This window comes from Syzygium oleosum, unplaced genomic scaffold (assembly GCF_021117445.2).
Source record: "Syzygium oleosum isolate NSW1041296 unplaced genomic scaffold, Sole_v2.1 Sole_v2.13, whole genome shotgun sequence".
Classification (NCBI taxonomy): Eukaryota; Viridiplantae; Streptophyta; class Magnoliopsida; order Myrtales; family Myrtaceae; genus Syzygium; species Syzygium oleosum.
Window position 1 is genome coordinate 9,551,325 of NW_026607497.1, and position 102,731 is coordinate 9,654,055.

General features: G+C 40.4%; 3 protein-coding genes, 3 long non-coding RNA genes and 3 pseudogenes across 17 annotated transcripts; 3 read left to right on the top strand and 6 right to left on the bottom strand.

The window, feature by feature from the left end:
* The first annotated feature begins 355 nt into the window (after positions 1–355).
* LOC115662003 (uncharacterized) lies at positions 356–16,567 on the top strand. Of its 3 annotated transcripts, none has more exons than XM_056317090.1 (6): positions 356–3,537; positions 9,215–9,664; positions 9,773–10,489; positions 13,954–14,439; positions 15,346–16,200; positions 16,335–16,567. In XM_056317090.1, the coding sequence occupies exons 1-5, from the start codon at positions 700–702 to the stop codon at positions 16,177–16,179; spliced, it is 5,325 nt and encodes a 1,774-aa protein (XP_056173065.1). In that variant the 5' UTR covers positions 356–699; the 3' UTR covers positions 16,180–16,200; positions 16,335–16,567. The 3 variants fall into 3 exon arrangements, with proteins under 3 accessions (XP_056173065.1, XP_056173066.1, XP_056173064.1); XM_056317091.1 differs by having other exon boundaries at positions 16,340–16,567; XM_056317089.1 differs by lacking the exon at positions 16,335–16,567 and having other exon boundaries at positions 15,346–16,306.
* An 18-nt stretch (positions 16,568–16,585) lies between these two features.
* Positions 16,586–20,764, top strand: LOC115662004 (uncharacterized). Of its 7 annotated transcripts, none has more exons than XR_008817755.1 (5): positions 16,607–16,701; positions 17,371–17,522; positions 19,065–19,615; positions 20,026–20,142; positions 20,350–20,764. XR_008817755.1 is itself a non-coding variant. In XM_056317097.1 (4 exons), the coding sequence occupies exons 2-4, from the start codon at positions 19,501–19,503 to the stop codon at positions 20,623–20,625; spliced, it is 567 nt and encodes a 188-aa protein (XP_056173072.1). In that variant the 5' UTR covers positions 16,586–16,701; positions 19,065–19,500; the 3' UTR covers positions 20,626–20,764. The 7 variants fall into 7 exon arrangements, 4 of the variants coding, with proteins under 4 accessions (XP_056173072.1, XP_056173070.1, XP_056173071.1 ...); XR_008817757.1 differs by lacking the exon at positions 16,607–16,701 and having other exon boundaries at positions 16,750–17,522; positions 19,065–19,202; positions 19,344–19,615; XR_008817756.1 differs by lacking the exon at positions 16,607–16,701 and adding an exon at positions 18,509–18,570 and having other exon boundaries at positions 16,752–17,522.
* Positions 20,765–25,323: 4,559 nt separating this feature from the next.
* Positions 25,324–26,956, top strand: LOC115662005 (septin and tuftelin-interacting protein 1 homolog 1-like; annotated as a pseudogene).
* Positions 26,957–28,129: 1,173 nt separating this feature from the next.
* LOC130139589 (uncharacterized) lies at positions 28,130–30,086 on the bottom strand. Its single transcript, XR_008817685.1, has 2 exons — positions 28,686–30,086; positions 28,130–28,515 (listed from the first exon to the last, which is right to left on the bottom strand). It is a non-coding gene; the product is annotated as an uncharacterized LOC130139589 (long non-coding RNA).
* Positions 30,087–32,532: 2,446 nt separating this feature from the next.
* On the bottom strand, positions 32,533–34,306 carry LOC130139588 (uncharacterized). Its single transcript, XR_008817684.1, has 2 exons — positions 33,640–34,306; positions 32,533–33,530 (listed from the first exon to the last, which is right to left on the bottom strand). It is a non-coding gene; the product is annotated as an uncharacterized LOC130139588 (long non-coding RNA).
* Positions 34,307–40,512: 6,206 nt separating this feature from the next.
* LOC130139590 (uncharacterized) lies at positions 40,513–41,550 on the bottom strand. The gene is made up of 2 exons (XR_008817686.1): positions 41,214–41,550; positions 40,513–41,067 (listed from the first exon to the last, which is right to left on the bottom strand). It is a non-coding gene; the product is annotated as an uncharacterized LOC130139590 (long non-coding RNA).
* A 2,621-nt stretch (positions 41,551–44,171) lies between these two features.
* Positions 44,172–47,023, bottom strand: LOC130139792 (disease resistance protein At4g27190-like; annotated as a pseudogene).
* An 11-nt stretch (positions 47,024–47,034) lies between these two features.
* LOC130139793 (disease resistance protein RFL1-like) lies at positions 47,035–48,535 on the bottom strand (annotated as a pseudogene).
* A 21,148-nt stretch (positions 48,536–69,683) lies between these two features.
* LOC115666086 (disease resistance protein RPS2-like) lies at positions 69,684–96,195 on the bottom strand. Of its 4 annotated transcripts, XM_056316840.1 has the most exons (5): positions 93,065–96,193; positions 91,583–92,245; positions 90,659–91,327; positions 70,892–73,940; positions 69,684–70,745 (listed from the first exon to the last, which is right to left on the bottom strand). In XM_056316840.1, exons 1-4 carry the CDS (start codon positions 95,864–95,866, stop codon positions 73,203–73,205), a joined length of 4,872 nt encoding a protein of 1,623 aa, XP_056172815.1. In that variant the 5' UTR covers positions 95,867–96,193; the 3' UTR covers positions 69,684–70,745; positions 70,892–73,202. The 4 variants fall into 4 exon arrangements, with proteins under 4 accessions (XP_056172815.1, XP_056172817.1, XP_056172816.1 ...); XM_056316842.1 differs by lacking the exons at positions 69,684–70,745; positions 90,659–91,327 and adding an exon at positions 74,055–74,726 and having other exon boundaries at positions 73,800–73,940; positions 93,065–96,190; XM_056316841.1 differs by lacking the exons at positions 69,684–70,745; positions 70,892–73,940 and adding an exon at positions 82,459–82,875 and having other exon boundaries at positions 93,065–96,192.
* Between the last annotated feature and the right edge of the window lie 6,536 nt (positions 96,196–102,731).

The window sequence follows — 102,731 nt, forward strand, 5'->3', positions numbered from 1 at the left end:
GGGCTTGGCTTTCATTACTTTTACAATTTTCTCCCACCTAATCAATATTTGTGCATTAGCAGTGACGGGTCATCAAAATAGATAATAACTAACAGGTATGTGGTCCTATTGGTAAAAGGATTAGAGGGGTGGGGATGCTAATATCGCATGTACGGGATTCGGCTCTCGCGCTTTGCAAAGAGGGATAATAAATATGAGAGAGTAAAGAGAGTTAGAGATAAGACATATTAAAAAAATTTAAATAAATAATAAAATGAAGAAAATAATCCATTTCTGTTAGTCATCGTTTACGAGTCCACCGTTCTATTCTTGTCTCGATTGAGCGACCAAGAGCGGTTTTATGTTTTTTTTTTTTACAATTTTTGGCCAGTGATGACTTGGAGCAGTCTGCTACCAAGTTTTTAACTTCCTAAGAAATTGACTGGTGTTTTTTTTGTTAAGGCTAACCAAGCTCTTCCATGCTTATATATTGATTGCTCTTTGACGTCCACTTCATCCTTTCTTGCACTCAAACCATTTCTCGCCTTATTCGTCTCTCGTCTTCGTGCTCTGTTTTGCTCTTTCTTCTCATCGGCACAACTTTTCTTCCTCCTCCTCTTCGTCTTCTTCTTCAGTATCTGCTTCTCTTTTTCATTGTTCTCTGTATTTGTCACCTTGTTTTCTCGTTCTTTGTTTTTCGGACAAAAAAAAAAAAAAAAGATGTCGATCGATTCTGCCATTTCTATTGCATGGGATGTTTTGAAGTACGTAGTTGCTCCCATCAAGCGTGGATTCGGATACGTCATGTCCTCCGAGAGCTACGCCAACAATCTTCGGGAGGAAGTCGAGAAGCTAGAGTACGAGGCTGAGAGGCTCCACAATGCCACGGAAGAGGCTAGAAACAATCTTCAGAATGTCTACAGCCGAGCCACAGAGTTGCAGGCAAGTTCTGAAAAGGCCTCGAAGGAGGCGCGAGACCTGTTGGGGGACTTCGAAAAGGCGACGAAGACTTGCTGCTATGGGACTCTTCCCGACCCCAATTGTCGCTATCAGTTCAGCAGGAACGCCAAGCACAAGATCGAAGACATTCAGCGACTCGCTGGAAATTGCAGGGAACTCCACAACATCTCCTACAGCCGTCCACCTCCGGGGAATGCCGCTGCACCGACTCCGGCCAGGAAAGAAGGCAAAGATGTCATCCGGTCGACCACCGCGGCAGCCTACGCATATTCTGCCTCAACTTCGATTAAGCTTAGGTTCGACTCCAGAGCATCTGTCATACAGGAGATCATGGATGCTCTTGCCAATAACGGCAACAGCGTGGTTGGGGTTCACGGGATGGGTGGGGTTGGCAAGTCCACCCTTTTGGCGGATGCCGAGAAGAGAATAAGGGAAAAAAATTCGTTCGATTGGGTCGCGAAGGCCGACGTGTCGCAAAATCCAGACATCAAGACGATTCAAGAAGAGATTGCGGACTGTTTGGGCCTTAGTGACATTAAGAAGGAAGAGAAAGTCAAATTGCGAGCGCAGCTTCTGCGCGAGAGGTTGGAAGATGAGGAGAGACAGAAAAAGAAGGTCCTCATAATATTGGACGACCTGTGGGAGCGGCTCGACTTGAAATCAGTCGGCATTCCTTGCGGACCTGACAACAAAGTTATAGGATGCAAGTTGTTGTTGACGGCGAGAGAACAACGTGTTTTGCGAAGGGAAATGCTCTGTGACATTGCCTTCCGCCTTGGTGGCCTGGAGGACGAAGAGGCAAAAAGACTGTTTGAGACAACGGTGGGAGGCAAAGTTCGAGTTGAGTTAGAGCCCTTGGTGGGGGAAGCACTCCGCATATGTGCAGGTTTGCCTTTCCTAATTCTCGCGATAGCAAGACTTTTTATTGACACTAGTTACTCTGAATGTGAAAATGCTTTGAAACAAATTTGGGACGAAGAAACCGGTGAGGTGATTGATAAGACATTACGAGTAAGTTATGATCGTATAAAATGCGAGGAGGCAAAGTCATTGTTACAACTTTGTGCTGTTTATGGTGTCTCTAAGCCCTCTCTTGAAAATTTGGTGAGGCATGGCGTGGGTTTGGGGTTATTTGGAGAAGATAATAGCATGAAATATGCTAGAAATAGGTTGAGCTCACTGATTGATACTCTTCAAGCCTCCTCCCTGTTGTTACACAGTGGAGAAGATGATGGTTTCAAAATACATGACTTGGTTCGTATGTTTGTTGCCTCGATCGTTTCAAGAGATCACCCTCTTCTCGTGTTGAAAGATGAGTCAGTTGCAGAGTTGCCGAAGGACAAGCTCAAAAGTTGTGGGGCGATATGCTTTCCCTACGTTGACTTGGAGCAACTTCCCGAAGAATTAGATTGCCCCAATTTGCGAATCTTTATGTTGTTCACAAATAAGAATTCTCTTGAGGTCCCATATTCATATTTCAACTCTATGAAAAATCTCATGGTCTTAAATCTTACCGGGATACGTCTCAGTCGTTCGCCTTCGCCGTTTCAATTCTTGGAGAAGTTGCACACTCTATGTCTTGATTGTTGTTCGTTAGAGGATGTGGCCATTCTCGGCGAGCTAAAACAGATACAAATTCTCAGCATTCGATACTCCTACATTGATCGATTGCCAAAAGAAATAGGGCAACTAACGAAGCTGAGGCTGTTAGACTTGAATTATTGTTCACAACTTAGGACAATTGAACCGGATGTGCTTGGAAGCTTGGTGAAATTAGAGGAGTTGTACATGGAGGATAGCTTTCACCGATGGAATGCTGTGGACCAAACTCCACCAACTAATGCCAGTCTTATAGAGTTGAATAACATGAAGAATCTCTGCACTCTACATGTATCCATTCCCAATCCGAATGTGCTCCCAAAGGATCTAAACTTCCAGCGGTTAACCAAGTACAGAATCCAAATAGGTATTGCGTGGAGCCGGCCGTGCAAAGGATCAAGTACATTGGCGCTCCGGTTGGATCCATTAAGCGATGTTCTTCGGAAAGGATGCATCCAAAGTATCTTAAGCAAGACTGATGATCTGCTTTTGGAGAAGTTGAATGGAAGTGAGCAAAGTATTTGCACATTATCCCCAAAAGGTTTTCCAGAATTAAAGCATCTACAGGTCAAGAATAGTTCCTCCGTCCGTTACATCCTCCAATCGCCATCCCATACAAATTTTAAGGCATTGGAGTCGTTACTTCTCGAGAATCTCATCAACTTGGAGAAGATATGCCATGGCCAATTCTCCTCCAAGTTTTTCAGCACATTAAAAGTAGTACGAGTCGAAAGTTGTGACAAGATGGAAGTATTGTTTCCTCTTTCAGTGGTGAGCGAACTTCAAGAGCTAGAAGAGATCGAAGTTGTCAGCTGCAAGTTAATGCGCGGGATTGTAGAAGCTGATGATTGTGGCAAAGTGGAGTTGCCTAATTTGCGTGTATTGAAATTACGTGACTTGCCAAAGATCAAGAACTTTTTCAACGCCGGGTCAGCTCCTTCAAGTAGTACATCAGACAACCAAGTTAGCACTCAAATCGCATTCTTCAATGGGCAACAGGTAACTATTTATTTACTTTTCGTTTCTTTGCTAATTAGATGTAACACAGATTATGATGGTTATTCAATTTGTTATTTTCAGTTTATTTTCTTCCTAATTACCTTATCAGTTCATTCCTTCTCTGTAATTAGATAAATCAATCTTCCGTTTCTCTTAATTGCGTAGATATCCAACTAATTATATGAAATCCATGTAAATTTAGTTTGTGATAGGTTTTAAGTTATTTCAACTTTTATGTTGCACGTATATTAAGAGGGTTTGGTAAAGCAAAATTGAATGGAATTTGGGCATTAAAGTAATTCCATAAGTAAAGTAATTTCTCATCTTTCACAATGGATTCCGTTGAATTTAGTTATCAAACTTTGTTATTATCCACAAAATGTATAGTATAGGTCACTCTCTTAAAATCAATACGAAGATTGGGAAGGAGGACTGGGCTTTTAAATAAAAGCAACTATGCTAATCTAATTGATGCATGACTTTTGTGAATCTTGTTTAAATAAGCACTTAGTCATTGCATAGGGCCCTGAAATTATATGAGCACAGAATTTTGTGCATGTTCATGCACGCATATAGCATAGATAGATTTATTTGGACGTACTTTTGGCATCACAAACACAGACTTGTGTTTGATATCCTGTTAAATTGGTTACTGATAGTTATTTACTAAAAGGTAAGACAATTTAGTAAACCAGGGACAAACAATTTGCCCAGTTAAGGAAACGCACCACAATTTTGTCAGGCAAAAATTTGCTGCGGCCATTTCGTTGACTAGACTTATAATGTCTGAGTATGACTGTTCTTCCCATGCTTTGAGCTTTCATGGAGAGAGCTCACTTTCAAAGAGCCTTTGCGGCTTTGCTTTTTTTTTTTTTTTGTGATCGTAATATTGTCAGGATGACAATAGCCCATTGAACAAAACACAAAAAAAATTAAAAAACTTGTTGCATCAATGGGAGCAATGGGTGACGGCGAGGTAGATGGGAGATTGCGAGCAACTTTGCAGGCGAAGGATTTTTTCTGGAGTTATAGTAATCAACTTTTGTAAAAGACTACTTACTCTTTACCCCCCCCTTCCCGCCCCCCCGCCCCCCAAAAAAAAAAACAAAAAAAGAGAAACAGAAAATAAAGCTTTACATTGTAATCAGGGTCAATTGGTTCTTTCCACCTAAGATGCTATGGTTTCGTACATGTACGCTGTGAATTTAGATTCGCCCTTAAGGAAATTACGACAATAAGGATGATTAATTAGGATTGGTTATATGACCTTACCTATTTAAGCAAGATCTCTAGGGTCCAGAGCTTTGGAAATTGCCCCTTTTAGTTTTTACATGAAATGCAAGACCAATCTTCTTATGAAACTCTTGTTAAAAAATAAAACATATTTCACAGATGAGCCATTTTAGTTGAGTCATCTAACTCCTTTATAGTATGTATAGATATCTTTGTATGTACTTTTGGCATCACAAACACAAATCCACAATATCCTGTTAAATTGGTTATTGATAGTGGTTTGCTAACATTAAAGAGAAGTCAAGTGAACTAATGATAAACAATTGTGCAATTAAGAAAAGCGCAGCTATTTTATACTAGTACGACCTTTTAGTTGACTAGACAAGATTGCTCCTCTACAGTGGCGTGATGGTGGGGCCCAAGAATCACGTTGTACGATAGTTTCCCCATCAGCGAAGAGTCGTGGAAATTTAAGTTGTGGGTCCCACATGCTAGTGTGTCTGAGTATGACATATCTTCTTCCCATGCTTTGAGGTTCCGTGGAGAGAGCTCGCTATCAATAACAATGGAGGAACTAGATTGGGATTGTTTGCAAAGAGGCTTTGGGGCTTTTAACTATCTAGGGTTCTAAATCTTCAATAAAGAATTACTCTTGCGTTAGTAATTTATTATTATTATTATTATTATTATTATTATTATTATTTTGCATAAAACCTAGATCTGCAAAGATTTATGGGATTATAGTGAATCTCTTCCAACATTGTAAAGTGGTGTGGCGGCAGAAAGTAGCGATCTGAGGTTAGCTTGTCAGGGATGAGAATAGTCCAATGAACAAAACACGGAAAAGTAAAACTTCTTGTATAGGTGGAAGGGACGGGTGATGGAGAGGTAAATGAGAGATTTCGAGTGATTTTGTGGATGGAGGACTTTCTAGAGTTATAGCCATGAACTTTTGGAAAAGACTAGTTACTCTTTACAAAAAAAAAAAAAAGAGCTTTCCATTGTAATCAGGTACAATTGGGTCTCTTCGCCTAAAGTGTTATGGCTTCAGACATGTAAGATGTGGATTTATAGTCATCCTTAAGAATTTGCGGCAACAAGGACAATTAATTACGATAGGTTACATAAGCTTACGGATTTTAAAGGAATATCCAAGGTAATTTACTAATAACAGGGAAAATAATCTCAAGCTGTTTATTTTTTCTCAAGGAAAGTTGGGATCTCAACTTGTGACTATGACTAGTGACTCCTCAGTTATTGCGATATCCCAACTGCCAACGTGTCCAATTTTATGTTATTTTGTGGGGAAATTAGTCCCATTTTGCCTAATAAATTTGGAGAAATTGAAGACATCTAAGAAGGAAAAGACCAAGATATCTCGTGGTCGTAGGCATTAGTGAGCAACTTTTTGGAAAAATTACACGAAATCCCCCATGGAAGTTTTAGAGCGGTACACATTTACTCTTGGACTTTCAACCTTCACAAAAAATCCCTTGAGCCATCAACCCTTTGTCAATTTTTCCGTTTGCGAGTGCCCATTATGTGATTTTTCAGGGGTAAAATTGTAATTTTTTCTATTTTTTAGATGACTCTTATGCCGGGTTCAATAGGAAATTACTCTTTCGCCGCCAACTTGAGGCACTTGTTGAGAAACTAATTAAGAAAAATGTATAGTTTCCAATCAATTAATCGTCTTCATGTTATGCAAAATTTGTGCCTTGAAACTGAATTATTCAGTTACGCGGTGCCCTAGGAGTACTTGTTAACATAATAACTACTACTGCGACTATCATCATCATCATTATTATTTAATTATTATTTCTTGTCATCATACTATTTTTTAGATCATTACATCTTTTCAATTTTAGGAAAAGAATAGTATGATGACAAAAAAATACCAATCCTTCTCTTATTTTCTATTTTTTCGTTGAGTTTAATTAGTTTCCTTTAATAGAGCTGTTTATCTTGTTTCGCATTTTTTATTGAAAATGCCCCACTGCCCCTGGCAAAGTGGGTGTTGCTTGCCTTAGTAACTTGTGGTTTGATTTATCTATGTTATGTAAATTATTTTCTTCTTAATTGAATAAAAGCCCAATTTGATTTTATTTGTGATTTCCCGTTTTCTAGTTACGTAAGTCCTCATTTAATTATTTAGTTTTTTCTTAACTCTTCTTTTTTTAAATTTTCTTTTCTGTTTAGATAAATTATGGTACTTGTTGAAGACTACGATGGAGCATAGCTATGCGGTTTTATCATCCATGGTCCTTTTAAATAGCTAATTGTGGAGGCCATATGCAAAATGAAATACAATATTTTGACATTTCTATGATAGTTTTAAATGCTTGGGATATATTTGAAAGCCTACTAAAATTTTAACTCTTCATGAAGTCAACCATATTATTATAAATTTTTGTCTTAATTTTTTTAAGATTGTTGCTTTTCTTTTACCTTATTTTTCTGTATATATTTTAGACTTTAATTAATTAAGCGTATTAGGAGGCCAAAGCATGATTTGACTAATACAAATACAGAAGAATTGACGAAGATAAAATTCCCACTACAGAAGAAAATAATTAAGCGTATTTGATTAATTAAGCGTATTTGGTTTGTAGATAAAATCACACCTCCTTCTGTAGTGGGCCATTTGATGGTTGAGTTGGTCGCCTCTCTTTAATCTCAATCTCTGCATCATTTTCTTTCTCTTAGCTGCACTTTTCTTCATCAATTTACTAGCTATTTGATTCTTGGGCTGGCAAGAAAAGCACAAAGTGTGATTTGATTATTTTAGTAAATGAACTAAATTGAAGAGAGGAAGAGATTTTATTTACGTTTGGGATTAATGAGAGACTAATGTGGTGATTATAAAATTGTTATTGGAGCATATCCAAATTACCATTTTGCCCATTGTTAACAGAATCAAGTCAGAATTCCTACTTTTTATTTTGTCTCTAGTAATACCAATAGCCTTCTCGTCCGAGAGTCATCAACATGAGTATGGAGATTTTTTTTACTAACTTTTCCTATTTTATTCTTTTTATTTCCTTTAATGCAACTTAAGACAAAAACACCAATTCCGCAAATTCATAATTTACATCTTGGCACTCATCAATATTTGCATCTTGAAAGTTCATGAATTCGTAATTTAACATAATCACCAATTCTGTGAAAGGTTAAAATGAAACAATTTTCAGGCGAATGCTTGGAGCCCTTAGCAAAATCTCAACCCACAGTTAGAAGCATCATGCCAAGATGCAGTCGAGACTAGACAAGATTGCCCTTTTACAATGGCGCGATTATCACTGAAGTTCATGGTGGGGCCCAAGACTCTTGCAATACGTCAGTTTCCCTTGCCAATAAAGAGTCGTGGAAATTTAAGTAGTGGGTCCCACATGCCAGCGAGTCTGCATAAGACTTATCTTCTTCCCATGCTTTGAGCTTCCATGAAGAGAGCTCGCTTTTAGAGATAACGCAACTAGATCGAGGAAACTTTACAAGGAGCCTTTGCTGCTTTACTCTTTTTTTTTTCATCGTAATATAGCTAGGGATGACAATAGTCCAAATGAACGAAACACAAAAAAATTAAAACTTGTTGTATGGAGGGGAGCAATGGGTGATGGCGAGGTAGATGGGGACATTGCGAGCAACTTTGCAGATAAAGGATATCCTAGAGTTATAACAATTAGCTTTTGGAAAAGACTAGTTACTCTTTACAAAAAAAATGAAAAGAGAAGGAAAAACAGAAAAATAAAGCTTTCCATTGTAATTAGGGACACATGCAATGTCTCAGTTTCCCGTCAGTCAAGGGTCGTGGACTATAAGTTGTGGGTCCCACGAGGTACTGCGTTTGAGTACATCTGTTCCTCTTCCCAGTTGTGTGGCAAAGATGATGGAACTAGATTGGGAAACTTTTGGAGAGAGCCTTTGCTGCTTCGCTTTTTCTTAATCGCCCTAATCTTTGGGGTTTTTAACTTTAGCCGTAGTTCTCATTAGACAGTGGCCTTGCATATTATTTGAACTTTTGGGGCCAAAAGTTAAGGTTGAAAAGTATTATTGGGTTTGCTTTATTATATATAGAGAGAGATAAGTAATGCACCACTGGCTAGCCCATTTCTGAAGGAGAAAATCTTCAGATTGGCTGGCTCACTAATTAGATTAAGCTTTGCAATTCAAAGTTATTTGTCCAAGAAAAGACTGGAGAAAGATTCCTTATCTTCGTTTTGGTGATTACTTTAGATAACTTTATGGTATTCTATAAAAAATACTGTAGGAAATTAGAAACGGTATTAGTATGCAGATTTTTTAACTCCTTGGTTTTTTTTTTTCTTTTCCTTTTGTGCAACTTAATAATCCCCCTCTCCCCTTCGCACTCATCTATATTTGCATCTTGAAAGTTCGTGGATTCGAGATTTAACCAAATCACCAATTCCGTGAGCGAATTCCGCAGGTTGCCTTGCCGAGATTGGAGACATTAGAAATCACTCGATTGGATAATCTCGGGTTTATGTTTTCCCCATCCACGGTTAAATCTCTTGCACAACTAAAAAAACTAAGTGTACAATATTGCGAGAAGATGGAGGCGATCATCACGGAGGAAGAAGGGTTGGGAATGGAAACATCAGAAACTTTGTTATTCCCGATGTTAACCGATTTAAGCTTAGAATGGTTGGAGAGTCTAACATGCTTCTCTCGCGTAAAGTGTGAGAATGGATACACTTTGATGTTCCCTCTCTTGGAAGATGTCATCGTGACCAGATGTCTCAACATGAATTCCTTCTCTAAAGGACCAATAGAGGCGCCAAAGCTAAAGAGAGTACGAGTAGCTAGAGATGCAGCAGCAGCATGGTCTTGGAAGGAAGACCTCAACATCACCATCCAAAATATGTTCGAAGAAATGGTACGCATCACTCACCAAATCCTGTGCAATTGGATGGTTTTGACCATGAATAGAATAATCGATTTTTGCTAAGTAGAAGTTTATGTTTAATGATCCAACTTTTGACAGGGTATGTTTGCTGGAGTAAAGAAAATGCTGCTATCTGAGCTCCCCGATCTGATTGGAAAATGGCATAGCGAACTTAATCCCGGCAAGTCATCTTGGCAATTAGAATCACTGGTGGTGGATAAATGTCCATCATTTATTAAAGCAATTCCATCCAAATTGATGCTTGTTTTAGACAATTTGAGCTTTTTGCAAGTGCGCGATTGCGAGTCACTAGAAGAAATACTCGATTTAGAAGGGCTAGAGACTGTGGAAAGCACTCGGGTGCTGCCTCAGCTATCGGAATTGAACTTGGTCAATCTACCAAAGTTGAGGCGACTATGGAACAAAGATCTTCAAGAATTGTTGCGCTTCAATTCTTTATGTGATCTCAAGCTTTATAATTGCAGCAACTTGGGACATGCTTTCACTCCATCAATGACTCACTGCCTTGCCAATCTACGGTGGATTGAAATAAAGGAGTGTGGTCAGATGGAAGGAGTGATCACAGACGGAGAAGGGCAGGGAAGCGCCGTGGAGAAGATTACATTCCCAAATTTGAAATGCTTGACGCTGGAATGCTTGCCCAATTTGACTAGTTTCCTCTTGGGAAAGAATCATACACTGGAATGTCCCAAATTGGAAGAGTTGACCATTGCCCACTGCCCCAAGATGAAAAGTTTGACTTGGCAATCTATGATGGAGATTGACCCCGGCACCCCTTCGCTTTTCACTCCACAGGTCAGTTTTTTCAAGCTAATGCATTTTTGGCATTTCGTATGTAACATACTCTCTTAGAATTGGACAAAAATGCTAGATATAACGTTCGTAATATCAGTCATCGGTGCTTTGCTCGAATTTAGTCGGGACTCGTGTTTCATACCTGAACAAAGATGTATAGAATATTTACCTCCCCACAGGAGTCCATGATCACATCCGTAAATTTTTAATGCAAAACAATTCAGACATTTGGTACATATCTACGGATTCAAAATCATCTAATTATAAGTAAATGTCTAATAACTAGCAGCATTCCCGTGCTTTCTACGGATTTATGTACATAATCTTTAAATCTTTAGTACAGAGATCAAGAATTCTCTGATCCTCAGCAAATATAACTATTAATTGTACATCTCCATATCTTTTTAGAAATGTTAGTCTTGTGTCGGCTCATAAAATCACATCGTGCGCAATACTCTAGAATTAATTAACGAGGTTCTTAAAAAGTTATCACAGTAACCACATAAAAACATTTACGTTTTACAATTTGAACTATAAAGCACTGAACATAGAATAGCATCTAAAATTGGCAAAAAAAGATGTCCGTATTGCCACTTCATAGTTTCTTGCGTAGAAGCAAACTCGCGTCGTTCTATGGAACATGAAGAAAGGGATAAAAGAAAGCTTCATAACTGTAAACACCCAGTTTCACAAATTGCTTAGCTATTACAGCTCATTGTACCATAATCATCTTCCCAATCGATGAAATTGGAGGAATTAGAGAGAGTGGCTCTTTTTAATTGAAGTGCTCTGGACTTCGATAATGATCAATGCAATCAACTTTTTATTTCTTAATATTCACCCATGCTTGACCGGGTCTTGATAAATAAAATAAATAAAAATAAAAAAGGTCGATATGCATGAAGCGGTTTATCTTTTTCGTTCGTAAATCATACTTGAATCACTGTACTCGAATAGCCTATCAAATTACGAAACTGTGTTTTACAATAATTAGTAATTCTGGATTATTGTATTTAGTGATAATTAGTGTGATAATGTGGACAATCTATGTTTGGGAAGAGAAAAAGGTAGATTACTTTTTCTGGAAAAGTAAAAAGGCATAAAAAAGGAAAAAATAAAAGAGAGAAAATGACAGCTGGATAATATTTAGTAGACATTCAGTGGGCGGTTGCCGACATTGCAAGTCATACTTCATAACTAGGTAACAATATTTGGTCAATGTCCTGGCAACATAAAAAAAAAAAGAAGAAGAAATTATCCAATCAACACTACCATTCCGTCTCATGAATACTAAACGCAATAAATGGCGACCCCTCAAGTACCTGAAATGCATGATATTAACCTAAGTTGTTAATAAGGATTGTTAATCGAGACACTTGTTAAATATAATGATAATTTTTTTTATAAAATATAAACAAATACAATTTTAAAATCCTATGATTAATTTATCCATTAAACAGAATTTAGGAGAGGTTATTGTCAAAGTAGAATAATAAGGAATATACAAGTACCCACCATCGTCTAATTTTTTGAAGAATAAAAATCAATTTTCAAATTCATTTTTTGATTGATTAAGTGAATTACAAGCTTATATCTTTACCAAATTTATTTTAGTGCCCCTCCCCTCCTTAGCTTTTTGGACTTTTTCGTTATAGATTCCTTACAAATTTCGATTATTGCTTTCTCTTCTAAAAATGCTTGTGTGTTTTTGTTATTCTAATGCTTTTGCGCAATTTTTTCTATTGTTACTTGCAAGTAGAATGTTCACACATTTTTTCTTCTTAATCGTAATAGATATCACTAATTATTTTTCTACTTCTAATGTCATCTATATGTATGAGCTGTCATGTAATAATAGGCATCCCCACATTCTGAGGATATTTCAAAAAGTAGCCATAACACTCAATCAAGAATACTAATAAATTTGAGAAAGTATGAAAATAGTCGTCTGAATTTTTGGTCATGACAAGTTGTGATAGCATTAATTTCGTTTTGTGTCAAATATGAGCCGTCATGTAATAATAAATATCTCCCACATGGTTAGATAATTTCAAAAACTCATCAAAATCCTCAATTAAGAACATTAATAAATTTAGGGAAGTGTGGAAAGTCATTCTATTTTTTTGGTTGTGACAAATCGTAACTGGGTTAATATTATTGTAACCAAATGAATAATATCAATACTTGCTTCTCAATGGACATTTCGTCGAGGCCATAACACGGTAAAAAAAGCACAGTTGGTTTTCTCCAAACAAACATAATATGGTCATCCACTCTCCTTTTTTTTTTTTCTTCTTTTGGTTTTGCCTCCACGCAAATTGGTTACCTATTACACACACTTTTTGCCAGCGGTTGGATCACTGGCCCACCGCAAGATTCTGTTTTCACTTTTCCACCTCAAAAGTTAATAAATATTATTTCAAGCAAGTCATTAATGGTCCAACGTAGAACTAGTAAATTTGACCCAATTTGCTCTTGCGGAGATCTTAACATACATTTTTTTATTGAAGTCATTACATTGTCTGTGCCTGTTACGAATTTATTTTCTTTCAATACAAAAAATTGTGTACATAATAAAGAAAAAAGTGGTAAACAATTGAAGTTAGTTTTCTTTTTTACTCTTGTTTGCCATCAATTTTTCATTACACTTCTCATTAGTGAACTTACTCATTAGAAGATTTGTAAGTAATGTTCGCAATTAGTATTAGTGTTGAATAAGTAACGGTGCTCATAGTAAATGGAGGAAATAATGTGGAGCCATGCTTCGGTTTCATCCATTCCTTTATCAATATATATGCTGCTTAAATTCTCTGCACACGTTATTCATGGCTCGTCATCACCATGCCCTCGCTTTTTCTCCCCTTGTGATGCATGTTCACCTTGAATCAAATAAATCTAATAGATTCTCTCCTTATCTAATGTTGCATTATCAAAAGATCAGTTCAAGCAACTTTAATAATGACCACTGCAAACAAATCTGACAAATTGGATGTTCATCTAGGAGTGCTCTAGACTTTGATAATGATCAGTGCAAGCACCTTTCTATTTCTTAATATTCACCTAAGCACTCAAGTAAAATGGCCTTCTTCTATTTGTGATCGGCAAACATGAAAGTTTGAGAATCCGAGAAGTCATCATGGCAACTGTCCGATAATTAAAGGGATAACTGATAAGGCGTTGCTAGTATTAAATGTCAATCAAGCCACTTAAAAGCTAATGCGCAATGTACTATTGATTATAAATGCATTTATCATTTCATGCTTGTTGCAATGCAATATACTTGGCCTTATTCATCAATCAACTGAATGAAATGAAAGCATCAATTAGCCCCTCCCTGTTTATATCACTAAGAAGCTCTTGCATTCTCATAATTTGTGAGAGCGAGGGAAGTTTTGAAAATTCCTTCTTTGAGTTCATAACTCAATGTAATCACATTCATTGTGTCATTTTTTTCAATATGGCAGGTACAATTTCCTCGACTTAAGTGGATGGTTCTCTCCCACATGGACAATTTAAGCAAAATATGGACCGACGGTCCTCAAGAAACTCACACTTTTGACTATTTAGGGAAAGTGGAGGTTCAAAATTGTAGGAGCCTTGGAAATTTGTTTCCGCATTGGGTCGCTACAAGTCTTACCCAACTGAAGAAACTTCGAGTGGAGTGTTGTGGGATCGAGGAAATAGTCGCTAGTGGAGATGACACTCCACACTCCAATACTGCTCAAGTTCTTTTCCCGAAACTAACCTCTCTAGTGTTACACGATATGTCACGGCTCAAGAGCTACTGCCCTAATTTGCCCACTTTGAATTGGCCATTCATGGAGGAATTGCGAGTGACGCACTGTGACAAACTGAACACGTTGTCCTTTGCAGCATCCATGAACAATTGGGCTCAAAGAGATGATCAACAGGACCTTTCATGCCAAGAAGCAAAGTCTTCATTTGAGAGGGTATGTTTACAGCTGCTCTCCCTCAGTTTCTACTTTGTTCTTTAAATCGCTCACTAATCTTATATCCACTGCATAATCATGTCACGTTATAATGCTATAGAAAATATGATCTCCCTTGCTTATTAGTTTGTCGACAGCATTAAGATATTTTTAATATATTAAGTATACTTTTCATTTGCGGACACCCATAAGATATTCCATTACCTAGAATTAGAAAAATATTTACAGATTTCTGTTGACAACACGATATATTCCTAATCTAATCTAATGGTGCTCCTTAGGGAAATCAATGAGAATTTGACATGAGGTCCTCCCCATTGTTGACACGTGTTTCTTCGCGAATTTATCTTCTACAAACTCTAAAAAATCAATTAAAACAATTTTTTCAAAACAAAAATAACATTAGCACCTTAATGCCCTATTTTCTATTGTTTTCGTTAATTCCCCTGTCCACTGCATAGTCTTCATATTATAATACTACAGAAAACCTGAAACCCGTTGCCTATGTGTTTGAAGACAACATAAGATATGTCTTACATCTTAAGCACACTTTTAAGTCTGTGGACCCAAAACATTTTACTAACATTTTGAGTGCATCCCATTACATAAAATTCCAAAGATGACAATTTTTTGTTGACAAGATAAGATATTTCTAATAAAAGATAAATTTGGTGAGTTGAAGGGCTCTTGAATTTAGATTCACTCTACCAACATAACCATACCAACCTCTACTTGAGGCTTTTAAAAGCTTGAGATTGTATGTAGGGATCTTTTGATTTGATGAAACGTAAGAAGATGGCCACCTTCCATGTGAATCATCTTAATTAGGTTTACATTTTACAACAAATGATTTATGGCCCAATCTTTGCTGAATTTACTTTTCTCGTTGTGTTGACAATTTGGCAGGACTTTCCCTACTTAGAGAAACTTTTCTTAGTCGATAAAGATGTTCAAATGATGCGAAATGGAAAACTTCCTGATGATATCTTTGGCAAGCCTAAAGCACTAACATTGGCATGCTTTCATGGTGAAAAGGCCGTCTTTCCTCCTAGATTTCTCCTAGAGAGATTTCAGAATTTACAAAGCCTTGAGATCTTTTGTTGCTCCTTTGAAGATATATTCCTTGACGAATGGCTTGTTGACGAGGGAAAACATCCGCTGCTTGAAAATCTAAGAGAACTTAAGTTAAGCAAGCTGCATAACTTAAAACGTTTATGGAGAGAAGACTACTTAATGGAGAAAATTCTTCGGAGTATCAAAACATTTGAGGTTTGGGATTGTCCCTGTTTGACAACATTATTTCCAGCCATGACATCCTTCCACAATTTGTGGAAGTTAGTGGTGAAGAATTCCTCTGGATTGGTACATCTTGTAACAGCTTCAGTGATCACAAATTTAGTGCATCTCATTGATATGACTATAATAGGATGTGAAAGAATGAAAGAAGTAGTGGCAAACGATGGTAATGAAGAAGGAAAAGTGATTTCTCTTGGGAAGCTAAAGGGTTTGACACTCCAAAATCTGCCAAGCCTAGAATGCTTCTCCTCTTCCACAAGTTGCATCTTCACGTTCCCATCCTTGGAATATATTGAAGTGGAAGAGTGCCCGCAAATGAAGATTTTTTCCAAGGGTACGCTAGGCACGCCAAATTTACATTACGTGACACTATTTGGATACAAGTGGAAATGGAACTGGGAGGAGCGTGATCTCAATACAACCATACAAAAGTTATCGGCATGAACAAATATGCAAATGGATTTGGTAAGATCCAATTAATGCCTGTTTGTTTTCGCGCGTATTTTTGCTTTTTTCGCTCGCCTCTTGCATCTCAAATTGCTCGACCCCTAAAACTTTCCATCTTTTTTTTTTTTAAACTTGCCTAACCACTGATGAAGGGAAGGGCAGGGCAGGGCAGGTGGTGAATATGAAGAGAGAGAGAGAGAGAGAAGAGTTAAATGGGAGCCCCCCCGTGGGAGCTGATGGGGCTCGTCGATCTCGCCTCCGTCACTGAAGCGCTTATCCAAAAAGACGAAAGGGATTTTGTCTCGCGCGAGAAGCTGAACAGTGCGCCCTCCCACCATTCCCTGAAGATCATCCACGGTTTCTGGTCATCGTTGTCGTCGTCGCCGTCGTCGCCGTCGTCGGAGAGAAGACGAAAGTGCGACGCCGGAGACGGCACCGCCGAGCCTGGACAGTTCTCCCCACTTCATCAGAGAAGATCTTACTCTCTCTCTCTCTCCCGCATCCGTATCCGGCAAATTCGTGAGTTCACGCTTCTTCACACATCATTTCTCCCGATTTTCTTGTCTTATTGCGCGCGAGTTTTCTCCCGATTTTCGTGAACCTTCCTCGATCGTCGTCTTCTTCAGCTAGGGGCTCTGCCCTTTAAATTCGTTCCACATTCAAGTTTTATCCGTGTTTGAAAACGTGCATTGGACAGAATTGTTGAAACATATTCATGAATACAAAGAAGTTGTGACTAGGGCTCTGTTTCATGTAATAATATCTGATAAAGTTGCTTTAGGGATGGATGTCTCTCAACAAACATCAAGGGTAAATTTCTATTATTAATGAAAGAGGGAATAAATCATGGAACTTGAAAATTTAGAGAGTGTCCATGCCTAGTCGAAATATGAGGAGTCACTTTTACGCCTTGTTCTCGATAAACTCTCGACTGTTCATCATCATGAAGATTTGGAGGGGTGACTTGCGGTTTAACATGTCTTGTGTTTGCTTACACAACTCTCTTTCCGCTGTTCTTTTCAAATTCTAGAATAGTTTTTAAGAAGCCCTTGTTTTTAATCTTGATTGATTTCGTTATGACTGTGGGGATAATATTAACTTCCAATCTATGTTGAAATTTTCTCATAGCAAGTCAAATTAATGAAGTTTACGTGAACTGTCACTAAGGTTGTCGTTTTTCAAGCGTAGAGGGGACCAAACAGTTAGTAGATTGTGAGCTGGTTTCTTATGGCCACACGCACCCAAGGCTTCTCACTGCTCTTAAATCGGCCAACAAATTTCAAACGGAGCATCCCTTTTTCAAGGTGGTGATGAGGCCCTCTTATGTTAAGTATGGCTTAGTAAGATCCCAAGCTTATTTTCTCAGACTGGCATGTTTGAAAATCAAATTTATTAATGCTATTTATAACTTTAATTATACTCTAGAGTATTTCCAAGTTTACTTCATTGTGTAGTAAAACCACATGACATGTTATTTTTCTTTAAGTATTCATGGGTATATGTTTAAAACCAGGTATAGACCTTAACAATGGAGTAATTGAAGCAGGGAAAAGAATGAAAGGACAGTTATTGGGACATAAGCTGGTGGTATGAGGTTTGAAAAGATAACAATCGTCTTCTTTTTTTGTGGATAGATGTGTTGGCAAAGCAATTGCTGAGGCGTCTTAAGAATTAGAATCCAAGTCCTCTTATATGGAGAAATTTGACAATGTTATTCAATGTCGTGGAAGTAGAATAAATATGTGAATTGCACAAGGAGACTATGTTGATATGGACCAGCAAATTACGAAGAATCTTGCTGCCTCCATAACTAAAGAGAAAGACCTAAAAGATAAGAGGGTGGCTTGTCATGATTCTGAAATTTCATTGTAGATCTAATGACTCATAATTTTGTTGTCAAATAGGAGATACTGTTGTATTTTGTTATATTAATCAGATTTGGGGAAAAAAAAGATGATTTTACTTTGTCAAATTGAACGAATAGTTTGATAAAACCAACCGAATAGCTTATGTTTAAATTTTCGATTCCATCCATGTTCCAGTCGTTGATGTTTTTGCTTTTTCCCCTGTGATTGCGGTCTGTGTGGCTGAAATTCATATGTTTTAAATATATATAAGACATGGAAGGCTTCTACTGAATGTGCACCCTATTGCACTCTAGGACTCTAGGAGCATAGATTCTGACATTTGACTTTGGATTGATGACTTCCATTATATGGTTTACTGTCTATCAAAACTCTTGAAACTAGCAAATACTGCCTTAAACTCACACAATGTGTGATTTGATTTCACTATATATTGGTTTTTCAACCATGTACATGGGCAGTCTGCTCCTGTTCAATTCATCACGCAACATATTCAAGAAATCAAGCAAATTGCTACCCTCAGGTATTTAGTTGTTTTGGTTTGGTTTTTTTTTGTTGAGGGTGGGGGTGGGTTGGTTTCTTTTCTGCTGGTTGGCCCACATTTGCAAGAGGAAGCCATCTGCATCTGCATGTGAATACTGATTGATAAGGATGATGTTGTGTTCAAAGTCTACATATTCACTAGTTCTGGTTAGGACTTGATTTACATTGATCGATATGAACTCTAGAAGTGTCACTTTGGCTGGTCCAAAAGGAATTCAATATTCCAAATAATAACTCCTTTATATAGTCTTGATGAATCAAGGAAGTGTACTTCTATGCCGATTGGGTTTATGAGGTTGATAATAATCTAGATGCACACTCATTAATGCCACGTTGCAAATCTGAATGAATCGAAAAGGATGTGCTTCAAGATGTCCGTTTTGGTTTATGCATTCTTATATGTTGTTCTTCTTTTTGAATTTGAAAGCAAGTCTCATAGGCTTATTAAGATTATGGGTTTTATTTTTCCTACAGGGAATGCCAAAGAGGTTCACGAGAAAATACGGTGAGAATCTCTCAAAAGGGTTCATGAGAAAATATGGTGAGAACTCTCGAAAGGATGCTTATGAGAGAATGGTGCAATTATTTGGCCTGTGGAATTGGAAAAATATGGTGAGATGGTTTGGCTATCGAAGGGTTGGAATTAATTTGCAGAGCATTACTCTATCTGTGAGGGCCAATTTTTGGTCTTTAAATCTGAAGAGGACTCCATTTTCCATGTAATCATATTTGATAAAAGCACGTCTGACATAGGATATCCGCCAATCAATGCTGATGTGAGGAACCGAGCCTCGGCGATTGTGGAATTGTCTTGCTGAAAGTGGAAGATGCTGGAGATTGTCATGATGTTTCGGTCGAGCTTTAAGTCTTGAGGGATGGATTGCATTCAGCCAAGTGTCCTCGGCTTTGTATGGCAAGGGAATTTGATCAGGTTTGCGAAGTTCACGGCGGTTCCTATGCACATTCATCAGCACAGAGTTTGGAAAGGAACAGAAGTTCAAATTGCTCATCATTAGATTTTCCAGGTGTGAATCTTAATACATTAACTAATTCTCCCCTTGACTGTGTTGTTCTTGTGTTTGATTTGAATTCCTTACAGGAACTCTCCACGTTGTCAGGCTAAGAGAAATTATTTTAGAGCTAATTCATTCTCGTTGTGTTTCTCTGTCTCTAGTCCTCCCATGTGTGCATATGTATGTATTGTGGGATCTCGTAAATGTCAAGCCAATGGAAACAATTCTTACTGGTCATATTGGATTTGATTGTGATGAGAATTGTATTGGTGTGCGTATAGGCCTCAGGAATCTAGACCATTAGTAATACTCAGATCTATTGATTTAGGGTTGCTATGTCAATAGATTTGAGTTTGACATACAAGAATAGAATATGCCTGGAAAGCACAAGCTTTCTTCATGTTCTTTTGCGACCGTTGCAGGTAAGCTGAAAGAGCCAGGCTTGTGCAATGCTTTTGAACTTGCCAGCAAATATAAACCACGAGTATCCTTTCTCCAAAATTGCGGTGAGGTGAATACATCTGAAGAAAAACAATGTGGTAAGATCCTCATGACAATGACAACTCTTGGATTTAAATTGCGTAGAGTCGCTAGACTGTGTTAGCTCTAGGTTAACCGTGCATCGCGTCAATAGTTTCTGTTATCCTTCACACGCTTTGAAATGGATCCTCGTACTGTCTTCCTCAGAAATCATTGGTTGTTATCTTCTTTCTGATGACAAAATCGTGAAATGTCTGCTTGAGCAGAGAGTTCCTGGTTCATTCCCAAAGACGCACATTAAGAAAAGCCCGCAGACCGTGGCTCATATTTCAAGACAAATCATGGCCATTGAAGCTCATCATCCACGAACATTATGGAAAGTTATCTGCCTGTTGGGATGCATTCATGAGAGAAACTTCTCTGAAGGTGGAAGACGTGTGTGTTCGAGCTTTATCAAAAGGGACGATATTGTGTTCAGAGTATCCATCTTCAGAACCACTGATAAGACTTGGGTGAATAATACACTATGCAATACGATATAGCAGAAAAAGCTTCGCTTTAGCTCACTTTTGGTGAGAACAGAACTTATAGAATTGCTAGGCTGAATTCTGCTTCCGATTTGGCAAAATGGATAAAAGCATGAGTTTTGTTCTAATGAATGCAGTGGTCCTGAATGTGTAAGATACCTTTCCTTGATCCTAGACTTAATAATCACTATGTGGGCAAGAGTCATAAGTCAGGGGAAGCTGATTGCCAATGTCGATTCTACAACTTCCGTTTCTGGAAACAAACACTCGAGTTAGGTGCTTCTTTAAGGTTTCTGGTTGCTCAACCTGACCTTTAGAAGACCTTTAGAACTGTAAAGTGTAGTAATGTTGAATACACTTCCCTTAAGCCGTATACCAACTCTGAATTTCAAGGCACAACCCATGGTTTTACGAGCTCCACGGAGCTTACCTCAGATTCTTTTCATCGTCTCTTTTCGAATTCTCAAAAATTTTACGAGTAGTCTTTTCGTGTGTGGGCTGCGCAAATTGAAGTTTTATTGTTTTCTTCTCATGCGAAGAGCATTCAGAATTCTGTGTGTCAAATTAACTGAATCATGATATGAATGGCAAAGCAATTTCCAATCTATGCTACATCTTGTCATGGTTAGTCAATGTCGCGACCTCCCCGAACCGGCCCCGCCTCCTAAGGTGTTTGGCTAATGGATTACTAAGTTAAACCTAGCTCGAGCTCTCCCAAGCCCATACCAATTCGCGACTGAAGTTTAGGTTGTTAACATACAAATCAATTTCATCTAGGAGTCGCCACTAGTCAGTTTTTGGTGGGTCGACTAGACACCCAAGTGAAACACGGGAGAAATGCTTCACTTCTACGAACCAGAGATTCAATGGGTACGGGGACTTGATTACACTAGCGATCTAACTAGTGCCCTTTCGGTACCTAAACTTGAACATTCGCAAACTAACATACCGGGTAGCCTATCGAAAAGTCTAAAGCTCGTCCTAACCATGCTAAAAATGGAAAATAACAACCGATGTATTTAAAGTGCACAACCAAAATAAACAACCGGCGACCTATCATCGTTTCTAGAAAGGAAAAGGCAATCAAAAGCCCCAAGGTAAAACCCTAATGGCTTGTCCGATTTTTGAGAATTTTTTAAAGGATTTTCTCAATTTTTACGAATTTTAAACTAAGCCCAGAATGGAATTAAAACTAATATCTAGTGAAATCAGGGCCAAAAAGTGATTTTTGAACATTTCCTAATTTTCTGGATTTTTGGAATTTTTCAGAATTTTTTAATTTTTTTAAATGTTTTTTAGATTTTTTAATATTTTTTTGGGTTTTTAAACATTTTCGGATTTTTTTAAAATTAATTTTTTAATATTTTTTATTAATAAAATAAAAATCCGGACCAGGTCCCATGACCGATCCGCCCGACTACTTGACCCGACACTCAGTCCCGCTCGGGATCCCCCTTTTCCCTATTTCTTTTCTGATTTTTTTTTAAATTTCTTTTCTCCTCTTTAATCTTTTATTCCCCTTTTATTCTTTTTTTCTTTCTTTTGGTCTTCTTTTTCTTTTTCTATTTTTTCTTTTTTTGCCTTTTCTCTTCCCCCTGCAAGCCCATGCACGTCCTTCTATTCCTTCTGGTTCTTCACCGAGAGCTCACCAAGAACGTCCTTTTCTTGGTGAAACGTCGGCAACCCAAACTTCGAACCAAAACCGGTCTCTTCGACTGGCGTTGACAACGAATTTGCTCGGACCGAAATCGCAACCCCCCATCATCGAACCAAAGTCCCTAAGCCAGCACCACCGGCCATTAAATCGCTAACAGCGGCGACGCATTTTAGCTTCCCGGCCATCAGACTTTCGGCTCCCCAAACAACAGACCTTAAGTCTGAACAAACGAGCGTGAACACGCGTAAACCGAAGATAGAGAGCTAACAGTTGCGGCCTCAAACCGCGAGCATCACCGGTGACGAAGAGCTTTCCGGAGCAAGGGAGTTGTGTACGCGGCCGACTCGAACCAAGGTTAATATGCCACGAAATCACATGAAAGACAAAGAGAACATAAAGTCAGTGACAATATTGGAAGAGCTCGTGCATAAATCGAAGCTCCAGAGCATCCGTTTCATGAAAACAGATTCGCATTCGCTTGGGCATTTTATCAAACAAGTGGTGAGCGAGCTCAAAAACAAGTTTGGGGCCGAGCTTCAACACTATTCTTTTACTCAAGCGTGATATGCATAGGTTTAAATAAGCTCACTACACCATAAACTCGCTTCAGTTTACAATGAAGCATCCACAAATCAACACGACCTGGTTTGATGTTCTAACCCTAGACTGTCTCGTTAGTGCGGTCGAAGATTGGAATTACAGGTCCGATTTTGAGAGAGCTCACGGCCTATTTTCCACGTATAACGCCTAAATCGACTTATTCGAGCGTGAAACAAGTGTAAGCCTCCATGGACGGGGCCGGGCGACCACCGAATAGGCTCGGTGTGCCCGGCACCCGAGAGGCAGGGGAGGAGGAGGCCGAAACAGGGGAAGTCGAAATCCTACCTGTTCGAGGCTGGCCGGCGGCAAAGCGGCGATCGGAGGCTCGTCGGCGGTACCTCAGGGTCTCCTTCAGGCGGATGGGGACCCTCTGCTCTCGTGTTTTTCCCCCGAACTCCCTCGGCCTCTTCCTTCTCTTCTCTCTTTTTCTTTCTCGGTTCCTCTGTTCTCTCTTTTGTTTTTTCACACTCCCCTCTCTCGGCTCTCCTTCAAACCAGCTCTTCTTTTTTCTCCGTCCCTCTCCCGCTCTCTATCTTCCTTCTTCTGGATGTGCCTTCATCCCCATAAAAGAAGAGGGCAGAGTCCTCTTTTTGTCTCCTGTGAGACTCCTTTCTTCCGTGTCCTTTCCCCCTTTTCTTCTTTTTCGCAAGTATCAGAGGGAGAGTCACGGGGAAGAGCTCCCCTTTGTCTTCTCTCTCTCTGCTTTTTGTTCTGGCTTCTGTCCGCTGCGTTCTTCCCTTCCCCAGGTCAGCGCACGGCACAGGGCTAGGAAAGTGAAGTGGGCCAGCGTTGACTAATTCAACGCTGGCCTTTTTTTTTTTTTAATTTATTAATTAACTAATTTTTTTAATTTAATTTTTGAAAATAAACATGAAAAATATGTTCTAATAGGCCCTATTAATGCAAATGCACCTATTGTCTACATGCCATACAATTTAAAGAAAATATTTTTGTTTAGGGATTAAAAATCAATCCCTAATTTTTCATGCAATTAAACCCTAAATGAATAAGCAAAATTTAGGTGTCAACAGTCAATTAAAGAAAGTTCTACGCCAATGTCTACTAAATTCTCTCATTGTTCAACTATGGAAAAAGTATTTCAAGTCACCCACCTTACCCTCGGCCATGCCCTCAACTAATATGATTATGGCAGGATATATGGATAAAGGTCTCCCGGTGTGGAAGGAGTGGCTCTGCTATTTCTATTTATGGTAATGGGAAGTCGGTTAATTGAATTGATCCCTATCCCTACTGGTCTTGGAACTAAACAGGAACCTGGCCCGAAGGACCACATCCGTCTCAAGCTCAAGCTCACCTGACATATCGGATCTAATATGATATGTCCGTTAGAAAATTCGAAAGACGTTAACTGAAATGAAAGATGACATCGATAATTTGGACATGCAAGTATCCATGTGGAGTCCACATTTCATCGACATGACAACTATATTAATAATATACTTGTCACATAATCGTATTATCTTTTGTGCATGGAAAAGAGATTTATCGCGAAAATATGCATAAGAATTAGAGATGCGGAATCGAAGATTTTCTAGGTTTAGAGATTTCTTAGAGTGACCATAAAAGGCAAATTGTTTGGCCTTCAACTGACATTGCCAGGTTCGACTCCCCGATCGTACGAACGTAGCCTTACCATCCATTGGACTTTGGTCAACCGCAGTACGCCTCAGATGACTCTCGATCTTAAACATACTCCATCGAAGCGACACCAAATGCTCCTCACATGTGTCCGGACCATCCGTAGTATACCTTTTTCGGACCCTCACTTTGATGCCTGTGGTCCGAGGAAAGTGCCGATGTTACATGAAGGGTGGTGATGATTTGGCCCTTCCTCCGGACATTGGGCCGTGACCAGGATTCTAACTTAGATCTCTTCTTGCTTTCTCTGGTTTGGTTGCTTTAGCTTCGTAGTTCTGACCGTACACTAACTTGGTGGCACTTTCGCGCGGCTCATTATATAGATTCGAAAGAAGTCAAATTTCAATGTGAAAGCTACAGAGATTTGGTATGTTTGCTGACAACAGGGTTTTTGCTGCAAATTTTTGTCGCGACATACCCTTTAATTTTGAGCCTTTATCTGTCAATACTTTCGATTTTTCCATAAATTGACTCGAAGCACACACAAAAAAAAAACATTCCTTGATAATTTCAAGTTTTGAGCTTAATTGGGAAAATTATTAGGCTCGTGTCGTGTCATTTTCACGTTCTTTATAATATCCAACATATACTTCCTATTGTTAAAGGGAAGTTCCGTTTTATTTCCCACAACTTAAAATTCCTAAGAAATATTATTTCAATCTCCCTAGATTTATAACTGAATATTTTACCCAATTCCATTCCCGATTATCAATATGTCACCAACATAAATTAAAGAAAAATCGTGATAAATGAATTTTCCTTTCCATAAAGTAAAATAGGGAATTATCAAAAAAATCAAGAATAATTGTTAACATCCGAAAAATAAAAAACGGAAGAAGAAGAAGATCCGTTAGGTTTTCCATTTCTCAGCATTTCTTCTTGCATCGGTCACCATCGCTTCTTCTCCAACTCTCTATCTCCACCCTCGAGCCGAGCTGCACCGCCCATCTCCGCCTCCGACCGCTGCCGCATCCACACCGCCGGTCGCCTCGGCATCCGGCAATCAGCGCCGCCCCCCTCTCTCTCCCCGCCTCCGGAGCCCCCGAACCCTAGGCTCCTTGCTTCGGTTCGGTTTAACCGGGATTGTGGAAGATGGACGAGGACAAGGAGATGGAGAGGTTCGATGGACAACGATTACGACGACGGGCAGTGAATCGACGGGGAGTTCTACTACCCGTGGCGGAGGGAGAAGCGGGCGCAGACCAAGGAGGACGTGCTCTACGGCGTCTTCACGTCGGGGGACTCCGATTCGGACTACGACGAGTCCTCCAAGAGGAAGCGGAGGAAGAACAAGGGCCTCCTAGGTAAGGCTGATCTGTCGAGACCCGTGAATTTCGTGTCCACCGGCACGGTCATGCCGAACAGAGAGATTGATGAGAATTCGAAGAGGGAGAATGAGGATGACGAGTCTGCTGCCATGGATGTGGATAGGCCGGGCTTGGGGGTTGGTGCTGCTGTGGGTTTGGTGTTTAAGAAGCGGGGAGGATGGTTTTGATGAGAACGGCGAGGAGGGGGAGGAGGAGAGTTTCTTGCCGACCGCATTTGGGCGGAAGATCAAGGAGGGAGCGGAGAGGAGGAGAGAGCAATCCAAATTGGAGAGATCAAGGAGGGCGGAAGAGTTTCTTTATGATTCGGGGAATGTGGGCGGCTTCGAGAAGTATAAGGGAATTGGAATGAAGTTGCTTGAGAAAATGGGTTACAAAGGGGGCGGTCTTGGGAAGAACCGGCAGGGGATTGTGACCCCCATTGAAGCAAAGTTGCGTCCTAAGAATATGGGTATGGGTTTCAACGACTACAAAGAAACTCCTGCAAAGGCACCTGTTGCCTCACCGGAGCCAGAGGAAAAGTAGCCATTACCTGATGTGCCCGGCAGTAAGGAGAGGCTTTGGTCTAAGCAAGCGAAAACGGCGACACTGAAGAACAAAGCGAAATATGTTACAGCAGAAGAGCTGTTGGCGAAGAAGCAGGAACAGGGGGGTGTTGAAGTTGTGCAAAAGGTACTTGACATGCGTGGACCTCATGTTAGGGTATTAGCAAACTTGGAGAATCTGAATACGGAAGAGAAGGCGAGGGAGAGTGGCATTCCGATGCCCGAGCTCCGGCACAATGTAAGGTCGATTGTGGAACCGGCCGAGTTGGATATTCAGAAGATCGATAGGGATCTGAGGAATGAGAAGGAGACAGCTCTGAGCTTGCAAGAGGAAAAAGAGAAGTTGCAAGCCGAGACAGAACTCCAGAAGAAACAGCTGAATTATACTCTGTTTATCAGAGTATTTCAGTGATGGGATCCTCTTCGGAATCCCTCACATGGGTTGGAAGTTGTTTCACGGTGGAAATCTCTATTGCGCAGGCAGTATCTTTTGGAGTTGCCTCTGACTTATTGCAGCCGGTTAGACCAAGTGAATACGAACCAGATACCATTCGGGGACTTCGTTACGCAAACATTTAAATAGCACATTTTGCGGTTCCTATTCTTATTTTATTTTGAAGATGATAATCATGCGGTATTGTCTATTTTTAATTCAAAAGCACGCTTAACTAAGTGACCCTGCACCAATGGTTGCACGATCAACATTAATTCAAACACATAAGGCAATCGACGCATCAAAGCAAGATAAGAGATATATCAAATCGAGATAGGGTATGAAAGTAGAGACTATGAAAGTTAAAGTGAAGGATAGTAAAACCCCATACACTTTTGGGCAAATAATATGTACGTCACCTTGTTATTAAACCCTGAGGTAGGAACCACGTGAGCTAAGTTTGAATCTAAACATGAAAATTTTCTACCTTAAACAATGATAATGGGACACTAATAAAAATAGGATGCGGTGAAATGTAACACTCAATTTTGTCAGGATAACACTCAAGTTTAAATCTGAATGCAACTTCCATTTTTGGTCATTTTCTCATTTATCATTTTTTCGTCATTTTTTGTTGACAATAAAGAGTATTTTCCTTGTTAGGATACACAATCACGGTTAATATGCAACTAACTAGCAATGGGGATCAAAAAGAATATACAAACTACACGTCTTATTCATAAGTTCATAACAAATATCTTAGTAGAATAACATCAAAATGGACGAGCCATTTATCCAGGTCAGAGTCAAGACAACTAAACCAAACTCTACCATCGGATCCCCTTGAATGAATGAATGAATAGGACTGTTTGAACGCATGATTTTTTCAGAAGAGGTCCGTACCTAGGCCTGACAAAGGTAGTCACCCATCATTCACAAATAATACCTATAGTGGCTTATCGACTACTTGTGACTCGGATATCTCTACATTATATAGTGTCGAAAAATCCACAAGGATACATCCTCAGATCTCCATGATTTGTAATTCCAGAGAGTCTTTATGCTAATCTGCTGTCACTAAATACATGTATACAAAAGAAACAAATACATCAAATGGCCTATAATCAATGACGACGTTGCCCAGGAGTGAGCTTTAGGAGCTCACCAATTTCCTACACTGCAATATAACAGAATGAAACAATGCATAATATCGATACAAATAACCACGAAGCAAAGCAGATCCAAATAAAAATTCATTCAACCCGCTAAAACACCAGAGCACATAATTAACAGATCGAACTTGACAAGACCGAATTATTGACTAATTACCCTCATTCCCAAATGGAATAACAATGTAGAGAACAGCGGTTAAGCTACGTAACAATAGGTCGCCGATCAAAGTTTATGAGGGCAAAGAGTGTCATTGAATAGCAAAAGCAATTACTACTTTGAAACAAGACGATCATGTGCAGATTTTTTGAAGGATTGCTTACCCTTTCGGACAAAAGAAGGCAGGAAAAGGATGAAGGAGACATGAAGCTTTCTGAGGCTAATACCAAACATTACAAGCTGAGTTAATCAGAGTAATAACAATGGTCCTATCCTGCACCTACGTTATTATGTCTAGCGTATGTCTAATGTATACCTCACTTTTCTGTGCTTATGTTGATACCGTAGTGATAGCACCTGAAAAGGAGACTTGAGTAAACACCAATTAAATCTGTGACCACGCAAACTATCCACTCCTTGATGACAACGCATTCAAATAATGCAACCGACACACTGCATTAAGATATTAGTGACTGCAAATCTGAAAAGGCAGGGGATGAGGAAGTACTTTGGTTGGAGGAACGAACCCGAGATGTTACACAGTTCATGAGCAACTCTCATTTCGTACGCGGTGGACGATTCTCGTGTCCGATAGATCCTGAGGGTGATGAGCGATTTAACGAGGCCGGATCCGTAAAGCTTCCTCCAGGTGGGATGGGGGACGCCTGCATAGCGAAATTGAATGTCATGAACTCCACGACAGGCCTGAGACCACAGAAAGCAGCGCCGACTTCAACTCCAGCGAAACCAGCCTCTGTGATTGGAGAATCAACAACCCTCTCAGGTCCATACTTGTCCGGAAAAAAAAGAACCTTTAAGACACCTTGTAAGGCTCCTTGGTATCATCCGACCTCCTCCCCACCCATTAGAAAGACTGACTTCTGGATCTGCAGGCATTTCCTCATCAAGCGCTGTATTAAGATCCTCTCTCACAGTCGTCTCTTTCGCTGCGGTAGCATAACTCTATAACCATGTCCCTGCGGCAAAAACTCTTCCACAACCTCTCTCTCGATGACACAGCATCCGAGCCTCCAGCAGTTGCTTTTCGTCTTATAATTGACAACATCTCGCGCTCTTGAACTAGAACTTGCTCTCACCACCGGATAAAGCTCGCCGATTCTCTGTGTCTCTTGAGCAGGTAGTCTTTGAGACCAGCTTCGTCATTCCATCGAACTCCTTCCTTGCGAACTCGATACCTCCTCCACAGTGCAACCGACAGCAATGGAATTTCTGGAAGACGGCGAGAGGACGGGAGAAAAAAAAAAGCGAAACATAAATCAAAAGACAAAGTTGGAATCTATCGAAATGAATTCTAGAGTTCAATCGGAGATGAAAACGAGCTGGTAAGTGTGACTGTTGATCGACGAATTCCGTTATCTCCTGAATGTCGCGAGGAACTGTGGAGATTTCTCTAGGCGTATCTTCCTCTGTTTGTTGTTTCAAAATCGTCTCGCCCTCTGTTCCTCTTTTGCGCAATTCACCGAACACCTTCTGCTCGGAGAACGCAGCACGTTCAACGACCTGTAAACTCCGGTGGTCAAGTTCGACCGTCGAGGCAGCGGCTAAACAATGAATGACGATCCTTTCGAAGATAGATGATGCGGTGGGAAGGTGATCCTCATCTCTCTGTCCATCTTCATTTTTTCAACAAAGTCTTCCTCCATTATTATTTTCTCTCAAGCTCACCGTCTCCACCATCACTATCGTCAAGCTCTTTCATAGCCTGGCTGTTCAATCATGTACAAGCGCAGTGTGTCCGGGAGGATTCATCAAGCAACATATTCAGGAAAAGCAAAAGAGCAACTCTGAAGTATTCTGACAGATCATAGCCAGTGAAGCTCGTTAGGAGCTGCAGACGCGTCAGAGGGGCTATGTCTCTGTCCTTTCTTCTGGTTGACGTGCATTTCCGAGAGAAACTCATGCATGCAAGAAATGTTTGTGTGCTCGAGCTAATTGATAGGATGATATTACATTCAAACTCTCCATTTTGAGTGGTATCAGTAAAGACTAGATTTACCCACCCATCGCTCTCAGTTCCTTTCACGAGAGGTCTGGGTTCAAAACTCGTCCATCGGTGATTTAAGTGGGGGGTCGTGGCGGTGGGATGTTGCGCTAGCCCCCCTCGAGGACTAGTCGGGTATCACCGCTGGTTTGAGCCCTAGCTCGCCGGCCGCGCGGACACCTCGATTATCAAAAGAAAAAAAAAGAGTAAAGACTAGATTTGCATTATTTGAAATGAGTACTCCAAGCGGCACTTTCGGCTGGTTATGCCTCCCATGTTTTGAGTTCTGAGTCTACAATTATGCCTCCCATGTTTTGTTGTGCTGCATCACTAACAAGTACACTTTCTTTTTCTTTTTTTAAATTTAAAAATACACTCAAAATCGTTTTAATAAAACTTTTGTGGTTTGATTGGTACGTAATGAATTCTAGTTAGTTTGTCTCTTCTTAGTTGAAGACACTTGTAACATGTATTCCATTAAATTGTCTCAATTTTGATTGTTATGATAATTATAATTTCCAATCTCTATAGAAATCCTTTCATAGTAAGTCTATTGACGAAACGCTTAGACTAAAGACTCATAAAGTTCTCATTTTTAGTTTCGCGTAAGAATGAACAATCTAAACATAAAATTGGACATCTCCAAAGCCGGACCATTCTAAGCCGGTTTTTCCTGGTCCTACACCTCCAAAGCCCCTCACTTCGAAACATCCCTTATTCAAAGTGGTGATACGGCAAGATCATGAGAGTAAAGTGGTTAGATCTCTAGCCTAATTCATTACTGGCATGTCTCAAGTTCAATTACAATTGCTATGAATCGTTTCCCGATATTATGTTTTCCCAAGTTGATTTGGCTTGTATAGGGAACCATATGACATGTTATTTTTCTCCAAGTGTCTATGGGGAATCCTAATGATGGAATAACGCGGAACCCCGAAAAAATGAATAAGTAAAGATAGTAATCGGGTCGGGACTGCCTTTCACTTGGTTATTCTCCACAAGCTGCTCTATTTACTGTTTAAGTGAAAGAACGGGCACTCACTTAAATGGTGACCTAATTGAAAAAAGCTATTAATGGACAGCCACTTCTTCAGGAATGCTTTAGATTGCAGGTTAAGATCGATGACTTTCATGAGACTATTAAGGCTGTTGTTTAAAGCTCCTGAACTAGCAAATATGGGCATGAATCTACATCATGTGCTTTTTTCCACAGTAGTGTATGCTTTATGTGATGTCCTCCTTTTAGCATACAGTGGTTTTTCCACACATGTAGATATGTGTCGGACGTTCCTGGTCGATTTGCAAAGCAACATATTCAAGAAAACAAGGAAATGGCGACTCTTAGGTTTTCAGAAAAATCGTGTCTGGAGAAGTTCTTAAGCTACATGCATGAAACGTGGATATTCTTCTCTGCTAGTTGGCCTATTTTTGCAAGAGAAAGTCACCTGTGTATGGGAAAGATCTGTGTTTGAGCTCATTGATAGGGATGATGTTGTGTTTCATGTGTCCTTTTCAGTAGCTGGTAAGGAGCCAATTCACATTGATTAAGATGAACATAGGGAAGTCTTGCTCTAAGCCATTTGTATCGTCGATCTGAACTCAGGATTCCTAATTATGCCTCCTTTGTTCAGTAGCTGGGAATCAATGAAAAGTAGACTCTTTTTCTGTTTAAGTTTTCTTCTTTTGTATCCTAGTCTCAATTCTGTAACTTCCAGTTTAGAAGAAACTCTTATATTTGGTGCTTCTTTAAGTATTTTAGTGGCTCAACCTGACATATAGAACTAATGAAGTGTCATGATGTCAATTAGACTTTCCTTGAGCAACCAGTGGATTTACCAGGTCAGTTTCTTCTTGCATCACATTCTTTTCTTCGTCTCTTTTCAAATTCTTGAAGATTTATGCAAGTATTTTTGCCTGTCGGTGCAACTTGTAGTTTATTAGTTTCTTCTGATATGAAGAGCATTTAGCACTTATTCCATCAAATTAACTGAATTTTGATTTTCATGATAACAGTAATTTCCAATCTATGAGAAATCTTTTCATAGCCTGTCAATAAAAGAGATGTTCACACCACCGTCTAGTTTAGTTCTTGTGTTTCACTACAGGTGGGATCGAGCATTCTACATGCAAAGTGAGCCATTCTAACCCGGATTTTCATGGTCCTACACTTTCAAGGCCTCTCCCATCTCCTACATTGGCCAGTGATGTTGATTCGGAGCAGCCCTTTTTCAAACTGGTGATCCTGCGATGTCTTACCAATAGCCCACTAAGATCTGGAGCTTAAATCATCGCTGTCGTATCTCATGTTCAATTTAACAATTTTCAAGTATAAGCTGTTCAAAACATGTACATGTCCAAGGTTCTCCGGTTGGATTCGCCAAGCAACATATTCAGGAAAACAAACAAATATCATCTCTTCAGTTTTCGGCCAGATCTGTGGGCAGTGAAGCTCATTAGGAGCCATGGACGGGCCAGAGGGACATAGTATCTGTCCTTCTCTGCCGATTGGTGGGCATTCGCGAGAGAAAGACATTAGTCACAGCTTCTTGTTAGACATCAATCACAAATAATACCTCTGATGGCTTATCGACTACTCATGACTCAGGTACCTTTACATAACTGTGCTTTTTCCCCCATGTAGTGTCGAAATATCCACGAAGATACTTCCTCAGATCTCCATGATTTGTATTTCCAGAGAGTCTGCATGCTCTAATCTGCTGTCACTAAATACATGTATACAAGAGAAACAAATGCAGCAAATGGCCCATAATCGACGATGTTGCCCAGGAGTGAGCTTCAGGAGTTCACCATTTTCCTACACTGCACTATTACAGAAGGAAACAACATATAAGATTGATACCAATAACCATGAAGCAAAGCAGATCCAAATAAAAATTCATTCAACCGCTAGAACAGCAGAGCACATGATTAACAGATCGAATTCAACAAGACCGAATCATCGACCAATTACCCACGTTACCAAATGGAACAACAATTTAGAGAATAGCGGTTAAGCTACTCAACAATAGGTCAACAATCAAAGTTTATGAGGGTGAAGAGTGTCATTGAATAGCAAAAGCAATTACTACTTCATATCAAGACGAGCATGTCCAGAATTTGCGAATGATTGCTTACCCTTTCGAACAAAAGAAGGCAAGAAAAGGACGAAGGAGACGTGAAGCTTTCTGAGGCTAACACCAAACATTACAAGCTGAGTTAATCAGAGTAATAACAATGGTCCCATCCTGCGCCTACGTTATTATGTATACCTCATCTTTCTGTGCCTATGTTGATACCGTAATGACAGCAACTGAAAAGGAGACTCGAGTAAACACCAATAAAATTTGCGACCATGCCAACTATCCACTCCCTGACAACAACGCATTCAAATAAAGCAACTAACCCACTGCATTAGAAATTAGTGACGACAAATCTGAAAAGCAAGAGGATGAGGAAGTACTTTGGTTGGAGGAACATACCAGAGATGTTACACAGTTCATGAGCAACTCTCATTTCGTACACGGTGGACGATTCTCGCGTCCGATAGATCCTGAGGGTGATGAGTGATTTAACGAGACCGGATCCGGTAAAGCTTCCTCCAGATGGGATGGCGACGTCCTCGCAGGGCTTGGGAGTGTCGGGCACCAACTCCTGCTGCAGCTCCTCTTGAAACTAAAGACACCTTGTAGGCTCGACTTCAACTCCAGTGAAACCAGCCTCTGTGATAGGAGCATCAACAACCCTCTCAGGTCCATACTCCTGCAAAAGAACCTTTAAGACACCTTGAAAGGCTCCTTGGTATCCTTCGACCTCCTCACCACCCATTAGATTGACTCTAGGATCTGCAGGCATTTCCTTATCAAACGCTGTATTCAGAGCCTCTCTCACAGTCATCTCTTTCACCGCAGTAGCATAACTCTGTAACCGCGTCGCTGCAGCACAACTCTTCCGCAACCTCTCCCAACACTACACAGTATCCGAGCCTCCGGCTTTCGTCTGAGAATTGACATCTTGTGCTCTCGAACTTGAACTTGCTCTCGCCGCCAGATAAAGCTCGCTGATTCTCTGTGTCTTGAAAAGGCATTCTTCAGAACAGTGTCCGGCTTCGTCATTCCATCGAACACCTTCCTTGCGAACTCGATTCCTGCTCCACAGTGCAACCGACGGCAATGGAAACTCGGAATACAGCGAGAGAATGGGAGAAAACGAAAGCCGAAACAGAAATCAACAGACAAATTTGGGATGAATCTAAAATATTTCTAGAGTTCAATCGGAGACGAAACGACCGGGTAAGTGTGACTGTTGATTGAGAAATTCCGTCATCGCCTGAATGTCACGAGGAACCGACTGCCTGTGGAGATTTCTCTAGGCCGTATCTCACTCTGTTTGTTGTTTCAAAATCAAAATCGTCTCACCCTCTGTTTCTCTCTAGCGCAATTCACCGAACACCTTCTGCTCAGAGGACGCAGCACATTCAACGACCTGAAAACTCCGGTGGTCAAGTTCGATTGTCGTGGTGGCTGAACAATGAATGACGATCCCTGGAAAGATAGGCGATGCGACGGGAAGGTGATCCGCAACGGGTCGCGACAGGTCGAGTCATCTCTCTCTCCCTCCCTCTCTCTCTCCCTCTCTCTCTCTCTCTCTCTCTCTCTCTCCGTCCATTCTCATTTCCCACCGAGTCTTCCTCCAATTCCTTTTCTTTTCTCCTCTCTCTCCCACGCCGCTACCGCCGCTGCTGTACCATCAGGTCGTTTCGTATGCGATTGAACCTTTCGGTCGATTTTCGGCTTGTTCGCCGCCTTTCAGATTCCATCGCCGCCGTCAGCTTTGCGTCCATCATTTCGCCCCGTCTAAGCCGCGCGCAAAGGGGGGGGGGGGGATGTGGGCTGGTGTTCAGAAGAGCTTCATCCGATTGACCGGTGGCCACTACCACCGGTCCAGCACCGCCTCATCAACCGGCGGCGACAGAATCCGAGGCCAAATCGAGAGTCTTCGGTGCTACATGAAAACCATTCTGGTTCTGTCCAGAACTGGTTTTTTGTTCCCAGAATCAGTTTTGGACCAGAAACCTGTTTGGTAACGTAATTTCATTTTTCTATTTCCGAGACAAGTTTGCTTCAAAATGCGATTCGCAAGGAAATGAGAAAAAAAAAAAGTTGGTTTTTCATTTCGGAACAAAAGTGAGAACCATTTCGAGGAATTCATTTTCTTCAACGCACATATTCATATGGAAGTCACGATTTTTGAGGTGAGAAAAAAAAAATCAAAAATTTCAAAACTTAACATAATGGTTTAGAATCTGTGGCTACCCACTTTCAGTGAAATTTAAATTGTTTTAGGTACCGAAAAAAATAAAAAATTTCAAAATTTCACAAAATGGCTTAGAAAACCTATGGCCACCCACTTTGAGCAAAATGTAATTTTTTTAGTTGCAACAAAAAATAAACAATTCTAAAATTTAAAAACTTATGCGAATATCTTAGAATCACGTAGTACCACGATTTTAGCGAAATTTTATTTTTTTAGGTCTTGAAAAAAAAAAAAAAGTAAAAAATCAAAAATTTCAAAACTTCCGGAATGGCTTAGAATACTTTGTGGCCATCCACTTTGAGTGAAATTTAAATTTTTTAGGTGCCGAAAAAAGTAAAAAAAATAAAAAATTTCAAAACTTCACAGAATAGCTTAAAATACATGTGGCCACCCACTTTGAGTGAAATTTAAATTTTTTTATATGCCAAAAAAAATAAAAATAAGTAAAAAAGTATGCATTTCGGCCAAGGAGCACCAGTTCAAATAATTAATACGGCCTCAATCACAGTCGATTTGCACACAGACAGTAGCAACAGAAAACAGAGCATATGTGGTGTAGTTGAATGAAGAATGATTAGCTAATAGCGATTGACATCGGATATGAGTAAAGGGCTAGCAGAAGCAATGTCAAGGAAGGGAATCGTCGAAGCAGGCAGTCATGACCGACGTTTGGCTACTATCTCGTGAGATTTTCGCTGACAAAGAAAAAGAAAAAGAAGTAGAGCAAGAGAGAGGGAAAGAGAGAGCAAGAAGTAATACTGCCTGGGTTTTGTCATGCTATTACCTTCTTGACCACATTGTGCGGTCCCCGATTTCACTCGTCTTTGCTCGACCCTTTGACGGTCGTCGTCTTGCCTACACATCCGGACGAGTTGTTTCTTTGCCTTCCCGACGCCTGACTCGACGCCACGGCCACGGTGGCAACACTAACAAGAGCCACGGCCACTGGCCGCCTTGCTTCGCCACTATGCTTACCGAGCCTTATCCACGGTTGCGGTGTCTCTCGTCTTTGCTCCGTCCGGACCAAACCAAACACAACCGTATGGAGTTTTCCCCAAAAATAGCATACGAGAGAAATCCCGAGCAACATGCCTCGGACTCGCCGAACCTCCGATGTCGTCATCTCGCTTTTGCTCGGTGGTGGTCCCGGCCGGCGAGAATCTCGCCTCCAATGGCCACCAGCGTCCCCAATCCCCCGTTCAGAGGAGAGGTGGAGTTATTCGCGAGTGGTCTTCCATAGGTAGAAGGCCACGGTGGTCAATGTCTAGGTAGGCTGAAATCTTGGTGAAGCCATTCGCCACTCTGGAGCGAAGCCGGTAGAGATGATGACATTGGAGACCGGCGAGTCCAAGGCATGTTGCTCGGGATTTCTCTGTTTGCTATTTAGATTATATTTTCTGGTTGTAAGTAGTCAAAAAAAGAATTGGGTCCGGACGAAAAGTTGTAATGAGATGGGCCGACGCACTAGTTATTGTTTATTATTTGTTATTTATCTTATTATTCTTTATTTATTTTGTTTATTTGTATTTATCTTTATCAATTTAAAAAAACATGCATGTTCGATTTGCTTAAACAATAAAAGTGTCAACTAAGGTAAGGAGGGTAGTGTTGCAACATCATAAAATTCCAATCTTGACAATCTAGACGGGAGCTTCAGGCAACTTAGTTGTCGTTGTATATTTTATCCAAATTACTTTTAATTTCATCGAATTTCTGATCGAATCGGGTAGATTGACTACTTGTGACCATGATAGATCCAACTTGAGAAATGATTGTGATTCTCCAATCGAGCATAGAAGTTCCATTCTCCGGTAGCAACTGCATATTTGGCAAGTGTGTAGGTCAATCCAGCACCCAATTTGTTTGACAAAATGTAACAAAGACAAGATCAACGAGAGCTACGTTCAATTTTCCTATTAATCTCAATATTAAAGCTAATTAAAGGTAGTTTTTCAGTCTCATAACTACACAAAGACTACATTTTAATTCTTTTCTTTAAGAGGGAAAAACATATATAGTGTGAAATTAAGGTTAGAATTGAAAAAAGTAGTAATTCCTAGCGTAGAAAAAATATTTTCCAAACCTTCCCAGTAATTATAAAGAAACCAAGATGGGCTGAGCTCACACGTTTTAAACATTAAGCTGCCAAGATCAACTTCGAATAGAAATTGAGATGAAAAACATCAAGTGTGGCAACTAAAAGATTTTCAAAATGTGATATAAGGAAAAATCAAGGCCTGCGATTGAATAATCATATTTGCGCATTTTCATAGGGTCACTACCGAGAGTACAGACTTGTGTATCTCCAATAATTACCCGATGTGTGTGGGATGAAGAGACCGCTGGACCTGATGGAAATTAATCGGATGCTCAAAGAGTCCTAAATGCTCAAAGAGTCCATTCATTACCAAAATCTAAGAGACATCTAAGTCTATTAATCTTGTAAATATACGTTGGTTTTGAACTACATACATAACTCAATTGGAAGAAACTGAAGGTTCATAGAAGGTGCCTTCTCATTTTTATTTATTTTCATAAAAACTACTAAGCTTAATCATAATTTGTTTCTCGAAACATCACTTTAATAGTTCTAAAAAAACCCAATTTCACTGAGCAATTACACCTCATTGATGGGACGAGTGAATATAAAGTGTACTTGTATGTTAAGGGGATCATTAACTCCATATTAATGTCAGCCTATTTCATAGATCGCTTGGATCTCAACGCTTTTTAATAGTTGAGCCTGACCACCCCTGTCTCTCCCTCTCTCTCTTTCCGATTCATTCACTGGAAAAGTAGCGTAATGATTCACAAAGCCAATGTCTTCTCATTGCAAACTCCAAATTGGAAAATAAATATAATAAAGCTGCTTGGAACAGTATTAGTATTTGCTAGTGCATAAATGCAATTAGAAGGCAATGGAAAATTGGCCAAATTTTTGTAATTCCAAAAGTCATAATCTACATTCAACAAAGGAGAATTTACCGGTATGTTTGAGGACAATATACCAATCTAAACTACCTTAATGTGAAACTAATATTTAGTGAAGCAAGCTCGGAAATTCAAACTATGCTTGAACATTTGTCAACCAATTCTGATTTTCAAAGCGCTTTTTCCACGCCCATTTTCGCTTATCCTCGCCCTATAACAGTGTATTGACCATAGTGCCCCTTCTTCTATGACTTTATTGTCTCCTCTCTCTGTTCTCTCTCTTGCTTTCGCGCATGCGCGACTTGCTCCATCTCGAGAACCAGTTCCCCTTCTTCGTTCTCCAAACGCTTTAAGATATGTCAAAGCGCCCCGACGAATCACAGTGTTCTCTCGTCGAGCTTGCGCTACAATTCTTCAACTATGCGGCTACCGTAGGTAATGTGTATGCTACTGCTCATGGACTTGGGCATGGCGTTGCCTGACCGCTGGATATCCCACCGAGGTTGGTGAATGGTGATGGTTCGCTAAGAGAGAACCAACAAAACCTAAAAAAAAAAAAAAAGGTCACGGAAGGGGCAATATGGTCAACCCACCCGTAATAGAGCGTGGATAAGCGAAAACAGGCGTGGAAAAAGCGCCCGCCAAATGCAAAATGCGTTCCTTTTTCCCCCCTTAGATGACCACTGGTTTAGTCGCACCATCTATATATTAATGAGATGGGATCTATTGTTGCTGTGATTATGGTTTCGTCTAGAGTTTCGATCTCGGTTTTCATTTAATTTCTCGTAACATTCTTTTCCATTTCATGATATTATTTTTGAACTAAAGCTTTGTAATTTGGATGAATTACCGCTCTTCTTTGTTTAAATTAGAAAAAAAAAATACTTGAGAGTCTTTTGTTACACGACAAAATCTCGCCCCCCCTAAAGTCAATGCAGATATTGATCTCTTTCATTACAAATGTATTTTTTCGATTGTAGATTTAACTGATAAATTCATTTTTTGTGATGAAGGTTCAATAATCTTTATATTGATTTTTTTTTGATAGAAAATCTATTTAGATCAATTTCACGAGTTCTTCTTGTTATATTATCATATATAGGTGAAATTCGCTTTCATTAAAGGATTTTGCACCCTTTTGTTAGCAGCTCTATCTACTTCCTCTCCATTACTTCCTCTTTTATATGCCTTCTTTTAATTTTATGAACTATCTCACTCTCTCTGAAGAAAAGGTTGAAAATATCAATATCTGCTTTAATACTAAATGAAGTTACATGCTGTTTTTAAGAAGCTACACACATCTAAATAAGAGAGGAAAGGTTGAAAATATTTAGGCGATAGAAAACAAAAGGTTAAAGTGCTAAGGAAGGGGATCTTTTGTCGTACAAGGATTTATAATGATAAATAAGAATAAAATAAATAATTTGGCACAAGTATGCCAAAATGAATCAGCATGGGCATCCAAATTTTTAAAAGCAAATTATCCTAGCTAACAAGTGTAGTTAGGCAAAGTGTATAACTAATTTCCATTGACTAATTATATTGGAAATTTTCTCTCCATTGAAAAATAATTCAAAAGGATAACGTAACCTTAAAAAATCATTCAATAGAATGGGGGGTTTCTATTGTGTACTTTTTCTTGATACAAATAAATTGCTTTGGAAAAAATCACAAAATAACGGCTTTCATTGGTGGGTTGGACCTAAGCGATGGCCGATACGACGCTCCTGAGCACAGGCTCTATAGCAATCTTGACATCGTCTTTGAAAATTGACATTCACAACCCCACATTCACAGTAATTAACTAATGTGTACATTTAGCACTGTAATAACATGGATATGTTATTTTCTAGTCATGAGAATTAATTTCTTTTTGTGATGAGTGTAGTCCACTGTCAATGTCCCTAGGCAACCGTGGCATGATCTACATTGCAAAGCTAAGACGACAGTTGATACTCTGTGTTTCAGTTTGGAGGAAGCAAAAAAGAGAATATGTGCACGTAGCACAACTGAAGCAGAGTCGGAGCATTTCAAAAGCAAGTGTCTTTGTTAAGTTTCCCATTGCAACCAACGAATGATTAGTATCGCATCATCGTTGTGCACTGATATTTTGAGCTATAAACAGATCTACCTGGAGTTGCTTTTATATTACCTTATTTCTACATTGATTCCCAAAGCAAGGAGCACGGAGGTATGATTTGACTCCACAGAAATGCGTCTACTATACATCTCAGCCACAATTTTTCAGTCATTTAATCCATTCATCCTCTAAATCCAAAAGCTCAACTTGCCTATGATTTATGACCCTGCAACGCTTGTTGTTTTGTTGAACTTACTAAATCATTCGGTGACAAGTATGAAAATGAATGATTACTCATTTACCACCTCCAGTTCAAGTATGGGAGGCCGGGAGGTAGAATGCAATAGAAACTATGACCAACCTAGATAAGACCGGCAAGAGGTCATGTGCCGAATCGATAAGGAAGCCCTCAATATTGGTTACCAGGGACATATGCAGTGGGATGCTCTGCAAATTTATCCTCCTCAGCAAAGTTATGGTCCCAGAGGCAAGGTGAAAGAAGAGATCCCATGCCAATGAGCAATATGGATTATGCCACCGGTGGAAGGGATCCATATCAAGCAAGGAAGGAGAGGTCCGGTGACTTCATATGAGGCAAACTACAATCAGCAGGGTCATAACAACAATTACTATCGGCAAACAGAGAGACCTGCCGCAAGGAGATAGATGGAGCTCTGCATCTCCAGTGCAGAATGATTATAGGAGAGACAATCGGAACCATGCACCTACTCCTGGTGGAACATATGGGAAGGGTCCTAATGGATTTCAAGGGCAGGGTACTGGTAGTACTGGTGGCCACCTCACTTGAGGGTTGCTTTTGCGAGTTCTTTGAAGGAGGGAGGAAAACAAAAATCATGTCTTTGAAACATCATTCTGAACGGCAGTGGCCAATGAACACTTCGAGGAACGAAAGGACATCATGAATGAGTAGGTCGAATTTGGTGTTGTGCACAGTATGTTGGCACAAACGCACTTGAAGGATCAATTAGATTTAAGCTATAACTCTTATAAATAAGCCTTGAATGGTGAGCGTCAAAGCAGAGGGAGAGAATATTGGTATTTTGTTGGCAAGTGTCGACCATGCAAATATTTTGAGGGGCCTCATTGACGAGTTTTGTCGAGAAATTTCCTCGGATTTGATTAGTCTACCCAATCACCTTTAGACGAAGTTAGTAAATTACAAAATATTTAATATTGCAAAAAAAAGTAGATGCCCGAGCTCTAAAACTAGTAGAGGGTTTGCTTCGAGATCGCAAGAATCATAGAATTAAACTTCAATCAACATCAGAGTCCTATAAATCATTTATCAAGCCAAGACTCTCATGGCAATATCAAGCTTACATCTCATCAATTTATTCACACACGCGATATCACCTATCCACGGGCAACAAAAAAGGCAACCAAACTAAAGACAAAATCCATCTAATTGATCCTTATTGCACAAATTCCAGCACATGTTCAGAATTGCAACAGAGCATACACCACCGCCAATTGTGATCCTTTCATGACTAAATGTCATGAATTGAAGGATATGAGTCTGCTTGATCAAAATGGCATCAATCCAAGACCAAATTAATACCGAATTTAAACAAAGAAATCACGGTAAGCATGCAATACTTTGATTCTAGCATATTCAAGTTCGGTTATGGCTATAATTCTCGTAAAATTGGCATGAGATTGACCATATTAGTTTCCTAGCATGAACATATATGATCCCATAACCAAACTAGCCTCAGCATGGAATCAAAATCACACCAAATCAGAGATATCAAGATAGAGTTAGCATACACGGATCGATTTCCAGTAGAATTTAATTCATTCATGACATAATTTCTTTTCAAGGGAACATGGAATTCACCATAACACAATCTTATATCACTACACATGCTTACTTGAGTGGAATGGCATAAAATCAAGGACCAATTGACATCAGCTCAGAGCCGCAACAGTCGCAAATCGACATTTATTGACAAGGTTCAAGCAGATCCAAAACAAGTTCGAAATTGAATACCTATGATTATTTATGAAGAAACAGAACTCAAATACGCTTATATGACCAGAATAGATCAACAATCTAGTAATGAAGGAAATTCTCGGCCAAGAACTGGATCAAAATACACACTGATTCAGTACAGGAATTTCATCAAATAGGTGGTATGCATTTCGGCCGAGGAGCACCAGATCAAATCATCAATACAGCGTGAATAACAACCGATTTTCACACAGACAATAGCAATAGCTCCCAGCCTCTGCTTCGTATATAAAGCAACGAAAAACAGAGGAGATATGAGTAAGGAGATAGCAGAAGCAACGTCAAGGAATGGGATCGTCGAAGCAGGCAGTCATGACCGATGTTTAAGCACTTCGGCATTACAGATCCTGGAGGCGGCGGAACAGTTGGCGAATATGAAATGCCAAGGATGGCCGGTTATTCCAGTCAACAATGCCTCGGTCCGGCTCTGCTCCACAGCTTATTAAGTCTGAGGATGGGAAGTCCTCAGACTTAGAGTCAGGGTACGGTAATTTCATAGAGTATTTCTCAGGTAAGAAGCTCCTGAATTTCGGCAACTCGAAAAGTCTAAGAGCAGTTAACTTGGAGAAGGTGATTGTCGTGCTGGTCGCTCCTTCCCATTTTTCATGGCCAGCAATTAGTTCCATATCTTTACACGACTCCACCACCAGCTCTTCGATTTGCTTCGGCAACTCGAAAAGTCTAAGAGCAGTTAACTTGGAGAAGGTGATTGTCGTGCTGGTCGCTCCTTCCCATTTTTCATGGCAAGCAATTAGTTCCATATCTTTACACGACTCCACCACCAGCTCTTCGATTTGCTAGAGAAATTCCGCCGTGAAGGTAGCGAAAAGCATTTCCAAACGGGAGCACCTCACAGCCTCTATGTCTCTCAAGTTTGGGAACGGGATGTTTGGGAGACCATCGGACTGCCAAATGTGCCTCAAGTTTTTGAGATCATGCAAAACCAGCCTCCTCAATTTACTACTCTCTGTAAACGTCCCATCACCTTCGTAAATGATCTCGATCGAACAGCATGAAATCACTTCTAGGATCTCGAGACGGCACTGTAGCCTCTTCCACATGTGGGACGGGGCGATACGTTGGAGATTGTCACAGTTCTTCAATTTAAGAGATTCCAATTTCGAAAATGAATCGGTGGGAATTTGATTGTTCCATAGCTCTTTGCACCGAAGGCCTTCAATTTTTAGACTTATTATATTGGGAAATGTAACCTGCACGAGGATAATGCGAGAGAGGAGGATAAGTAGGACAAATTTATTATGATGTTCTTTCTAAAACATGATAATGCAAGGATACGAATGATCATAGCAAGGGATTAAGCGAACCATCTCATTGAACAATGCCTGTGGGAATTCATCATTTTTTTCAGCCATCTCGCCTAACTGCCTCTTGACACCTGTAGGACTCCGGATGAACGCTCCAAAGTTAGGACACTGCGAAATACGTAGATGTCTTAAGGAAGGGAAACTCATCACATCTGCCTGTGATCGACCACCTTCTTCCTTAGGAACCACTTCCTTCATCTGTTCGCATTGCCTAATGTCTATCCTCTCGGGTTTCTCCAGCCTTGTGGCTGTGAAATTGGGGAAGAGATATTTCATGTCGGAGCAATTCGTAACACGGACATCTTTTAGACTAGGAAAACCCAGAATCATTTAAGAGTCGCCCTTCACCAGGCTTCTCAGCTTTCTTGCTTCCCGCACCCACACTTCTTCCAATTTGAGAAGCACCACACTTGTTTGCGTAGTATTTGCATCAAGGGACCCACAATCAAACAATGATTCTAGGGAGGGACAGTATCCAATCTTGACACTTTTCAGGTTGTGCAATCTCCCTATGGCTGTGGAAGGGAAGACGTTGAGTAGCTCAGAGCAATTTTCAAGGGTGAGGTTTGCTAGTTCGGAGAAGGAACTGCCGGGAAGTTCACTGTGCCATATCCTTTTGAAGGATCCCATTGAGATAAGGTCTAATGTCTTCAATCTTGGTAAACTAACCTGTTCATAAGATTTATGCGTCAGATCGTAGCTATGAAAAATTTCAAAATTTGGCCTAATCCTAATCGATATATCCAATCTCTAACGATTTTAGATTGTTGTATTTTAATGAAGGTTCGCTGTAGAGTATCTTTTCTGGGCAAGGAGTCCACCCATTACCTGGGATTCCAAGCAAGGCAATGAAACCTAACGGAAGCGCCAGAATGAAATTCATTAAAGGTGGTGAGTTTGTTACAAGTAAGCTATTTTCACGAGAAAATGACCAAAACTCTCGGGCTAAAATCCAAAAAGTAAAGAATTTCTCTTCCGTGAAAAGCGAAATCATTTTCATGAGGATATACTCACCACTATCATGCTGCTAATGCAGCAGCACAACTGCACAACTCTCTCTCTCTCTTTCTCTGACCATAACTTTTTTCTCTTTTCTTTTGAATTCATTTACTGATCTTCAAAACAACTACCATAATTTGGTTGTCTTTTCTTTTGTTTTTATATTTTGACCTTCAAAACTGAAAACAAATTCGTATTGGAGTTAAATTTTTCATAAATTTTTTGTTAACTTGTTGGTTTTCGTTATGAACAAGTAAATATGACTTACTCGGGCTTATTTCTATTAGGGATCCATAACAGTGTTTGTCTTTAGTTTGTAAATTTTCGCGCTTTGTCAGTAAAAACTAAAAAAAACTTTCTGAAATCGCGTTTTCGGCATAACCAAATACAAGAACGATTTTTTACCAGGAAAACATTTTTCAGCAATAAAGAATTTCCAGTGTAACAAGCGGACTCTAAATACATGAATGGGCTTGATCTCTCTTAAGAATGTCAAAAAACTTAATTAAGACAAAGGGATGACCAAAGGGATGACAAAAGCAGAACCACGTTCACACGGTGAGGTTGGCATGACGTGTTAGAATCATATGCAACTTGCATGTAGGTGGAACATGAATCATGTGGACTTTCTTTTGTTACGTGGCTCTTGGTTCGCCTTCCATTTATTTAATCTCTCACTTTCTTCATTTTGAAATTGTTGAATTTCATTCATTCCTTCGAGATTCATTCTTGTTCAATACAACATTTTTTCTTCTCACTAAAAATGTTAAATGAGTAACAAATGAGTCATAGTACAAATCCACGTTAGAGCCGAAGTAAGTAGTGCAATTATCTAACATTGAAATAAATTGAAAAGAAAACAGTCGTAGATAGAGGCTTCCCCCTAGCTATAGTTGAATGTGAAAAAAAATGTACGGTCTGTGTTTTCTTTGAATGGATTTTTTATCTGTGAATCAAAATGTACAAATAATCAAATTTAATGCAATATGCACTAAGGTTCGGTGAACACCATATCATCTTATCCTAAATCCCCTTGTAATAGTATGATCTAGGTATGGTTTGCAAGATTAAAAAATTAAGGAAACTTATACCCAGAAAACGAAAAAATTACCTGAATTGGAGCACCCTCAGCTCCGGTGCAAAAGCTCGTCATATTTGGTAACTTCTGCAAATCCAGACGATGTACATTAGCCAACTCAACTATGTCATCAGCAGCAACTTCTACTTTTCCTGCATCAGATAATGGCTTGCAATGAGTCACATTTATATACTTGAATCTCTTCCAAATGTACGAGTCTTTGCATCTCAGACAGAAACCACAGATTTTTCAATCGGTGGCACTTTTTGATATGCACGACTTTTAATTTGCTGAAGCAATCTAGTGCGATAGGGCCATTGCATAACATCTCCATATTAATAAGATTTTCGAGGAACAAAGACTCTAAAATCGTAAAAGCAGTGAGAGGGAGACCATTGGATGAATTGCAATGTACTTAATTGAGGGGCTGTTGTCAATGTCGAGATGCTTCAGTTCTCGAAATCCTTGGGTGCACAACTCGTGAGCGTTTTTCTCGAACTCTTTCAACCCGTCCAAATGTAAGTACTGAGTATTTTGCAGAGTTTTCTGAAGCCATTCTTTTGAAAGAATACTATCGCATCCTTCCAATTTGAGCTTCATGGTTCTCAAATCTTGAAATTCCCTCCCGTCAACATTTCCTATGTTGATCCAAAATCTGATCAGGTTCCCAAATGGCAAGTCACTATCCTTAAAGAGTTTGGTGGGATCAGGGATGGATATTTCCAGAGAGGCTATCTTTGTCAAGCTCTTCAACTCGGCAAGCCCGACATTACACAATTGCGATGGTATTTCTTCCTTGCCGATCCATCAATCAAAGCTAACTCTTCCAATTTGACTAAGCATTTTAGGACGCCAGGCTCGATTGTTTCAAGCTCGTAGCAATTGGTTAGATTCAACAATCTCATATTTGTCAATTCTCCGATTTCTTTAGGTAGCCTAGAAATTTTAGACCCTGCGAAGCTGAGAATCTGCAATGCTTTGAGCTTGCCAAGAATTGCCACATCCCCTACATTGCAATGGTCTAAATATAATGACCGGAGCTTCTCGAGGAAGGTAAAGCGGTGATATGCATGGAGCCGAGATATAGGACTCAGAGCTCCTTCATGTATGTGAAATCTAGTCTACAACAATCTCCCACATCATGTTGGTGTGCAAGTCCCCCGTCCCAGTCTTTTGGTTGAGACAACATGAGTATCTTCAATTCGGGAAACCCACAACGCATTAGTTCAGCAAGCCCATCACTGCCAACATCAACTTGGCATATTGCCCAACATTTCTCAAGCTTTTCCTTTGACCACGAGCCATAATTGCTATTCATCATTAAGGAATTGTGGCCTCTGAATGGAGTTGAGACGACTATCTCGCTGTAAAGATCATGTATGGTCACATTGTCCTTGTCATCGCCACCATCCAGCAACAAACAAGCGGAACAGAGTTCATCGAGCCTAGTGTTCAATCTATCCCTTGAATCTTCTATCGTGTTATTGAATCCCTCAAATAAGCCCAAACCCATGCCTAGTACCAGCAGAATTTCGACTCGAATGGTCCCGCCAATAAGACCACAGAGCAAGAATAAGGACTTCGCGTCCTCACTCTTCAAATGGTCGTAACTCAACTTCACTATAGTTTCTATATTTGACTCATCTATTTTTATCAACGCGTTTTTCCATGCAGAGACACCGCTATATTTCAAAGTGCTAGCGACAGAGGTAATCAAAAGAGGCAAACCAGCGAGCTTCTTGACCACTTTAGCGGCTATTCGTTTCAATTCCTCGTCTTTGAGCCTGTCGCCAACTATCTTTTCAAATAGCTTAAAAGCTTCGTCGTTGCTTAAACCTTCAAGACGAAATGTTCGATCAGCAAGCATCTTTTGCTCCAGCACATCTTTAAATCTCGACGATAGCAACAACTAGCATCCCCTGCTCTCCGCTCCCGAAGGAATCCCGACTGCCTTCAAATCAAGTTTATCCCACAGATCGTCTAATATAATGAGAACCTTCTCACTCGGATCCCTCTGGAACCTCTCCAACAGACGATTTCCTCTGCCACTTTCAGTTTGCACGTCCTTCAGATCCAGTTTCAAGGCGTCAGCGATCTCGTCTTGGATATTCTTCAAGACAGGAATCTGCGATACTTTCGCTTTGATGATCATGTGGAACGGTCTCCCTTCTTTCCTAAGTTTCTTCTCGACTTCCTCCAATAGCGTAGTCTTCCCCACGCCGCCAGGCCCGTAGACCCCAATCACTTTTAGCTTCTCATCATCCACGGCTTTCATTATGCCCTGAAAGATGGAAGCTCGTGAATCGGTGATAGTGTCACCCCCATCACCGGCAGAGGAATTCACATTAGGAGCACCGGCGACATGCCCAGGCAGAGCACTCTCATAGTAGACCCTCTTGAATTTACCCTGCCGGAGTACCTGGATGGCCTGGACTGTCTTCCTCGCACCCCTACCGAGACAATAACGCTCCTTTGGATTGGGAAGCCACCCGTAGAAGCAAGTTTTCTTGGCTCTTCCATCACAATCCAGCATGTCACGCGCCTTGTTGGCGACGGTCTCCACCTTTTCCACCCACTCCTTGACATCGGCTTCGATCTGCTTCATATTGTTTCGAGCTTCATCGACGGAATGCTGCACCCTTTGCCTCGCCCTTTCCAGCTGGTCAAGTTCTTCCTTAAGTTTGCCAACGTAGCCGTCGGAGAATATCACATAGCCACATTGATGACCGATCGGAGCCACCAGGTACTGTGCCACTTGGGAAGTCACAGACAGAGCAATGCCCGCCATTTTTCTCCTCTTTAACTTCTATCTTTCTGATTTTCTTCCTCTTTGTAGAAAAATGAACGTTAAGAATTTATGTAGGCTGAGGAAGGCCGAACTGATGGAACCCAAACGCGAAACGACTGAAGAAGAGGAAAGGTTCAATAAGATGAATTGAGACAGAGAGAGAGAGCTAGTGGCTTGAAGAAAACAGTGAAGGACACAGAGTGAAAATGCGAGATAGGAAATGTGACAGATGTCTGAATGGGATGGGGTGAAGGTCCGAAAATATATACGAAGGTGTAGAGTGGTGAAGACCATCTCATTTTTCCTCGGCCAAGAAAAGAATAACTTGAAGAAGAATACCCTATGCTGGAGGAAAAGAATCCTCTATAACAGAAGACAAGTATCTGAACTGAAAGATGAGAAAGAATCCTCAACATGAAGGGAAAGAAAAAAAAAATGAAAGAATCCTCGGCCATCTCAGGATTTCTTCGCTTGGGAACCTTTAAATAAAGCAAAAAAGAATCCTCCAAACAGGAAAAGATAAATATGAAAGAATCATCTTTCACGAAAGAAATCTCCGCCGCCTCTCTTTTTTCTCTCAATCTCTCTCTTCACTTGTACTGCACTTTGTTTAATCTTCCACCATGATTTCTGCGACTTCGACCCGCCAAATGGGCGAGATCGTATTTGGAGTCAATATGAATCCAGGTCATAGATCACGTCATTTGAAATGGGTCAATATTTGATCAACTCATATCCGATTATAGTCAACTGGATTGTCCTATTTTTTGGCCCATTTCTCCCATATGTCAAGAAATAACTCTGTGCCTTTGGTAAGTATAGATTTGACGCAAACAAAGCGATCACGGTCAGCACGCAATACTTCAATTCTAGCATATTCAAGTTTGGTTTTGACTATAATTCTCGCGAACCATAACACAATCTTATATCACCATACATGCTTACTTGAGTGGAATGGCATAAAAGCAAGGACCAATTGACATCACCTCACGTCCGCAACAGTCACAAATCAGCATGTATTGACAAGGTTCAGGCAGGTCCAAAACAAGTTCGAAATTGAATACCTATGATTATTTATGAAGAAACAGAACTCAAATACGCTTGTATGACCAGAATAGATCAACAATCTAGTAAAGAAGGAAATTCTCGGCCAAGAACTGGATCAAAATACACACTGATTGAGTACAGGAATTTCATCAAACAGGTGGTATGCATTTCGGCCAAGGAGCACCAGATCAAATCATCAATACAGCGTGAATAACAACCGATTTTCAGACAGACGGTGGCAGTAGCTGTCAGTATCTGCTTCGTAAATAAAGCAATTGAAAACAGAGGAAATGTGGTTTAGTTGAAGGAAGAATGATTAGCTATAGCGATTGACATCGGTTATGAGTAACGACACAACAGAAGCAACGTCAAGGAATGGAATCATGGAAGCAGGCAGTCATGACTTCGGCACTACGGACCTTCTTCGCGGCAGCAGAACTGTTGGCGATTGGGAAGCGGTGACGATCATCAGCAACGAAGCGAGGGGAAGGATTCGATTGAAATCACCGAGCGAGTGACTTGGAGATGCTCAGAAAATCACCCGAGTTCCTTCGATCGATGCTCTCTGTTCTTGCCCCCTCTCAGCGTGCCATATCATGTGGTGGCCAGAGATGGAGGTGCGGCGGCGGCTGTTGGTGGATGGAGGGAGACGGAGAGGACAATGAAGATCAAAAGGAATCGCCGAGGGCTAGAGAGAATTTGCTGAGCTCTGTTTCTGTTCTGCCACCCCTCCCCTCTGCAGAGCGCGCCAAGCCCTAGCTTCGGCCATGGTTGAACCCATTATCACTTTTCCCTTTCTTCAAACTTGTTCAGCCAAGTGAAGAGATAGAGCGAGCGAGAGAGAGAGAGAGAGATTTAGCAAAGAGAATATTGCAGAGAGAGAGAGAATCGGTCAACCAAGAGAGAGAATAATGGGTGTGAGTTGTCCGATCGAGAGGGAACTCATTCGGCGAGACTTTTTTTCTGGAGAGCCCCTCCAGCGATTGAACGATTAATCGGGAATGGATAATCTGGTCGCGGAGGAGTTTGAACGATTCCGGTGGATTGAACGATTCCTGAGGGGAGATGTTAGTCAGTTGAGTAAAAGTTGGCTACTATCTCTGGAGGTCTATCGCTGACAATAACTTCCGTCTGTTCTCCATCTATAAATGGAGGAACAGGGGAAGGCTTGAGCTTTTACGGAGGAGAAAGAAAAAGTAGAGAGTAAGAGAGAGAGAGAACAAGAAGTAGAGAGAGAGGGAAAGAGAGCAAGAAGTAATACTCCCCGGGTGGGTTTTGTCATGCTATTACCTTCTTGACCACATTGTGCAGTCCCCTCGATCTCACTCGTGCTGCTCGACCCTTTTGACGTTGGTGGTCTTGCCTACACATCCAGACAAGTCGCTCGTTGCCTTCCCCGATGCCGGCTCAACACCACAGCACACTCAAATTCCCCGACGCCAGCTCAACATCCAGACCGGGAGGTGCTTCTCCGGCGACGCCCGGTGCTTGAACTTCTCTTCGAAGTAGTCACCGGCACAGCCGGGGGCATCGAGACTGGATTCGACCGCCGAAGGCGAGATTGGATGCAGGTTCAGGAACGGAAATGCGAAGGAGAGGATTGCGGCTCAAGCCACCACCGGCAATACCGCCATTGGGCCGTCGGAGAGAGAAGAGAAGCTGGCAAGATACTATACATAAGAGCCTTATGATGGTGGCCATACTACTGGCCACCACGGGGACAAGGCGTGGCAGGATGATATGAAGGGTATGGCCACCACGGGGACAAGATGTACCAGGATGATATGAAGGATGGCCAAATTGCGGGTACTTCCGTCATGACCCACAAGTTCCCCAACCAATATAAGCTTTTTGTAATGTGTAATGCAATAAGCTTTATTGGGTCCCTCAACGTGATTTTCACGAGGATCGCCATGTGGACGATGTGGGTTGCCTTTATCTCGACGACAATGACTTTTGCGACACCCATTTTAGTATTGACCCCGGACGACAAAAACAATATAGCATATCGAAGAGTTGCTGTTGCAGTGCTGGCATGGGCCGCACTGATGGCGCTTCTTTTGGTGGGTCAGTTTTTGTTTACCATCTGGAAATTTTTACAAAGAGTTAATTTCATTCCGAAATTATTACGAGTCCGGAGCCTTGTATACAAATTCCCAAAGTTAATTTCATTCCGTTTTGTATATTTTGTGCTTTTCTTTTGTTCCCAAGACCCAAATCTTAATTGATCCTTTCATGCATAAGTCACTTGTGTGGACTTAAACGTGGCTTTTCATAGACTTATGTTCGGGCTGTCTGTTGAAGCAAGGTATAACTCAAACTTTTCACGATCAAGAATTGCAATATATGAAAGAATGTCTCCCATCTCAATTGATGAGATCGAGTCGAGTCGAATAATTGAGAATAGATCCCAAACTTGACTCGCTTTGCTTTACACAATTAAGGAATTCAATTGGAGATTTTTACCTTTGAAATCTTGTGGAAAAAATTGAGTGCACATGTATTTTCTAGAATTGAAAATTTTTACGGGACCTTCCGTTGAAAATTGTCATACGGCTGCCCTTTAACCAATCAACTCCATAAGTACCATCTTATGGATTGAGTCTGGATTGAGTAATCTATTATTCGTTCGACAGCTTATTTGGTTTAAGGGCCTTTTTTCCCCTCTTTACTTAGGAATGTCATAGTTGAGGCTTTATATTACCCGATTCGTACATTGATCCCCAAACATGGGAATTTGTACTATATTAGTCCTAAACCTTTCATGTATTGAGCCAAAGATTACCGTATGATATGAATTTGTCATGTCAATTAATGCCTGATAATAATTATGCAAACGAATTTAACATGTTTAGCATTTATTCTTCTAAATTTAATCTGGAAATGTCTGTTTTTTTTTTGGTCGAGTCTAGAAATGTCTGTTTGACTAGTTGAGTTTTTCAAGTTAAAACGTCCTTCTCCCTAAATCATTACACACGATATACACTTTAATATTTTTGACAAAAATTATATCACTCAAATGTCCGATTATTTCTGAGAAAATTATCCAAAAAATCCTAAACCTATTGTACAACAGCTAATTCAATCATAAACCTTTCAATCGTGCCAAGTTAGTCCTAAATTTTTTGAATATTTACCAATTTAGTCCTAAATATTTTAATGAATTACCAATATAGTCTATCCTACTAATTTTGATTGGAAATCGTTGTTAGTGCTGGTTGTCCTATATGGCGCAATCGACATTCAAGTAGATAATTTTATAATTTTTCAAAAGAATTTTTCATTTCTTTATTTCTTCTCTTTTATTTTTTTTTCTTCACAGGGCCGGCAGGAGTAGGGCCACAAAGCCCTCACCAGCCACCGGTGGCGAATGTCATGGCTCTCTTGCAGATCTTGGCAATGGTTGCAACGACCTCACCGGCCATAGCGACTACAATGCGAGCACCGTGACGCCCTTGCTGTGGCCCTTGAGGGCCTAGGCAAGAGCTCACAACGCCCTCACCAGCCACAGCGTGGGCTCACAAGCCCTCCCCGAAATCGGGCAAGGGCTTCGCGACCCTCGGCCAGTGGCTGGCAGTCCCGCAGGCCTTGTGAAAAAAAAGAGAAAAATTATCTACGTTAGCATCAGCGGCCCCATGTAAGATAGTTGGTGTTGACTCCTCCATGTCAGCGATATTTGGCCAAAATTAGACAGAAGGACTACATTTGTAATTCATTAAAAGGTATATGTCTAAATTGGCAAATTCTAAAAAAGTTTAGAACTAAATTGGCACAATTTAAAGGTTTATGATTGAATTGGCAAATTTTCTAAAGGTTTAGGACTAAATTGACACACATGAAAGGTTTAGGATAGAATTAGCCGTTGTATAATAGGTTTAAGACTTTTTGGATAATTTTCTCTAAAATAATCAGATATTTGAGTGACATAATGTTTGTCAAAAATATTAAGTGGATATCATGTGTAATGTTTTAGGAAGAACGACGTTCTTACTTGAAAAACTCAACAGGTCAAACAGACATTTCCAGCCGAAATTTAGGAAGATAATAGTTAAATATACAAAATTCTTCAAGAAATTATCACATTGACATGACATATACAAATCAGACAGTAGTTTTTCCAATCTGGACATCCACATTGAAAATATTTCATCCACATCGTACTTTAACGCTATAGACATTGGCTAAATTTTTCCACGGTAGAGTCCATGTAAGGTTCTAAGATGACTAAGGCACTGTCTGATAGCCACATCAGTGTATTCGGCCCAAATTTGGTGTCCGATGGACATGATTATTATAAGATTTTTTAAAAGTAGAATAATTCAATTAGACAAATTAAGATTACATAGAGTTAATTAGAAAAAAAAACGTGAAAATAATATGACTAGACAAGACGGTTATAGAATATCTATGGACCCAGACAGTGAACGCCATCGTAAGAAATGGGCAACAAAATCTTCATGGGCCTATACCAAGCGACGCTAACAACCCCGGGTTAATTACAATACATGAGCCAGCCTCGTCTCTGTCCTTTAGTTTTACCCAATAAAGAAGACAATGTGTGGGCACAAAATTGATTTCGGACCTATTCAGTGATGTTGTTGTGTGACATTCCGAATTTCGGCTCATTTTTGGGATTTATAAAACGTGTAATTTGTCAGTGTGCTTATAGTAAAATCTTGCCCGAGAACTGATCACTCTCGATTATTATTTTTAAATTAGAGATTTCGCTAGAATCGCACTCGATCGAATTTGATCGTTAATTAGACCCCGAACTTGACAATCGATTTTCGGAAGTTTCAGGACGAAATAAATTGGACGGTGTCGATATTGTTGTGGCCAGCGTTGAGATTGTCAGGAATAATGGAAAAAGGGGAGTTTTTGACCGGGTGCGAATTTGGACTAGTAGACCTCCCTCGTGGTAGTTGATTTAATTAACTTGGCATTTGTCCCTTATTATATTCTAGGACTAATTTGGACCGTCGGAACGTTGTCGGTTTTAATTATGGGCCGTTGAATTGCATTATTTATTTGATTGAACATTTAAATTTATTCCCCCTCTCTCTCTCTCTCTCTCCTCCCTCTGCCGTGTCTGCGCACGTCTGCCCATGCCTCAGACACCCCCTCCCCTACTTTTCGCTCACGTTTCCTTCTCTCTCTCTCTCTTCTTTTCTTTTCTTTTCTTCCTCTTCCCTTTCTTTTCTTCTTCGTCTCTTCGCCCCGACTCCTGCTTCGCTTCTGCTTCTTCCTCCGCCTGGCCGCACCAAGCCGACCGCCTCGCGCCGCCGTCGCTCCTACCGAGTTGCGCCGCCGCTCGCCCAGCCGCCGGCCGCGCCGTCGCCGCCGCGACCCCCCTCTCTTTTCCCTTCCCCTGTTTTCTTCGCCCGACTCCTCCCCTGTTCTGGCCGAGTCTCCGCCGCCCCAGCTCGTCGGCTGCGCGCTCGCCCAGCTCGCCGCCGTCGGTGCCACCGCCCCACGCCTCACCACCATCACCATTCCGTCTCTCTCCCTCTCCCTCTCGCCGTGTCTCTCCCCCACCTGCTCTCTCTCTCTTTCTCGGCCGCTCTAGGGCTTCACCAGAGCCGCCGCTCGCCATCACTGTTCCGGCGCGGATCCACTGCTGCCCAGCCACCCTTGCTGCTTATTCAGCCTTGATTAAAGCTTAGGATTTCAAGTGAGTACAACCCTAAACCCTAATTAGACTAATGTGTGTTTCTAGATGGGTTTTAGGGGTTAATTAGGTTAATTTAGGGGTTAAATGGTGGAGGCTGTTAAGGGTTGTTTTGGTGGTTAATCGTGATGATTTAATTGAGATTTAGAGTCCCGTATTGTGCTGTGAGTCGGCTGAGCTTGGGCTCTTCAATTCGGATAGAAATTGTGGACTTGGCGGGAGAAACTTGTGATCCAAACGGTGGATGTTAGGGGCTGATTTTGTGGCGCATTTGGTGACCTAGACTGATAATTTGACTGAAGGTTTGGCGGTCCATAACGTGCTGCGTGGTGGCTGATCACGAGAGTTGTGATTTGGACAAAAATTGTGGTTTTGGCGAGTGAAATTTGCGAGCTAAATGGTGGCTGTTTTCGTACTGATCTTGTGGCTATTTTACGGGCTTAGTGTGATGATTTAGTTGAGGTTTAATGACCCGTATAGTGCTGTGAAGTGGCTGTGCATAGGTGCCTCAAATTGGGCGAAATTGTGAATTTGGCGGGTGTAAATTGAAGACCGAATAGCGGCTGTTTTCATGGCGGTTTTGGTGGTCTAACGGGATCATTTTAATGAGGTGTAATGACTTGGAATGTGCTGCATGAAGGCTGAAAGTATTGGAATGATTCGGCCCGAGTTTGGGGTTAATTTCGGGTTCAAATGTGGATTATAGTGCGCGCCTCATTTGGTCCTCATGGTGGCTGATTTGGGTGATATTTTGGGGAGTCAAATGGAGTGTTTTGAGGACATTTGTTGGCCTAGGACGATCTGTTTGGTGGCTGTCCATACCGGGTTTGAATTGGTCTATGAGCGATCAATTTGGAGGTTAATTGTGTGATTATCGGGAATGTTTAGGTTGGCGGGCTAAGTGGCTGATTTGTACTGGGTTGTGATCAATTTTGTGGTGCCGTGTCATGTGCCTAGTGTGACTAAGAATGGAGTCTCTTGCCGGGCCTCGAGTGCGTGAATTGATGTTGACTCAATTGTGTGATTTGTATGCGTAAATTATGTGCCAAGTTTGTGCCATGGCTGGAATGGATGGTTAATTACTTGGGCTTGTGATTTATTGAATTGAGCATATTATGTGGTGAATTGAATAAACGGCGTTGTGCAATTGAATGCTCATTGTGAAATTCGTGAGTGCCCAAGTGTGAACTTTATGGCCATGGGTGTGCATCTCGAGCATTGGCATGGCATATGCATATATGAGTGTGCACGGATGACATGAACATGTGATCACCTAAACTGCCCTGATGCGTTTTACGCGGGGTTCAGATAATAATTTGGTGAATGTGAATGTGTGATCACATAAAGCCCTGAGGCGTTTGACGCGGGGTATTGAACCCATCCTGAGGCGTGTTACGCGGGACGATGCCCGGACTACCGGAAGATGGTCAAACCTGATGCGTTTTACGCGGGTGTTGTGCCATAAGCCTGATGCGTTTTACGCGGGCTAGAGATCGATCTCGAAGTGATGGACCTGATGCGTTTAACGCGGGTCGGAGGAGAAATTGATAATTGCAAGTGTGCTAGAGTGCAAGCGTGCGAAAATGCATTGATGAAGCGTGAGCACGCGTATGAGCACGAGCATAAGCATGACATGTGTTGTGACCAAGTAATGTGCGCATGTGTTGCGTTTGGGTCCTATGTTTTATTCTTGAATTGTAAGTGCCTAACTTGCAGGGCAAGGTGAGTATTGGATTTGGGCCTGAGGGCCTAAGTCAATTATGGCTTGATTGGTGTGTTGTTTAGTACTCGTCAGGAGGTGCATGTTAGCCTAGCTTAGGTTTAGGGAACCTACTCGTTGAGATTCATTCTCACTGTTGTTGAAAATCAATTTTTCAGACCCCCAGCCTTGAGGATGACAGGCATACCGATACGTTTTGGGAGGAGCCCCGGTTAGATATAATGCTTGACCGCCGAGCCTCGTACCCCCTTTTTGATGTCGGTGGCTGTTGACCCGCTTTTGATTTTTGAGTGTGGGCTGTAAATGGATGTTGTATATGGTTCCCAGTATCAATGCAAGTGTATATTTGTTCTTGTTGGTTGTTGTGCGGCTATCCTTGGTTAGGTGGTTTTAAATTGTTCGGGTGTTGTAATGCTTCCGCATGTGCCTTGTACTCTGTTTGAGCGTTGGGTCGGCGACGCGTCCTGAGACGTCGCACTTGAATCGACCTTTGCGAGGGATGTGGCGCGCCGTGGGGTTCGGGGCGTGACATGTTGGGATTTGGATCGAGGGAGGACAAAATTTATCCATGAAACATGGAGTCAAAATAATGTGTATTGTACCCATTAATAAGTAAAAACATTACAAATCCCGAATTGAAAATTTTGTGAATTGTGTTCTTAGAATTTTCTATACTAACTTAAATGGTTATTCGAACGAAATATGGTGGCACCTCAAGGAAATGGACGAAAATCTCTCGTTGTTTTTCTATAAAAAAAAAAAAAGTAGATCATTATTGTTTGACAGAACAAGATGAGTATTTTACTTATCAAGTCTTTTCACAGAGCCTTATTCCCTTAAAAACCCAGCTTTAAATCAATTTTCAGTTATGCCCCAAGCCTTTTTTTGTCTAAAAAAATCACCACATTTCATACTAGTCCCAAATCTATCTTGCGTCTAAAAATTGCCATTGCTCTCTTTAAAATTGTCAATATCAGGAGGCTAATGTTTATTCCATACGAAGGTGAGGATGATAATGAAGATGCGGATTTTGATAATTAACATCTAACAAGCCGTAATGTTGATAAGTTTGAATAAACTTGTGGTGACTTTTGGATGAAGGGCAGATTTAGAACTATAGTGAAAGTTTGTGATTTTTTTAGACAAAAAAAACGATCATGACAGAATTTAAATTGTACAAAAAATTGGAAGCTTTTTAAGGGAATTAAGCCCTTTTCACGGTCCTTCTCTACATTCAATTTTATGATAAATAGATCCTTTTAGGTGGGTTTTTGAATGCAAGATCGTTTCTTGGCAAGGTGACATGTAAATCCCGTGTTTCTTTTCTTCTGGTCTTGTCATCATTTTTAATGGGTTTTGGTTGCTTTCAGACATCATGGTTGGTGGGCCCAGATGGGCCCATTATTAGATCGTGTCGTGTCGTTTCTCAGTTCTTATGGTTCAGCCCAGTCTGATAGGTGCATAGTGGGCCCATCTTTGTTGTCATCAACCCAAGGCAGTTGCATTTAGTACACATCATCTTCTTTTATACGCGGAGGTTGTTTCTGAGCTTTCAATTTAATTGGTCTTCTGATTTTTTTTCTTATGGGTCTTTCGAATTTTCTTTAGTTTGATAAATATTTACATGAAAACGATAAAAGAGTTTTATCTGCTGGGTCTTTTATACTTTGAAAGAAAAGCCCCGGTTCCAAAAGAAAAGCCCTTAATCTTCATCATATCGAATCCATTCTTTTACGCGGAATCGAATCAAACACTGAAAAAAAAAAGGGCTTTCTCTGGTAATGACAGATGCTTTGCTACATTTTCAATTAGAAGAAAATCCACACGAGAGGAGAAACTCCAAGAGTGAAGCAACCCAGAAGCCCTTAATCACCTGCTGAGGTATATACTTTTTATTTTTATTTTTTATTGTTGGTGAAAAGGGCGAGGGATGACCAGCGAGCGACCCGGTCTGATTGCTATCATAAAAATCTTCGTAGTTGCTACAAAATGTTAGAGTAGAATTGTAACTTCTCCGCACCAATTGTAACCTAAAAATCCGAGATTGGCGAATTCGTTATCGAGCCCAATCAAAAAGCTGAGAGCTATAGAATCTCTACATGAGCTATGCCGCAATTAGGCGATGCATCGTAAAGCACTACCACATGAATGTTAGCTTGTGACCTCGTGAAGACATGAAGACAGCTCGGACATATATGTCATCTGATAAAAAACAAACAAAAGAAGGCCAGACACATAGAGGGGTGAAGAAGTAGGAAGAAAGTGAGAGGAGAGAGAGTAACGGGAGAAAAGAAAAAAAAGAGATTGAGCCTCCCTCCTCATAACGACGTGCAGCGGTGCCACATCAGACGCAGGGCCGGCGACTCCGCCAGTGGGGATGGTGAAGAAGTAGGGAAGTTTGCCAGAAACAAGGGATGACAAGCATTCTTTTTTTTTTTTGGTCTGTGGATGACAAGCATTCCAACACGATAAAAATCGAGTCGACCAGATAATGGATGAGAGAGTAATCTCTAGTCAAACTTCGATCAAATCTTCCGGTACTTGAAAAAAAAAATGTCCTATAGCCCAAAACCATACGTGGAGGTCTTGGAGACGCAAGAAACTTTCCATACTTAAGATATGGTAAATGATGATTTTTTTAAAATAATAAGTCTCCAAAACAACGCTCGAATCATAGATCCAAGCCTTAGGTTTCAGTATGGATAAAAAAAAAACTGGTTCCGTGATTTCGGGATTTCACCTAGCAATATTGGGCGCGTTCCAACAGCGCAATAATCACACGAATTGGACGTCGGACGGAACGGATTTGAGCCCGGAAAGAGTGGGCTTCGACTTGTAGGTTGCACGTATTAAGTTTTAAAAAAATGCTAAACGGATGGTGTTTCCAATTTGACCACTCCATCATGTCTGTTATAACTGTAGATTGCGATGAGGATGCCGGTCCCTCTCCCTTGTATACTGTAGAAAAAAAAAATGCTAAACGGGTGGTGTTTCCAATCTGACTCAGTCATTGATCTTTCCCCTAGTTGATTCTCAGGTGGGGCAATGACCCCCGCTTTGGCTGATTCTCTGCAAGCCATGGTCGAGAACTCCACCGGCGGCTTCTTCGTTCACCATATCGGAGCTCAGGTCAGCTCAAAGTTCCTTTTGCCATTTTAAGTTTAGTTTAGTCAAATTAAGAATATTTAGCTGGCTTCTTCTATTGGATTATTTAGATCATCGATACAACTAGATCTTGGACAAACGGAGGTTTTTGGTCCTACATGGGAAAGAAAGATCGCCCCATTCAGAACCAATTTTAGTTGCATGAGTGCGTCATGCCCTACGTGCCCAATCTTTTGTTGATTGCATAAAATTTCGTCCTCCGACCATAATATTAGTTCAGGATCACACGGGACTTTATTGCCAGACATGGGCTAATAAAGAATCGTTCTCGATCTCACCATTATTTTCTCGAGTATCGTGTCAAAATGATTTCTAAAAACTCTATACTTTATCAACTAAGACACCTTCGATGTAGCTTTTGTTGACCACACGTGCAAATTAATCAAACATAAGATAAAGAGAATATCTAACATTTTAGCATTTGTCAAAGAAATTTTAAGCAAGCGGTTGTGGCAATCAATTTGGCATTATACACGAAAGTATTGTATTTTTTGAGAATCGCCACTAATTCTATATAGAATAATTTCATTTTTTTTGTGGGAATTTGCAGGGCGCTCTGGGTATATCAGCAATTCCACTAGCTTCGTTGGTAGTTCTTGGTTTTGTAATTTATGAAGCGAGAACAGACGCTCTACATTCCGAGAAGAAACGGGTCAGCAAGCATTATTATTATTTTTTATTTTCGCAATGTGTTTCTCATGGTTATATCTTTATTTTTTGGCGAGAAGATAGAGCTTTCCGATTATCTACAAAAGTGACGTAACAACCACACGTCCACCATCGTTGCTCTAGCGCTACTCTCTCTCTCTCTCTCTCTTTCATGTGGCCGTGTGTCCCGCATTCAAACACCAACCTCGACTCATGTAAAACGAGCTTTGCCCTCTGTGTAACCCATTTCTTGTTGCGCGATTCAATTAAAGAAAGTTTATACACATTTCCAAAAGCACCTGCTCTGTCTTTGTCTCTGTCTCTATCTCTGTCTCTAAAACATAGAGTAGAATTGCTATACCTATCTTATATTTACTATACATTAATTTTTGTGTCACGAAAAATTCCTAAACCGGTACATCCGTGTTAAATTTACTATAAATTAATCTGCGTATCACAAAAAATCTCAAACTGTTACACCCGTACCATATTTAACCAAAATTGATATATTCGTGATAAATTTACAAAAATGTTAGGGCTCAAGTGGGGCAAAATTGTCACGGTGTACCTGTTTGTGCAAATCTAGCGCGAGTATACTAATTTGGGATTTTTAGTGATACAACAATTAGTTTGGGGTAGATGTGACATAGGTGTATTAATTTGAGATTTTTTGTAAAACGAAAATTAGTATAAAATAAATATAATATGAATATACCAATATAAGAATTTTTTTTTGTAAAAACTTACAAAAAAAAAATTAGAAACTGATGTTAAGAGTTAACCTTGGTGGAGTTAAGTTGCTTTGTAGCCATCGTGGGTCACGTGGCTGTTATTAAGCTTAGTGTTATTAAACATACTTGATAAAGATGTCTAACTTTAAAAGTATAGAAAACAAGTGTCATGAAAAAGTTAGGCCCTTTAAAATAACTTGACAAGTATTCCGGAAATACTCTATAACATAATGCTCAGCCATCAGGAAGGTGAATTTATTTTTCACGAATGGAGTCGGATTAGTTTTAAGCACATTTACAAAACTTAGGACTACACCACATGGGGAAATATTATAGCGGGCGGTCATCCAACAAAACAATTTATTCATTCAATTATCTGTCAGCCCTAGTAGATTGGCCTCCTATAGCTTATTTCTCGAATATTTGATTGTTGTCCAGAATCATTGGCTCGACGGCATGAGCTTAAGCATTTTTTAGTTATTCAATTAGAATTTCCTATTGTAAATAGATTTGTTCATATTACATCCTTGGTTATAATCTTTCTATGGTTGTAATGTTGAAAATATAAAGGTAAGACGAGTGTTAGTTCCAATATTATGATATGGAAGACAGATTTTCCATTTGTTAAGTCAGAAAAAAAAAAAGGGAGAAAAGGGAGAATTGAGAGAGGCTCTCGGCCCAGGTGTGCTTCCATGGCTCGAATTTGCGGGCCTCTTTGATCAGTTGCACGACCATGACATGCAAAGAGTATATAAAAATGTTCACCCCCTATATCAATTGTACAGAAGATGGACAAAATTCGAAATCGGAAAATAACAGTAAAGCATTTATTTTATTCAAGTTCATGTATATACCTGTATACTTAGTAGAATCGAGACTAGAAAGGAATTGCTGAAAAGGCTGAAAGCATCACCTCAACGCGCGTGCTCAACCATATACGATTATATATTTTTTAGTCCCAAGTTTGTACAAATTGTTTTACGAATAATGGAGGTTTCACATCACATAAATAACTTATACAGTGTTTAACATCGCAAAACAATTTTCTAATCTTGTAAAAAGAGACACAAAATCTTAATACATGATTTTCACAGCTTATGAACTCTTCAATTTCACAAAATCATAATTATATGAGAAGCTCCACCTTGGGTTACGACCAAAATTCGGTCACTATTCTAAAAAAAGCAACCCACTAATTTGGTTGATCACCCAAAGCAAAAATAGTTTTAGTCGATGGTAAAACATACCAACACATATGATCTGAAATTTAAATAACTCGATATAATCAAATAGTCATCATGCACATATAAATATTGTACTGCCACAACGGAAGCTGTTTTTTTTTTTTTTACTAATTGTGAACATCATAATAATTCTAGCTAAAAAGGTATATATTCCATATGTAGCTTTGATATTCAGTTTGTATACCAAAAACAGGTAATGCAGGAGAAAATTAGAACATATTGATTAACGGAAGAAATTAGAAAAACCATCTTAGCCCTACGTAAAATATCTCGATGCACCATTGCAGAAGATGAAGAGGTTGTCTTGTTCATCCACTTTTTATCTTTATGCAAGCCATCTACATCTCATCTCTACTTCTTTGTTCTTATTATAGCTTGATGGGCCTCAGTGAAAGACAATGCTAATTAATGCCGAGTGCAAAAACATTATTTGATATATATTTTCCTTTAAGATATTGAGATATATAGAGTTTGTAAAATGACAAAAATAACATTGGAATGTCGAGTTACCATGTTTCCTGGGAAGAATTCATCATTGATACCAGAAAATCTCAGTATGAGTTAGATTTTCTTGTCCTGTGGAAGGGCACAACCATGAAATATATGGAAATTATTCTAAAGATTTTCACCTCATTTCAACTCTCCCTTAGAAGAAATTGTTCTTTGTTTTTTATAAACTATGGTATTAATAAATTGTGGACGATACATGAGTAATCTATCAATGAAGGAATTATCCTAGGCTCAAATAGCATCAGAGAAAGCTATGCATTCATTGGACTGTCCATGTTGAGTGATCCAATGAAGAGAATGGTAGAGGAAAAGTTTTCCTGTGCGCCCATAAAAGTGGGAAATAGGACAGACACGGTGGGCTCTTTTTAAGAAGTTACACACATCTAAATAAGAGAGGAAAGGTTGAAAATATTTATGCAAGGGAAAACAAAACGTTTAAAGTAGTAAGGATGGGGATCTTTTGTCAAACAAGGATTTGTAATGATAAATAATTGGGCACAAGTATGCCAAAATGAATTGGCAAGGACATCCGAATTTCTAAAACCACATTATCATCTCGCTAACAAGTGTAGTCAAGCAACGTTGAACTGTCCATGTTGATTGATGCAATGAAGAGAATGGTAGAATTTTTTTTTCGCGTGGGCACATGAAATGAATCCTCTTGGACGTGGGAATAAATGGAGGGAAATAAGAGGGACCCAAGATGGTCGGACCAGCTTTACATGAATGCGACCTATATTCATCCTTAGCCACGATTCGAAAATTTTCATTTTTCTTCCTAAAATCATATTGTTAGGTTAATATCCTATCGGTATTACTTTGCTTCGCAATAGAATATTTGTATTCTTCCACTATAATGGAGGAAAAACTCTACAGTAGAGAACAGAGGATACCGAGAGGGAGATAAGCTCAGAACTCCTTTGCAGCGAGTTATCTCTTTTTTACGATGGAGTGATTGCACTTCAGCATCTGATAATTGTTCTCTTCTTCAAAGTTGTAGTGCGATGACATATCCATGGACTCGGCATTGCGATCCAAAACGTTATGGTGAAGGCAGAACAAAACAGAACAAAAGCGATCAACAAATCTAGAATGAATTGCAGTGGATTCTGGAATTAGATGAGGGAAGACGCAATTACCTGGCAGGCGTGGCTGATGTCAACAGAACACCGACACAGACCACCAACGAACTTTGAATTGGCGGTGAGGTATTTTCGGTTAGAGCGAAGATGGAGAATCTCGGAGCTTCGTAGTTAGCTCTGGTTCTTCCACTGGATTGACCGTAAATCGAAGGAAACATGTTGTCTTCTAGTGCTGCAACATAAAACCAGACATATCAGTAAAAAGGAAGAAAGAAAAAAAACCGAGAATCGAATCGGGAAAAGATGAGATTACAAACTAGTCAAGGAAGGAGAATGAAGATCCTATATGGCCCATAGCTACTGGACTTCGCTGAAGAGGAGGCACCGATCGCTAATGAAGAAAAGATCCGCGGCTTGAATGGCTGAGCAGAGGAGGCATCACGGCAGCAAGAGGATTGCTGGAATTAGAAATGATTGAAGCAAACACTGAAAATCATAAGAAACGAGACCGAGGACAACGATTGAAGCCTGATTCGAAGATTAAAACTAAGAGAAAGAAAATGCACTCAGCTTCGGCCATGGTCGAACCTATCGCTTTTCCCTTTCTTCAAACTTGTTCAGCCAAGTGAAGACATAGAGCGAGGGAGAGAGATTTAGTAAAGAGAAAATTGCGGGGAGAGAGAATCTGTCAACCAACAGAGAGAATGGGTGTGAGTTCTCCGATAGAGAGGGAATTCAGCGATTGAACGATTAATCAGGATTGGATAATCTGGTCGTGGTGGAGTTTGAGATTCCGGTGGATTGAACGATTCCTAAGGGGGAGATGTTAGTCAATTGAGTAAAAGTCTGCTACCATCTCGGGAGATTTTTGCTGACAATAACCTCCATCTCCATCTATAAATGGAGGAACAGGGGAAGGCTTGAGCTTTTACGGAGGACAACGAAAAAGCAGAGGGCAAGAGAGAGAGAGAACAAGAAATAGAGAGAGAGAGAGAGAGAGAGAGAGAGAGAGAGAGAGAGAGAGAGAGGGAAAGAGAGAGAGAGAGAGAGAGCAAGAAGTAGTGCTCCCTGGGTTTTGTCATGCTATTACCTTCTTGACCACATTGTGCAGTCGCCCCGATCTCACTCGTGCTGCTCGACCCAATGGTATAGTATTTCCATGAACCACCGTCATTTTTCGGTTACATATGCTAAATTTCTGCAGTTGCTCCTACTACTATTGAAAGAAAGCCAACCTACATTATCATGGACAGTTTACCACGCACACAGAGTTGGCGAGGGCTCTCATTCAAGTAGAAAACTCACCTCCAAGCCCTTGTGGCTGAAGCCTGCTCCTCTTCCTCCTCCTCCAATAAAAGGTCGCGCAGGCACAGAAAGTAAGAAAAATCACCACCATAATGGCGATCGCCACCAGCCTCCCCAATCCCCCGTTCAGAGGAGAGGAGTTTATCGTGGTGCGAGGTGTCTTAAGGGAGGTGGCCCTGCTGATCAATGCACCCGCGGGCGGGCTAGGCGAAGTCCTGGTGACGAGGCCATTCGCCGCCGCCGAAGCGGAGGCCGGCAGAGAAATAGACATCGGAGGATGTAGATTCCGAGGCATTTTGTTGGGCAGCGTTTGTCTGTTTGATCTTACGGCTATTTCTGGGGAGGACGGTGGCTGGGTTTAATTTGGCTTTGAACGGGGTGGATTGCCGGGGGTGACGCTGGTGGCGATTGCCGTCATCGGCGTGATTTTTCTGACTCGGACCACCACTGGAGCTTCATCAGATTTTGCTCCAGTGGAGAGGTGGGTTTATTCGCGCAAGTGGTCTTCCATTGGTAGACGGCCCTGGTGGTCAATGTCGGGTAGGCGAAGTAGTGGTGAAGCCATTCGCCACTGCCGGAGCGAAAGCCGGCAGAGATGTCGACATCGGAGTCCGGCGAGTCCGAGGCATGTTGCTCGGGATTTCTCTGTTTGCTATTTAGACTATATTTTTCTAACTTGTTAGTAGTCAAAAAAAGATGTGGGTCCCACACTGAATGGGTTTGGACGAAAGGTTGTGATGAGATGGGCCGACGCTTTAGTTATTGTTTATTATTTGTTATTTATCTTATTATTTGTTATTTATTTTGTTTATATTTATTTATCTTTATCTATTTAAAAAAATGTATGTTCGATTTGCTTAAAAAATAAAAGTGTCAACTAAGGTAACGAGGGCAGTGTTGCAACATCATAAAGTTCCAATCTTGACAATCTAGACGGGAGCTTCAAGCAATTTGTTTATCGCTGTATGTTCTATCCAAATTACTCTTAATTTCCTCAAATTTCTGATCGAATCGGGTAGATTGACTACTTGTGATCATAATAGATCCAACTTGAGTAATGATTATAATTCTCCAATCAAGCATAGAAGCTCCATTTTCCGGCAGCAACTGCATATTTGGCAAGTGTGTAAGTCAATCCAACACCCAATTTATTTGACAAAATGTAACAAAGACAAGATCCACGAGAGCTATGTTCAATTTTCCTATTAATCTCAATATTAAAGCTAATTAAAGCTATTTTTTCAGACTCATAACTACACAAAGATTACATTTTAATTCTTTTCTTTAAGAGGGAAAAACATATATACTGTGAGATTAAGGTTAGAATTGAAATAAGTAATAATTCCTAGTGTAGAAGAAATATTCTCCAAACCTTCCCAGTAATTATAAAAAAACCAAGATGGGCTGAGCTCACACGTTTTAAACATTAAGCTGCCAAGATCAACTTCGAATAGAAATTGAGATGAAAAAAATCAAGTGTGGCAGCTAAGAGATTTTTTTAAATGTGGTATAAGGAAAAATCAAGGCATGGGATTGAATAATCATATTTTCACATTTTCATAGGATCACTATCGAGAGTACAGACTTGTGTATCTCCAATAATTACCCGATGTGTGTGGGATGAAGAGACTGCTGCCCCTGATGGAAATTAATCAGATGCTCAAAGAGTCCTAAATACTCTATTGATATACAAGAGACATTTTTTTTGTCAAAAGAAATTTCCATTAATTACCAAAATCTAAGAGACATCTAAGTTTATTAATCTTGAAAATATACATTGGTTTTGAACTACATACATAACTCAATTGGAAGAAACCGAAGGTTCATAGAAGATGCCTTCTCATTTTTATTTATTTTATAAAAACTACTAAGCATAATCATAATTCATTTCTCGAAACATCACTTTAATAGTTCTAAAAAAACCCAATTTCACTGAGTAATTACACCCCATTGATGGGACAAGTGAATATAAAGTGTACTTGTATGTTATGGGGATCATTAACTCCATATTAATGTGTGCCTATTTCATGGACCGCATAGATCACAACGTTTTTTAATGGCTGAGCTTGACCACTCCCGTCTCTCTCTCTCGCTTTCCGATTCATTCACTGGAAAAGTAGCGTAACGATTCACAAAGCCGATGTCTTCTCATTGCAAACTCCAAATTGGAAAATAAATATAATAAAGCTGCTTGGAACAGTATTAGTATTTGCTAGTGCATAAATGCAATTAGAAGGCAATGGAAAATTGGCCAAATTTTTGTAATTCCAAAAGTCATAATCTACACTCAACAAAGGAGAATTTACCAGTATGTTTGAGGACAATATACCAATCTAAGCTACCTTAGTGTGAAACCAATATTTAGTGAAGCAAGCTCGGAAATACAAACTATGCTTGAACATTTGTCAACCCATTTTGATTTTCAAAGCGCTTTTTCCATGCCCATTTTTGCTTATCCTTGCCCTACGACAATGTATTGACCATATTGCCCCTTCTTCTGTGACTTTATTGTCTCCTCTCTCTGTTCTCTCTCTTGCTTTCGCTCATGCGCGACTTGCTCCATCTCGAGAGCCAGTTCCCCTTCTTCGTTCTCCAAACGCTTTAAGATATGTCAAAGTGCCCCGACAAACCACAGTGTTCTCTCGTCGAGCTTGCGCTACAATTCTTCAACTATGCAGCTATTGCTGGTAATGTGTATGCTACTGCTCGCGGACTTGGGCATGGCGTCGCTTGACCGCCGGATATCCTACCGAGGTTGGTGAATGGTGATGGTTCACTGAGAGAGAACCAACAAAACCCAAAAAAAAGAAGAAGAAAAGGTCACGGAAGGGGCAATATGGTCAACCCACCCGTAATAGAGCGTGGATAAGCAAAAACAGGCATGGAAAAAGCGCCCGCCGAATGCAAAATGCGTTCCTTTTTTCCCCCTTAGATGACCACTGGTTTAGTCGCACCATCTATATATTAATGAGATGGGATCTATTGTTGCTGTGATTATGGTTTCGTCTAGAGTTTCGATCTCGGTTTTCATTTAATTTCTCGTAACATTCTTTTCCATTTCATGATATTATTTTTGAACTAAAGCTTTGTAATTTGGATGAATTACCACTCTTCTTTGTTTAAATTAGAAAAAAAAAATACTTGAGCCTTTTGTTACACGACAAAATCCCCCCCCCCCCCCCCAAAAGTCAATGCAGATATTGATCTCTTTCGTTACAAATGTATTTTTTCTATTGTAGATTTAACTGATAAATTCATTTTTTGTGATGAAGGTTCAATAATCTTTATTTTGATTTTTTTTATAGAAAATCTATTTAGATCAATTTCACGAGTTCTCTTCTTGTTATATTATCATATCTAGGCGAAATTTGCTTTGATTAAAGGATTTTGCACCCTTTTGATAGCAGCTCTATCTACTTCCTCTCCATTACTTCCTCTTTTATATGCCTTCTTTTAATTTTACGAACTATCTCACTCTTTCTCAAGAAAAGGCTGAAAACATCAATATCTGCTTTATACTAAATGAAGTTACATGCTGTTTTTAAGAAGCCACACACGTTGAAATAAGAGAGGAAAGGTTGAAAATATTTAAGCGATAGAAAACAAAAGGTAAAAGTAGTAAGGAAGGGGATCTTTTGTCGTACAAGGATTTATAATGATAAATAAGAATAAAATAAATAATTTGGCACAAGTATGCCAAAATGAATCAGCATGGGCATCCAAATTTTTAAAAGCAAATTATCCTAGCTAACAAGTGTAGTTAGGCAAAGTGTATAACCAATTTCCATTGACTAATTATATTATAAATTATCTCTATTGAAAATAATTCAAAAGGATAATGCTACCTTAAAAAATCATTCAATAAAATGGGGGTTTCTATTGTGTACTTTTTCTCCATACAAATAAATTGCTTTGGAAAAAACCACAAAATAACAGCTTTCATTGGTAGCTTGGACCTATGCGATGGCCGATACGACGCTCCTGAGCACGGGCTCTATAGCAATCTTGACATCGTCTTTGAAAATTGACATTCACAACCCCACATTCGCAGTAATTAACTAATGTTTACATTTAGCATTGTAATAACACGGATATGCTATTTTCTGGTCATGAGAATTAATTTCTTTTTGTGATGAGTGTAGTCCACTGTCAATGTCCCTAGGCAACCGTGGCATGATCTACATTGCAAAGCTAAGATGATAGTTGATACTCTGTGTTTCAGTTTGGAGGAAGCAAAAAAGAGAATATATGCACGTAGCACGACTGAAGTAGAGGCGGAGCATTTCAGAAGCAAGTGTCTTTGTTAAGTTTCCCATCGCAACCAACGAATGATTAGTATCGCATCATCGTTGTGCATTGATATTTTGAGCTATAAACATATCTAACTGGAGTTGCTTTTATATTACCTTATTTCTACATTGATTCCCAAAGCAAGGAGCACGGAGGTATGAATTGACTCCACATAAATGCATCTACTATACATCTCTACCACAATTTTTCAGTCATTTAATCCATTCATCCTCTAAATCCAAAAGCTCAACTTGCCTATGATTTATGACCCTGCAACGCTTGTTGTTTTGTTGAACTTACTAAATCATTCGGTGACAAGTATGAAAATGAATGATTACTCATAGACCACCTCCAGTTCAAGTATGGGAGGCCAGGAGGTAGAATGCAATAGAAACTATGACCAACCTAGATAAGACCGGAAAGGAGGTCAAGTGCCGAATCGACAAGGAAGCACTCAATATTGGCTACCGGGGACATATGTAGCTGGATGCTCTGCAAATTTATCCTCCTCAGCAAAGTTATGGTCCCCAGAGGCAAGGTGAAAGAAGAGATCCCATGCCAATGAGCAATATGGATTATGCCACCGGTGGAAGGGATCCATATCAAGCAAGGAAGGAGAGGTCCGGTGCCTTCATACGAGGGAAACTACAATCAGTAGGGTCATAACAACAATTACTATCGGCAAACAGAGAGACCTGCCGCAAGGAGATAGATGGAGCTCTGCACCTCCAGTGCAGAATGATTATAGGAGAGACAATCGGAACCATGCACCTACTCCTGGTGGAACATAAGGGAAGGGTCTTGATGGATTTCAAGGGCAGGGTACTGGTAGTACTGGTGGCCACCTCGCTTGAGGGTTGCTTTTACGAGTTCTTTGAAGGAGGGAGGAAAACAAAAATCATGTCTTTGAAACATCATTCTGAACGGCAGTGGCCAGTGAACACTCCGAGGAAGGAAAGGACATCATGAATGAGTAGGTCGAATTTGGTGTTGTGCACAGTATGTTGGCACAAACGCACTTGAAGGATCAATTAGATTTAAGCTATAACTCTTATAAATAAGCCTTGAATGGTGAGCGTCGAAGCAAAGGGAGAGAATATTGGTATTTTGTTGGCAAGTGCCGTCCGTGCAATATTTCGAGGGGCCTCATTGACCAGTTTTGTCGAGAGATTTCCTCAGATCGGACTAGTCTACCTAATCACCTTTAGACGAAGTCATTATTTTTAAAAAATAATTAATATTACAAAAAAAAAAAAGTAGATGCCCCGAGCTCTAAAACTAGTAGAGGGTTTGCTTTGAAATCACAAGAATCATAGAACTAAACTTCAATTTAACATCAGAGTCCTCTAAATCATTTATCAAGCCAAGACTCTCATGGCAATATCAAGCTCACGTCTCATCAATTTATTCACACACGCGATATCACTTATCCACGGGCAACAAAAAAGGCAACCAAACTAAAGACAAAATCCATCTAATTGATCCCTATTGCACAAATCCCAGCACATGTTCAGAATTGCAACAGAGCATAAACGACCGCCAATTGTGATCCTTTCATGACTAAATGTCATGAATTGAAGCCATATCTTCCTACAAGCGCGTATGAGTCTGCTTGATCAAAATGGCATCAATCCAAGACCAAATTGTGATCCGAATTTAAACAAAGAAATCACGGTCAGCATGCAATACTTTGATTCTAGCATATTCAAGTTCAGTTATGGCTATAATTCTCGTAAAATTGGCATCAAATTCACCATATTAGTTTTTCCTAGCATGAACATATATGATCCCATAACCAAACTAGCCTCAACGTGGAATCAAAAGCACACCAAATCAGAGATATCAAGACAGTTAGCATACACGGATCGATTTCCAGTAGAATTTAATTCATTCATGACATAAATTTCTTTTCAAGGGAACATGGAATTCACCATAACACAATCTTATATCACTACACATGCTTACTTGAGTGGAATGGCATAAAATCAAGGCCCAATTGACATCAGCTCAGAGCGGCAACAGTCGCAAATCGGCATGTATTGACAAGGTTCAAGCAGATCCAAAACAAGTTCGAAATTGAATACCTATGATTATTTATGAAGAAACAGAACTCAAATACGCTTATATGACCAGAATAGATCAATAATCTAGTAATGAAGGAAATTCTCAGCCAAGAACTGGATCAAAATACACACTGATTCAGTACAGGAATTTCATCAAACAGGTGGTATGCATTTCGGCCAAGGAGCACCAGATCAAATCATCAATACAGCGTGAATAATAACCGATTTTCACACAGACAATAGCAATAGCTCCCAGCCTCTGCTTCGTATATAAAGCAACGGAAAACAGAGGAAATGTGGTTTAGTTGAATGAAGAATGATTAGCTAAAGCGATCGACAACGGATATATGAGTAAGGAGATAGTAGAAGCAACGTCAAGGAATGGAATCGTTGAAGCAGGCAGTCATGACCAACGTTTGAGCACTTCGGCATTACAAAACTTCTTCGCGGCAGCAGAACCGGTGACGATGGGGAACCGGTGACGATCATCAGCAACGAAGCGAGGGGAAAGGATTCAATTGAAATCACCGAGAGAGTGACTTGGGGACGCTCAGAAAATCACCCGAGCTCCTTCGATCAATGGTCTCTGTTCTTGCCCCCTCTTAGCGATGAAAGTTGGGCGGTGGCTGTTGGTGGATGGAGGGCGATGGAGAGGACAACGAAGATCAAAAGGAATCGCCGAGGGCTAAGAGAGAATTTGCTGAGCTCCTTTGGCGTGTGCGAAGGTGGCTCTGCTTCTGTTCTGTTCTGCCCTCCCTCCCTCTGCAGAGCGCACCGAGCCTGAGCATAAAACGGAATCGACGGATCGTTAGATGCAGAGAGAGAGAGAGAGAGAGAGAGTAAGGAAGAGTGCCAGAGAAGTCTGTTGGCGGCCACGTGATGCAGAGCGCATGTGGGTCCCACTGAGAACTGTGCATTAGCTATAATACAAACTGATTTTCGATTCGAAGGGACAGGAGCCAAACCAAAGCAGCGAATATTGAAGGAATACCCGACGCCTTATTCTATATTGCCAAACACCGTTCACCGATCCAATCTTGCATCAAGTTCCAAGATCCAGATTTGTCGTCGTCGTGCTCGGTGGCTTTCCCAGTTAACAGTGCCTTGGTCCGGCTCTGCTCCACAGCTTACCATACTCAAGTCTCGCAAGGATGGGAAGTCCTCAGAGTACGGTGATTTTAGAGAGTATTTCTCAGGTAAGAAGCTCCTGAATTTCGGCAACTCGAAAAGTCTAAGAGCAGTTAACTTGGAAAAGGTGATTGTCGTGCGGGTCGCTTCTTCCCATTTTTCATGTCCAGCAATTAGTTCCATATCTTCACACGACTCCACCACCAGCTCTTCGATTTGCCCGAGAAATTCTGCCATGAAGGTAGCGAAAAGCATTTCCAAACGGGAGCACCTCACGGCGTCTACGTATATCAAGTTTGGGAACGGGATGTTTGGGAGACCATCGGACCGCCAAATGTGCCTCAAGCTTTCGAGATCACGCAAAATCAACATCCTCAATTTACCACTCTCTGTATCCGTCCCATCACCTTCGTAAATGATCTCAATCGAACGGCATAAAATCACTTCTAGGATCTCGGGACAATGCTGCAGCCTCTTCCACATGTGGGACATGGTGATACGTTGGAGATTGTCACAGTTCTTCAAATAAAGAGATTCCAATTTCGAAAAGGAATTGGTGGGAATTTGATTGTTCCATAGCTCTTTGCACTGAACGCCTTCAATTTCTAGACTTCTTATATTGGGAAATGTAACCTGCACGAGGATAATGTGAGAGAGGAGGATAGGTAGGACAAATTTATTACATTGTTCTTTCTAAAACATGATAATGCAAGAATACGAATGATCACAGCAAGGGATAAAACGAACCATCTCATTGAATAACGGTTGTGGGGATTCATCATTTTTTTCGGCCATCTCGCCTGACTGCCTCTTGACACTTGTAGGACTCCGGATGAATGCTCCAAAGTTAGGGCACTGCAAAATACTTAGATGTATCAAGGAAGGGAAACTCATCACATCTGCCTTTGATCAACCACCTTCTTCCTCGCGAACCACATCCTTCAACTGTTTGCATTGCCTAATGTCTATCCTCTCGAGTTTCTCTAGCGTTGTGGCTGTGAAATTGGGGAAGAGATATTTCATGTCAGAGCAATTCGCAACACTGACAACTTTTAGACTAGGAAAACCCCAAATCATTTGGGAGTCTCTCTTCACCATGCATCTCATCTTTCCTGCTCCCGTCACCCACACTTCTTCCAATTTGGGGAGCAGCAATACAGTTGTTTGCTTAGTATTTGCATCAAGGGACCCACAATCAAACAATGATTCTAGGGAGGGACAGTTTTGACTGTCGACACTTTTCAGGTTGTGCAATCTCCCCATGATTGTGGAAGGGAAGACATTGGATAGGTCGGAGCAATTTTCAAGGGTGAGGGTGGCTAATTTGTAGAAGGAACTTTCGGGAAGATCACCGTGCCATATCCTTTTGAAGGATCCTACTAATTCAAGCCATAACCTCTCCAAGCTTAGTAAACTAACCTGCTAATGAGAGTTATACGTTAGATCATAGCTATGCAACATCTGATAATTTGGCCTACTCCTAACGATCTATTTGATGCAATGGAAGAATGAATTTTCACCAGTGGCCTTACTCTGACAAATGTAAACATAAATAATGAACACATATTAACTAATAAAACCAAATAAAATTCTTCAAGGAGATTTTATTGCTTGCCCCACCATACGTGTGCCCATGACTATAATGGGTATAATCTCAAGAGAACGGATTTGTACCTTTTGATCAAAGAAGGAATCGGAGTAAGCATCTTGTGAATCTGAAGTAGCGGTTACTGGATTTTACTGAAGTAGCGGTTATAAACTAACCTGCTTATAAAAGTTATACGTCAGATCATAGCTATGAAAAATTTGACAATTTGGCCTAATGCTGATGATCTATTTGACAATTATGGCAATATCAAGCATACATCTCACGAATTTAATCATGCACATGCGATATCACTTATCCATGGGCAACCAAACTAAGACAAAATCCATCTAATTCATGCATATTCCACAAATTCCAGCACACATTCAGAATTGCAACAGAGCATACAAGGCCGCATATCGTGATCATTTCATGACTAATTGGCATGAATTGAAGCCATATCTTCCTACAAGCGCATATGAGTCTACTTGATGAAAATGGCATCAATCCAAGACCAAATTCATACCAAATTTAAACACAGCAATCGTGGTCAGCACACAATACTTCGATTCTAGCATATTCAAGTTCGGTTATGACTATAATTCTTGCAAAATTGGCATGAGATTCACCATATTAGTTTCCTAGCATGTACAAATATGATCCCATAACCAAACTAGCCTCAACATGGAATCAAAAGCACACCAAATCAGAGATATCAATACAGAGTTAGCATACACAGATCGATTTCCAGTAGAATTTAAGTCATTCATGACATAATTTCTTCTCCAAGCGAAGATGAAATTCACCGTGACACAATCTTATATCACCACACATGCTTACTTGAGTGGAATGGCATAAAATCAAGGACGATTGACATCACCTCAGGGCCGCAACAGTTGCGAATGAGCATGTATTGACAAGGTTCCAGCGGATTCAAACCAAGTTCGAAATTGAATAACTATGATTTTTTATGAAGAAATAGAACTCAAATACGCTTATATGACCAGAATAGATCAACAATATAGTAATGAAGGAAATTCTCGGTCAAGAACTGAATCAAAACACACACTGATTTAGTACAGGAATTTCATCAAACAGGTTGTACGCATTTCGGCCGAGGAGCACCGGTTCAAATCATTAATACGGCCTCAATCACAGTCGATTTGCACACAGACAGTAGCAACGGAAAACAGAGAGCATATGTGGTGTAGTTGAAGGAAGAATGATTAGCTAACAGCGATTGACATCGGACATGAGTAAGGAGACAGCAGAAGCAACGTCAAGGAAGGGAATCGTCGAAGCAGGCAGTCATGACCGACGTTCGAGCACTTCGGCACTACAGACCTTCTTCGCAGTGACGATCATCAGCAACGAAGCGAGGAGGAAAGGATTCGATCGAAACCACCGAGAGAGTGACTTGGGGATGCCCAGAAAATCACCCGAGTTCCTTCGATCGATGCTCTCTGTTCTTGCCCCTCTCTCAGCGTGCCATATCATGTAGTGGCCAGAGATGGAGGTTCGATGGTGGCTGAAGATCCTCCGTGGCCGTAGCTGGAATGGCTGAGCAGTGGAGGCGTCCCGGCGGCAAGAGGATTGCTGGAATTAGAAATGATGGAAGCAAACACTGAAGATCATAAGAAGCGAGACCGAGGACAACGATTCCAAGCCTGATTCCAAGATTAAAACTATAGAAAGAAAAAGCACTCAGCTTTGGCCATGGTCGAACCCATTATCGCTTTTCCCTTTCTTCGAACTTGTTCAGCCAAGTGAAGAGATAGAGCGAGATTTAGCAAAGAGAATATTGCGGAGAGAGAGAGAGAATCGGTCAACCAAGAGAGAGAATAATAAGTGTGAGTTCTCTGATAGAGAAGGAATTCATTCAGCGATTGAACGATTAATCAGGAACGGATAATCTGGTCGCGGAGGAGTTTGAACGATTCCGGTGAATTGAACGATTCCTAAGGGGGAGATGTTAGTCAGTTGAGTAAAAGTCTGCTACCATCTGGGGAGATTTTCGCTGACAATATAACCTCCGTCTCTTCTCTATCTATAAATGGAGGAATAGGGGAAGGCTTGAGCTTTTACGGAGGAGAAAGAAAAAGAAGTAGAGCAAGAGAGAGGGAAAGAGAGAGCAAGAAGTAATACTGCCTGGGTTTTGTCATGCTATTACCTTCTTGACCACATTGTGCAGTCCCCCCGATTTCACTCGTGCTGCTCGACCCTTTGACAGTCGTCGTCTTGCCTACACATCCAGACGAGTTGCTTGCTGCCTTCCCCGACGCCAGCTCGACGCCACAGCCACGGTGGCAACACTAACAGGCCACAGCCACGCTGCCTTGCTTCGCCACTATGCTTACCGAGCCTTATCCACAGTTGCGGTGTCTCTCGTGCTGCTCCGTCCAGACCAAACCAAACACAACCGTCTGGAGTTTTCCCCAAAAATAGCATACAGAGAAATCCCGAGCAACATGCCTCGGACTCGCCGGCCTCCGATGTCGTCATCTGCTTTTGCTCCGGTGGTGGTCCTTGTCAGAAAAATCACGCCCATAATGGCAATCGCCACCAACGTCCCCAATCCCCCGTTCAGAGGAGAGGTGGAGTTATTCGCGCGAGTGGTCTTCCATAGGTAGAAGGCCCTGGTGGTCAATGTCTAGGTAGGCGAAGTACTGGTGAAGCCATTCGCCACTACGGGAGCGAAAGCCGGTAGAGATGTCGACATCGGAGGCCGGCGAGTCCGAGCCATGTTGCTCGGAATTTCTCTCTGTTTGCTATTTAGATTATTTTTTTTGGTTGTAAGTAGTCAAAAAAAGAATTGGGTCCTGAACTGAACGGGTTTGGACGAAAGGTTGCAATGAGATGGGCCGACACACTAGTTATTGTTTATTATTTGTTATTTATCTTATTATTCTTTATTTATTTTTTTATTTGTATTTATCTTTATCAATTTTAAAAAAAAATGCATGTTCGATTTGCTTAAACAATAAAAGTGTCAACTAAGGTAACGAGGGTAGTGTTGCAACATCATAAAATTCCAATCTTGACAATCTAGACGGGAGCTTCAGGCAACTTAGTTGTCGTTGTATGTTCTATCCAAATTACTCTTAATTTCATCGAATTTTTGATCGAATCAGGTAGATTGACTACTTGTGACCATGATAGATCCAACTTGAGAAATGATTATGGTTCTCCAATCGAGCATAGAAGCTCCATTCTCCGGTAGCAACTGCATATTTGGCAAGTGTGTAAGTCAATCCAACACCCAATTTATTTGACAAAATGTAACAAAGACAAGATCGACGAGAGCTACGTTCAATTTTCCTATTAATCTCAATATTAAAGCTAATTAAAGCTAGTTTTTCAGTCTCATAACTACACACAGATTACATTTTAATTCTTTTCTTTAAGAGGGAAAAACATATACTGTGAGATTAAGGTTAGAATTGAAATAAGTAGTAATTCCTAGTGTAGAAGAAATATTCTCCAAACCTTCCCAGTAATTATAAAGAAACCAAGATGGGCTAAGCTCACACGTTTTAAACATTAAGTTGCCAAGATCAACTTCGAATAGAAATTGAGATTAAAAAAATCAAGTGTGGCAGCTAAAAGATTTTCAAAATGTGATATAAGGAAAAATCAAGGCCTGCGATTGAATAATCATATTTGCGCATTTTCATAGGGTCGCTACCAAGAGTACAGACTTGTGTATCTCCAATAATTACCCAATTTGTGTGGGATGAAGAGACCACTACACCTGATGGAAATTAATCGGATACTCAAAGAGTCTTGCATACTCTATTGATATCTAAGAGGCAACTTTTTTTTTTGGTCAAAAGAAATTTCTATTAATTACCGAAATCTAAGAGACATCTAAGTCTATTAATCTTGTAAATATACATTGGTTTTGAACTACATACACAACTCAATTGGAAGAAACAGACGGTTCATAGAAGATGCCTTCTCATTCTTCCTTCTTTTTAATTTATAAAAACTTGTAAGCATAATCATAGTTCATTTCTCGAAACATCACTTTAATAGTTCTAAAAAAACCAAATTTCATTGAGTAATTGCACCTCATCGATGGGACAAGTGAATATAAAGTTTATTTGTATGTTAAGGGGATCATTAACTCCATATTAATGTGAGCCTATTTCATGAATAGTATGGATCTCAACGTTTTTCAATGGTTGAGCCCGACCACTCACCTCTCTCTCTCTCTCTCTCTCTCTCTCTCTCTCTCTCCAATTCATTCACTGGAAAGGAAACGTAACGATTCACAAAGCCGACGTCTTCTCCTTGCAAACTCCAAATCGTAAAATAAATATAATAAAGCTGCTTCGAACAGTATTAATATCTGCTAATGCACAAATGCAATTAGACGGCAATGGAAAAGTGGCCAAATTTTATAATTTCAAAAGTCATAATCTACATTCAACAAAGGAGAATTTACCAGTTTGTTTGAGGACAATATACCAATCTAAACTACCTTAGTGTGAAACTAGTATTTAGCGAAGCATGCTCGGAAATACAAACTAGGTTTGAACATTCATCAACCCACTCGTGTTTTCAAAGATATAATCTATGGTGATCATGGTGATTATAGTATAGAATTAGAAATTTACTTCCCTTGTTGGGCTAGAATGAGTTTGAGGGAAGTGAAGAAGAGAATGGTAGAGAAAAATTTTCTTGAGGGCTCACAAAAATATTTCCTCTTAAAAGTGGGAGGAAATAGAGGAAATGCAAAATGAGTTCCTCCCTATCGGATTGCAGTCAAATGTACCGTTTCATTTACCTTTCATTTCAAACCACATTCAATTTCAGTCTAGAGTTTCGATCTCGGTTTTCGTTTAATTTCTCCTAGCATTCTTTCCATTTCATGATATTAGTTTCTGTTAGAGCTTTGTAATTTGGATGAATTACTGCCCTTCTTTGTTTCACCTGAAAAAATAACTTGGGAGTCTTTTGTTACGCAACAAAATCCCCCCTCCCCCTCTTTAAAGCCAATGGAGATATTAATCTCTTTCATTACTAATTTATTTTTTCGATTGTCAGATTTAACTAATCAATTTAATTTTTTTGATGAAGCTTCATAAATCATCATATTGATATTTTAAATAGAACGGAGGTATGATTTGACTCCACAGAAATGCATCTACTATACATCTCTGTCACAATTTTTCAGTCATTTAGTCCATACATCATCTAAATCCATAAGCTAAACTTTCCAATATCTCTACGATTAGTGACCCTGCAACACTTGTTCTGTCGAACTTACTAAATCATTAGGCGACAAGTATGAAAATGGAGTAATTACTCAGAGACCACCACCAGTTTAGTATGGGAGGCCGGGAGGTAGAATGCGTGATTACAATAGAAACTACGACCAACCTAGATATGACCGGCAAGGAGTTCAAGTGCCAAATAGACAAGGGAGCCCTCAATATTGGTTATCAGGGACCTATGCAGCAGGATGCTCCGCAAAATTATTCTCCCCAGCAAAGTTATGGTTTCCCCGGGGCAAGGTGAAAGAAGAAATCCCATGCCAATGAGCAATATGAATTAAGCCACCGGTGGAAGGGATCCAGATCAAGGACATAGGAGAGATCCGGTGCCTTCATATCAGGTAAACTACAATCAACAGGGTCATAACAACAATTACTATCAGCAAACAGAGAGACCTGCCCCAAGGAGATAGATGGAGCTCTGCACCTCCAGTGCAGAATGATTATAGGAGAGACAATCTGAACTATGCACCTACTTATGGCAGTATCAAGCATACATCTCATAAATTTAATCATGCACACGTGATATCACTTATCCACGGGCAATAAAAAAGGCAACCAAACTGAGACAAAATCCATCTAATTCATGCTTATTCCACAAATTCCAGCACATGTTCAGAATTGTAACAGAGCATACAGGACCGCAGATTGTCATCATTTGATGACCAATTGACATGAATTGAAGCCGTATCTTCCTACAAGCGCATATGAGTCTACTTCATCAAAATGGCATCAATCCAAGACCAAATAAATACCGAATTTAAACAAAGCAATCACGGTCAGCATGCAATACTTCGATTCTAGCATATTCAAGTTCGGTTATGACCATAATTCTCGCAAAATTGGCATGAGATTCACCATATTAGTTTCCTAGCATGAACATATATGATCCCATAACCAAACTAGCCTCAAGATGGAATCAAAAGCACACCAAATCAGAGATATCAAGACAGAGTAAGCATACACGGATCGATTTCCAGTAGAATTTAATTCATTCATGACATAATTTCTTTTCAAGTGAACATGAAATTCATCATAACACAATCTTATATCACTACAAATGCTTGCTTAAGTGGAATGGCACAAAATCAAGGACCAATTGACATCAGCTCAGAGCCGCAACAGTCGCAAATCATCGTGTCTTGACAAGGTTCCAGCAGGTCCAAACCAAGTTTGAAATTGAATACCTATGATATTTTATGAAGAAACAGAACTCAAATACACTTACATGACCAGAATAGATGAACAATCTAGTAATGAAGGAAATTCTCGGCCAAGAACTGAATCAAAATACACACTGATTCAGTTCAAGAATTTCATCAAACAGGTGGTATACATTTCGGCCGAGGAGCACCAGATCAAATCATTAATACAGCCTCAATCACAGTCGATTTGCACACAGACGGTAGCAATAGCTCCCAGCCTCTGCTTCGTATATAAAGCAACGGAAAACAGAGTTTAGTTGAATGAAGAATGATTAGCTAAGCAAACAGAAGCAACGTCATGGAATGGAATCGTCGAAGCAGAGGCAGTCATGACCGAAGTTCGAGCACTTCGGCACTACGGGCCTTCTTCGCGGCGGCCGAACTGGTGACGATGGGGAACCGGTGGCGATCATCAGCAACGAAGCGAGTACTAAAGGATTCAATGGAAATCACCGAGAGAGTGACTTGGATCACCCGAGTCCCATCGATCGATGCTCTTCGTTCTTGTCCCCTCTCAGCAAAATGAATCGCCGACAATGAATATCATGTGGTGGCCAGCGATGGAGGTGCGGCGGTGGCTGTTGGTGGATGGAGGGCGACGGAGACGACAATGAAGATCAAAGGGAATCGACAGTACAGATCGCTGGATGTACAGAGAGTGTAAGGAAGAGGTGCCAGAGAAGTCTGTTTGACGGCCACGTGATGCAGAGTGCATGTGGGTCCCACTTGAGAATTGTGTATTACAATACAAACTGATTTTCGATACAACGAATATAGAAGGAATACCCGACGCCTTATTCTATATTGCCAAACGCCGTTCACCGATTTCATCTTTCCCAACGTGCGAAGAGCCAGAGCATTTCTCGTCGTTGTTGGTGGCGTGCCCAGTCATCAACAGTGCCTCGGTCCGGCTCCGCTCCACAGCTTACTATACTCAAGTCTCCCAAGGATGGGAAGTCCTCAGAGTCAGAGTACGGTGATTTCAGAGAGTATTTCTCTGGTAAGAAGCTCCTGAATTTCGGCAACTTCATGTCCAGCAATTAGTTTCATATCTTCACACGACTCCACCACCAGCACTTCAATTTGCCTGAGAAATTCCACCGTGAAGGTAGCGAAAAGCATTTCCAAACGGGAGCACCTCACAGCCTCTACGTATCTCAAGTTTGGGAACGGGACGTTTGGGAGACCATCGGACTTCCAAATGTGCCTCAAGTTTTCGAGATCATGCAAAACCAGCCTCCTCAATTTACCACTCTCTGTATCCGTCCCATCACCTTTGTATATGATCTCGATCGAACGGCATAAAATCACTCGTAGGATCTTGAGACAACACTGCATCCTCTTCCACATGTGGGACGGGCGATACGTTGGAGATTGTGACAGCCCTTCAATTCAAGAGATTCCAATGTCCAAAAGGAATCGGCAGGAATTTGAATGTTCCATAGCTCTGTGCACTGAAGGCCTTCAATTTCTAGACTTCTTATATTGGGAAATGTAACCTGCATGAGAATAATGTGAGAGAGGAGGATAATTAGGACAAATTTATTACATCGCTCGTTCTAAAACATGATAATGCAAGAATACGAAATATCACAGTAAGGGATAGAGCGAACCATCTCATTGAACAACGGTTGTGGGGATTCATCATTATTTTCGGTTGTCTCACCTAACTGCCTCTTGACACTTGTAGGACTCCGGATGAACGCTCCAAAGTTAGGGCACTGCAAAATACATAGATGTCTTAAGGAAGGGAAACTCATCACATTTGCCTTTGATCGACCACCTTCTTCCTCGGGAACCACTTCCTTCATCTGTTCGCATTGCCTAATGTCTATCCTCTCGAGTTTCTCTAGCGTTGTGGTTGTGAAACGGGGGAAGAGATATTTCATGTCGGAGCAATTCGCAACAGAGACAACTTCGAGACTAGGAAAACCCCAAATCATTTGGGAGTCGTTCTTCACCAGGCTTCTCAGCTTTCCTACTTCATACACTTTCACTACTTCCAATTTGGGGAGCGATACAGATGCTTGCTTAGTATTCGCATCAAGGGACCCACAATCAAACAATGATTCCATGGAGGGGCAGTTTGTAATCGTGACACTTAACAGGTTATGCAATCTCCCTATGGCTGTGGAAGGGAAGACGTTGAGTAGTTCAGAGCAATTTTCAAGGGTGAGGTCTGCTAATTCGGAGAAGAAACTGCCGAGAAGTTCACCGTGCCATATCCTTTTGAAGGATCCCATTGAGTAAAGGTCTAATGTCTTCAATCTTGGTAAACTAACTTGTTCATAAGATTTATGCGTCAGATCATTGCTATGAAAAATTTGACAATTTGGCCTAATCCTATTCGATATATCCGATCTCCAACGATTTCAAATTGTATTTTAATGAAGGTTCGCTGTCGAGTATCTTTTCCGGGCCAAGGAGTCCACCCATTACCTGGGATTCCAAGCAAGGCAATGAAACCTAACCGAAGCGCCACAATGAAATTCATTAAAGGTGGTGAGTTTGTTACTAGTAAAGCTATTTTCACGAGAAAATGACCGAAACTCTCGGGCTAAAATCCAAAAAGTAAAGAATTTCTCTTCCGTGAAAAGCGAAATCATTTTCATGAGGATATCCTCACCACTATCATGCTGCTAATGCAGCAGCACAACTGCACAACTCTCTCTCTCTCTCTCTCTCTCTCTCTCTGACCAAAACTTTTTTCTCTTTTCTTTTGAATTCATTTGCTGATCTTCAAAATAACTACCATAATTTGGTTGCCTTTTCTTTTGTTTTTATATTTTGACCTTCAAAACTGAAAAAAAATTGTATTGGAGTTAAATTTTTCATAAATTTTTTGTTAACTTGTTGGTTTTCGTTATGAACAAGTAAATATGACTTACTCGGGCTTATTTATATTAGGGATCCATAACAGTGTTTGTCTTTAGTTTGTAAATTTTCGCACTTTGTTAGTAAAAACTAAAAAAAACTTTCTGAAATCGCATTTTCGGCATAACCAAATACAAGAACGATTTTTTACCAGGTAAACATTTTTCAGCAATAAAGAATTTCCAGTGTAACAAGCGGACTCTAAATACATGAATGGGCTTGATCTCTCTTAAGAATGTCAAAAACTTAATTAAGACAAAGGGATGACCAAAGGGCTGACAAAAGCAGAACCACGTTCACACGGTGAGGTTGGCATGACGTGTTAGAATCAAATGCAACTTGCATGTGGGTGGAACATGAATCATGTGGACTTTCTTTTGTTACGTGGCTCTTGGTTCGCCTTCCATTTATTTAATCTCTCACTTTCTTCATTTTGAAATTGTTGAATTTCATTCATTCCTTCGAGATTCATTCTTGTTCAATACAACAATTTTTTTTTTTTGGGTAAAGGAATACAACATTTTTTCTTCTCACTAAAAATGTTAAATGAGTAATAAATTAGTCATAGTACAAATCCACGTTAGAGCTGAAGTAATTAGTGCAATTATCTAACATTGAAATAAATTGAAAAGAAAACAGTCGTAGATAGAGGCTTCCCCCTAGCTATAGTTGAACGTGAAAAAAAATGTACGGTCTGTGTTTTCTTTGAATGGATTTTTTATCTGTGAATCAAAATGTACAAATAATCAAATTTAATGCAATATGCACTAAGGTTCGGTGAACACCATATCATCTTATCCTAAATCCCCTTGTAATAGTATGATCTAGGTATGGTTTGCAAGATTAAGAGTTAAGGAAACTTATACCCAGAAAACGAAAAAATTACCTGAATTGGAGCACCCTCAGCTCCGGTGCAAAAGCTCATCATATTTGGTAACTTCTGCAAATCCAGACGATGTACATTAGGCAACTCGACTATGTCATCAGCAGCAACTTCTACTTTTCCTGCATCAGATAATGGCTTGCAATGAGTCACATTTATATACCTGAATCTCTTCCAAATGTACGAGTCTTTGCATCTCAGACAGAAACCACATATTTTTCAATCGGTGGCACTTTTTGATATGCACGACTTTTAATTTGCTGAAGCAATCTGGTGCGATAGGAACATTGCATAACTTCTCCATATTAATAAGATTTTCGAGGAACAAAGACTCTAAAATCGTAAAAGCAGTGAGAGGGAGACCATTGGATGAATTGACAATGTACTTAATTGAGGGGCTGTTGTCAATGTCGAGATGCTTCAGTTCTCGAAATCCTTGGGTGCACAACTCGTGAGCGTTTTTCTCGAACTCTTTCAACCCGTCCAAATGTAAGTACTGAGTATTTTGCAGAGTTTTCTGAAGCCATTCTTTTGAAAGAATACTATCGCATCCTTCCAATTTGAGCTTCATGGTTCTCAAATCTTGAAATTCCCTCCCGTCAACATTTCCTATGTTGATCCAAAATCTGATCAGGTTCCCAAATGGCAAGTCACTATCCTTAAAGAGTTTGGTGGGATTAGGGATGGATATTTCCAGAGAGGCTATCTTTGTCAAGCTCGGCAAGCCCAACATTACACAATTGCGATGGTATTTCTTCCTTGCCGATCCATCGATCAATGCTTCCCCTTCATATGTAACTCTTCCAATTTGATTAAGCATTTTAGGACGCCAGGCTCGATTGTTTCAAGCTCGTAGCAATTGCTTAGATTCAACAATCTCATATTCATCAATTCCCCGATTTCTTTAGGTAGCCTAGAAATTTTAGACCCTGCGAAGCTGAGAATCTGCAATGCTTTGAGCTTGCCAAGAATTGCCACATCCCCACATTGCAATGGTCTAAATATAATGACCGGAGCTTCTCGAGGAATTCGATCGAGGAAGGTAAAGCGGTGATATGCATGGAGCCGAGATATAGGACTCGGAGCTCCTTCATGTATGTGAAATCCAGTCTACAACAATCTTGCTCATCATGTCGGTGTGCAAGTCTCCTGTCCCAGTCTTTTGGTTGAGACAACATGAGCATCTTCAATTCGGGAAACCCACAACGCATTAGTTCAGCAAGCCCATCACTGCCAACATTAACTTGGCATATTGCCCAACATTTCTCAAGCTTTTCCTTTGACCACGAGCCATAATTGCTATTCATCATTAAGGAATTGTGGCCTCTGAATGGAGTTGAGACGACTATCTCGCTGTAAAGATCATGTATGGTCACATTGTCCTTGTCATCACCACCATCCAACAACAAACAAGCGGAACAGAGTTCATCGAGCCTAGTATTCAATCTATCCCTTGAATCTTCTATCGTGTTATTGAATCCCTCAAACAAGCCCAAACCCATGCCTAGTACCAGCAGAATTTCGACTTGAATGGTCCCGCCAATAAGACCACAGAGCAAGAATAAGGACTTCGCGTCCTCGCTCTTCAAATGGTCGTAACTCAACTTCACTATGGTTTCTATATTTGACTCACCTATTTTTATCAACGTGTTTTTCCATGCAGACACACCGCTATATTTCAAAGTGCTAGCGACAGAGGTAATCAAAAGAGGCAAACCTGCGAGCTTCTTGACCACTTTAGCTGCTATTCGTTTCAATTCCTCGTCTCTGAGCCTGTCGCCAACTATCTTTTCAAATAGCCTAAAAGCTTCGTCGTTGCTTAAACCTTCAAGACAAAATGTTCGATCAGCAAGCATCTTTTGCTCCAGCACATCTTTAAATCTCGACGATAGCAGCAACTAGCATCCCCTGCTCTCCGCTTCCGAAGGAATCCCGACTGCCTTCAAATCAAGTTTAGCCCACAGATCGTCTAATATAATGAGAACCTTCTCAATCGGATCCCTCTGTAACCTCTCCAACAGACGATTTCCTCTGCCGCTTTCACTTTGCACATCCTTCAGATCCAGTTTCAAGGCGTCAGCGATCTCGTCTTGGATATTCTTCAAGACAGGAATCTGCGATACTTTCGCTTGATGATCATGTTGAACGGTCTCCCCTCTTTCCTAAGTTTCTTCTTGCCTTCCTCCAATAGCGTAGTCTTCCCCACGCCGCCAGGCCCGTAGACCCCAATCACTTTTAGCTTCTCATCATCCACAGCTTTCATTATGCCCTGAAAGATGGAAGCTCGTGAATCGGTGATAGTGTCTACCGCATCACCGGCAGAGGAATTCACATTAGGAGCACCGGCGACATGCCCAGGCGGAGCACTCTCATAGTAGACCCTCTCAAATTTACCCTGCCGGAGTACCTGGATGGCCTGGACTGTCTTCCTCGCACCCGTACCGAGACAATAACGCTCCTTTGGATTGGGAAGCCACCCGTAGAAGCAAGTTTTCTTGGCTCTTCCATCGCAATCCAGCATGTCACGCGCCTTGTTGGCGACGGTCTCCACCTTTTCCACCCACTCCTTGACATCAGCTTCGATCTGCTTCATATTGTTCGAGCTTCACCGACGGAATGCTGCACCCTTTGCCTCGGCCTTTCCAGCTGGTCAAGTTCTTCCTTAAGTTTGCCAACGTAGCCGTCGGAGAATATCACGTAGCCACATTGACGACCGATCGGAGCCACCAGGTACTGTGCCACTTGGGAAGCCACAGACAGAGCAATACCCGCCATTTTTCTCCTCTTTGACTTCTATCTTTCTGATTTTCTTCCTCTTTGTAGAAAAATGAACGTTAAGAATTTATGTAGGCTGAGGAAGGCCGAACTGATGGAACCCAAACGCGAAACGACTGAAGAAGAGGAAAGGTTCAATAAGATGAATTGAGAGAGAGAGAGAGAGCTAGTGGCTTGAAGAAAACAGTGAAGGACACAGAGTGAAAATGCGAGATAGGAAATGTGACAGATGAGAAAGAATCCTCAACATGAAGGGAAAGAAAAAAAAAAATGAAAGAATCCTCGGCCATCTCAGGATTTCTTCGCTTGGGAACCTTTAAATAAAGCAAAAAAGAATCCTCCAAACAGGAAAAGATAAATATGAAAGAATCATCTTTCACAAAAGAAATCTCTGCCGCCTCTCTTTTTTCTCTCAATCTCTCTCTTCACTTGTACTGCACTTTGTTTAATCTTCCACCATGATTTCTGCGACTTCAACCCACCAAATGGGCAAGATCGTATTTGGAGTCAATATGAATCCAGGTCATAGATCACGTCATTTGAAATGGGTCGATATTTGATCAACTCATATCCGATTATAGTCAACTGGATTGTCCTATTTTTTGGCCCATTTCTCCCATATGTCAAGAAATAACTCTGTGCCTTTGGTAAGTATAGATTTGACGCAAACAAAGCGATCACGGTCAGCACGCAATACTTCGATTCTAGCATATTCAAGTTTGGTTTTGACTATAATTCTCGCGAACCATAACACAATCTTATATCACCATACATGCTTACTTGAGTGGAATGGCATAAAAGCAAGGACCAATTGACATCACCTCACGTCCGCAACAGTCACAAATCAGCATGTATTGACAAGGTTCAGGCAGGTCCAAAACAAGTTCGAAATTGAATACCTATGATTTTTTTATGAAGAAACAGAACTCAAATACGCTTTTATGACCAGAATAGATCAACAATCTAGTAAAGAAGGAAATTCTCGGCCAAGAACTGGATCAAAATACACACTTGATTCAGTACAGGAATTTCATCAAACAGGTGGTATGCATTTCGGCCAAGGAGCACCAGATCAAATCATCAATACAGCGTGAATAACAACCGATTTTCACGCAGACAATAGCAATAGCTGTCAGCATCTGCTTCGTATATAAAGCAATTGAAAACAGACGAAATGTGGTTTAGTTGAAGGAAGAATGATTAGCTATAGCGATTGACATCGGTTATGAGTAAGGAGACAACAGAAGCAACGTCAAGGAATGGAATCGTCGAAGCACTCAGTCATGACCGACGTTCGAGCACTTCGGCACTACGGACCTTCTTCGCGGCAGCAGAACTGTTGGCGATTGGGAAGCGGTGACGATCATCAGCAACGAAGCGAGGAGGAAAGGATTCGATTGAAATGACCGAGCGAGTGACTTGGAGATGCTCAGAAAATCACCCGAGTCCCTTCGATCGATGCTCTCTGTTCTTGCCCCCCTCTCAGCGTGCCATATCATGTGGTGGCCACAGATGGAGGTGCGGCGGTGGCTGTTGGTGGATGGAGGGCGACGGAGAGGACAACGAAGATCAAAAGGAATCGCCGAGGGCTAAGAGAGAATTTGATGAGCTCCTTCGGCGTGTGGGAAGGTGGCTCTGCTTCTGTCCTGCCCTCCCTCCCTCTGCACAGCGCACCGAGCCTTGAGCATAAAAGGGAATCGACGGTACAGATCGTTAGATGTAGAGAGAGAGAGAGAAAGAGAGCCAGAGAAGTCTGTTGACGGCCACGTGATGCAGAGCGCATGTGGGTCCCACACTGAGAATTGTGTATTAGCTATAATACAAACTGATTTTCGAGTCGAAGGGCCAGGAGCCAAACCAAAGCAGCGAATATTGAAGGAATACCCGACGCCTTATTCTATATTGCCAAACGCCGTTCACCGATTTCATCTTTTACAACGTGCGAAGAGCCAGTTGAATTTTCGTCGTGCTTGGTGGCGTGCCCAGTCATCAACAATGCCTCGGTCCGGCTCTGCTCCGCAGCTTACTATACTCAAGACTTCCAAGGATGGGAAGTTCTCAGAGTACGGTGATTTCAGAGAGTATTTCCCAGGTAAGAAGCTCCTGAATTTCGGCAACGCGAAAAGTCTAAGAGCAGCTAACTTGGAGAAGGCGATTGTCGTGCCGGTCGCTTCTTCCCATTTTTCATAGCCAGCAATTAGTTCCATATCTCCACACGACTCCACCACCAGCTCTTTGATTTGCCCGAGAAATTTCGCCGTGAAGGTAGTGAAAAGTATTTCCAAACGGGAGCACCTCACGGCCTCTATGTATCTCAAGTTTGGGAACGGGACGTTTGGGAGATCATCGGATTGCCAAATGTGCCTCAAGTTTTCGAGATCACGCAAAACCAGCCTCCTCAATTTACCACTCTTTGTATCCGTCCCATCACCTTCGTATATGATCTCGATCGAACCGCATGAAATCACTTCTAGGGTCTTGAGACAGCGCTGCAGCCTCTTCCATACGTGGGATGGGGCGATTCGTTGGAGATTGTCACAGTTCTTCAATTTAAGATATTCCAATTTCCGAAAAGAATTGGTGGGAATTTGATTGTTCCATAGCTCTTTGCACCGTAGGCCTTCAATTTCTAGATTTCTTATGTTGGGAAATTTAACCTGCACGAGAATAATGTGAGAGAGGAGGATAAGTAGGACAAATTTATTACATTGTTCTTTCTAAAACATGATAATGCAAGAGATAAAGCGAACCATCTCATTGAAAAATGGCTGTGGGAATTCATCATTTTCTTCGGCCGTCTTGCCTAACTGCCTCTTGACACTTGTAGGACTCTGGATGAACGCTCCAAAGTTAGGGCACTGCAAAATGCTTAGATGTCTTAAGGAAGGGAAACTCATCACATCCACCTTTGATTGACCGCCTTCTTCCTCAGGAACCACTTCCTTCAACTGTTCGCATTGCCTAATGTCTATCCTCTCGAGTTTCTCTAGCGTTGTGGCTGTGAAATTGGGGAAGAGATATTTCATGTCGGAGCAATTCGTAACACTGACAATTTTGAGACTAGGAAAGCCCCAAATCATTTGGGAGTCGCTCTTCACCAGGCTTCTCATCTTTCCTGCTTTCGTCACTCTCACTTGTTCCAATTTGGGGAGCAATACAGTTGTTTGTTCAGTATTTGCATCAAGGGACCCACAATCAAATAATGAGTCTAGGGAGGGACAGTTTGCAATCTCGACACTATTAAGGTTGTGCAATCTCCCTATGATTGTAGAAGGGAAGACGTTGACTAGCTCAGAGCAATTTATAAGGGTGAGGGTGGCTAATTCGCAAAAGGAACTTTCGGGAAGATCACCGTGCCATATCCTTTTGAAGGATCCTACTAATTCAAGCCATAAGCTCTCCAAGCTTGGTAAACTAACCTGCTTACGAGAATTATACGTTAGATCATAGCTATGAAACATCTAACAATTTGGCCTAATCCTAACGATCTATTTGATGCGATGGAAGAATGAATTTTCACCAGTGGCCTTACTCTGACAAATGTGAACATAAATAATGAACACATATTAACTAATAAAACCAAATAAAATTCTTCAAAGAGATTTTATTACTTGCCCCACCAAGCGTGTGCCTATGACTATTATGGGTATAATCTCAAGAGAAGGGATTTGTACCTTTTGATCAAAGAAGGAATCGGAGTAACCATCTTGGGAATCTGAAGTAGCGGTTACTGGCTCTTTGTTTCCATGAGGATATGAGAAGAATTTCTCCATGGGACAGTTGCGTATAAGTAGGCTCTTTAGGAGTGGGAATTCTATAACGTCATTTGTCCCTTCATCTCTTCCTTCTTCATCCACAATCACCGCCTTCATATTTGGACAATCCTTCACATCAATGTCTCTAAGCTCTCTAAGACATTTAGCCACAGACACCGGAAAGAGAAATGCCAGCCCCGTTTTTATGACCACGAGTTTCTTTAGGCTCCGAAATACCGATATTCCTTGTAATTTTACATCATGTTTCCACATGCACCGCAGGTTGGGTAACTCCCTTATTGTCATTTCCATTAGCCAAGTGAGAATCTTGACATCTCTCGTGACTTTTAGCTCCCCCAGGTCGAAAACTGCTTCCGCTGATGGAGAACTCTCGATTTCCAATGACTCCAAATTCGGCATCTTCAGTATCCAATCTGATTTAAAAAAACTCGACTTTGATCGAGACTCCCTTATCTCTATCGATTTCAGATTGCTGTATTCTAATGGAGGTTGACCGTAGAGTATCTTTTCCAGGTCGAGGAGACCAACCATCTTCAGGGATTCCAAGAGAGGGAATGAAACCTAAACAAAGCGCCGCAAATGGAACTCGTTAAAGGTGCCTTTATTGCAAATAAAGCTACCTTTCAAGAAAATGCTTCAGACTTTTTCATTTATTTGAACATGGGGAAGATGAATCGGTCAACCAACTTAATTTTATTTTTTTCGCCATTGACCGAAAATCTCACTCTAAAATTCAAAAAAAAAAAATAAAAAAACAAATTTCTCTTCCGTGAGAAGGGAAATCATTTTCACGAGGATATCCTCGCCGCTATCATGCTGTCAATGCAGCGCGAACTGCACGGTGACGTTGATACGGTGACGTTGGCATGACATGTTGGAATCAGTTGCAAATTGCATGTTAGGTGAGACACGAATTACAGGGACTTTCTTTGTTACGTGGCTCCTCATTCACCCTCCATTTATTTAATCTCCTGACGTCACTTTCTTTTATTTTGAAATTATTGAATTTTATGTATGCATTCAAGATTCATTCTGCACACTATTTTTTCATCTATTTAAAAAGGTTGAATAAGTAATAAATTAGTCACAGTAGAAACCCAAGTTATCAGTGCAATTATCTAACGTTGAAATTTTTTAAAAATTAAAAATTAAAAAATCAGTCGTGGAAAGAGGCTTCCCTCTAACTATAGTTGAACGTGACTCAGAATATATGGTCTGTGTTCTATTTGAGAGGATTTTTTTTATTTGTAAATCAAAATTTGAATCAAATTGTACAAATAATCAAAGTTTAATGCAATATGTACTAACGTTTAGTGAACGCCAATATCATCTCATCCTAATAGGACAAATTGACAGAGGGAAAAAATGAAAAAAAAAAACTTGGATTGGAGTATCCTCTGATGTCATTTCAGCTCTGGCGCAAAAGCTTGTCATATTTGGTAACTTACCCAATACCAGACGGCGTACTTTAGGCAACACAACTCTGTTGTCGGCGGAAACTATTTCTTCTCCTGCATTATGTGTGATAATGGATTGCATTGAGTCACAATCCCGTACTTCAATCTCTTCCAGCCGTACAAATCTTTGCATATCTGAAAGACGCCACAAGTATTTCAATCGGCCGCACTGTTCGACTTTTACGGCTTTCAATTTGCTGGAGCACTCTGGTGCGATAGTGCCATGGTATATCTTCTCCAAATTAATAAGATTTTTAAGGAACAAAGACTCTAACTTCACAAAAGCAGTGAGAGGGAGGCCGTCGGATGAGTTGGCAATGTACTTGATTGAGGGGCTGTCGTCAATGTCGAGATGCTTCAGTTCTCGGAATCCTTGGGTGCACAATTCGTGAGCGCTCTTTTTGAATTCACTCAACTTGCATAAATTCAAGCATTGAGTCTTCTGCAAAGCTTTCTGAACCCATTCTCTTGAAAGAATATTGTCGCACCCTTCCAATTTGAGCTCCATGGTTCTCAAAACTTTAAATCTCGTCCGTTTTGCATTTCCTATGTCGATCCAAAATCTGACCAGGTTCCCAAATGGCAGGTCACCATCCTCCAAGAGTATGATGGGATGAGGAATCGCTATTTCCAGAGATGTTAGCTTTGTCAAGCTCTTCAACTCGGCAAGCGAAGCACCACATGATTCCAACGGTATTTCATGCCCGCCCATCCATTTATCAAAGCTTCCCTTCATATGTAACTCTTCCAAGTTGATTAAGCGTTTTAGGGCTCCCGGCTCGATTATCTGAAGCGAGTAGCAGTTGCTTAGATTCAACGATTGCAGATTCGTTAGTTCCCCGATTTCTTTAGGCAGCCTAGAAATTCTAGACCCTGCAAAGCTGAGAATCCGCAATGCGTTGAGCTTGCCAAGAATTGCAACGTCCTCCACATAGCAATGTATGCTTAATGACCGGAGGTTCGCAAGAATTTCCATCGAAGAAGGTAAACTGGTGATAGACATGGAGCAAAGACATAGGGCCCGAAGCTCCTTCATATGTGTGAAATCCATTCTACTGCAATCTCCCATCTCGTATTGTTCCGACAACATGAGTATCTTCACATGGGGAAACCGACACAGCATTAGTTCAGCAAGCTTATCATTGCCAACATTTACTAGGCATGCCCAGCATTTCTCAAGCTTTTCCTTTGGCCATGAGCCGTAATTGCTGTTAATCATTAAGGAATGTTGACCACTAAATGCATTCGAGACGACCACCTCACTGTAAAGATCATGTATGGTCACATTGTCCTCGTCGTTGCCATCCAACAACAAACAAGCGGAACGGAGTTCAATGAGCGCAATATTCAATCTATCCCTTAAATCTTGTATCGTGTCATTGAATTCCTCAAACAAGCCCAAACCCATGCCTAGTACCAACAGAGTTTCAACTTGAATGGTCCCACCGATAAGACCACAGAGCAAGAATAAGGACTTGGTGTCCTCACTATTCAAATGGTCATAACTCAACTTCACTATGATATCTGTATTTGAGTCATCAATTTTTTTCGACGAGATTCTCCATGCGGCCTGTCCGCTATATTTCAAAGTGCTTGCAACGGAGTTAATCAAAAGAGGCAAACCTGCGAGCTTCTTGACTACTTCATCCGCTATTTGTTTCAATTCCCCATCTTTGAGCTTGTCGCCGACCGTCATTTCAAATAGCCTGAAAGCTTCGACGTCGTTTAAACCTTCAAGACGAAATGTTTGATCGGCATGCATCTTTTGCTCCAGCACACTTTTATCTCTCGAAGTGAGCAACAATTTGCATTTCATGCTCTCGTCTCCCAAAGGAATTCCAACTGCCTTCAAATCAAGTTCCGCCCACAGGTCGTCCAATATTATGAGAACCTTCTCACTCGGATCCTTCTGTAATCTTTTGAACAGAAGATCTCTTCTTCCCTCTTCACTCGGCTCATCCTTCAGAATATTTAGACTCAAGGCGTAAGCAATATCGTATTGGATTTTCTTCAAGTCCGGAGTCCGTGAGACTTTCGCTTTGACAATCATGCGGAAAGGTTTCCCCTCTTTCCTGAGTTTCTTCTCGACTTCCTCCAACAACGTAGTTTTTCCCACGCCACCAGGCCCATAGACTCCAATCACTCTGTGCTTCTCATCATCCAGAGCTTTCATTATGCCCTGAAAGATGGAAGCTCGCGATTCTGTGATAGTATCACCCCCATCACCGGCCAAGGAATTCGTGTCCGGAGCGCCTCGGTCACCGGCCAAGGAATTCACATTGCGAGCGTCAGGAACCAGCCCTGGCGGAGCATTCTCACAGTAGACCTTGTTGAATTGCCCCTTCGGAATGAGTTCCTGGATGGCCTTGACTGTCTCCCTTGCCTCCTTGACAACATCATAACGCGCCTTCGGAATGGGAAACCACCCGTAGAAGCAAGTTTTCTTTGCTTTTTCGTTGCGTTCCTGGATGTCGCTCGCCTTGTCGGCTACGGATTTCGCGTCTGTCGCCCATTTCTCGACGTCGGCTTCAATCTGCTTCATGCTGTTTTGAGCTTCGACGACAGAATGCTGCACCCTTTGCCTCGCTCTATCCAGGTTCGCAACTTCATCCTCAAGTTCGCGAAGGTAGCTGGCGTAGAATATCACGTAGCTGCATGCACGAACCACTCGAGCCACCAGGCCCTCTGCCACTTTGGAAGCTACAGACACAGCAACATCCTCCATTTTGCCCCCTTTTTGACTTCTATCTTTCTGGCTTTCTTTCTCTTTTTTTTTGTTGAGAAATGAAAGTTCAGAATTTCTATATGCGGATGAAGGCTGAACTGATGGAACCAAGAAACGAGATGACTGAAGAAGAGGAAAGATTCAATATGATGAACACATTGAACAGCTGAAGAACAAACCCAGCAGAGAGAGAGAGAGAGAGAGAGCTAGTGGCTTGAAGAAGACAGTGTAGGACACAGTGGAGGACGATGGGAAATGTGAGATGGCGTGTATGAGATCTGCTGAAGCTCCGTATAAATAAAGGGTGGAAGTCTAGAGCGAGAAAAAAGTCATGCGGACGTTACAACTGTTAGAAAAAGGGGCACATGGCTTTAACACATGTCGCGTGACTACATTATAAACACATACACATTCGTGACTCACCCCCTAATCATCTACACAATGTCATCTAATCATCTACACAATCTCAAAAAGAATGAATGCCTCCATTTGATTGTGCTTGACCTCAAAGCACCCAAAATACCTTTCTTCGAAAAAAAATTTCTCCAACGTCCTCTGCTCTGATAATTAAAGACAAGTGAGCCCATTCCACCATTTCTTTGTATTAAAATTGCCTTTGGGGCCGCACCGCGTGCAATCCGATTGTCCCGCACCATCACCGTCATCCTCTATGAAAGCTTACCATCAACATTTAATATATTCTTCCCAATTAGAGGGAATTTCCTTTCACTTATAATGAAAGAGAATAAACTAATTCTGAAATTTTGTGTTGTTCTCATTAGTAGCCGTAATAACTCGTTATGTTTTTTTTTTTGGTAAAGTTTAACTCGTTATGTTTTTCATCAGCCTAATTTTCTAAAAAAAAAAAATCCCAATTTTAGATTCAATTTCTGCCCCAAACTTTTTTTTTATCTAAAAAAGTGCCTAACTTTGATTCTAGTCCAAAATCCACCCGCGCATCCAAAAAATATCACAAGTTTTTTTCGAAATTTTCATCATCGAGGATAGGTAGAAGTTCATTATCAAAACTTGTGTCTTCATCAACATCTTCACCTTTGTACGGAAAACAAAAGCATCCTGATGTATGTTGGTGATTTTGAAGAAACTATTAGCGATTTTTGGACGCGTAAACAGATTTGAGACCAAAGTGAAACATTAGAGATTTTTTTAGACAAAATAAAAAGTTTGGGGCACAATTAAAATCTGACCTAAAATTAGGGACTTTTTTAGGAAATTAGCCCGTCTTTCATCCGGTTTTGAATTTTCTTTTAATTTATAGTTCAGCCGTTGTGGCGATGACAAAGAGCCAAAGGGAACGGTCAATAGTATATCGAAAAGTAATGCCTTATTTAATCTCTAAGCTATTTTATTCAACGAAAGTAATCAGAATGATCGCCATCAGCTCGGCCCTATCCTACAATTTAGATTCACTTTTTGATTCATGCGGAGAAGTTACGTATATTATATAATTCTAGTGCGGCGGGAAATGTTAACAATAATTTTATTTAAGACTAGGTCCGGCATTTTGGATGTTGATCAACATGCTAAGGATTTTTTTTATGTGAAATTTTATTTTTCTATCGTCTTTTTCTGGACCAAAATCAGCTTCTACAAATTTCGCTATTATGACTTGACTGTTGCACTTTCACATGAATTGCAACTTTTTTTTCTAAAATACCAAACACAGTATTACATGAAATTTGCCCAATTAATCTTGCACATATTGTACGTCTCACAATTTAAACCTTAGCATTTCTATTTTGCCAATGTAGAGTCTTAAGCATTTTTCAATGTAGTCTATTCAATCAATTTAGGTCAAGAAATTTTGATGTGGAGATACAGTCAGCGCCGGCTGTCCTACGTTGCACGACCGATGCTAACATAAACAAATTTACTCAAAATTGACATTGTTTTAAGTACATTTTCCATTTTTTGAATTTTTTTTTTCATACTTTTCTTTTCTCTTTACAATGACACTGTTCATCTTCTTCTTAACGATGAACATTGAAATGAAATGCTCCAGTGACTTGGTAGCTCTAATTCAAGCGTGACTTCCGCCATCCTCACCTTATGAGCTATGGGAGTACCTATGACTGAGGAGGTTGTGGAAGAAATTTTTGGTCGACTAATTTGGTCACGTACCACAAGTCGCTTGCTCATGGGTCGCTCAATCCCTTTTTTGCTCATTAAGCAAAACAACATCGTTTTGAGTAGAGTTGTACACGTTGGATCAACGGTCGTGCCACGTAGGACAGCTGACGCTGACTAAATCTCCACGTTATAATTCCCTAGTCTCAATTGACTATATAGACTACATTGAAAAATCATCAAAAGGTTTCAGACTATATCGGCCAGATTGGGAAGCTTCAGTCGTGTAATAGGTTTAGGATTAGTTGGGTAATGTTTCCCAATTTTTACTCATTCAAAACATGAAAAGGATTTATATCCTATAATTAGATGCAATATCATTATCCACCAGCGAAAGCCAAATAGCACAATCAAGAAAATACTTGTTTTTCCCCATAATCTAACTTCTCGAAGCCTATCATCAATGTTTCTTGGACTTCCTTGGGCGCAATGACCCATAACATCTTCAAGGCATATATTCACAACTATGAATCTCTACAAGAAAGAAATGAACTAATGACCTCAAGAGCTAAAGGAATATTTTCCTAATGACAAAATGACATGTTTCGAGAGGTTGTGATAATCATTTGGACGCGAGCCTCTTCTAAAAGGCAAGTCTCTTCTAAAGGCATAGCTGTTGAAAAGTTGGAGGGCTTGATTAAAATATATTTTCCCTACCTCATAAGCCAAAAACCTGTTTGGTTGCTTCACGATGTCCTGGTCAAATATTTCCTCCCAGGTCATCACGATGCTTTTGTCCTGGATTGTAATTATTATCCTGCTTTCAAAACCAAACCAATCATAATTCCTCGCTAGTTTCTTGAATTGCTCCTCCAAGCCATGCGTAAAACACTATTAGAATGATGCACTACCATGTTTCAAGTCTCGTCGTTCAAATTTTCTCTTTCAGCATTTGAGCTAACCCAAAAGGACAAAAAAGAAAGAACATTAAATTCTCCTAAACAAATTGAAATTTTAAGGGTTCGATGCTAAGTGCGAACTGCTCCCACCATGTATTTGACTTTTCCAGTATGAAGAGAAAATTATCTATTATTATCATTATTGTCGAAAGATTCTTTTAAATTATGGTTTTGTTGACACTCGAGAGAAATTTGCACATCTCAAATTTCACATCAAATAAAAGAGGCGATTTCTTTTTTGAGAGCATGACTCGTAAAAAATTGGATAGGGTCATTCTATAGAATAAAGCGGGTTTTAGGAATTGGGTGAAAAGAGGGGAGGAAATAAAGACCCCAAGGTATACGAAGAGAATGGTAGAGAAAGATTTTTCCGTGGGCCCATGAGATATTTCCCTCGGGTTAATTCCAAAACTAAGCACCAACTTTAGATTGAGGGACAATTCTGGTCCGAACTTTTTTTTGTCCCATAAAAAAGCATCAACTTTAGGTTGAGAAATAATTCTGGCCCGAACTTTTTTTTTTATCCTGCAAAAAAGCACAAATTTTAGGACGAGTGACAATTCTGGCCCTAACTTTTTTTGTCTCGTAAAAAAGTACAAACTTTCAGCTAAAATCCAAATCTGGCCCCCCATTGACTTTTTGTCTGAAGTCACCATTGTTTGAGAAAAAATGTTATAGTGGTGAGTCTGACAAATCTTATCCATGGCGTTTGTCGACGGGCGATGGTCTACAGCTTCAGATTACGACAAAACAACAAAGTCTGGTCAGAAAGATTCAATCTGAAGATATTTTTTGACTTGCTGGTGAAGTGAAGGAGACGAACAGTTTCACCGTTATTCTTCAAGCTGTGGCTCAGAGAATAAGACAATGAATAATGCTTTAAATCCAATCAGTAAGTCACATGGATTTATTACTAAGGTAGAGTAGTCAAGTTGAATAATCAATAGTTTTAAGTCAATGGGAGCTAAATTTGGGATTTAAGTGAAAGTTGGTGATTTTTTACAAAACAAAAAAAAGTTGGGGCCAGAATTGTCACTCGATTTAAAGTTAGTGCTTTTTTACGGGATAAAAAAAAGTTCGGGCCAAAATTATTCCTCGATCTAAAATTGGTACTTTTTTATGGGAAAAAAAATTCGGATCAGAAATGTCCATCAACTTAAAATTGTTACTTTTTTCTTTTTTTTTTGGAATTAATCCTATTTCCCTCCAAAAAAGTGGGAGGAAATAGAGGGAAATGCAAAACGAGTTCCTTTTTCCCGTAAACGACGAGTTCATTGGGCCGTAATATATTGAATTTTCTGGACTCTTTGTCATTTCGAGATGGGAAATGTGACAGATGCCTGAATGGAATAGGTTGAAGATCCAAAAATGTCTACGAAGGTGTCAGCAACACATGCAAAATTTTCTCGAGAGAGAAGATGGTGGTGAGGGACTCAGAGTGAATGGGAGAGGGGAAATGTGATGGATGTCGACAACGAAGCTGCCGGCAACAATTTCGATGAAGGATAGAAGACGGTGAAGAACACGGAGTGAATGTGAAACGGAGGGCTAATTCCAAAAAAAAAATATCAATTTTAGATCGAGGAACAATTCTGATCCAAACTTTTTCTGTCCTATAAAAAAGCATCAATTTTAAGGCGAGAGACAATTTTGGCCCGAACTTTTTTTTGTTTCATAAAAAAGCACAAACTTTAGATCGAGTAACAATTCTAGCCCTAATTTTTTTTTATCTCATAAAAAAGGGTTAATACCACAAAAAATCATAAACTGGTACACCTGTGACAGATTTACCCCAAACTATTTTTTTGACCACCAAAAATCCCAAACTGGTACATTTGTGACAATTTTACCCCAAACTATTTTTTTGACCACCAAAAACCCCAAACTGGTACACCTGTGACAATTTTACCCCAAACTAATTTTTTAATATTATTTTTTCGAATTTTTTTAGTTTTTCTTTTCTTTTTCCTTTCCTTTTCTTTTTTTTTTTCTTCATCTTCTTTATCTTTAACCTCTGACCGGCGAGGTCCACCTCGCCTCGCCTCACCTCGCCCCGGGTGAGGTTCAACCTTGCCAGTTGCCGGCGAGGGGTCGTTCTTGCCGTCTCTGGCGAGGCTCAGCCTCGTCGGCAACTGGCAAGGTCAGCCTCGGCCAAAAGCGACGAGGTTGAGCCTCGCCAGCGACGGCGAGGACGACCCCTCACCGGCAATTGGCAAGGTCGGCCTTGCCCCACCCCTTGCAAGTTAATGTGTGCACAACCACATATAATTATATATTTAGCCCCAATTTTATACAAATTATTTTACGTATAACAGCAACAAATATTTTAATAAAAGCAACCCCTCCTAATTCGGTCGATCACTCAAAACGAAAATGATTATATTTCAGCAATTTATTTCTTACTTAAATTATTTTCGTTTGTTTACGTTTTCGCGTTAGTCATAACAAACCGGAATCAAAGCCTAGGGTAATTGTTAATTGATTGTTCTGGGTATTTTTTCTGTTTGCAATTGTCGCTATGGCTTCCAAGAACTTCGAGTTGGAGAAATTCACCGGCAGGAATAATTTTGTTCTGTAGCTCATTAAGATGTCCGCGTTGTTTGAGACATAGGGTTTGGATTTAGCATTGGAGGCAGCTGATGAAATTGCAGAAGAAAAGAATAATTTGGAATAATTTGAAGAAGAATCCCTATGCTGGAGGAAAAGAATTTCATATCATAGAAGCCAAGTATCAGAACTAGGAGATGGGAAAGAATCCCCAACCATCTCATCACTTCTTCACTTTGAAACCTTTAAATAAAGTGAAAAAGAATCCTCAGGAAAAGAAAAATAAGAAAGAATCATCTTGTACTAAAGAAATCTCCGCCCTTTTACGGCTCTTTGTTTAGTCTTCCACCGCAATTTATGGGACTTCGACCCGCCAAACGGGGGAGATCAGATTTGGGATCAATATGAATCCGGATCACATATCAAGTCATTTTAAATGGGCCAATACATGATCAACACATACCGGGTTCTATTCAAGTGGATTGTCCCATTTTTTTTGCCTCATTTCTCCCATCGATCAAGAAATAACTCTGGCCTTCGGTAAGTAGAGATTTAATGCAACAAAACATACAATGACATGGTATTCTTCTTCAATTATTAGGGTAAATATGTTTGAAACATCTACAAAACAACTGAAAACATATAGTACGTAAGCCGTGCACGCGAGTGATGGTTCTCCAAGGAGAAGCACCTTGCAAGATGCAGAGAAACCAAAGAGCATGTTCCTACTATCACTTTCCTTCGAGGGATGATGATATAAATAGTTCCTAAACTTTGGTTCAATGTGTAATGTTGTTCATGAACTTTTAATTTGTTTAATATAGTACCTGAACTATTAGTAAATAATCAATGTAGTTCTTAGACCCTAAACTCTTCATAAGTGTTCAATTTAGTCCCTAAACTATATTAAATTGTTTAATGTTATCTTTTCGTTAATTCAAGTTAACGAAATCTGCATCTTCCAATCCGTTAAGTTTGAATGGTGGACAAAAAAAAATACACATGGATTGTCAACGTAAGATATTTTTATCTCAAATTAGGAAAAGAAATTCCCACATGGGATATTTGAAGTCCCTAATTAATGTTTCCTTTTCTAAAGTATATGGATAAAATATGGATATGTTGACTCATCATTTTAACAATCCAACTCAACATATAATAATTCACGTCATCATAATGTCTAATTTGTCGTTTGAACAAACGGAATAACTATTTTGAATATTTATCAATAGTTTAGAAATTACATTGAACAAATTAAAAGTTCATGGACT

What these genes read in the sequence shown, in the direction of transcription:
- LOC115662003 (XM_056317090.1), top strand. Translation starts at nt 700, where the DNA reads ATGTCGATCGATTCTGCCATTTCTATTGCATGGGATGTTTTGAAGTAC. An exon ending in CATTCTTCAATGGGCAACAG is followed by an intron (nt 3,538 to 9,214) that starts GTAACTATTTAT and finishes CGAATTCCGCAG; the next exon opens with GTTGCCTTGCCGAGATTGGA. An exon ending in AAAATATGTTCGAAGAAATG is followed by an intron (nt 9,665 to 9,772) that starts GTACGCATCACT and finishes AACTTTTGACAG; the next exon opens with GGTATGTTTGCTGGAGTAAA.
- LOC115662004 (XM_056317097.1), top strand. Translation starts at nt 19,501, where the DNA reads ATGGCAAGGGAATTTGATCAGGTTTGCGAAGTTCACGGCGGTTCCTAT. An exon ending in CTCATCATTAGATTTTCCAG is followed by an intron (nt 19,616 to 20,025) that starts GTGTGAATCTTA and finishes CGACCGTTGCAG; the next exon opens with GTAAGCTGAAAGAGCCAGGC. An exon ending in ATCTGAAGAAAAACAATGTG is followed by an intron (nt 20,143 to 20,290) that starts GTAAGATCCTCA and finishes TGTCTTCCTCAG; the next exon opens with AAATCATTGGTTGTTATCTT.
- LOC115666086 (XM_056316840.1), bottom strand. Translation starts at nt 95,866, where the DNA reads ATGGAGGATGTTGCTGTGTCTGTAGCTTCCAAAGTGGCAGAGGGCCTG. An exon ending in ATTCCTTCTTTGATCAAAAG is followed by an intron (nt 91,328 to 91,582) that starts GTACAAATCCCT and finishes TCTCGTAAGCAG; the next exon opens with GTTAGTTTACCAAGCTTGGA. An exon ending in AGCCATTTTTCAATGAGATG is followed by an intron (nt 73,941 to 90,658) that starts GTTCGCTTTATC and finishes ATCCTCGTGCAG; the next exon opens with GTTACATTTCCCAATATAAG.